Genomic DNA, 144,179 nt, shown 5'->3' with positions numbered 1-144,179 from the left:
TGCTGTCAAAACATTTTCTACTCTTGTAATATTGCTGGTGATGTGAAATAACAAAAGTAGAAATAAATATTTTTTTAAAGTTTAATATTTACAGTAATAGAGATGTATGCCACACAGAGAAAGGCCCTTTGACCAATGAATCAGCAACAACCATTAACCACCCATTCATACCAATTCTAAAATTATCCTACTTTTTATCCTCCCACATTTTTATCAGCTCCCACTGTTGAGTGTGAAGGAAACATGGCCTCCCTGCCTGTGTGGAATGTGTGTTTTGTGGGTGGCCATGTGTCCTCCATGTCTGAAACTTATTCAGAAGTCACATAGCACTCTAATCAAAGTGGACTCTGGCCATCAATGAGTGTACATCTTGCATTGGCTAATTTAAATCACCTCATGTCATTATTTGCTAGAAGCACAGATTAGCACCAACACACAAATTCTTTCTTTCTGTCTCATGGCCCAAGCCCCAGACATCGCTTCATGCCAGATCACTTCTATGAAAATGGCTGGAAGTTTCGCGGGCAAGGGGTGCACTGCACTGAAGCTGAACCACAGTATTGTGAGAGACCAATACTTGCAGAGAGCCGCATCCCATTGTAGTGTGGGTACTCAAGTGTGTCGGAATCCAGTGGAGGACTGAGGTGAATGTCCATATCGTTGCTTAGGTGAAATAGTAATCGAGTACCGTTTGATGTTCTCCCCTATTTGTGATTTTAAAGTAACACTTGTGTCCAGACTCATGAAACCTGATATTCTTCCTAACACGACAATGGCACTGCAAGCAGAGTTTAAAGAGTTTCAGTTGGACATATGTGGAGTTTTAACCATTTATAGTGGGAGATTGTATTAACAGTGTGTGTGTGTGTGTGTGTGTGTGTGTGTGTGTGTGTGTGTGTGTGTGTGTGTGTGTGTGTGTGTGTGTGTGTGTGTGTGTGTGTGGGCATCCTGTTGGGTTCATGTGTGTCTGTGTACCTGTTCACCAATGGATGCAGAAGGAGATGACCCACAGATGGAGAGGAGCCATGGGGATGGATTATAAAATCCCTGGTTCAACTGATGACTGTCAGGGATTCAGCTGTTTTGCAGCATGGCTGGGTTGCCATGCCATTCCAATTGATTGGGTTGGCAGGATGGACATTCACAGAGAGAAGATAGATAGGGCACCACGTGGTCTCCCTTCTGTTTTCTCGGGATCAGGGAGAGTGTTGGAGCCCTAGGGTTACTGGTATCCCTATTGAGGCACCAGTGGGGTATCACGTAGGAGTTAAGCAGTCAGGGGACCCAGAAAGATAAGCAGATAGAATCCCTAACAATCCAGCGTAGTCCCTGCGGGAGGCACTGGACGCTGCCAGGGTGTGCATCAGCAAGCTTGTAAACTAAGTACCTTGAAGCTTCCTGTCAGCTGGTCAAAGCATAGAAGCTTTAGGTGATCGATCCGGCTGGTAGGTCGACCCTGTTAAGATCAGTACTATCAATATGTGTGATGCATGGTTGGGAGATGGGGATGTGTAACTGGACAGTGATGTCTTTTCAGAGGCTGAGTTTGATTATGCACCGCCGTGCCCCCCTCCCATCACCCTCCCAACATCGTGGTCATTTTGGTTGACGATATCACAGGCAGGTACAACAAATTCTGGTATGCCATGGTCGATCTCGCCAATGCATTCTTTTCCATCCCCTTAAACCCCGACGCCCATAATCAGTTTGCCTTCACCTGGGATACACGCAATATACCCCAAGGGTATGTCTGCAGTGGTTCAGCATCATGCTGAATCTTCTTCAGCATGATGCTGAACCAAGCCATGAAAGACCCCAACAATGAAGACGCTGTTTACATCCGGTACCGCACGGATGGCAGTCTCTTCAATCTGAGGCGCCTGCAAGCTCACACCAAGACACAAGAGAAACTTGTCCGTGAACTACTCTTTGCAGATGATGCCGCTTTAGTTGCCCATTCAGAGCCAGCTCTTCAGCGCTTGACGTCCTGCTTTGCGGAAACTGCCAAAATGTTTGGCCTGGAAGTCAGCCTGAAGAAAACTGAGGTCCTCCATCAGCCAGCTCCCCACCATGACTACCAGCCCCCCCACATCTCCATCGGGCACACAAAACTCAAAACGGTCAACCAGTTTACCTATCTCGGCTGCACCATTTCATCAGATGCAAGGATCGACAATGAGATAGACAACAGACTCGCCAAGGCAAATAGCGCCTTTGGAAGACTACACAAAAGAGTCTGGAAAAACAACCAACTGAAAAACCTCACAAAGATAAGCGTATACAGAGCCGTTGTCATACCCACACTCCTGTTCGGCTCCGAATCATGGGTCCTCTACCGGCACCACCTACGGCTCCTAGAACGCTTCCACCAGCGTTGTCTCTGCTCCATCCTCAACATCCATTGGAGCGCTCACACCCCTAACGTCGAGGTACTCGAGATGGCAGAGGTCGACAGCATCGAGTCCACGCTGCTGAAGATCCAGCTGCGCTGGATGGGTCACGTCTCCAGAATGGAGGACCATCGCCTTCCCAAGATCGTATTATATGGCGAGCTCTCCACTGGCCACCGTGACAGAGGTGCACCAAAGAAAAGGTACAAGGACTGCCTAAAGAAATCTCTTGGTGCCTGCCACATTGACCACCGCCAGTGGGCTGATAACGCCTCAAACCGTGCATCTTGGCGCCCCACAGTTTGGCGGGCAGCAGCCTCCTTTGAAGAAGACCGCAGAGCCCACCTCACTGACAAAAGACAAAGGAGAAAAAACCCAACACCCAACCCCAACCAACCAATTTTCCCTTGCAACCGCTGCAATCGTGTCTGCCTGTCCCGCATCGGACTGGTCAGCCACAAACGAGCCTGCAGCTGACGTGGACTTTTTACCCCCTCCATAAATCTTCGTCCGCGAAGCCAAGCCAAAGAAGAAAGAAGAAAGAATGTCTGCAGTCCCATCCTCTATCATGGGTTAATATCCCACGATCTAAAAAATATTGCCCTGCCCCCCCCCATTACAATGTAAACTTCTACATCAATGATATCCTGATCCAGGGTCCCACAGAGGAGACAGTGGCGCATCTCCTGCCTTCGCAATCCTGGCTGGGCTATTAATCAGGAGAAGATACAGGGTCCCACCCAGACAGTCCTCTTCCTGAGAATCCAGTGATGCTCAGACAAGAGGGACATCCCAGGGATGGCCAGAAATAAAATTCTCAATAGAAGAGTGTCCACCAACAAGGCTGATCATTGGGCCTTTTGGGCAACTGGTGGCTGAACATTCCTTACCTCACACTGTAACATGGTCTCCAGGAAGACGGGCACCTTTCACTACCTCCCTGAACAGCAGCTAGTCTCTGAAATGGCAAAACAAGCTGTGGAACAGGCACTACCTCTAGCTGTCTCCAGGAAGACAGGTACCTTTCACTGCCTCCCTGAACAGCAGCTAGTCTCTGAAATGGCAAAACAAGCTGTGGAACAGGCACTACCTCTAGCTGTCTCCAGGAAGACAGGCACCTTTCACTGCCTCCCTGAACAGCAGCTAGTCTCTGAAATGTCTTTAAAGTTCACCAATCAAATACTTGAAAGAAACGTTGCATATATTTTGTTTCACTTGACAATGGCATCGTCACCCCAGCCTTCCATTAACAGAAACAAATACCTCAATTGGAGGAGTTTATCAGGATCTTTTATTTAAAATCCCAACTCCTCCTGGCTCTCATTACAGGGATCCAACACAGGCACTTGTGGCACCTGTTTAAAGAGAACATGAGCAGGAACAGAATCCTGGTGTTTGACAATAGCACAGACAAATGGGGAGCTCCAGGTACACTCTAGATATGCATTTGCCAGCCTACCCGTTGCCTCACCACAGCACAGTGATGGTCATCTGGGCCAAGGTGTGAGGCCAAGGTGCAGGATACGCAAGCCAAGAGAGGACTCTGGCATCTGGCAATTGCCTGCTCACAGACCTTGGTGGTAAGGGTGCTCACATTTGCCAACCAAGTCGGAGAAACCATGCACGCAAGTCGGTGACCAGACAAATTTCTTTCTGTACCCTCTCCTCTGACACTGGGGAGCAGCTCACACAACACCTTGGTCCATTGGTCGAGAGGGAGCTAGTGAGAAGTTGTCATTGAATTTGATGATGTGCCTTGTCCAGCATTCGGAAGGGACTTGTGTATATACAGGTATGTGCCGCTTAACATCCATTAGGGCAATACCTGACCGTATATATGTCATCGCCAATGGTCTTATAAGATTATAATAGAGTTCAGAAATTCCAATTGGAGAACAAGACATAGTGGATGTAACTGGACGTACGTAACAACTTCCCGCACGCTATGGGTGTATCTCATGTCTTTTTCTATACAAAGGCTTTTGTATGTAGGTACTGTACTATCTATCTATCTTGGCTTCCAAACAGTGATAGCAGCAGCAAGAGGCAAAGACCAAGTATCACTTTGGAACTGAAACAAAAGTGTTAAACAACACAAAGGTGGAAAACCAAGGAATGGTATTGTTCGCAATTTAGGCATGTCGTACTCCACAACATGACGATCCTCAAAGACAAGTGATCAGCCCCAATGAAAGCTACAAGGCCAACGAAAATGCAAAAGGGATCTCTATCAGATGTGGAGAAATTGCTAATGACGTAGATTGAGAACCAGACACAAAAGCGAATCCCATTCAGCACATGAACCATCACTGCTAAAGCACGAAAATTGTTCCAGATGCTCATTTTGTTCATTTTAGACTGGTCACAGTGTTTGAGCTACCAAAAGAAAATAGACACACACACCGAGAGCAGTTCAGTTTATACAAGTCTTTATTACTAAATCTAAATCTGAATTCACACTACAATATGCAAGCCCTTCCCAATTATACTTAACAAAGCCTGGACTGGTCCCAACTGCTGAAGCGAAGCAATGACTGCACACTTGTAGTAGGTTGTCGGGGCGCCAGTAGCAGCTTCTCTACCTCCCTCGACCGGGACGTTAGCTGGATTCTTGAAGTTCTTCTTCTTGCTGAGAGATGTAGCCACCTCTTCCAGAGTCTCTCTCTTCAGCAGTGGGACCATGGCTTATATTACCCAAAAGTTGTTTACTTCAGATCTTATCTCTTTGAACAAATTGTATTATCTTCAAAGTCTCCTGACAGTCTGCGACCAACAAAAGAAAACTGCATCTCTGGGCCTCATAAGTGTAAATTAGATAAAGTCTTCCTATTCAACTGCATCCTGGGCCCCATGGTGGAATTTAGATGTGTCTACTAAATATGCATCCTGGGCCTCATAGTAAACCAGATGTGTCTACTAATTCTAAAAAAACAGGCAAGTTCTCAGCCTTGCAGCATCAGAAGTAAAAGACACAGTTTAAATGTTCCATTACAGCATGTAATATTGTTACAATACCAACAAACCAATTACACCTGGACAGCATCATTAACGCAGTGAAAGCAATTTGCAACAAGATGAGAAGACTCTAAAACAGTGGTGTCAAACTCAAATTCACAGAGTTTTCACAAGCCAACAAGGCAAAAAAATAACTACTTGGTTCAATAACAAACAGGTTTGTCTTTTAAAATGATGAACATATAGTCTGCCTCCCACCTGTCTTGAAAGGTCCTGTTTTCTGTCTTTCGTTTGGCCATTTTTCGTAAGGGGTTTATTACATGTGAGTTGGGCGACAGGTCGCAGATGCTAATGAAAGTAAATGGAGGAGGTGGGGGCGATTAGTGGGCTGATGGGCCGGCACCAACACATTTGCAAAGCATTCTGGGATTTGTAGTATTAGCTGTAGCTGTGCATGCGCTATACTGGCATGGCAGCCAGGAGACCAGCTCTAATACATATTTGATATGATCTTGTGGGCCAAATATAATTATATCATGGGCCAAATTTGGCCCGCGGGCCTGAGTTTGACATGTGTGCTCTAAAACAAAGTTTACATCCAGGTAAGCATCTGCTTTCTTTTCAGCAAGAGTGTCGTTTTTTCCTCTTCATTTCATTGTCTGACTTCGCTGCAGTCAAGTCATTTTGCTGCCACGTCTTTCAGACATTGCTCTCGGTATCTGTAGCCTTGACTCCTCCATGGGGACAGAGAACCTCTCCCTGCTTTTCAGGAACCAGTTCAGCCTGAACTTTGTTTTCTGGCTCCCACAAAATCATTTTCATCACCTCAAAAGTTCCTCAGTTTAAAAATTGTCCCGAGTGAATCTGCTCATTGTTCACAGAGTTGCGGAGATATTGGCTTCAGCCTCCTGCTGGGTATCTCTCATGGAGCCGCAGTGAATAACTTGAGAGGAATGTAGAAATCATTCTGATTCCATTCCAGAGCAGCCCTGCGCCCGTTCACAGAATGAAGACTGTTGCAAAACCTAATTGCCATTGAGCTGTGGAAAAGCAGCTTGGCAGCACCAAAAGCTCGCCGTGGAAAAGACCAAAGACAGCGGTCACCAGGAGGGCAATTCTGGATGGCGAAGTCAACTGGGAGAAGCTGTGTGACAGAGTATATAGATGTGTTTTGGGAGATAAATTAGGAAAGGTTTGTTAGAGCAGGTCACACACAACTACTTTTAAACACATAATTTTTGCAGGAGCTTTTGCAAGAGACTTATGATGGACTGCTGTTTGCAAAAGGCAACAACATAGCAACACTCCATGACAGCTTTGTCTGGAAGAGCATGTGATCTTTGCAGGCAGTGAGGAGAACAAATTTTGCTCTCAGTAGTCACTTTCTGGTGGCCACAAAGCCCGATTGTAAAGCTGCACAGAATACTCATGTGCGGCAATCGGGTGGTCATCTGAAATCGGAAAAGCCGGCCAGGAGGATTATTCACCTAACACTTCTCCAAGAGGTAGAACTAGCCTGTTCAAAGTATCAATTGTTGCAGCTGAAAGCGGCTGGGCTGCCAGGGGGCGGGCTGATGACATCATGGTGATGTTTTAGATGTGATAGATCAGGGGGTAAAAAAGGGGGAGGAGTTGCTCTGCTTGTTAAGGAAGACATTACTGCCGTGAGGTGGCAAGATGGTCTGGAGGGTTCGTCCAGTGAGGCTGTTTGGGTGGAATGGAGGGGTGAAGGAGACATGAGGTTGCTAATAGGGGTGTATTACAGACCACCAAATGGGTCAAGAAAACTAGAGGAACAAATATGTAGAGAGATAACATATATGTGTGAGAATTATAAGGTAGTGATCATGGGAGATTTAACTTCCCTCACATTGATTGGGATACCCATACAGTTAGAGGGCTGGATGGGCTAGAGTTTGTTAAATGTGTTCAAGATTGTTTTCTGAATCAATTAGTAGAAGAACCGACTTGGGACAGTGTAATACTGGATCTCCTGTTAGGGAAGGAGCTAGGTCAGGTATCAGACATTAATGTTGGAGATCCAATTGGGTCTAGTGATCATAATTCTGTTCGTTTTAAGGTAGGAGCAAGGAGGGGCCTAAAGTTGAGGTTCTGGATTGGAGAATAGCAAATTTCGAAGGAATAAGAAGGGATTTGGGGAGTATTGAGTGGGACAGGATATTTTCAGATGAGAGTGTAAATGAGAAATGGAGGATATTCAAAAAAGAAATTTTGAGGGTACAGAGTAGTTATGTCCCAGTGAGGATCAAAGGAAAGGCTGGAAGTCATAGGGAGGCTTGGTTTTCAAGGAATATTGGAAATTTGGTTAGGAGAAAAAGGGAGGTGTACAAGAGGTATAAAGAACAGAGAGCTGACAATTTGAAGGAGGATTACAAGGAGTGTAGAAGGAATCTTAAGAAAGAAATTAGAAAGGTCAAAAAAGGCACGAAGAGGCTTTGGCAGGCAGAGTAAAAATAAATCCAAAGGGTTTCTATAAGTACATTAAAAGTAAAAGATTAGTGAGGGATAAAATTAGACCCCTTGTAGATAGTGTAGATAGTGAGTGAGAAGTCAGAGGAAATGGGGGAAATTTTGAATGATTTCTTTGTCTCGGTATTCACTAGGGAAAAAAATATTGAACCAGTTGAGGTAAAGAAAAATAGTGGGGAGGTAATGAAGCATATAAGGATAACTGAGGAGGTAGTGATGGCTGTGTTGAAAAAGATAAAGGTGGATAAATCTCCGGGACCGGACAAAATATTCCCAAGGACACTCAGGGAGGCTAGTGGACAGATAGTGGGGCCATTAACAGAGATATTTAGGATGTCACTGGCCACTGGGGTAGAAAGGGTCTAAATGTAAACCTGGGAATTATTGGCCCATGAGTCTAACGTCTGTGGTGGGCAAGTTGATGGAAAGTGTTCTGAGGGATGGTATTTACAAATATTTGGAGGTACAGGGATTGCTAGGGAGTAATCAGCATGGTTTTGTCAGGGGTAGATAATGCTTGACAAACCTGATTGAGTTTTTTGAGGGGGTTACAAAAAAGGTTGATGAAGGGAAAGCTGTGGATGTTGTCTATTTAGACTTTAGTAAAGCTTTTGACAAAGTTCCCCACTGGAGATTAGGAAAAAAGGTGGAGGCATTAGGTATAAATGAGGACGTAGTGAAATGGATTCAGCAATGGTTGGATGGGAGGTGTCAGAGAGTAGTGGTAGAAAATATTTTGTCCAATTGGAGGCCGGTGACTAGTGGAGTTCCTCAGGGATCAGTCCTGGGTCCACTATTATTTGTTATATATATTAACGATCTGGAAGTAGGGGTGAAGAATTGGATAAGCAAGTTTGCGGATGATACAAAGATTGGTGGTGTTGTGGACAGTGAGGAAGATTATCATAGATTAAAAGGTGATTTAGAAAGGCTGGAGGTATGGGCTGAGAAATGGCTGATGGAATTTAATACAGATAAGTGTGAGGTGTTACATTTTGGAAAGGCAAATAGGTCATATGCATTAAATGGTAGGCTATTGAGATGTGGAGAGCAACAAAGGGATTTAGGAGTTGTGGTAAATAGTACCCTCAAGGCTGATACTCAGGTAGATGGTGTGGTGAAGAAGGCATTTGGAATGTTGGCCTTCATAAATCGGAGTATTGAATTCAAGAGTAGGGAGGTTATGATAAAATTGTACAAGGCATTGGTGAGGCCAAATTTGGAGTACTGTGTACAGTTTTGGTCACCAAATTATAGGAAAGATATAAACAAAATAGAGAGAGTGCAGAGAAGGTTCATGAGAATGTTGACAGGATTTCAAGGTTTGAGTTACAGGGAAAGGTTGTGCAGACTGGGGCTTTTTTCTCTGGAGCGTAGAAGATTGAGAGGGGTCTTGATAGAGGTGTATGGGCGAGGTGGTGGAGTCCGGAAAGGGGAGAGGGTACAAAATAAAATTTGAAGAAGTCTACTTTAGTCTGGCTTCCTTGTGCATGGAGTCGATGGCTAATGACGATAACCATATAACAGCACAGAACAGGCCAGTTCAGCCCTACTAGTCCATGCCATAACAAATCCCCACCCTCCTAGTCCCACTGACCAGCATCCAGTCGATATCCCTCCAGTCCTCTCCTATCCATGTAACTATCCAGTCTTTCCTTAAATGTAACCAATGATCCCACCTCGACCACATCTGTCGGAAGCTCATTCCACATCCCCACCACCCTTTGCGTAAAGAAATTTCCCCTCATGTTCCCCTTATAATTTTCCCCTTTCAATCTTAAACCATGCCCTCTAGTTTGAATCTCCCCCACTCTTAATTGAAAAAGCCTATCCACGTTTACTCTGTCTGTCCCTTTTTTATTAGTCATCAGCCACTGGTGGGTGACCCACAGTCAATTTTTGTTTAGGGATTACTACCTTTTGGTAGTTTTTTTTGGGGTGGGGGGGATTTTCTTTTTATTTCTTTATTATTTTTTTATTTTCATTTTAGTTAGCTTTTAATTTGTGATTTTTTTTCTCCTATTGGAGGGCCTTTATACATTGATTTGAGTTTTCATATAAAGATATTATTGGAATTTAGTTGAGGTTTGCTACTTTTAATGTTTGAGGTTTAAACAGTCCGATCAAGCGTAAGCAAGTCTTGGCGTATTAAGAAAATGAAAATTAATGTTGCTTTTTTACAAGAAACACATCTGAATGTGTAGGAAAGTATGAAATTAAAGAGGGACTGGGTTGGGCATGTATATTCTTCTTCATTTAATTCTAGAGCTAAAGGTGTAGCAATTTAGATACATAAAAAAATATCTTTTGAATTAGAATCAATGGAGGAAAAGGCAGGATGTTTCTTAAATTGAATTGTAAGATTTTTAGTGAATTTTGGACTTTACTTAATATTTATGCCCCAAATGCAGATGATGAAATATTTATTTCAGATGCATTTTTATGTTTGGGTCAGGCTAATGATAATATTTTAGTTGGTGATGATTTTAATTGTGTTTTGGAACCTTTATTAGATAAATCTCTGAAGAAAGTTAAGAAATCTAAGATGGCAGTTCAGGTTCAAGCATTGATGAAAGATCTTAATTTAGTATATATTTGGACACATCTTAATCCGACAGAGAAAGATTTCTCCTTTTATTCATCTAGACATGAATCGTTTTCAGGGATTGACTTTTTTTTTAGTATCGGCACATTTACAAGGGAAAATACAAATGGAATATAAAAGTAGGGTGATTTCAGATAATTCTTTGTTATATTTTACATATGCAACTTCTGAGAAAAATCAACTGGCCTATCATTGGAGGTTTAATAAAATGTTGTTTAAAAATACGGAATTTATTGATTTTTTGAAAAAAAACAAATTAATTTTATTTTGAAAGAAAATTTTAATTCTGTTCAAAGTAAGTTTGTATTATGGGATGCTATGAAAGCTTATTTGAGAGGACAAATAATTAGTTATACTTCTAAAATTAAAAAAAAATCAATTAAATCAGTCTTGAATTAGAGAAACAGATTGATGAGTTAGAAAAGGAATTCCAGAAAGATGCTACAGAAGATCAGAAAATAGAATTATTTAGGTTCAAATTGGAATATAATACTTTGCAATCTTATCAATTTGAATGTGCGATTAATAGGATTAAACAATGGTATTATCAATGGGGAGAGAAAGCACATAAGGTATTGGCATGGTAATTAAAGAAAGAACAGATTTTGAGGACTATTATTGCTGTTAGACGGAATTCTATTATTTCTTATAAACCTCATGAGATTAATGATGAATTTTGTTCATTTTATAAAAAATTATATACATCTGAAGGAAAACAATAAACTGGATCGATTGATCATTTTTTTTAATCACAGTTGAATTTACCAATATTAGAGGATGCAGATATGCAGGAGTTAGAAGAACCATTTACTGATTTGGAAATTAAAATGGCTATGATGGATATGCTGAATGGTAAATCGCCTAATTATCGGTTGAATTTTATAAAATTTTTAATGATGATTTATCTATAGTGTTTGGGGGTGTATTATGTCAAGTTGGAGAACATTATGAATTCCCTGAGTCTTGTTCTAGCGCTTTAATTACAGTAATCCCAAAAAAAGATAGAGTTCCTTTGAAAGTATCTTCATATAGACTAATTTTGTTGTTAAATGTAGATTATAAAATAATAGCTAAAATATTAGCGAATAGATTGGCTAAATTTTTACCTAAGTCGATTCATATGGATCAAACAGGCTTTATAAAGAATAGATATGCTTCAGATAATATTCTGTGCGTGATTAGTTTGATTAATAGATTTCAACAATCTTCAGATCACCCGATGTTGATATCTTTAGATGCGGAAAAAGTATTTAATAGAGTTGAATGGAATTTTCTGTTTAAAGTTTTGGAGAAATTTAAATTTGGTCCTTTCTTTATTGGTTGGATTAAGGCTCTATATAGTAAACCAGTAGCTAGATTATTGATGAATGGTTTGATTTCAGAACCTTTTAAATTGACTCGATCAACTCGTCAAGGTTGTCCTTTATCACCAGCTTTTTTGCATTAGTGATTGAACCTTTAGCACAGCTGATAAGACAAAATACACAGATACAAGGTATGAAATTTTAGATGAGGAGTATAAAATAATTTATTTGCTAATGATGTATTTGTGTATTTAACAAACCCAGGCTCAGTCACTTTTGCACTTGAATGAGTGTTTAATACAATATGGACATCTTTCTGGATATAATTGGGAAAAAAGTGAAATATTACTAGTAAGTGAATGAGTTTATTCAGTTTATATGAATATTATTAATTTGAAATGGACAGATCTAATTAAATATTTGGGTATAATTTTGAATGTTAATTATCAATCTTTATATAATTTAAATTATGTTCTGTTAATAAAAAAATTAAAACTGATTTGATTAAATGGAAAGATTTGCCTATTAATTTATTGGGTAGGATAAATACAATTAAGATGAATATTTTTCCACTTATGCAATATTTGTTTCAATCTATTCCGTATTTACTTGATAATATATTTTTTTGGGATTTGAATAAAATGGTTAGGGAGTTTTTATGGAGAGGTAAATTTTCAAGAGTATCTTTGAATAAATTAACTTTGAAATATGAGTTAGCAGGATTACATTTACCACATTTTCAAAATTATTATGAAGCAGCCCAACTTAAATTTATTAGTTCATTAATGGATTTGGTACGACCTCCTAGTTGGGCCAAAATTAAGATGGAAAATATTTCTGAATTTGAAATACATCAATTTTTGTTTAGATGGAATATTAATTTTTATTACAGCAGTATAATGTGCCTATACTAAAACATCTAATGAAGTTATGGATAAAGAAAAATAAAATGAATTATCGGCTTTGACTCCGTTGTATAATAATCAACTTATTTCTTTTTCAATACATAATCGAAGTTTATTGCATTGTAGATTTAAAGGTGTGAAAAATTTGGGAGATTGTTTTAAAGAGGGTAAATTTTTATCTTTTAATCAGATGAGGGACAGTTTTGGAATTGATAAGAACTCTTTGTATCTCTATTATCAAATTCGATCTTTGGTAAAACGTATGTTTGGTAGAGATATGATTTTACCTGAAATGACTAAATTTGAGACTTTTCTTATAACGGTACCAGAGAAGGGTTATATTTCATCTATGTATCAAATATTACAGGAGGGTATGGATAAAACGTGTTGGGCTAGATCTAAAAGTAAATGGGAAGTGGATACTGGGTTTATTTTTTCTGAGGATGATTGGTTAGATATCTGTTATGATAGTGTAACTAGATTGATAAATGCACATTGTGCAATGATTAACTATAACTTTTTACATGAATTATACTTAACACCTGAAATTTTTAAAAAAATGTATGGTTTTCATGAATCAGATTTGTGTTTTAGATGTGGTAATTCAGTTGGAACTTTTTTCATGCTATTTGGTCATGTATAATCTTTTTGGAAGAAAATTCAATTGTTTTTAGAATACCTGTATAAGATTAAAATACTTTTAGATCCGATAATATTTTTATTATGGAGTTTGCAACCTCTGAAAGGCTTGGGATTAGATAAGTTTCTGCTTGCTTTTGTATATTTAGCTTTATCTGTAGCGAAAAAATGTACTGCTAGTACGTGGAAAGATACAAATATGATTGATATTTATAGATGGCATAATGAGATGAGATATTGTTTAATAATGGAAGCAATTACATATGTTTCACGTGATAATTATAGTTTTTTATTAATAAGTGGTTGTTATACTCAGAATATTTACATTTCAATTTACATTGATTAGATCTTAATATGTATATTTAATTTTTCTTTAATATGTTTTCCTTTTTCTTTCTTTATGGCTCTCCTTAGGACAGTTGGCTGAAGTAGGGGGGGTTCTTTTCTCTTCTTTTTTTTTCTTTTTTTCTATATATAAAAAAATACATTCATGTTTATGGTTAATCGTTGTATATGTTATGTATTATTTGTTTTTTGAATGAATAAATAAAGTTTAAAAAAAACAAACAGCATAAACATTCAGAAGAGTAAAATCATTGATTAGGAGGTGGAATATATCTTGAAAAATGATACTATTAGACCTTTAAAATCAGATTAGAGTTCTCCTTGTATTCCATTACTGAAACCAATGGAACTGTTAGGTTCTGTACAGATATAGGAAGGTTAATTCAGTAACTAAAACAGATGCTTATCCTATTCCGAGAATAAATGACTGTATTGATAAAATTGGCAAAGCTAAATTTCTTACTAAGTTGGATTTGTTGAAGAATTATTGGTGTGTGCCTTTAACTGAGAGTGGAAAGAATATTTCGGCTTTTGTAATTCCATCCAGTTTATATGAATATAATATGTTACCTATTGGCATGTAAAATGCCCCTGCAACATTCCAAAGGATGATTAATTCCATAATCCATGGGTTAACACATACAGATGCTTATATTGATGACTTGATCACAAAAAGTGACACATGGGAACAACATTTGAAGGAATTGAACAAATTGTTTGCAAGATTCTCCAAAGCAAACTTAACTGTTAACTCAGCAAAGAGTCAATTTGCAAATGCCCCACTAACATAGTTGGCCAATGCAAAGTTATACCTATTCAAGCTAAGGTGAATGCAATTTCTGAGTTTCCTATTCCCAATGGGAAGGTAACCCAATGTTGTGGGTTTTTAGGAATGGCAGGAAATTTTGCTGAGGTTGCTGTTTCTTTAACCAACCTTTTGAAGAAAGGGGAGAAATTTGTGTGGACTAAAGTTTGTCAGACAGCTTTCAAAAATTTAAAGGAGATGCTATGCCATTGCTCTGTGCTAATAACTCTTGATTTTGATAAACCACTTTCTTTAGCAGTAGATGCCAATGAGGGAGCAGCAGGTGCAGTTTTATAGCAAAAACATACTGAAATTCACCATCCAGTTACCTACTTTTCAAAAAAAAATTAATGTTCATCAAAGGAACTATTCCACTATTGAAAAAGAACTGTTGTTTATCATATTTGCTCTACAGAATTTTGATGTATATCTTGGCACTTCTCATGAACCAATTGTGATATTCACTGACCAGAATCATCTGGTGTTTTTAAATAAAATTAAGAATGAAAACAGAAGATTGTTAAACTGGAGTTTAATATTACAAGAATATAATCAGCAAATTAATCATATCAGAGGTACAAATAATGTGATAGCAGATTGTTTGTCAACAATCATGTATAAAAATACTCTCAAAATTGGGTTACATGTTATATATTGTGTATTGTTATCTCTTAGTGATTTTAAAGACAGTTTAATAATAACTGAATTTTAACTCAAAAGTAAAAATTCCTTTAAAAGGGAACGGTGTGACAGACTATCTGGATGTGTTTTGGGAGATAAATTGGGAAAGATTTGTTAGAGCAGGTCACACACAAACACTTCAAAACAGAGTTTTTACAGGAGCTTTTGCACGAGAGCTCAGATTCAGGATGGACTGTTGTTTGTAAAAGGCAACAAATGTAACAACAGGCAGTAGCAGCTTTGTCTGGAAAAGAGCATTTCCTGTCTGAAAGGTCATGTGATCTTTGCAGGCAGAGAGCAGAAAAAATCAGGCTTTGCCCTGAGTTGGAGGGAGCGAAAAAGAGAGAGGAGAGACACAGATATCAGTTCCAGAGGGACCAGCGAGCAAGCTTTGAAAGATGGCCTAGTCAAAGGAGAGGAGTGATTGTCCAGTGTTTGCCTTAGAATAGGAGAAATAGAAAGGAACTTTCTGGTGACCTGAAAGAAAGAAGGTATCATCTGGAGAATCCTGAAGGGGGCAGGCTTCATCAGCAAGACACTGGAATGGCTGATTAAAAAGGAATCAGTTATGGGTGTCCTGGAACAAGAAAAACTCACTCGCTGAAAACCAACAAGAACCTTTCTGCATGGTAACCATTTACCTGTTAAGCACCAAAGCTAGGTGAACATTATTAATGTTAACTTCTGTGCACAGATTAGCATGATCTGCAACCAGTGAGATTGGACTGTGAAGCAAAGAACTTTGCAGAACTTACACACACATTACACACATGTGCGTTTAGAATTAGAAGGGGGTTAAATGAGGCTAAGTGAGTCAATAGAGATAAATTAAAGTTTGATTCTATTTTCATGTTTAAAGATAATTAAAAGCAACTTTTGTTTAAGTAATCCTTTGTCGTGATGCATATCTGTTGCTGTTGGGTTTTGGGGTCCTCTAAACCTGTAACAGCTGCAACTCTTAATAACCAAAAAGAAGTTAGCGGAGAGGGAAATAATTAGACGTTCAGCAGTGCCTTTGGAAAGCTGGCTTTCGAAACGAAACTGTTGCCTTCCCTCCAGCAGGTCCCAGTGGTGGACAATGAGCCCACGGCTCCCAGTGCGCAATGTGCAGGAGAGAGGAGGTGCGATTCTCGGAGGAGAGGGGAATAGCCATGGGGTGGATGGCGTTGGTTTTGCATTGAACAGACCATGGCTGGAATCGTGAATGGGCAGAGACTGGGCATGGTATGGGTTGTGCCACGGACAGGTCGCGGAATATGGGACTCGCACTCTGATAGTTGCAGGAGTTCTGAATTCTGAATAAGAATGTCTCTGAGTGGCGGTGGTGGGGACAAGAGGAGGGTGGGGACTGTGGCTGGAGAGCAGGGCGGTTTTGGGGCTGTCGGATAGGATGTTGTAGGGGTGGAGGGCGGTGGTTAGCGGAAGGCTTGTCACGGCTAAATATGAGGCCGATGGTGTGAGAAGGGGGAGGTTTTGACTGAAATGCTCAGATTGGTGTTAAAAAAAAAGCTCGGCGAAGGTCAGCTTCCACATCTTTCTGTGATTCTGAATGATTGTGCAATAAAAGGTGTATTTACAACACATTTCTTCATCTAGTCCACTATTTGCTTGAATAAAATTGCCCCTTATTCTTCCAAACGGCAAAAAAAAAATCCAGACCCAAACTGTCTTGCCAGTCCTGACAAGTCCAATCCGTTCTCCCCGAGAATGAGCTGATGGGTCTGTCTCCAATAGAACCACAAGCACAAGGGTCTTGAATGTTATTTACTAACAGGATCTTAGACAAGGGTTTAAAAAAATGCTGCTTTGCTCAAAAATCGACATCCAACATGTTCTCGCGCCTTTTTCTCTGTTGAGAGTTTTTAAAATTGCGGATAGGTTTCGCCTCTTCCAATCCCAAGATGTTTCCTCCCATGTGTTTTCGTTTGGCCTTTTCATAGTCCATGATGCTAGCAGAGGTTGTGATAACGAGATCACCAAACTGACGGGAAGGCAGAAGACCATTTGGCCACCTTCCCAGCTTTTCAACTTGAATCTGCGGCTCATCTCGCCACATTTATCCAATCTCCCTGTGAGATGAACGACATTTTCCCAACCCTATGATCACTGACCATCTCCAACTCTCCAATGTAGCCAGGCTTGCTCAGTACAGCCAGGACCCCCACCATCACTTTGGAGTATGGCTGGGTGAGAACCTTGCGCTCGTCGCGCTGCTCTGCCTTGTTGATGCTTGTCAGGGCATCGACCAGAACATTCATGTCAGTCGGGCCACATGGCAGAAAGAGGCTTTCTCTTCAATTGTTCACCTCACCGTCAAACCATCTGGAAAGGCTAGTTTGCTTGGGCACATGGGTTCCGCTCGACCCCGCTCAAATATTTTATTCTTCTGCTTTTTGAACAAAATCGTGGTATGTGTTTTCCTAAGTTCTCCTTGTCTACTATCTGTGGACATTTCCCCATGGTGACACTCCCACCAATCCACACAGATACAATCATTAACACACCCAGAGCCCACACAGATACTCCCACCAATCCATGAAGATACATGGTGTTAGTATGCCCACAGTCCACACAGACACTCCCACCAACCCACGAATAAAAAACAGCGTTAATATGCCCACAGCCCACGGTGACACTCCCAACAATCCATGCAGATGCACGATGTTAACACACCCATAGCCCACAGTGGCATTGCCAGCAATCCACGCAGATACACAGCATTTCCCCATGGTGACACTCCCACTAATCAACACAGCTCGCAGTGACACTCCCACCATTCCACCCAGATACACAGCGCTAACATGCCCATGACCCACTGTGACACTCCCACCAATCCACACAGATACATGATGTTAGCACATCCACAGCCCACACAGACACTTCCACCAACTCACATAGTGAGCATTAACACGCCCACAGCCCATGGTGGAACTCCCACCAACCCATGCAGATACAGGGCATTAAAATGCCCACACCCCATGATGACACTCCCACCAACCCATGCAGATACATGGCAATAACATTCACACAGCCCATGGTGACACTCCCAACAATCCATGCAGATATATGGCGCTAACACTCCCACGTTGACATTTCAACAATCCACACAGATACACGGCATTAACACGCCCACAGCCCACAGTGACACGCTGTGATGAATCTCTGCTTAACTGTCTGTCTTCCCTTCGGTTAGCCTTGCTGTACTAACATTCGCTGTGCATTATCTCTACCGTTAAAGCCACTCCCCTCGGGTATAACTGTACGCACCCATTGTCTTTCATTATTGAACCATAATTTTGTGCTAATAAAAGCCATGAATATTGTTTGACTGCATCGTCTTTGTCTACTTAATAAACTGGCAATTCAATTTTATTAGCAGGAATGGATGCAGCACTCAAGCCAGAGCGGATGATAATCGACCAGTCTGCCCCGAGGGCCAGAGAAATTTTCAACCACTGGATTGCTTGTTTCAATTACTTTATGGCTCGAAACAACATGGTCGATGAGGTGATACAGTGGGGCCACCTGCATTCCCTGCTGGGTGAGGTCCCTTTTGCCGTAACGCAAGGAGCTACCACCCTGGCTATAACCCAGGAACCTCTGACTACATACTATGCGGCACCATGGAACGTGGTGACTAGATGACAGAAACCTGGGGAAAGTGAGGCTGTCTATGCACTGGCCCTCGACTCACTGGCAAACAAATGTGATGTCAGGGCAGTCAATGTGCAACAACGCCACAATGCCTTGAAGCTGGATGCTTTTGTCAATGGAATCGACTCCAGTTAATCCAATAGAGGCTGCTGGAGACAGTCCTTAACCTACCATCGGGCAGTCACTCTAGCCAAAACATTGAGAAGTGCTATTCTTTTGTGCAGACAGAAGTGCCCAGCTCGATTTGCTACCTACAGCTATTGTGGAAAACTCAGCCACTTTGCTAAAGCGTGTAGATCAAAAAGTACTCCCACTGATAAGAAGAAGAAGGGAAGCACCAAGAAAATTAATCCTGGGGTTGCGGGAATGGAAGACAACTGTGAAAAGGAGGAATCTTCAAATGAGCCGACTGAATCGGCTTCAAGTAACAGTGAAGTGAGATCAACACAAAGTTCCCCTGTGATAGCTCAATTGACTGTAAAGCTTGGGGGATGTTACGGACTGGAATGGTCGACTATGAAGGGTGAGGTGAATGGTGAGACTCTCAATTGCATAATAGACTAGGGGAGTACTGACAGCTACATCCATGAGAAAGTTGCCAAAGTCTTAAATTTGCAGAGATATCCAGCGAACCGAAAGATATCGATGGCTTGTAGTGAACTTACAAAAACTGTATGGGACAAGTGTAAAGTTACTTTAAATTTGCAGGGACATTGCCTGGCTGATGTGTGGCTCTTTATTATGCTAGAGGTCTGTGGCCCTGTGTTACTGGGGTTAGATATTCAATCTCAGATGAACAATGTACTGTTAAATTTTGGTGGGCCACTACCCAACACTTATTTATCCCCCATGCTAGTTACTGTGGTCTGTTGACATTAAAGATCAAAGCTCCCTCTCTTGTCAGTGATTTATCCCCTGAGTGTTGGCCGATTGTCACTAAGAGCAGTTCTTACAGCAAAGAGGATCGTGAGTTTATCAAAGCTGAGACCAAGAGATTGCTTAAAAAGGGAGTAATTGAACCCAGTAAGAGTCCATGACGAGCCCAGGTGGTTAGTTGTAAAAAATCACATTAAGAAACGACTGGCTATTGACTACAGCCAGATAACCAACCGTTACACTAACCTGGATGCCTACCCCTGCCACGCATCAACGCAATACAAAGTGTCCTCCACTATCGATTTCAAAGAAGCTTACCACCAAATCTCCATTAAAAAAAGGGAATGACACTATACGGTCTTTGAGGCTGATGGGGGGTTATACTTGTTTAAAAGGGTACCTTTTGGAGTCACTAATGGTGTGTCAGTGTTTCAGAGGGAAATGGATAAGATTGTTAGAATGTATGAGTTACAGGGTACGTTTCCCTATCTGGATAATGTCATTATCTGTGAGAAAACACAGACTAAACACAACAACAACTTAAAGAAACTTTTGGCTACAGGTAAAGAACTTAACCTTATATTTAATGAGGGCAAATGTGTTTTCAACATGACAGAGCTGCCCATTCTGGGCTGCATGGTTCACAAGGGCGACATTTGCCCTGATTCAGAAAGAATGTCTCTGCTTAAGAAGTTACCACCCCCAGACTCAGCAAAAGCCCTTAAAAGGTGTATGGGATTCTTTTCCTACTACTGCAAATAGGTTCGGGACTACGCCACGAAGGCACTCCCTCTGTTTGACACTATATCTTTTCCTCTCTCTCCAATGGCCTTGAAGGCCTTCGAGAGAATTAAAGTTGATATTGCCAAAGCTGAACTCTTGTCCATTGACGAGGATGTCCCGTTCCAAGTGGAAACTGATGCCTCAGATTGTGCCTTGGCAGGAAGCCTTAATCAAAAGGGCAGACCTCTGGCATTCTTCTCTCGCACGTTACACCGACCTGAACTTAAACATCCTGCCATTGAAAAAGAAGCCTAGGCTATTATTGAAGCTGTTCGCTACAGGAGACACTTTCTAGCTGGCAGAAAATTTACTCTTATCACTGATCAGAAATCTGAAGTACTAAACATGTTCAATACTAAACATAAAAGTAAAATCAAGAACGATAAAATGGCACGCTGGCGAATAGAACTCTCAGCTTATAATTATGAGATCCAGTACAGACCAGGCAGGTTAAATGATTCCTCTGACGCATTGTCACGAGCTGCTGCCGGTGCTCAGCTGGAGGAGCTAAAAGAGATCCATAGCAGACTGTGCCACCAAGGAGTCACGAGATTCTCCACTACATAAGGGCTAGCAACCTTCATTGCTCTCTGGAAGAAGACAGAAAACTGACTAAAAGCTGTCCTGTTTGCGCAGAATGCAAGCCACAATACTTCAAAGCTCCAGAGACCATTCTCATCAATGCAACCTGATCTTTTGAGAGGATTAGCTGAGATTTTAAAGGGCTGTTATCTTCCAACAACAAAAATATATATTTCCTTACAGTAATTGATGAATATTCAAGGTTTCCCTTTGCGATACCCTGCCCTAATGTCTCATCAGCGTCTGTCATTAAGACTCGACAGAATTTTCAGTGTTTTTGGTATTCCCAGTTACATTCATACAGACAGACGCTCAGCCTTCATGAGCGCTAAGTTGCGCCAAGCCCTGCTATGAAAGGGGATTGCCACCAGCCGCACCACTAGCTACAACCCATAGGGCAATGGGCAGGTCGAAAGTGCTAGCGCGACTGTCTGGAAGACTGTTAACCTTGTGTTAAAGACACATGGTTACCCTGTTACCTTGTGGCAGGAGGTGCTGCCTGAGGTGTTACATTCTATTTGGTCTTTATTATGTACTGCAACAAATCAAACACCTCATGAACGTATGTTTGATTTTCCTAGGAAATCAGGAGCTCTGATGGACTGGCCAGCCTGTTTATCTGAGCCTGGGACCGTGCTGCTGAAGACCCACACTCAGGCATGTAAAACAGACCCTCTAGTCCAACCATTTCAGTTACTGTATACTAACCCCAACTTCTTCTTTGGCTTGGCTTCGCGGACGAAGATTTATGGAGGGGGTAAAAAGTCCACGTCAGCTGCAGGCTCGTTTGTGGCTGACCAGTCCGATGCGGGACAGGCAGACACGATTGCAGCGGTTGCAAGGGAAAATTGGTTGGTTGGGGTTGGGTGTTGGGTTTTTCCTCCTTTGCCTTTTGTCAGTGAGGTGGGCTCTGCGGTCTTCTTCAAAGGAGGCTGCTGCCCGCCAAACTGTGAGGCGCCAAGATGCACGGTTTGAGGCGTTATCAGCCCACTGGCGGTGGTCAATGTGGCAGGCACCAAGAGATTTCTTTAGGCAGTCCTTGTACCTTTTCTTTGGTGCACCTCTGTCACGGTGGCCAGTGGAGAGCTCGCCATATAATACGATCTTGGGAAGGCGATGGTCCTCCATTCTGGAGACGTGACCCATCCAGCGCAGCTGGATCTTCAGCAGCGTGGACTCGATGCTGTCGACCTCTGCCATCTCGAGTACCTCAACTATGCCCATGTTAAATTCCCAGATGGGAGCACTGACGTTGTACCTCTAAGAGATCTGGCGCCACCTGGTTCACCCCTTCCTTGTACCCCTACTCAGAGTGAGCCTGAGAGATTGAACTCACCCTCCCCTAGCCTGTGACCCATAGTAAGCATTCAGATGGCCATGCTGAGGCTCCATTGCCTCATGCTGGAGATTCTGAAATGGGTCCAGAAGTCTGACTTTCCCATACTACAGACCCGGGAACCTATAACAGTTCCCAAGGTTGCAAAGCGTATGAGGCCTGCACATGTTCCTCCTGTTCCTCTCAGAAAATCAACTAGAATTCACAAACAACCTGAGAGGCTGCAGTATTTAACCATATAACCGTTTACATCACGGAAACACGCCATGTCGATCCTTTGAGTCCACATCGGTTCACCTGAACAACTCCACTAGCTCAACCCTCCCGTTCTCTGCCCATAACCCTCCAACCCCTTCACTTCCATGTATACATCCAACCTTCTCTTAAATGACAGAAGGGACCCAGCCACAAATATCTCATTCAGAAGATCATTCCATTCTGCCACCACTCACTGAGTAAAAAAGCATCCTCTAATATTTCTCCTAAAGTTATAAAACATCTCATTAAATTTTGATTGCTTTGCTAGTTACTGGGATATTTTGGCTGTCAGAGAATTCTCAATGCCCCAAATGGTATCCATGTATTGTTTGCTTAGGTTTTACCTAGCAGCTGTCCTTTTGATTTTAACCCTTCTTCGGCGGGGGGGAGACTGTGGTGAATCTCAGCTAAGCTGTCTGTCTTCCCTTTGGCGAGCCTTGCTGTAAAAACATTGGCTGTGCATTATCTCTACTGTTAAAGACACTCCCCTTGGATATAACTGTATATGCACCCATTGTCTTTCATTATTGTACCATAAGTTTGTGCTAATAAAAGCCATCAATATTGTTTGACTACTACGTCTTTGTCCTCTTGCATCTGGCAATGAATCAGCAAAAATCATTGCTTCACGATCATTTTCAAAAAACTGAGATTGAAGTCTCCATAAAACACCTTCAACACTGCCAGATAGCGAAAAGTAGACTTATAGCCTTTACGCCGCAAAACTTCTTTAACTGGATTAAATCGATGCCAACGCTGAATAACCTCTTGACTCAAGTTTGGATTTAAAAAAATAATCAGCTATTCTGAATCATTTTGCACTGCTAGACGAAGTATTGCTTCTCTGTCCAAGTAATTCAAACATCGTATTATCACAGGTCTCGGTGATTGACCAGGTAAAGGTGTTCTTCTTAAAGCTCTATGAGCTCTTACCAATACCAAGCCACCAGGAAAAAAATTCTTGCCCTAGTACTTGTGGGATCCAGTCTTTAAATAAACGAAGAGGATCTTGTCCTTCCATACCTTCTGGCAAACCAACAATCTTCACATTATTCCTTCTACTTTGATTCTCCAAATAATCTACTTTCCTCTCTAACTCCCTCTCACATTCTCACAATTCTTTAACAGATTTTTCCACCTCCAACACTTTTTCTGTATTAGAAGCCACTTGTTGTTGACATTCCAAAAAAGCAGACTGAAATTTTTAAAAATCTTCACAAGATGCTTCCACATGTTTTTTTAACTGTATTCAATTCTAAACTTATCCTTTGAGTCATCTCATTCATCATAGGCTGGATGACAGCGTTTAACTGTTTACATTGTAATTCAGAAAAGCTCAGCCCTGCTTTCTCTAACGTAATGGCAGAACCAGGTAACTGCAGCTCCTGCTGCAACTCAACAACAGGCAGTTTAATGGTTTTACTGCGGGTCTGCACTCCCAGCGACAGCACCCCGACTTCCTCAGGGGGTCGACCCTGGTCTCCCCCCGCAGCTTGCTGTTGTTACAAAAACTCATGGATAAGATCGAGATCTTCAGGTTGGAGTACTGCCTGAGGCATTTCTGCATGCTCCCTCCATTAAAGTCGGCAGGCTGCCAGAATCGGGATCCACTTCGTGGGAACACACACCTTTCTCCTGAGAATGGGTAAGTCCAGCACTGTCCTTCTCTTGGTGAGTAGTAAACATTTTTTTCAGCTCCCACAGGCAATCTTTGTGGTTTAGACATTGAAGAAATTAAACCTGAGGCTGTAGCAAGCTGTTTAGGCCCCAAACCTTCAACACTTCGAAAATGTAACTTCTTCTGCACTTGAGGTTTAATGTTTTTACCATTAATGGCCATAACAGTTCCTTAATACTTTAGACTAAAATTTAAAAAGTTTAAACTTGAAAACAAAGGGTTAAAAAAGGGTACTTAAAAATCCGGCCAGAGAGGTCGAGATCACACGTCTAGACTCTATGCCATCTTGTCTCCTAAAGAAAAATCTGGTTGTTCTGGAAATGGAAGAAATGGCAGAAATGGGAGAAATGAGAATGAAAAGAGTCCAACTTCTCTTAAAATGGGGTCTCCAAGTTTGGATTCTCTTGGATGAATAGAAGAACTTTCTTATTCTTACTTTATTTTTTATGTCATTATGATATTTTGCTGTTATTCTTTGTTCGGCTGGGGAGGGAGAGATTTGCTCCAAGTTCTATTAGTCATCAGCCACTGGTGAGTGATCCACACCCAAGTTTTGTTTAGGGATTACTACCTTTTGGTAGTTTTTTGGGGGTTTTATTTTTCTCTTTTTCTTCTTTTTCTTTTTTGAATAATTTTTTTAAAATTATTTTTTTAATTTCTTTTAATTTTATTTAGTCTTTAATTTGTGATTTGTTTTCTCCTTTTGGAGGGCCTATTTACATTGATTTGAGTATTTATATAATGATATTATTAGTTCTTAGTCATATTAGTAGATATGTCAAAGTTGAGGTTTGCTACTTTTAATGTTTGAGGTTTAACAAGTCCGATTAAGCATAAGCGCATTTTGGCGTATATTAAGAAAATGAAAATTGATGTTGCTTTTTTACAAGAAACACATTTGAATGTCAAAGAAAGTATGAAATTGAAGAGGGACTGGGTAGGGCATGTATATTCTTCTTCACTTACTTCCAGGACTAAAGGTGTAGCAATTTTGATACATAAGAATTTATCTTTTAAATTACAATCAAATGGAGGAAAAGGCAGGATGTATTCTTAAATTAAATTGTAAGATTTTTAGTGAATTTTGGACTTTACTTAATATTTATGCCCCAAATGCAGATGATGAAATATTTATCTCTGATGCATTTTTATATCTGGGCCAGGCTAATGATAATATTTTATTTGGTGGTGATTTTAATTGTTTTGGAACCTTTATTAGATAAATCTTCGAAGAAAGTTAAGAAGTCTAAAATGGCAGTTCAGGTTCAAGCGTTGATGAAAGATCTTAATTTAGTGGATATCTGGAGATGTCTTAACCCGATAGACAAGGATTTTTCCTTTTATTCAATTAGACATGAATAGTTTTCAAGGATTGACTTTTTTTTTAGTATCGGCACATTTACAGGGGAAAATACAACAAGCGTAATATAAAAAGGGTGATTTCAGATAATTCTTTGTTATATTTTATATATGCCACCTCTGAGAAAATTCAAATGGCCTATCATTGGAGGTTCAATACAATGTTATTAAAAAATACAGAATTTATTGATTTTTTGAAAAAACAAATTAATCTTTTTTTGATAGAAATCTCTAATTCTGTTCAAAGTAAGTCTGTATTATGGGACGCTATGAAAGCTTATCTGAGAGGACAAATAATTACTATACTTCTAAAATAAAAAAAGAATCGATTAAATCAGAGTCTTGAATTAGAGAAATGGATTGCTGAGTTAGAAAAGGAATTTCGGAAAGATGCTTCAGAAAATAGAATTGTCTAGGTTGAAACTGGAATATAATACTTTACAATCTTATCAATTTGAATGTATGATTAATAGGACTAAACAACGATATTATGAATGGGGAGAGAAAACACATAAGGTATTGGCATGACAATTAAAGAAAGAACAGGTTTCGAGGACTATTAACGCTGTTAGACAGAATTCGCTTATCACTTATAAACCTCGTGAGATTAATGATGAATTTTGTTCATTTTATAAAAAGTTATGATGGAATCTGATGGAAAACAAGAAAATGGATCGATTGATTTTTTTTATCACAGTTGAAGTTACCAACAGTAGAGGATGTAGATATACAGGAGTTGGAAGCACCATTTACTGTTTAGGAAATTAAAATGGCTATGATGGAAATGCCAAACGGTAAATCGCCTGGTGATGATGGGTTTTCGGTTGAATTTTATAAAATTTTTTATGATGATTTTTCGACAGTGTTTGGAGATGTATTACATCAGGTTGGAGAACATTATGAATTGCCTGAGTCTTGTTCTAATGCTTTAATTACAGTAATTCCAAAGAAATATAGAGACCCTTTGAAAGTATCCTCATATAGACCGATTTCGTTGTTAAATTTAGATTATAAAATTATAGCTAAAATGTTAGCAAATAGATTGGCTAAATTTTTACCTAAGTTGATTCATATGGATCAGATAGGTTTCACAAAGAATAGATATGCTTCAGATAATATTCTGCGTGTGATTAGTTTGATTAATACATTTCGACAATCTTCAGACCATCCGATGATGATATCTTTTGATGCCGAAAAAGCATTTGATAGAGTTGAGTGGAATTTTCTATTTAAAGTTGTGGAGAAATTCAAGTTTGGTCCTTTTTTTATCGGTTGGATTAAGGCTTTATATTGTAAACTGATAGCTAGAGTATTGACGAATGGTTTGATTTCAGAACCGTTTAAATTGACCCGATCCACTCGACAAGGTTTGTTTGTGCTAGTGATCAAAACTTTGGCACTGTTGATAAGACAAAATACACAGATACAAGGTATGAAAGTTTTAGATGAGGAATATAAAATTAATCTATTTGCCGATGATGTATTGGTGTATCTAACAAATCCAGCTCAATCACTCTTACATTTGAAGGAGTGTTTGATACAATATGGATGTCTTTCTGGATATAAAGTTAATTTGGAAAAAAAGTGAAATATTACCGGAAGGTGAAGGAGATTATTCACCTTATAAGAATATTCTTAATCTAAAATGGACAGATCGAATTAAGTATTTGGGTAGAATTTTGGATGTTAATTATCAATCTTTATATAAATTAAATTATGTTCCGTTAATAAAAAAAATTAAAACTGATTTGATTAAATGGAAATATATACCTATTAATTTATTGGGTAGAATAAATACAATTAAGATGAATATTTTTCCACGTATGCAATATTTGTTTCAATCTATTCTGTATTTACTTGATAATATTTTTTTTCGAGATTTGAATAAAATGGTTAGGGAGTTTTAATGGAGAGGTAAATTTTCAAGAGTAGCCTTGAATAAATTAACTTGGAAATATGAATTAGGGGGACTACGTTTACCACATTTTTGAAATTATTATGAAGCAGCCCAACTTAAATTTATTAGTTCATTGATGGATTTGGAACGGCCTCTTCATTGGGCCAAAATATCTCTGAATTTGAAATACATCAATTTTTGTTTCAATGGAATTTAAATTTGTTGCAGCAACATAATGTGCCTATATTAAAACATTTAATGAAGTTATGGATAAAGAAAAAGAAAATGATAGGTTCTATGGGTGAATTATCGGCTTTGAATCCATTGTATAATAATCAACTTATTCCTTTTTCAATAAATAATCGAAGTTTATTACATTGGAAATTTAAAGGTGTGGAAAATTTGGGAGATTGTTTTGAAAAAGGTAATTTTTTTATCTTTTGACCAGATGAGGGACAGTTATGGTATTGATAAGAACTCTTTGTTTCTTTATTATCAAATTTGATCCTTGGTAAAGCATGTGTTTGGTAGAGATATGATTTTACCTGAAATGACTAAATTTGAGACCTTTCTTATGAAGGCTCCAGAGAAGGGCTATATTTCATTTATGTATCAAATATTACAGGATGGTATGGATAAAAAGGGTTGGGATAAATCCAAAGGTAAATGTGAAGTGGATATTGGTTTTATTTTTTCCGAGGATGACTGGTTATATATTTGTTATGATAGTGTAACTAGACTGATAAATGCACACTATGCAATGATCAATTATAATTTTTTACATCAATTTTATTTAACACCAGAAAAATTAAAAAAAGTATGGTTTTCATGAATCAGATTTGTGTTTTAGATGTGGTAACTCTGTTGGAACTTTTTTCCATGTGGTTTGGTCATGTATATATATATATATATATATATATATATGTATATATATACACAATCTTTTTGAAAGAAAATTCAATTGTTTCTAGAACACCTGTATAAGATTAAAATACCTTTAGATCCGACAATATTTTTATTAGGTAGTTTGCAACCTTTAACTGGTTTGGGATTAGATAAATTTCAACTTGCTTTTGTATATTTAGCTTTATCTGCAGTGAAAAAATGTATTGCTAATATGTGGAAAGATACGAACATGATTGATATTAATAGATGGCATAATGAGATGAAATTATGTTTAATAATGGAAAAAAATACATGTTTCACGTGAAAACTATAGTTTTTTATTAATAAGTGGTTGCTATATTCAGAATATTTACATTTTGATTTACATTGATCAGACCTTAATATGTATATTTAATTTTTTCTTTAATATTTTTTCTCTTTTCTTTTTTTTCTTTATGGCTCTCCTTAGGACAGTTGGCTGAAGGGGGGAGGTTCTTCTTTTTATTTAAAAATAAATAAATAAATAATATTTTCTTTGACTACATCGTCTTTGTCTACTTCATCAACTGTCACTTCACACACCCACCAAGCCATGCAGATACACAGCATTAACACACCCACAGCCCAGGTGACACTCCCACCACCCCATGCAGATACACGGCATTAACTCACCCACAGCTACACAGATTCTACCACCAATCCATGCAGATACATGGTATTAATATACCTACAGCTCACGGTGACATACCCACAGCCCACACAGACCCTCCTCCCCTAATTCCTCTACTCCTTCCCTCCCCTACTCCTTCCCCCTCTTCTTCTCTCCTCCTCCCTCCTCTCCTCCCTTCTTCCCTCCTCCTCCCATAATCCATCCTCCTTCCCTCCCCTCCTCCTTCTACCCTTCTTCTCCTCCCCTCCTCTCCTCCCCTCCTCTCTTCCCCTTCCTTCTCCCCTCCCCATCTTCTCCATCTCACTCCCCTCCCTTCTCCCCTCCCCATCATTCTACACCCTCACCCCCTCCTCATAATCCCTTCCCCTTGTCCTCCCCTCCACTACTCCTCCTCCTCCCCTTCCCCTTTCCCCTCCCCTTCTGCCCCCTTCCCCCTCCCCTCCTTCCCTTCCCTCCACTCCTCCTCCCTCCTCCTTCTTCCCCTCCCTCACTTCCTGCTCTCCTCCCCGTCCACCTCCCTTCCCCTCCTCCTTCCTTCCCTCCCTTTCTCCTCCTTCCTTCCCCCTCTTCTCCTCCCTCTCTCCCCCTCCCCATCAGTCCCCCCTCTCCTCTCCCCTATCCCATCCATCTCCCCTCCCCCTCCCCATTGCTTTCCCTCTCTCTCACCCCCTCCTCCTTCCTTCCCTCCCTTTCACCTCCTTCCTTCCCCTTCTCCTCCCCATCAGTCCCCCCTCTCATCTCCCCTATCCCATCCCTCTCCCCTCCTCCTCCCCACCTCTTTCCCTCTCCCTCACTGTTATGAGCTCAAAGGACCCCAAAACCTAGCAGCAATAGACATTCATGAAGACAAGTGGTTTTTAAAACAATAGTTATTTTTAATCAACTTTGAACATGAATATAGAATCAAATTTTAACCTAACTCTATACTTAACTAACCCAAATTAACCCCTTTCTAATTCTAAGCATATGTATGCAATGTGTGTGCAAATTCAAGAAAAGTTATCCGATACACAGTTCAATCTCACTTCTCCTTCTTCCAAGTTCTCTGATTGCAGGCAATTCTTATACTGTGCTCAGAATTTAACATGTATAAAGTTCACCAGGCTTTGGTGCTTGAAAGGTAAATGTTTACCATTCAGGAAGATTCTTGTAGAAATATTTGTTGTTCCAGGATTTCCACAACTGAGGTACCACTATTCGTCACCTCAAGGTCTCACTGATGAAACTTGCCCCATCAGGGTTTTCCAAATGGTAATCTCTTCCTCGAGGCCACCACAAAGCTCCACTCTGTTCCCCTTATTCCATGAGAAACATCAGTCTGATAGCACTTCCAGCCATCCACTGCTTTGTAACTTTTCATCAGTTCTTCCTGGATTGCACTGTTCAGTGTCCCACACACACTGACCGAGAGAGCTTGTTGCCTCTCTCTTTATCTCTCTAAATGAAACTCAATTGGAAAACCCCCACCTTCTCCAGCAAACAACAGGAGTTCTTCCTTCTGGTTAAGTATAAACCAAACCAAGGAGTGACCTTTCTGTGAGCACTTTGCAGAAAGAGTTATAGACAGCCTGACTCCAGCAAGACAATGGTCAAGCATTTTATGAGCTACTGGTGAAATGTGAATTCTTCAGTCTTTCAAATAAGATCTGTTTTAAAAATGTGTGTATATATGTATATATGCAACCTACTCTAAATCATACAAATTCCCCAAAATATTATAATCATTACATTAACCCCTCCATCTCTTCACCCCCTCACCCTCTCCTCCTTTCCCCTCTCCCCCTCCCCATCCTCCCCTCCCCTACTCCCCTTCTCCTGCCCCTTCCCCCTTTGCCTCCTCCTTCCCTCCCCTTTCCTCCCCACCACTTCCCTCCCACTCCTTTTCCCACACACTCCCCTTCCAACACCCTCCCAGTCCCCTTCTCCCTCCTGCCTTTTGCACTCCCCTTCCACTTGCCACCCCTTCCCCTTCCCCTCCCACTCACTCCCCCTCCACTTCTTCCCCTCCTCCTCTCCCCTTTCATCCCTCTCCCTCACTCTCCCTTCCCCCTAGCTCCCTGCTCATCCATTTTCTTCTCCCTTCCCTCCTCCCTCCTCCCCCTCCTCTGCCTCCCCTCAGCTCTGTCCCTCAGTTAGATGCTCCCCCAGCTTGGTGTGAGACTCTCCCTCATCTCTGTCCATCAGAGTGAGACTCTCCCTCGGAGTGAGACTGTCCCTCAGAGTGAGACTCCCCCTCAGCTTCGTCCCTCGGAGTGCGATAGTGACTCTGCTCCTACCCAGGGTGTCAGACATCCCTAAGTACTTTCTCAGCCTTGTCCCAAGGAACATAAGAACATACAACCTACTATAGCTGCAGACATATGTAATGAAAGATTTAAACTGTTTTTTTACTTTTGCAGCCTTTGCTTCTGCAAGGCTGAGAACCTGCTTGTGTTTTAGAATCAGCAGATATAAGCTAAATTCCACCAAGGGGCCAGAGATGCAGTTATCTGATGAAAGGACATCTGTGTAACAAGAACATTTAATCTTCCTGCTTGTTTTGGTCACAGACTGTCAGAGGCCTAGCCTTGATGCAAAATAAACCTTTGTATTCAAAGTGATAAGCTGAAAATTATGTTATTCAATAGAAGCCTAGCTTATCTTTCTTGTTGTGCTGGGAATAGGTGCTTGGGTAAGTAGTTTTTGGGTAATATAAGCCATGGTCCTGCTGCTGAAGTTTGAGACTCTCTGAGAGGTGGCAACATCTCTTAGCAAGAAGAACTTCTAGAGTCCAGCCAACGTCCCGGTCGGGGGAGGTGGAGAAGCTGCTGCCGGCGCCCTGATAATCTACTACAAGTGTGCAGTTGTTGCCTCGCTTTGGCAGTTGGGAGCAGTCCAGGAGTTGATAAGTATAGTTGGGAAGGGCTTGCATATTGTAGTTTGAAATCAGCTTTTGAATTTGTAATAAACATTTGTATAACTGAACTGCTCTCGGTCTGTGTGTCTATTTTCTTTCGGTAGCTCAATCACTGTGACCAATCTAAATGAACAAAGTGAGAGGTATAAGTTTACCAAAGACAATATAGGCCATTCAGCCCATCGAGTCTGCCCCCATTCAATGATGAGCTGATCTCATTTTCTCATTGAACCTGCTCCCATAACGTTCGATGCCCTGGCTAATCAAGAACCTATCCATCTCTCCCTTTAATGCACCCATCGACTTGGCATCCACAATTGCCTATGGCAACTAATTCCACAGTTTCTCTGCCGTCGGGCTGCAGAAATTCCTTTGCCTCTCCATTTTTCGTGATGTCATTCACTCGTGAAGTTGTGCCCACTTGTCCTTGTCTCTCTCACGATGGGAAACAACCTTTCCGCATCTACTCTGTCCATGCTGTTCAACATTCAAAACATTCAGTCAGATTCTTCCTCATTCTCCGAAATTCCGAGTCCAGGCCAAGAGCCGCCAAGTTCCTCCAATGAAAACCCTTTCATTCCCAGAATCATCTTTGGCTCCTTGTTCCATCTCTAATGTCAGCACATCATTTCTTTAATTGGAGCCTAAAACTGCTCACAAGTTTGTTATGCTGTGACTGGCTGCTGCCTGCTGGACACGTCTCCCAAGTCCGATCCTATCCATAGTCCTTTGCATGCTCCCCATTCCACTCTGCCTCAATCAGTCAATGAGGTTGATGGCTGTTCCAGTCTAGAGTTAATAAAAGCCAATCAGTTTCACAACTTCAGACTTTGGTGATTATTGATGGGGTATCAGTACTGCCCATAGAAATCTCTTGGTGCCTGCCACATTGACCACTGCCAGTGGGCTGATATCGCCTCAAACTGTGCATCTAGGCACCTCACAGTTCGGCGGACAGCAACCTCCTTTGAAGAAGACCACAGAGCCCACCTCACTGACAAAAGACAAAGGAGGAAAAACCCAACACCCAACCCCAGCCAACCAATTTTCCCTTGCAACCGCTGCAACCGTGTCTGCCTGTCCCGCATCGGACTTGTCAGCCACAAACGAGCCTGCAGCTGACGTGGACATTACCCCTCCATAAATCTTCATCCGTGAAGTCAAGCCAAAGAAAAGAAAAGATCAGTGATATCCTCACCAGTGCCTTAAAAAGCCTCCATATCCCATCCTTGCTCTTATATTCCATTCCTCTTGAATGAATGCCTGCATTGCATTTGCAAGGTGTCTGACACAAGGACTCCCAGGTCCCTTTCAGATTTTCTTAACTTAGAAAATAGTCTGCACACTTTCTGCCACTCTATTTCATTTGCCACTTCTCTGCCCATTCTCCCCATCTGTCCAAGACCTTCTACAGCCTCCGTGTTTCCTCGACACTACCTGCTCCTCCATCTACCTTCGTATCATCTGCAAACTTGGCCACAAAGCCTTTCATTCCACAATCTCTATCATTAAAGTGCACCAGAAAAAGAATTGGACCTAACACTGGTCCTTGAGGAACACCACCAGCAACTGGCAGCCAATCAGAATATGATCCTGTGTTCCTCCTTCCTGCCAATCAGCCAATGCTCTACCCACACTAGTATGTTTCCTGCGATACCTTGTTCAGTAGCCTCATGTGGAACCTTGTCAAAGGCTTTCTGAAAATCCAAATCCAAGCATCCACAGCCTTTCCCTTATCCAGTTGGCTTGTCTCTTCCTCAATAAATTCCAATAGGTTTGTCAAGCAAGATTTTCCCTTCAGGAAACCCTGCTGGCTTTGGCCTATCCCACCACATGCCTGCAAGTACTGAGTAACCTCATCCTTTATGTCGATTCAAACATCTTCCCAACTGCCAGTCTAGAATTTCGTTCTTAAACATGAATGATTTTCTAGTCCTCCGGGTCCCTTCCAGGATCTATTGATTCCTGAAAGATCACCATCCATGCCCCCCACAATCTCTACCGCAACTTCTTTGAGAACCCAAGTGTGCAATCCATCTGGTCCCAGACTTACCCGCTCTTAGTGTTTCGAGCAGCTTCTCCCTTGAAATAGTGACTGCACTCACTTCCCTTCCCTGATACCCTTCGACCTCTGGCACTTTTAGTTGCTCTGCCATCGCTTGTCTCCCATCATGATTCCTCCAGGATCATTTTCTCATGATCTGATATCTATTCTCATCTCTCTTTGACTATTTATGTTCTTGAAGAAGCTTTATGTATCCTCTTTGATATTATTTCCCAGCCTTACTTTCATACTTCTGCGTTTCCCTCCTTGAGAGTATTTTTATTACCTTTTACAAGTTTTTCAAAACTTCCCAATCCTCGATCTTCCCCCTAATTTAGCTGCCTTGTACTTTTGCTCTTATGTTGGCTTTGACTTCCCTTGTGATCATTTTCCATTCATAGATTTCCTCTTTTCTGGCCTTTATTTATCCTGCACCTTCCCCATTTCTTGCAGAAACTCCAACCATTGTTGCTCTGGCATCTTCCCTACTAATAGCCCCTTCCAATCCACTTTAGCCAGTTCCTCTCTCATGCCACTGGAATTGCCTTTACTCCACTGAAATACCGACACCTCTGACTTTAGTTTCTCCTGTTAAATCTCAATTTTTACTCAGTAATTTTGCGATCACTACCTCTTTCATGGTTCCTTTCCACTAGGTTCTGTAATCATCTCTGGTGCATTACACACACCCAATCTAGTCCCCTCCTGGGTTCCTTAATGAGCTGCTCTCAAAATGCATCCCACAGACATTCTGTAAATTCTCTCTCTAGCCATCCACTCTCAGCCTGGTTTTCCCAGTCTACTTGCTTCTTGAAATCTCCCGTGACTGCCGTAACTTTGCCCTTCTGACACAGCTGGTTTTTAATCTGCTGATACTGTTTGAAGGTCTGTAGTGTTGTTTTACCCTTGTCAATCCACAATGATTCCATATCTTCTGATCCTATGTTGTGCTCACAATTTTGTGGTGAACCACTGTTGTGCTGTGACTGGCTGCTGCCGGCTGGACACGTCTCCCAAGACCAATCCTATCCATAGCGCTTTGCATGCTCCCCATTCCACTCTGCATTGATCAGTCAATGAGGATGATGGCTTTTCCAGACTCGAGTTAATAAAAGCCTGTCAGTTTCACACCACCCCCTCTGCTCACCTGCCTATCCTTTCGATACATTGTGTATCCTTGGACATTCACCTCCCATTGACATGACTCCTTTAGCCATGACTCCGTGATGGCCACAACATCCTACCTGCCAATCTATGTTATTCCTTCTGTAGGGGCATTTAAATACAAAGCTCTGCATCTGCTTTTGTTTTGATTCTGAGTCCCTGTTGCATTACAAGTCATCCCCTTGGCTGCAATTTTGCTCTGTCTGCCCGTCCTTCCACACAAACTCCCTCCCAGCCATTTCTACTTGTGCGCTAACATCTTTATTTGTTCCCACACCCCTGCAAATTTAGTTCAAACCTCCTCTTCCTCTCTCAACAGCTTTAGCAAACTTTCCTGCCACTATATTCATTCCCCACCAGTTCAAATGCAACCCATCCCACTTGGACAGGTCACCCCCTCCCCAGAAAAGGATCCAATGATCCAAGAACTTGAAACCTCTCCTCAGCCACTCATTTGTCTGCTCCTGTTCTGTCTTTCCCCAGCTCATGGCAGTGGGAATAATCCACCTTGGAGGTCCTCATTTGAACCTCTTTCTTCATTCCCTACATTTACATTGCATTACCCCACTCTGGCCCAGATCATCGGTACCAACATGTACCAAATTTGCTTACCCTCCCCTTTAAGAGTATTCTGCACCATCTCAGAGACATCGTCGACACGAGCACCCGGGAGACCTCTCTTTTGCAGATACTGAAATTGAAATAAAAGTTTTTGGAATGAGAGGCAATTTTTACTGACAGGCCTGGAGAATGGATCAAGATACAGCAGGTGGCAAAACCCAAGGATCTTCCACTTTGGTTTAAAACTTTAGAGAAGTGAATGTTGTTGCTGAGGGGATTGGGGTGTTGGAGTGTGTGTGGAATGTTCTATATAAGTGGTGCTGAGGAATGGCTCCTATCTTTGGGCCAACAGTGTGAATAAAAAGGGGAGCTAACATAAGCAGTGGGCACCTGTTGCCAAGTCCCAGGCAGCTACTCTGCATTTTACCAGGCCTTCACCTCATTGCCCTTTTCCACTCACAGGATCCAGTTGTAAATTAATTTAAAAACAGGTCAATTGCACTCCAACCTTCACACTCAGTGAGACTTTGACTGAATCCATGTTTAATCTCACATGCAGAGAATTCTTAATGTGCTGCCCAAAGAGAATTCCAAGTGCCAACAGAATCTGATTTAATCTGTTCTTTTTAAAAGGGGCCTGGGCACTCTTTCCAGCATCCTACGTTCTCCAATATGGAGCTAGAACCAGCCAAAAAACTGCAGAGCAACAAATGAAGATGGATTTTTATTGGTGAATAAAGAAACCAGATTTTCCTGTAATGGGAACGCATGCAGAGATAGACAGGACGAGATGACGCTTCATTCACTGGGGAGCTGAGGGAGGAGGTTGCAGCCTGGGCCTGTGGCCTGCCATTGGAAAGGGCACTGTGAGGCATCACTCTCCAAAGCCAAGTGGAGAACATGGAGTTACCTGTGCTCTAGAAGGGCAGCTAATTTTGTCATTCAGGACCGTGCAGTTGGTAGAAATACTGCAGATAGGTCACAGAAACTGAGAGGAAATTAAATAATAAGATGCCGGGTTTGATCTCACTGAACAGGCCAAAAGCAATAATTACTCAGTGGATGACGTCACCCAGACATGAAGCTTCATCTCACTCTGGCAGAATGCAACATCAGAATTGATTGAGAAATTATGATAAAATTATATTACAATGTACAACTGGAGAAACCCTTTCCTCTGAAAGCTTTGATTGATTTCCCCATCGCTGTGGTCTCCCGGGAAATCTTCACCCCTCGCTCTCCTTCCGTGTTGTGACAGCCAGTCCTTGAGGGAGGGGTGCTGCCGGTTTTCTCAATGGTGCTTCGCACTTTGTGGAGACACAACCACACTTGGTCCCCTAGGTGTAGGTGAACTCGGTGGATGCACCACCTGGGCAAAGGAGGGAGAAGTTTCTCTTGCTGGTTTCTAACTCCTGATAGCAGCTGCAGTTGTGTGAGATGACATTTGTTTCAGAAGAATACCTGCGACAGAACCGAGAGGAACAATTCTCAGGATACAGGGCTTGGAATGAACAATAATTAATCAATTAAATATTCGCAACAGCTTCACAATGGGCTTTAATGCACAGATAAGATCAGCATGTGGCTCGTTTGTTTTTGAGTGACATAGAACAAGAGAAATCTTCAGCTCAGTACAGGTCCTTCGGCCCAGTGTTGTGCTGACCTAATAACCTACTCTAACAACTGCCTTGAATTCCCCACTGTATAGCCCTCTATTTTCCTGTTTCATGTACCTATCTAATAGTTTTTTAAAAGCACCTTCCTCCACCTCCATTGCCAGCAGCTCATTCCATGCACCCACCACTCTCTGTGTGAAAAACTTGCCTCTTACTTCTCCCTCTACCTTAAAACGATGCCCCCTCATGTTAGCCGTTTCATTCTCTGACCACACGATCAATGGCTCTCATCAGTTTGTGAACTCACACCTGACCTTGCACCCAATGCTTTTTCTTGTGCTTCCAGCATTCATCTGGAGTTAGTGTTGACCACACTGCTGTGTCAGACCTTGCATTGACCTGGCACTGGAGCTTCTCGATAGAAGCTATGACCTTGGTGAACACTCAGAAGATGGGAAGAAGATTGCACTGAGCTCAACTGTGGGTCATCAGCCAAATGAGCATTCATCTGACTGACCTGTACACAACGGCAAGACCACTGCTGATGGTAGCTGTTTTGTGATGTTCACCAGCTCTGTGACTTACAGATCAGAGAGCATCTCACAGTGAAGTGAGCCCAATGATGGTGCAGGCCTGACCAGGGCATCCTAAGGCACAGATGACCCATAAGGGGTACCATGGGCACAAATCACCCCACAAGGGCACCCAGTTACAGATGACCCCACAAGGGCACGCACAGGTACAGAACGTCCCACCAGGGGCCTCACGGACACAGTTAACCCTGCAAGGAGAAGCTATGGATCTGATGGCCCCACAAGGGCCTCACAGACACAGTTCTGTAGGCACAGATGAGCCTATAGAAACAAAGATAACCCTACGAACACATATGATCCAATGGACAGATGAACCCATCACGCCTGCTCCATAATTGGAATCAGTTCCAATCTGGATAGCTGATGCTGTAACAGCCGGTTGCTAACCACTCTGCTGCCATGCCAACTCAAATGAGGTCTAGACGATGTGTTTTTCCTCTCAATCCTATTCCCCTGCCTTCTCGCTCTAACCTCTGATACCTCACTGATCAAGAGCACTGCTTTAAACCTACCCAGTGAATTCCAGATTCAACCCCCTCTGACTGAAGAAACCTCTCGTCTCTGTTCAAAAGGGTCATCCTTTTCTTTTGAGCCTGTGCGCTCTGGTCCCACTTCAGGAAATAATTTTCTCCATGTCCACTCTATTTCGACCTTTCAATATTTCCTTATCCTTCTAAACTCTCGCAATGAGGAAGAGTGAACCGTAGACCACCACAGCACAGAAACAAGCCCTTTGGCTGTGCTAAACAATTATTCTGCTTAGTCCCATTGACTTGCTCCTGGACCATCATCCTCCATTCCCTCCCATCCATGTACCAACCAAAATGTTCCTTATATATTAAAATCAAGCCCACATTCACCTTCAGCAGGCAGCTTGTTCCACACTCACCACTCTCTGCATGAAAAGGTTTCCCAAATGTTTCCTTTAAGCATTCCAACGTTCACCCTTAACCCATAATCTCCAGTTCTTGTAATTACACACAATGCTGGAGAAAGTCAGCAGGGCAAACAGTGTCCTTTATGGGGCAAAGGTTATATTATCAACGCTTTGAGCTTGAGCCCTTCATCAAGGTATGGAAAAATGTCAGCAGGCGACCGAGCTAAAGAGTAAGTGGGGGGGGGGGGAAGGCGTGGTCACAAAGACAGGTGGTGATAGATGGAGAAGGGAGGCAGCAGGCAGCAGTGATCAAGGGGACGAGAGATGGCTGGGTAAAGGGAAGGAGGAGAACTGGAAAGGGCAAGGGGTCAGAGGAAAGAGGAGAGCAGGTTAGCAAAAACCAGAAAAGTGGTTGTTAATGTCATCTGGCTGGAGAGTGCCCAGGCGGAAAGTCAGGTGTTGTTCCTCCAATTTGTGGGTGGTCCTGGTGGGACAGTACATAAGGCATGTGAGTGCAGGAATGTGGCACGGAGTTGAAAGGGTTGGCTACTGAGTCTCTGTTACTGTTGTTGACAGAGTGAAGGTGCTGAGTGAAGTGATCTCCCAATCTGCGCCCAGTCTCTCTGATGTAGAGAAGGCCACAAAGGGAGCACCGGATGCACCGAAGTAGTCCTCCAAATACACAAGGGAAGTGCTGCTTCACTTGAAAGGCCTGTTTGGGGCCCCAGACTGTGGTGAAGGAGAAGGTGTGGGTGCAAGTGTGAAACCTCCTGCAGCCACAGGGGAAGGTGTTGGGGGTGTGATTATTGGGGATGGATGAGTGCACGAGGGAGTCGTGGAGGGAGCAGTCCCTACAGAATACAGAGAAGGGAGGAGAGGGGAAGGTGTCTCACAATGGGATTGTGTTGCAAGTGCCTGAAATTCCAATGTGTTGGATGCGAAGGCTGGTGTGGTAGAAGATGAGGTTAAGGGGAATTCTATGTTTGTTTCTCCTGTGGGCAGAGGGGACCAGGGCAGATGAGTGGGAAATGGAGGAGATGCAATTGAGGGTTGAGTTGATGCTAGTGGAGGGGAAGCCACGTTTATGGCAGGAGGCAGACAGTTCGGAAGATCTGGACTGGAAGACCTCATCTTGGGAACAGATGTGGCAGAGACGGAGAAATTGAGAGAGGGGGATAGAATCCTTACAGGGGACAGGGTGTGAGGAAGTGCAGTCCAAGTAGTTGTGAGAATTCGTGGGCTTGTAATATATGTTGGTGGAAAACCTGTCTCCTGAGACAGAGAGAGAGAGAGAGAGAGAGAGAGAGAGAGAGAGAGAGAGAGAGAGAGAGAGAGAGAGAGAGAGAGAGAGAGAGAGAGATCCAGGAAGGAGAAGAGTGGAAGAGTGTTGTCGGAGATGGACCAGGTGAGTTTGGGATTGGGGTGGAAGTTGGTCGGTAAGTAGATGAAGTTGCAAGTTCTCATGGGTGCATGAGGCAGCCCCGATGTGGTCTAGTTTTTCCGTCACCCAACCTCAGTTGAAAAAACCTGCTTGCATTCACGATCAATAACCCCTCATAATTTTGCATGCCTCAATAAAATCTCCTCTCATTCTCTGATGCTCCAGGGAATAGAGCCCAAACCTGCTTAACCTTTTCCTGTAATTCAAGTTCTGGAAGAGCTGGATCATTGGAAATAGTTATAGAAATGATAGATGCGTCTTTTGAAGTTACAGGGAGGAGGGGACTGTGGGAAAAAACATTGAGTGGTGAGACAGGTTGATGGGATGAATGGTCTCTCCTGCTGCAGTTTGATACATACACTGAGTAGGTCATGCAGCGCACTTCACAGGACGTCACCGGCACCTCTGCTGCTGATCGACATCTTCGGCGATCAATGGAGCTGATTTTCTTTGAAATGCTGCAGGACTTTGGAGTACCTGTGGATGTAATCATAATCAAACTCATTCAGGATCTGTCATCCTGATGTAGATTCTCCAATTCATTTGTTCTTGGACAAAACACGTGGGTTCAGGAAAACATTTCATGATCCAAGTATTCCCCTATTTTCTGCAGTTAGAACGTGCAATTTTGCAAACAGAACATGCCCTTCAGCCCACAATGTTTGCCAACAACAATCCCACCCTTCCCTGCCTCACACCCATAACCCTCTTTTTCGAACATCCATGTGCCTTTCTCAGACTTTTGAATGTCCTTGTTGCAACAGCCTCCACCATTTTATTCACCTTATTGCTTGCCAGCTTAAAGGAAGTGCTATAAGGGGAAAATGTAAAGGTTGCCCTAGGTCACTGACAAATGTCTGAGTCAAACCATAGACCATTGTCAAACAAACTTGACACTTATTGCAGAATTAGGGAAGTGATGAGAGTCTGGACAGATATCAAAGTGGAAGAGGTGCTGCCAATTAAGAACTAGCCTGTGACTGGACAATGTGATACATTCCAATTCTAAATAGATTGTGTCAGTGGAGACCAGCATTCTCTCTCCTTGATGCCAAATAAAATAAAGGACCTGGAATGAGAGATTAGAGTCTCTTGATAAGTTTGTTTCTAGCAAACGGCATAGTTTTTCTCTGGCACCAATCCGGGCAACATCCTGGTAAATCTTCTCTGCACCCTCCCTCTCCAAAGCATCTGCATCCTTCCTGTAATGAGGCCACCAGAATGGGCCACAAAACCCAAAACATCAGTAATCCATATTTATCTCAGATGGATGCTGTGAGACTGGTTCAGTTCCCTCAGCATTTCTGTGTTTTATTACAATCACCGTGTTTCCAGCTTTAATGTTTCACCACAAAACCCTTACGTACTGATAGAACATAAATGTAGAGTTTGTTTTTACTTGTGGAGAGAATCTGGGAACAAGATCTTTCTCGATTCCTTTCTATAACTATCAATGTTGAGCTTCTCAGTTTTCCTGGAGCAGGGCATGTCCAGAGAAAGGAAACTGTGCCTTTGGACCAGCTTGTTATAATCACTGCAATTTACCCTCTGATTAGGATACAGTTAAAGAAACAAGGCAAAGTTTATTTGTGGAAAGGAAGCAGCTGGTGTAAAGGGAATGGAGGAGGAGAAATTCACAACTCTATAAAACACTGGTGAGACCATACTTGGGGTATTGCATTCATTTCTGGTTGCCTCAATTGACGCGGAGGAGAAGTAGGCTTAGAGGGAGAGTAGGAGGAATCAATGACGATTTCATCCTTGTAGGTGAAGAGAAAGAAGAAATGTGTGTTGCCACTGAGTCGGGTAGTGAGTGTGTTCCCACTGGGTCGGGTAGTGAGTGTGTTTCCACTGAGTCGGGTTGTGAAACTCTCTTTGTTGGACGTCCTCATTATAGGGTAATGATAGGTGCTGTGATTGAATCTGTCAAACTTACATGTCAAACAACAACTTTTCTGCTCCTTGTGTATTGATCCCTGTTACAAAGAATAAACATTGGTCACATTTGAAGGCACAGTGATGCAGCATGGAACAAATTGGTCATTTCCTCAGTGTTGTGTCTGAACTTACAGGTTCACAGTTATCGTGGTCCAGTCGAGGACACCACTCGTTGGAGATGTTTGTAATAAATCGGCCCTTTATTTTCTCGCATTCATACTTTGTGCTGTTGTTTTTTCCTTCTGATATTGCCTCATGTTTACCGGATGTCGAACAACAGGAGAGCAACATGTTCAATTGAAATTAACTACATCAGCATATTGGAGCTTTGGACTTGGACATTGCCTCACACTTGCCCTCCAGAACAAGGTGATGTTCATCTCGATTGATAGGATTTCTCTTTCTATGCATGTGGGAAACCAACACTGCGTTTTTCACTGCATTCCTGTGTACCTCAGCAGTCCCAATGTGATCCATGACTTCTGGCTGCTTACCCTGTGACATCCCAGACCTGGGCACGTGGAGATAATGTGCAATCCTGTTAACACTTGATCTTGGTCACACAATCCACTGAGGAATGTGTCCATCTCCGCTCACTATCATTCTGCTTTTCTACGCCACCTCACCCTGCCCCTTCTTAGACTCAGAGCTAGTCTCTGTATCAGAGACATGACTGCTTTGACCCTCTCAGCTGGTCATCCTTGAAGAAATTGTCCTGGCGGCCAGCTTTGCTAGTTTGGGTTGTTCAATTCACATCAAGTTTTAAGTGACCCCTGGATCCTGGATTATACTGTCCAATAGCAGATCTACTGTTAGGTGGTGAGCAGACTACTCATGTCCATCTTGATCTTCTGAGTCTCCCTTCCCCCCTCCCCCCCACTCATTGACATGGTCTATCAGGACCATTGTCTGAAGAGGGATCGTAAAATAATTGAGGAGCCCTTCAACCTGCACACAGTATCTTTCAGCTGCTCTTATTGGTGAAGAGAGACAGGAGGATCAGAGCCAGGCTGAGGAACAGCTTTAAGCCAAAGAAGCTACTCACACTAACCATCTGAGATTCTCATTTGTACAATATTCATTTGTTTATTTTTATAGATATAAAACTTGTCCTGTGTTTGTACTATTTGTCTGCATATGTGTTATGTCTGGCTGTGTGTCTGCATATTTTTGCACGAGGACCAGAGAACGCTGTTTCATCGGGATGTACTTGTACAATAAGATGACAATAAACTTGACTTGAATCCAACTCACCAGCTTACCTTACCACCACACATTAGCGGATGGAATTTAGTATGAGAACTGGTTCTCGCTATGAATGATGTATACCTGGAGGACTATTTGTGGATCATTGGGCACTTCAATTACACAGGCAATCTGGGTACAATTTCCACAGCATTGTCCAGCCTCGTCCTTGTATTCAAATCCCTGTGGGGAGATGTCAATCATCAGCACCCATTTTGTTGACGATGAAGAGAATAATTCACGATTAGTGGGCTGGGTATTTACCAATGGACAGTGAGAATCACATTTAATTTTAGTGCACTCGATGATGTTTGGTTGTTGGATCCACCTTGTTGGTGCACTTGCAACTCCGGCATGCATCCTGAGGAACAGTCATTCCTGGCTGAAACAAAAGGAAAAATCTGAGTTGAGATGTGCTTTAAATTTGGTCCGCAGTTTCAGTGCAGCAGGAGGATGAGTGGGATTTCGGAAAGTGAACTCAATGACCCAAAGGAGCTTAACATTTATTTGGGACCTTGAGCTTTGCATGAAAATCACAGAGTTATTATCTTTGAGCAAGTGTGTAATGGAAGATTCTAACTGTTTTTTTTTAACTTTTCAGCTCTTGCTTCTGCAAGGCTGAGAACCTGCTTGTTTTTAGACTCAGCAGACATAAGATAAATTCCACCGAGGGGCCAGAGATGCTGTTATCTGAAGAAAGGACATCTGTGTACCAAGAACATTTAATCTTCCTGCTTGTTTTGGTCACAGACTGTCAGAGGCCTAGCCTTGATGCAAAATAAACCATTGTATTCAAAGTGATAAGCTGAAAATTATGTTATTCAATAGAAGCCTAGCATGCTAGCTTGCTCGCTTATCTTTCTTGCTGTGTTGGGAATAGGTGCTTGGGTAAGCAGTTTTTGGGTAATATAAGCCATGGTCCCGCTGCTGAAGTTTCAGACTCTCCGAGAGGTGGCAACATCTCTCAGCAAGAAGAAGAACTTCTAGAGTCCAGCCAGAGTCAGGGGAGGTGGAGAAGCTGCTACCAGTGCCCTGACAACCTACTAGAAGTGCGCAGTAATTGCCTCGCTTCGGCAGTTGGGACCAGTCCAAGCGTTGATAAGTATAGTTGGGAAGGGCTAGTGTGAAATCAGCTTTTGAATTTGTAATAAACATTTGTATAATCTGAACTGCTCTTGGTGTGTGTGTCTATTTTATTTCGGTAGCTGAAACACTGTGACCAATCTAAAATGAATAAAGTGAGAGGTACAAGTTTACCCAAGACAAAGAGTTTGCTGTTCAGTTGGCTCTGCCCATCTGAGAAATCATGGCTCATCTGATGGTCATTCCAACACATTGTGGGCATGGAGAGCTCTGGGCTATGTGGGAATGGAGGGCTCTGGGCCAAGTGTGGGCACGGAGAGCTATGGGCCAAGTGTGGGCATGAAGGGCTCTGGGGAAGTGTGGGCACGGAGGGGTCTGGGAAAGTGTGGGCACGGAGGGCTCTGGGCCATGTGGGCATGGAGGGCTCTGGGCCAAGTGTGGGCATGGAGGGGTCTGGGCCATGTCGGCATGGAGGGCTCTGGGTCAAGTCTGGGCAATGGCATGAACATAGAGGGTTGCCCACTGGTCAGCAAGCATGAGTTGGACTTAATGCAACAAATAGATGACAATTCAGTGTATGCATGCATACTTTATCTTGTATTCAGTGTCATTGTACACACAGACAGGTTTTGGTTCTGAAAATATAAAAATATGCCACTAAATAAAGTTAATTAAACCATGGAACACTGCAGCACAGAATCAGACGCTTTGGCCCTTATCGTCTATGCTGAAATATTTTTCTGCTGCCCCACTGGCCTGCACTTGGACCATTGCCCTCCATACACTTCCTGTCCATCCACATCCTGACCTATCCACATTTTCCTTATATGCCAAAATTGATCATGCATTTACTGATTCAGCTCGTTCCACACTCCCACCACTCTTCCCTCTAATATTCGCTTTAACACTTCTCTTTCAAGGTTATTTAAACCAGAAAGTCTGCAGCTGCTGTGATTGCAGTGGAGTACACAAACGTGCAAGGGAAATTCAGCAGGTCACGCAGCACACATAGGGAGTAAACATTTCAGGTCTGGACATTCCCACCCACCTTTTTATTCAGGTCCCAGCTTGTTCTTCCTTATACCTGAAGAAAGATCCAAGCTGGACATGTTGGTTACCTTTTACTTCTGTGCTTCCTTCGTGTATTGCGTAAAGTGTTGTTCCTCGAACTTATTGGACCTCGGTTCATTGCCCTCTCTGATGAATGGTCAATGGCTAACTTGTTGGTGGCCTCGGGTCATGGCCCTCTCTGATGAATGGTCGATGGCCAACTTGTTGGTGGCCTTGGGTAATGGCCCTCTCTGATGAATGGTCAATGGCCAATGCCAACTTATTGGTACCTCGGGTCATTGCCCTCTCTGATGAATGGTCAATGTCCTGAAGTGTGAACTCTGCCTTTTTTCTCTCTGGGGACATGCCAGCAGCTTCTGATTTTTGAAGGGACATCACTTTTACTCACAGCACTTGGTTTCTGTGCAACAAGGGTCAGTTAGGTCCCTGGTAACAACTGGTACAAATCCTTGTTTTTTGCACAAGACTGGTGGTGAAGGTGGACATTTGTGGGGTTCACAGAAAATGTTCATCATTGAATTACTGAAGGAACGGTCCTGGCAATTGCTTTGCCAGGTATCACCAATCGGTCAGGAAAACACGACGACATTTAGGAAAGATTATAAGGGCAAAGTTGAAAGAAATCTGAAATTGAAAAACTGATCTCAGCTGCTCATCACAAGAACCTACCTGCCTTGGTTTTCCATCAGGACCGATGCAGTCTGCAGCAGATATCAAACAAAATCATTGTTAATGTTTCTCACCACTCAATGTGGACCAAAATACCAATAGAAAGAACTTTTGCTTGAATTACTTCCCTCGATTATTTTTTTGTGATACATTCCAATAATCCCAATGAGCAGAATGTAGGGTTTGACAGCACAGACTCTGCTCCTCAGGCCCAGCTTGTCCGTGCCAATCGACCTACCATCTGCTTTACTTCCACTTGTCCACATTAAGCTTAGCCCCCTCCAATCCTCTCCCATCTATGGAGTTATCCCAGTGTTTCTTAAAAGAAGCCAACATCCCTGGCACCAGCACTTTGACAGCTCATTCTATGTTCCCACCACCCTCAGAGTGAAGAACTGTCCCCTCAGATCCCTTACAAATCCCACCCTCATAGTTACTGCCCCTTGTTTTAGATTGTCCTACCCAAGGAAACAGACTGTCACAATACATCTTATCTATGGCCCATATGATTTTATAAACCTTGATAAGATCCCCTCTCACCCTTCTCAGCTGAAACGACAACAGGCCTAGTTTTTTCTAGATTCTCGTGACAACTCAAATTAGCCAATCCTGGTATGAACTTCATTAACCTCTTCTGTATCCTTTCTAAATTTATAAAATCCTTCCCATAGCGAGACATCAAAACTGCACATAATAATCTAAGTTTGGCCTCACCACTCTCATGTCGGTCCCAAAAAACATGATGTCCCAAAAACATTGGGAGGCATGGTCAGTACAGCAATCAGTGCAACACTAAGACGTCACCAGCGACCCGTGTTCAAACTGTTGCTGTCTGTTAGGAGTTTATATGTTCTGCAATGTCTGTGTGGGTTTCATCCAGATACCCACTTTCCTCCCATCTTCTAAAACATTCAGGGATTGTAGGTTAATTTGTGTATTTGGACAGCATGGGCTCAAGGGCCACAGGGCCTGTTACTGTGCTGTATGTCTAAACACCATCTTCACTGCCCCTGAAGAAAGCAAGCCCCAAATGCTCTCTTCACTGTCTAGCTGTGCTGCCATCTTTAAAGCGCTCTGTACCTCCACCCCTTGGTTCCTTTGATCCACAACACTCTTTTGGGCACTGCCATTAACAGCGTAATGCAATGTGATAGCAGCAACTTGTCATTGACTTTCCTATTTGGTGGATGCAAGAATATATTAACCGCAGTTATCGATGCAGATGTCCGATGGCGCAAAGAGGAACTTGCCATCACGACAGAAACATCCTTCTTCAGAACTGCTAGGTGCACTTTTGTGAGTCCACCTGGTAAGAACCGCAAATGTTAGCATCACACGTCAAATGAGGCAGACAAAGAGAGAAAATGTCTGAATTGTCAATGCGTATGTTTTGCTGAATGAATGCAACATACCTTGAAGCACAAGTGGGCTGTTCCTTTGATGCACATGATTTGTATTCCATGGTTGCAGGGCACTGATAGTCTGGGTTAAAGCAAAAAAGAACAAGCATCTGATCTGCCTTTCTACGACTGTCAAACACTTTTGGTTAATGGTTGCAATACTGAATAATCTTCACCATTTGAAAGTGTCCAAATTCTTAATGTAGAGTTCAAAAGGAAAGTCTGCAGACACTGGGGTCAAGTGAAATACACAAACATGCTGGAGAAACTCAGCAGGTGATGCACCTTTCCACATGGAGTTAAGGGTAATCAACATTTTAGACTTGACCCCTTCATAAGACCATAAGACATGGAGCAGAAATTGGCTATTCAGCCCATCAAGTCTGTCCCGCAATATAATCATTAGCTGATCAATTTCCACACTCAGTCCCACTGCTCGGCCTTCTCCCCATAACCTTTGATGCCCTGGTTAATTAATGTTTGCCTTAAATACGGCTAATGACTTAGTATTTACCACCACCTGTGGCAATAAATTCCACAGATTTTCCACCTCTGGCTGAAGAAATTCCTACACATCTCTACAGAGAACATTCCTTGCTCTCTCAGCAAGGTTACAGCTGATTATGAAACGCAACAACAACTCCATATTTGACAAAGACAGTCATAGACTGTTAACCATTGGGTAAGGATCATGTCCTTGATTAATGAATCCCAAAAGATTTCTAAGAAATATGTACATATGGAGCAGTCTGTTTGAATGTTCTAGAAACCTAATGGTCTGAAGGAATAAATATATGACCTGTAAACCACAAGACAGACTCTCTTGTGGTAAGATTAACTGCAGGTGGCAGTATCTCTTGCTCTAATGGAGTTCTCGTGCTTTGCAAAACAAAAATAAAGCACTTGGCTGCTGTATTTGAGTTTGCTAAGTGCTTGAGGCCAGCTTTAACACTTCTCCACCTACCTTTGTACCATCTGCAGACTTGGCCACAAAGTCTTTCTTTCCATAATCCAAATCATCAATATACAACATAAAAAGAAGCAGCCCCTGTGACAGCCAACCAGAATATGATCCTTCTACCCCAACTCCCTCCTTCTTGCCAATATATAGTATATTTCCTGTTATACCACGGGCTCTTATCTTGTTAAAACAGCCTCATGGACAGGACCTTGTGAAAATCCAAATACACAACATCTACAGCATCTCATTTTGTCAAGGTACAGGCAAAGAAACAGGCAGGCATTTGAATAAAAAAAGTGGAAAGTGGGATAGGAGGGGACAGGAGAGGCATGGAGGGATGAAGGGGATGGGGAAAACCACAGGCTAACAGGTAAGCGAATATTGGTGGATATAGGTGGGAGGGTAGAAGATAAAAAAAGCTGAGAAGTGATGGGGAGGGTAGTTCTATGACAGGAGAGGGAAGGGAACTGGGTGGGAAATTGAAGATAAGGAGGCAGGGGAATAGGGAAAGTAAGAGTCGGCGGGGGAGGGGCCTTAACCAAAATTGGAGGTCGATGTTAATGTCATCAGGTTGCAGACTGCCGATACAGAATATAAGGTGTTAATCCTCCATTTTGCAGGAAACTATGGACTAGCAGTGCATAAGGCCAAGAATACACATGTTGGTGTGGGAATGACATGTGGAATTGAAATTGTTGGCCACTGGGAGGGTCCTGTTATGGCCACAAATAGAGCATAGGTGCCCATGAAATAATCTCCCAGGCTGAGTCCAGGATGTACAGGAGGGCACAATGGGAGCACCAGAGGCAGTAGATGACCCCTGCAGATCGACATATGAAATGTTGTTCATTTGAAGGATTGTTTGGGGCCCCAAATGGTGGTGAGGGAGGAGGTGTGTGAACAAGTGTAGCATTTCCTGGGGTTACAGGGGTAGGTACTGAGGGGACAATTAATGCGAATGGATGAGGGGATGAGGGAGTTCCAGAGGGAGCAGTCTCTGCAGAGAGAGGGGGAGGAGGAAGATGTGTCTCATGGTTGGATCACGATATAGGTGGAGTAAATGTGGAGGATAATATTGGATGGGGAGGCTGGTGGGGGCAGTGGTCAGTGAAGACAAGGGGAATCCTGTCCTTGCTGTGTCTCGGGGCAGAGGGGGTCAGGGCAGATGTATGGGAAGTAGAGGAGATGCCAGTAAAGCTGAGTTGATGGTGATAGAGGGGAAGCCATGTTTTTGAAGAAGGAGGACATCTCAGATGTTGTGGATTAGAAGACCTCATTCTGGGAGCAGATGTGACAGAGAAAGAAGAATTGAGAGAAATGAATGGAATTCTTACATGAGATAGGGTGTGATGAGGTGTAGTCATGGTAACTGTGGGACTTAGTAGAAAACGTCTGTCAAATATTTGTCTCCCGAGAGTGTGGCCAAAGATGGACCGTGAAGTTGAGGTCGGAGTGAAAATTCGCAGCGAACTGAATAAAGTTGACAATCTCATCATGGGTGCATGGATTCAATAAAAATAGAGGGGTTTGGGTGTGAGGGAGGAAAGCTTTAGTTGTGTAGGTTTATATCAATCAGTGCACCATTATGGGCTAAAAGGCCTACACTGTGTTGGAACGTTCAATGCAGGAGGGGAAGGGGTTCTGAGGTTGGGGGGTGGGGGTTGGTGAAATTACAGGGAGGATCAGTTTAGGGCTGATTAAGTTGGGGTTTGTTGAAGAGAAAAAAACAAAGAGGATAACATGAAGATCTCTCCTAGAAGCTCAGTGGTAGTATGTTGGTGGGTCTGTGAGATCAGAGAGTTGACTAGAGGTCTGCAGTTCAGGTGACTTGTTTGTGAGATCCATGGGCTGGAGGGTTATATGGGGATGAGTGTAGTGTTGGAGAAGGAAGTGGGGGGATGAAAGTGAAGTAAGTGTCAGTTTAACATGGGCACGGTCAGATTTTCATGGGTGGCCCAACAACGATGATGTCAGGACAACATGGCCCAGGATGTCCTGCCATGCTTCAAAGGCACAGGAAGTGGGTGTTAATCAGTCAAGGCTAATGCCTTTGTAGGCTGCGACTACCTGATCAGAATTCCTGGGAGATGTAAAATTGTCACCCTGTCTCACTGCAGGGAGAAGAACATTTAATCACTTGTAATTGCTTCAACAATTAGAGTACTGAGAAATTGGGAAGTCTTGTTCTGGTTTTATAAGGTTTTGGTGACACCTCATTTAATCTTGTTTAGGTTTGTTCACTGTACTATAGGACAGATGCGATCAAGCTGGAGAGGTGCAGAGGAAATTGATGAGGATGTCGCTAGGGCTTTGGGGCCTGAGCTGTAGGGACAGATTGAGCAGGCTGGGCTTCATTCCTTGGACTGCATGAAGAGGAGGCGTGTAGAAAACCATGAGAGGAATAGATCAGGTGAACACAGGCAGTCTTTTGGCCAGAGTATGGGAATCGGTAACTAGAGGATACCGGTTTAAGGTGAGGGCGGAGAAATTTAACAGGACCCTGCAGTTAACTTTTTCTTTTTACACAGAGTGTGGTGGGTGTATGTATCGGGCTGCCAGAGGAGTTAGTTGAGGCAGGTACTATTGCAACTTTTAAGAAACATTTGGATGGCTACATGGATAGGATAGGTTTAAAGGCATATAAGCTAAAGACTGGCAGGTGAGACAAGTATAGATGAGACATTTTGGTTGAACTGGGCAAGTTGGGCCAAAGAACCTGTTTCCATGTGGTGTGACTGTGACTCCCATTTTCAAACTGTACAATTTTTCTTTAAACACAATATTTTCATACTGAAGGCACTGACTCAAAGGATGATGGAAAGTGATGCAGCAGTAAATTTGGAAAAAGAATTTGAACAATTATTTGAAGAGAGCTGATTGCTCAAGTCTACAAGATCAGAGAGAGACAAAGAGAGGGAGAGAGAGAGAGAGAGAGAGAGAGAGAGAGAAGCCAGGTTAGAAAGAGTTGAAAAAAACTCCTTCGGTGCCAAATAGTTCGATGAAGACTTGACCAGTTACTTACAAGTTCCATTGATGTGATCCCGCCAGTTCACACATATATCACATTTAGACTTGCACATTTTGGAGTATATTGCTCTACTGGAACATATTATTGTCTCATTCTTGGCATGGCATCCATCATCTACGCATGCTTCATAGTATGGGCCTGGAGGAACTTTGTTATTACATTTTCTGAAGGCTCTATGAAAATAAAAATGATGTTAGAGATTCACAATCTTGGGTTTCTTCATCAAAAGTATGGATTTCTTGTTAACAGACTACATTTGGAAGGGACATCTTTGGGTCAGAGGTTGGAGGTGATTGGGTCCATTATCCAATTGGGGAGGAATTAGCCATTCAGTCCATCGAGTTAACCAGGCCATTCTGGACTAGTTTACTTTGCTTTTCAACCCTATTTTCCAGCCTTCTCCCCATCACCCTTGAATTACTTCCTGATCTACCTCTGCCTTAAATATACATCTTTCAGTGTATCCTCTGTATTTCTGTTCATGAAGTCTTTTGTCGACACCTACCTCCTGAAGGATGTTTCAGATCTGGCGGACGGGTGTTTGGAGATTTTACTTCATTATGATGAGTGTTCGTCTGTCATCAGCACTGGGAATCTTCCTGGATTTACCAGTTCCTTTGCAATTACTGAGCTCACGAGTACACTCTATCTTCTTGATGAAGTTCTAAACAGTTGATTTTGGTAATCATCAGGTTTGGGCGATGTCTCTTACTGTTTTTTTCTGGCTTTTCAGCCGCATAATGGCTTCTTCAACTCTGATCCTCATGTTGAAAAATGGCAGCTCAGACTCCAAAATTTGGTCAAAAGCTTAGAAGCAAGTCGAGGTCTCTCATACCCGCACAAATGAAGCAATTAAACACAAACGAGTAATCACAAACATTTGTAAAGATAAATGTCCCAAACATTATGAAACCCTAAAATAGAAGAATTATATTTTAAAAGTGTTTTAATTGGCTCTACAGGTTGCGATACAGGGTGAACTCACACTACACCCGCACATCCCGATGCAGGGTGAACACACACTACACCCGCACATCCTGATACAGGGCAAACACACACTGCACCTGCACATTTCAATACAGGGTAAACTCACACTGCACGCGCACATCCTGATACAGGGTGAACTCACACTGCACCCGCACATCCTGATACAGGTTGAACTCACACTACACCCGCACACCTTGATACAGGGTGAACTCACACATCCCGAGACAGGGTGAACTCACATTACACCCTCACATCCTGAGACAGGGTGAACGCACACTTCCCAAGATAGGGTGAACTCATACATCCCAAGTCAGGGTGAACTCATTCTGCACCCACACATCCTGAAACAGGGTGAACTCACACTACACCCACACATCCCAAAACAGGATGGAGGAGTAGAGGCAAATGGGTTGGTGGGTATATGGCTCATCTTGGTTATTCTGGGAATTTAGGTCAACCTGGCCCATTAATGTAAAAAAAAACCAAGACATACAGGAAGGTAACAGGCCATTTTGGACCACGGGTCTGTCATGCCCAATTACACCTAATTAACTTACACCCCCTGGTACATATCAAACGGTGGTAAGAATCCAGAGCCTCTGGGCAAAGCTCAAGCAGATACAGGGAGAACATACAAACTCTTTACAGGCAACGTGGGATTTGAACCCCAGTCTCAATCATTGGTGTTTTAGGGTTCCTGTGCTACCCTTAAATGTTAGAACATAGAACATTCTAGAACAGTTGAGGCCCTTCAGCCCATGATGTGGGGGCCGATGGGCCTGTACATTGCTGTAATGTTCTATGTTCCATGAGCCCCTCATAATCTTATGCACCTTTATTAAGTCCCATTTTCTGTCACTCCAAATGTTTTCCAATCCAGACAACCAACTGGTAAAGTCCTGCATGCTCCCTAAAGCACTTGCATCCTTCCTGCAATTAATGCAGTTCCTGCAGTGACTGGAACTGACCCCAAATCTCTTTGTGCATTGTTTCGAAGATGGTGGCCAGTAACTGTGCTCTGAAACCCACCTTGGTGACAATTTTATTGGGAATATGACTTACGGGCCATAAATGATTTTGCAAACATCTGAAGCAACACAAGGGCTGGTTGGTACTGTTAGTGGACCAAATGTGGTCCTTGCAGCTGGTGCAGACGAAGGGTACGCTGGGTTTGGGGTTGTGACCCCCGTTTCACAATGTGTCCCAGTTTTCCACTGAGGTACTGATTTTGTACAGGCAGACGCCACAGATCCCCCGGGTAGTGTGCAGTCACCTGTCTTGTGCCTCGATTCTCATTTCCGCAAGAAGCTGTACAAACAACAAGACAACAGGATAGAAAACAGGATACTTTAAGAAATAAGAAAAATATGAGAATCGATCACTATTCATTATTTCAAAGATTCTATTGAAAGCAATGAGATAATGATGGAAATCTATTAAAAAATGGGTAGACCACCATTAAAATATTGTTTTCTGGTCATGTCTTTCATTGCAGTAAAGGTGCACGTCCTTTGGAAGGGATCCAGATGAGTTTCACCACAATGTACCTGGGTCAGGGCACCTATCATATGAAGCAAGGATAACAAATTTAGGGATTTTCCCTTGAAAGAGTCAAAGGATGAGAGATTAAATCAGAGAGGAACACAGGTTTATGAGTAATCATCCAACATTTGCTACCTTGTGTAATAATAGAATAAAGCAGATTCAAGAGGACATCTGTTTCTGGTGAGTGGAAGAAGGTTCAGAGGAGATGATAGAGATATGATTTTGACACAGACACTGGTGGATTCCTGGAAAGCATTGCCTGGCACAGTGTTGGGTTTGTGTGAATGGAGACAATCAGAATACACAGAGGGCCACATGGATGAAGTAAATATATGTTGATGGCGAAAATTAGATTGTTTTTGATTAGTTTTACATAAATGTGCACAAACTATTGGCCTGAATGGCCAGATACCTTCTATGTTAAGTAATGTCCTGAATTGTGTAGAGCCAACAGAATCTGCAAATTAACTTGTAATTTTACGTCCTTCCAATAAATCAATTGATGATCAATCTCTGAGGAAATCAAGTCAGACTTGAATAGGGTCAAGAGATTCGTTGGCCAGAATAGTTCCATCGCACCAAATGACTAGAATCCCATAGCCTATGAGTGTTCCACGTCTCAAATCATGAACAACCCACTGCCTGCTGGGATTCCTCATCTCAAGTTGCCAGAAGCCCATTGCCTGCAGAGGTTTCTCGAATTGAATCGCCAGCAGTGCTCTACATGTGGTAGTTCCTTGCCAAGAGTTGACAAAAGCTCTCCGCTTGTGTGGGCTCCTTGCCTTAATTGGCCAACAGTCAGCCACCTGAAGAGGGTCCTCATCTCAATTTGCCAGCATATTGTTGCCTGCAGTAGTTCCTTGCCTTGAGGTGACAGCAGGCCGCCGCCTGCAGTTGTTCCTAGCTTTGAGAGGCCGGCAGCCCACCACCTGCATGAGTTCCTCACCTTAAGTGTCTAGAATCACGTAGCCTGTGAGTGTTCCACAGCTCAAATCGTTATCAACCCAGTGCCTGTGGGGATTCCTCATCTCAAACCATCAGCAGCTCCTGCCTGTGGTAGTTCCTTGCCTTGAGGTGACAGCAGCCCACCACCTGCAGTTGTTCCTAGCCTTGAGAGACCAGCAGCCCGTCACCTGCATGAGTTTTTCACCTCAAGTCTCCAGCATCCCGTAGCCTGTGAGGTTTTCTCATCTCAAAGCGCAAGAAGCCCGCCGTCTGATGGGATTCCTGAACCGATATTCGCCAGCATCTCTCCGCCTGTTGGAGTTCCTGACCGTGAAGCGACAGCAACCCAATGCTAGTGGGGATTCCTAGTTTCAAGTGGCCAGAATCCCGCTACCTGCAGACATTCTTTCCCACAAGTCGCCAGCAGCTGCACTCTGTGGGGGTTCTTCACCTCGACTCGACTGCATTACTCAACCTGTGGTGGTTCCTTGCCTTGTGTCACTAAAAACCTGCCACCTGTAAGAGTTCTTCCCTTGAGTCACAAGTAGTCCATATCCTGTGGTTGTTTCTTGACTTGAGTCAACAGCAGCCTGCCGCCAGTGGGAGTTTTTTGCCTCGAGTGGCCAGCAGCTCAACGCCTGCATGAGTTCCTCACCTCAACTGTCCAAAATGCTGTGGCCTGTGAGTGTTCCATGTTTCAAATTGTTATCAACCCACTGCCTGCGGGGATTTCTCAAGTCAAATCGCCAGCAGATATCCACCTGCAGGTTTTCCTTGACTCGAAATTTCAACAACTCATCACCAGTGGGGGTTGCCTGACCCGAGTGGCCAATCCGGCATCTACTGTGATTGTTCAACTGAATTCACCATCAGCACGCAGCCTGCGGAATTTCCTTGCCTCGAGGTGACAGCAACCCAGCACCTGCAGTGGTTCCTCGCCTTGAGAGACCAGCAGCCCACCACCTGCGTGAGTTCATCACCTCAAGTGTCCAGAAATCCGTAGCCTTTGAGTGTTCCACGGCTCAAATCGTTATCAACCTACTGCCTGAAGAGATTCCTAAAGTCAAATCGGCAGCAGATCTCCACCTCCAGGCTTTATTTGAGTCAAGATTTCAGCAACTCGTCACCAGTGGGGGTTGCTTGACCCGAGTGGCCATTAATCCGGCATCTACTGTGATTCTTCGACTCAATTCACCATCAGCACACAGCCTGCGAAATTTCCATGCCTTGATGTGACAACAACCCGCCGCCTGCAGTGGTTCCTCACCTTGAGAGGGAGCAGCCCACCACCTGCATGAGTTCGTCACCGCAAGTGTCCAGAATCCCATAGCCTGTGAGTGTACCACATTTCAAATCGTTATCAACCCACTGCCTGCGGGGATTTCTCGACTCAAATCGCCAGCAGATCTCCACATCATTGTGTTTCTTGTCTCGAGGTGACAACAGCTCCTCACCAGTGGGGGTTGCTTGCCCTGAGTAGCCAGCAATCCGGCATCTACTGCGATTCTTTGACACAATTCTCCAGCAGCACGCAGCCTGCGGGAATTCCTTGCCTCGAGGTGACAGCATCCCACCGCCTGCAGTGGTTCCTAGCCTTGAAAGAACAGCAGCCCACCATGTGCGTGAGTTCATGTCTTGGGTAAACTTGTACCTTTCACTTTGTTCGTTTTAGATTGGTCACAGTGTTTGAGCTACCGAAAGAAAATAGAGACACACACCGAGAGCAGTTCAGTCTACACAAATGTTTATTACAAATATAAAGCAGGTTTCAAACTACAATATGCAAGCCTGCCTAATCATACTTAACAATGCCTGGACTGGTCCCAACTGCCGAAGCGAGGCAATGACGGCACACTTGTAGTAGGCTGCCGGGGCACCGGTAGCAGCTCCTTCACCTCCCCCGACCGGGACGTTGCTCGGACTCTAGCTGTTCTTCCTTCTTGACAAGGGATGTTCCCATCCCTCGGAGAGTCTAAACTTCAGCAGCAGGACCACAGACTTTTATACCCCAAAAACAATTAATCATGCACCCACTCCCTCTAACATTTGTCAGTCAAAATCAAAGCTGAGCATACTATTCTACAATTTAGAAGATTAATTATTATGGAGCAGGATGCTATGATATCCTGGTTTATCTCATAGATACAAAGACTTATTGAAACTTCTAAGGCTTTAGCAATACTGTGCCATCCTGCATTTAGGGAAGAACAATTAATCATGCACCCACTCCCTCTAACATTTGTCAGTCAAAATCAAAGCTGAGCATACTATTCTACAATTTAGAAGATTGATTATTATGGAACCAGGATGCTATGATTTCCTGGTTTATCTCGTAGATACAAGGACTCATTAAAACTTCTTGAGCAAGACAGCTTGTGACCAATACGTCAATTTCAGAGTGTCTTATTTGACAACTGCTTTCCCTGGGCCTCACGGTGGAATTCCATTTCAAAGTGTATCTTCAGATAAATCCCCATGGCTGAGTTTAATTACATCTGCTAATTCTGAAAGTAAGGTGACCTGAGTGTGGCCCCAGTGTTGTCAGTTTCACATAAGCAAGGAAGCATCTGAGCACATGGTTTTAACCCTCCATTACAGTTCATCACCTCAAGTGTCCAGAAACCCGTAGCCTGAGAGTGTTCCACATCTCAAATCGTTATCAACCCAATGCCTGAGGGGATTTCTCGACTCAAATCGCTAGCAGATCTCCACCTGTTTGTTTTTCTTGTCTCGAGGTGACAACAGCTCCTCACCAGTGGGGGTTGCTTGCCCTGAGTGGCCAGCAAACCGGCGTATACTGCGATTCTTCGACTCAATTCACCATCAGTACGCAGCCTGCGGAATTTCCTTGCCTCAAGGTGACAGCAATCCGCCGCCTGCAGTGGTTCCTAGTTTTGACAGGCCAGCAGACCTGATCTGCGTGAGTTCCTCACCTCAAGTGTCCAGAATCCCATAGCCTGTGTGTGTTCGACAGCTCAAATCGTTATCAACCGATTGCCTGCGGGGATTTCTCGACTCAAATCACAAGCACATCTCCACCTGTTTCTGTTCCTAGGCTAGAGATGAAAACAGCTCCTCACAAGTGGGGGATGCTTGCCCTGAGTGGCCAGCAAATCGACGTGTACTGTGATTCTTCGACACAATTCTCCAGCAGCACGCATCCTGCGGGATATCCTTGCTTTGAGGTGACAGCCACCCACTGCCTGCAGTTGTTCCTAGCTTTGAGAGACCAGCAGCCCACCACCTGCATGAGTTCATCACCTCAAGGGTCCAGATTCCCATAGCCTGTGAGTGTCCCACATCTCAAATCGTTATCAACCCACTGCCTGCGTGGATTTCTCGACTCAAATCGCCAGCAGATCTCCACCTGAATGTGTTTCTTGTCTCGAGGTGACAACAGCTCGTCACCAGTGGGGGTTGCTTGCCCTGAGTGGCCAGCAATCCGGTGTATACTGCGATTCTTCGACTCAATTCGACATCTGCACACATCCTCCGGAATTTCCTTGCCTCGAGGTGACTACAACCCGCCATATGCAGTGGTTCATCGCCTTGAGAGGCCAGCAGCACACAACCTGAATGAGTTTGTCAGCTCAAGTGTCCAGAATCCCATAGCCTGTGAGTGTTCCACAGCTCAAATCATTATCAACCCACTGCCTGCGGGGATTTCTCGACTCAAATCGGCAGCAGATCTCCTCCTATTTGTGTTCCTTCACTCGAGCTGACAACAGTTCCTCACCAGTGGGAGTTGCTTGCCCTGAGTAGCCAGAAACCCGGTGTATACTGCGATTCCTCAACTCAATTTGCCACCAGCTCTGCACCTTGGTGTGTTCGTTCACTCGAGTTGACAGCAGCTCATCATCAGTGGGCGTTATATGCCCTGTGTGGCCAGCAATCCGGCGTCTCCTGAGATTCTTCGACACAATTCTCCAGCAGCACGCAGCCTGCGGGATTTCCTTGCCTAGAGGTGACATCAACCCACCGAATGCAGTGCTTCCTAACTTTGAGAGGCCAGCAGCCCACCACCTGCATGAGTTCGTCCCCTCAAGTGTCCAGAAGCACGTAGCCTTTCAGTGTTCCACGTCTCAAATCATTATCAACCCAGTGCCTGCCGGGATTCCTCATGTCAAATCGCCAGCAGATCTCCACCTGCAGGTTTTAATTGACTCGAGGTTTCAGAATTCGTCACCACTGGGGGTTGCCTGACCTTAGTGGCCAGCAATCCGATGTCTACTGCGATTCTTCGACTCAATTCGCCATCAGCACGCAGCCTGCGGAATTTCCTTGCCTCGAGGTAAGAGCAACCCGTCGCCTGCAGCAGTTAACCTGTGAGTGTTCCACAGCTCAAATCATTATAACCCCACTGCCTGTACGGATTTCACGACTCAAATCGCCAGCAGATCTCCACCTGTTTTTGTTCCTTGACTCAATTTGACAATAGCTCCTCACCAGTGGCGGTTGCTTCCCCTGAGTGGCCATCAATCCGACGTCTTCTGCGATTCTTCGACTCAATTTGCCGTCAGCACCTTGCCTGGAGGATTTCCTTGCCTGGTGGTGACAGCAACACACCACCTACAGTGGTTCCTCACCTTGAAAGGCCAGCAGCCCACTACCTGCATGAGTTGTTTACCTCAAGTTTCCAGAAGCCCGTAGACTTTGAGTGTTCCATGTCTCAAATCGTTATCAAGCGACAGCATGCGGGGATATTTTGACTCAAATTGCCAGCAGATCTCTACATGTTTGTGTTCCTTGACTCAATTTGATAACAGATCCTCACCAGTGGGGGTTGATTCCCCTGAGTGGCCAGCAATCTGGCGTCTACTGCGATCCTTCGACACAATTCTCTAGCAGCACGCAGCCTGCGGGTTTTTCTTGCCTCGAGGTGACAGCAACCCACCACCTGCGGTGGTTCCTAGCCTTGAGAGACCAGCAGCCCACCACGTGCGTGAGTTCGTCACCTCAAGTGTCCAGAAACCCGTGCCTTTGAGTGTTTCTCATCTCAAATCGTTATCAAACCAGTGCCTGCCGGGATTGCTTAAGTCAAATCGCCAGCAGATCTCCACCTACAGGTTTTACTTGACTCGAGATTTCAGCAACTCGTCACCAGCGGGGGTTGATTGACCTGAATGTCCATCAATCCGGCGTCTACTGTGATTCTTCGACTCAATTTGCTATCAGCACGCAGCCTGCGGAAATCCCTTGCCTCGAGGTGACAGCAACCCGCCGCCTGCAGTGGTTCCTAGCCTTGAGAGGCCGGTAGACCACCACCTGCATGAGTTCCTCACCTCAACTGTCCATAATCCCATTGCCTGTGAGTGTTTCTCATCTCAAATCATTATCAACCATCTGCCTGCTGGAATTCCTTGCCTCGAGGTGAGAGCAACCCATTGCTTGCAGTGGTTCCTCGCCTTCAGAGGCCAGCAGACCGACTCCTGCGTGAGTTCCTCACCTCACGTATCCAGAATCACATAGCCTGTGTGTGTTCCGCAGCTCAAATCGTTATCAACCTGCGGGGATTTCGCGACTCAAATCGCCAGCAGATCTCCACCTGTTTGTGTTCCTTGACTTGAGTTGACAATAACTCCTCACTGGTGGGTGTTGCTTGCCCTGAGTGGCCAGCAATCCGGTGTATACTGCGATTCCTCGATTCAATACGCCACCAGCTCTGCACCTGGGTGTGTTCCTTGACTCGATTTGACAGCAGCTCGTCACCAGTGTGCGTTATATGCCCTGAGTGGCCAGCAATCCAGCGTATCCTGCGTTTCATCGACTCAATTTGCCATCAGCACGCAGCCTGCGGGATTTCCTTGCCTCGATTTGACAGCAACCTACCGTCTGCAGTGGTTCATAGCGTTGAGAGACCAGCAGCACGCAACTTGCGTGAGTTCGTCACCTCAAGTGTCTAGAAATCCGTAGCCTTTGAGTGTTCCGCATCTCAAAGCGTTATCAACCCACGGCCTGCGGCGATTCCTCAAGTCAAATCGGCAGCAGCTCGCCACCTGCGGGTGTTCCTCACCTCAAGTGTCCAGAATCCCGTAGCCTGTGTGTGTTCCACGTCTCAAATCGTTATCGATCTACTACCTGCCAGGATTTCTTGACTCAAATCGCCAGCAGATCTCCACCTGTTTGTGTTCCTTGACTTTAGCTGACAACAACTTGCCCTGAGTGGCCAGCAGTCAGGCATCTACTGAGATTCTTCGACACAATTCTTCAGCAGCACGCAGCCTGCGGGATTTCTTTATCTCGAGGTGACAGCAACCCACCGCCTGCAGTGGTTTCTCACCTTGAGGAGCCAGCAATCCACCACCTGCGTGAGTTCGTCACCTCAAGTGTCCAGAAACCCGTAGCCTTTGAGTGTTCCTCATCTCAAATCGTTATCAACCCACTGCCTGCTGGGATTCCACAAGTGAAATGATGAAAAATTAAACTGTTGTGAAAAATGACAAGATGCAAAATTAATGCAATCCAACATTGATAAAATGCAATATTGAAGCAATGTAAATTTAATGTGATGCAAGATTTTTTTTTAATTAAAATGACACAAATTTGATGTGATGCAAATTTTAATGCAATGCCAATTTGATGAGATTTAATATTTCATTTCAATTTGATTTGACAAAAATTGATGTGATTCAAAACTGATGCATGCAAAATTAATCTGACACACATTTGATGTGATGCAAAATTTGATGCAATGCAAGATTTCATTTTTAAAAATTAATGTGACCCAAATTTGATGCAACATACAGTTGAAGCAAATTTAATGCAACATACAGTTGAAGCAATGGAAAATTTAATGTGACACATAATTTGATGTGACAATTGATGTAAAATTTGATGGCATGCAAATTTGATGTGATACAATATTTCTACTTTTAAAAATTAATGCAACACAAATTTGATGAAATGCAAATGGTATCATAAAAAATTGGATGCAATGAAAATTTGCTACAGCATAAATTTGATACAATGCACATTTCATGATATGTATAATTTAGTGTGATGCAAAATTTGATGGCATGCAAATTTCATGCGATGTAAAATTTCATTTTTATAAATTAATGAAACATACATTTGATGCGATGCGATGCAAATTTGATAAAAAAGCAAATTTGATATGATGCAATATGTCATTTCAAAGTGATGCGACAAAAAATAAGGTTACACAAACTTGATGCAATGCAGATTTAATGTGATGCAAAATTTGATGAGACATCAAAGTAAAGCAAAAGGAAATTAATGCTGCGCAAATTTGTTGCAATGAAAAATTAATGTTACTCTAAATTTGATGTGATTCAAGTTTTATGCAATGGAAAACTTAATGTGATGCAAAAAAATGCTGAGAAGTTAAAATGATGTGAAAAATGTCATGACGCAAAATTAATGCAATACAAAGATGATGAAATGCAATATTGAAGCAATGTAAATTTAAGGTGAGGCAAGATTTAATTTTAAATATTAAAATGACACAAATTTGATGAAATGCAAATGGTATTACATAAAAAAATTGGATGCAAAGCAAATTTGCTGCAGTATTAATTTGATGCAAGGCAAATTTCATGAAATGTAAAATTTAGTGTGATGCAAAATTTGATGGCAGGGACATTTGATGTGATGCAAATTTGATGAAATGCAAAATTTTATGTTATGAAAAATTTAATGAATTGCAGGTTTCATGTGATGCAAAATTTCATTTTTAAAAATTAATGTGATGCATATGTGATGCATTGCAATATTTCATTTTTAAAAATGAACATGTCTCAAATTTAACGTGATGCAAAATTTGATGTGACATCAAAATGAAGCAACAGGAAATTAACGCTGCGCAAATTTGTTGCGATGAAAAATTGATGTTACTCAAAATTTGACGTGAGTCAAGTTTTATGCAATGGAAAACCTAATGTGATGCAAAAAATGATGAGAAGTTAAAATGATGTGAAAAATATCATGACGCAAAATTAATACAATACAAAATTGATGAAATGTAATATTGAAGCAATGTAAATTTAACGTGAGGCAAGATTTAATTTTAAATATTAAAATGACACAAATTTGATGAAATGCAGATGGTATTACATAAAAAAATTGGATGCAACGTAAATTTGCTGCAGTATAAATTTGATGCAATGCAAATTTCATGAAATGTAAAATTTAGTGTGATGCAAAATTTGATTGCATGCAAATTTGATGTGATGCAAATTTGATGAAATGCAAAATTTAATGTTATGAAAAATTTAATGAATTGCAAGTTTCATGTGATGCAAAATTTCATCTTAAATAATTAATGAGACACATAATTGATGCGATGCAAATTTGGTAAAAAGCAAATTTGATACGATGCAATATTTCATTTCAAATTGATGTGACAAAAAATAATGTTACGCAAAGTTGATGCAATGCAAATTCAATGTGATGCAAAATTTGATGCAATGTAAAATAGTTTGATGCAATATTTCATTTTTTAAATTAATGCAATGCAAATTTTATGTGATCCCAAAATGGATGCAATGCAAATGTGCTGCAGTTCAAATTGGATGTGATTTATATTTCATGAAATTCAAAAAGATAAGGTCATGCAAATTTTCATTTTTAAAAATTAATGTGATGCATATTTGATGCATTGCAATATTTCATATTTAAAAATGAACATGACTCAAATTTAATGTGATACAAAATTTGATGTGACATCAAAGTGAAGCAACAGGAAATTAATGCTGCGCAAATTTGTTGCGACGAAAAATTGATGTTACTCAAAATTTGATGTGAATCAAGTTTTATGCAATGGAAAACTTAATGTGATGCAAAAAATGATGAGAAGTTAAACTGATGTGAAAAATGTCATGACACAAAATTAATGCAATACAAAATTGATGAAATGCAATATTGAAGCAATGTAAATTTAAGGTGAGGCAAGATTTCATTTTAAATATTAAAATGACACAAATTTGATGTAATGCAAAATTTAATACAATGCCAATTTGATGAGATATAATATTTAATTAAAAATTGATGTGCTAAATATTGATGTGATACAAAATTTATGCATGAAAATTTAACCCGACCCTCATTTGATGTGATGGAAAATTGAGATGACGTGCAATTGCTGCAATGCTAATTTGATGCAATGCACAATTTGATGCAATGCAGGATTTCATTTTAAAAATGAATGTGACTCAAATTTGATGCAATACAAAATTGATGCATGCAAATTTAATGCAACATACAGTTGATGCGATTATAAATGTAATGTGACATATAATTTGTTGTGACAATTGTTGTAAAATTGGGGTGAAAAACAATTGAAGAAATACAAAATTGATGCAATGCAAATTTGATTCAATTAAAATTTCATGGCATGCAAATTTGATGTGATGCAATATTTCTACTTTTAAAAATTATTGCAAAACAAATTTGATGAGATGTAAATTTGATAAAAAGCAAATTTGACACGATGCAATATTTCATTTCAAAGTGATGTGACAACAAATAATGTTGCACAAAATATATGCAATGCAAATTTAATGTGATGCAAAATTTGACGCAATGCAAAATTGTTTGATGCAAAGTTTCATTTTTTAATTAATGAACACAAATTTGATGTGATGTCAATGATTTACCTGACAAAATTCAATGCAATATAAATTTGTTGCAGTACAAATTTGATGTGATTCAAATTACATGAAATGCAAAAAATAATATCATGCAAAATCACATTTTTAAAAATGAATGTGACTCAAAAGAAATGAGATGCAAAATTTGATGTGACATCAAAGTAAAGCAACAAAAAGTTGACGCCGTGCAAATTTGTTGCGACGCAAAATTGATGTTACTCAAAATTTGATGTAAATCAAGTTTTAAGCAATGGAAAACTTAATGTGATGCAAAAAAATGATGAGAAATTAAACTGTTGTGAAAACTGACATGACGCAAAATTAATGCAATACAAAATTGATGAAATGCAATATTGAAGCAATGTAAATTTAATGTGATGCAAGATTTTGTTTTAAAAAATTAAAATGAAACAAATTTGATGTAATGCAAAATTTAATACAATGCCAATTTTATGAGATTTAATATTTAATTAAAAATTGACGTGCTAAATATTGATGTGATACAAAATTTATGCATGAAAATTCAACGTGACTCACATTTGATGTGATGGAAAGTTGAGATGAAATGCAATTGCTGCAATGCCCTTACTCTGATATTACACTTACACAGGGATTGCACTTACACTGAGATTAAACTTACAGTGAGATTGCACTTACACTGATATTACACATACACTGAGATTGCACTTCCACTGAGATTACACTTCCACTGAGATTACACTTACACTGAGATTGCACTTCCACTGGGATTGAACTTCCACTAAGATTGCACTTCCACTGAGACTACACTTCCACTGGGATTACAATTCCACTGAGATTACACTTACACTGAGATTACATTTCCACTGAGATTGCACTTACACTGAGATTACACTTACAATGGGATTGCACTTCCACTGGGGTTGCACTTCCACTGAGACTGCATTTACACTGAGATTACACTTACAATGTGATTGCACTTCCACTGGGATTGCACTTCCACTGAGCTTTCATTTACACTGAGATTACACTTACACTGGGATTGCACTTCCACTGAGATTACACTTACAATGGGATTGCACTTCCACTGGGGTTGCACTTCCACTGAGACTGCATTTACACTGAGATTACACTTTCACTGGGATTGCACTTCCAGTGAGATTACACTTCCACTGAGACTGCATTTACACTGAGATTACACTTACACTTGGATTGCACTTACACTTTGATTAAATTTACACTGAAATTGCACTTACACTGAGATTACACTTACACTGGGATTGCACTTCCACTGAGATTACACTTCCACTGGGACGGCACTTACACTGAGATTACACTTACACTGTGATTGACTTACACTGAGATTACACTTACACTGGGATTGCACTTACACTGAGATTAAATTTACAGTGAGATTGCACTTACACTGATATTACACTTACAGTGAGATTGCACTTACACTGATATTACACTTACACTGAGATTGCACTTCCACTGAGATTACACTTCCACTGAGATTACACTTCCACTGAGATTGCACATCCACTGAGATTACACTTCCACTGAGATTAAAATTCCACAGAGATTACACTTCCAATGAGATTACCCTTCCACAGAGATTACGCTTCCACTGAGATTACACTTCCACTGAGATTGAACTTACTCTGAGATTACACTTCCACTGGGATTGCACATCCACTGAGATTAGACATCCACTGGGATTGCACTTACACTGAGATTACACTTCCACTGGGATTGCACTTACACTGAGATTACACTTACACTGGGTTTGCACTACATTGAGATTACACTTACACTGGGATTGCATTTACAGTGAGATTACACTTACAGTGAGATTGCACTTACACTAGTATTGCACTTACACTGAGATTACACTTACACTGGGATTGCACTTCCACTAAGCTTTCATTTACACTGAGATTACACTTACACTGGGTTTGCACTTACACTGAGATTACACTTACATGGGGATTGCACTTACACTGAGATTACACTTACACTGGGATTGCTTTTACAATGAGATTACACTTACAGTGAGATTGCACTTACACTAGTATTGCACTTATAGTGAGGTTACACTTACACTGGGATTGCACTTACACTGAGATTACACTTACAGTGAGATTGCACTTACACTAGTATTGCACTTCCACTGAGCTTTCATTTTCACTGAGATTACACTTACACTGGGATTGCACTTCCACTGATATTACACTTCCACTGTGATTACACTTCCACTGAGATTACACTTCCACTGAGATTGCACTTCCACTGACATTGCACTTCCACTGAGATTACAGTTCCACTGAGATTGCCCTTAATCTGAGATTACACTTACACTGGGATTGCATTTACTCTGAGATTAAACTTAGAGTGAGATTGCACTTACACTGATATTACACTTACAGTGAGATTGCACTTCCACTGAGATTACACTTCCACTGAGATTGCACTTCCACTGGGATTGCACATCCACTGAGATTGCACATCCACTGAGATTACTCTTCCACTGAGATTACAATTCCACAGAGATTACACTTCCACAGAGATTACACTTCCACTGAGATTACACTTCCACTGAGATTGCACTTACTCTGAGATTACATTTCCACTGGGATTGCACTTCAACTGAGATTACACTTCCACTGGGATTGCACTTACACTGAGATTACACTTCCACTGGGATTGCACTTACACAGAGATTACACTTACACTGGGTTTGCACTTCAACTTAGATTACACTTCCACTGGGATTTCACTTACACTGAGATTACACTTCCACTGGGATTGCACTTACACTGAGATTACACTTACACTGAGTTTAAACTTCCACTGAGATTGCACTTACACTGAGATTACACTTACAATGGGATTGCACTTCCACTGGAGTTGCACTTCCACTGAGACTGCATTTACACTGAGATTACACTTTCACTGGGATTGCACTTCCAGTGAGATTACACTTCTACTGAGACTGCATTTACACTGAGATTACACTTACACTTGGATTGCACTTACACTGATATTAAATTTACAGTGAAATTGCACGGACACTAAGATTACACTTACACTGGGATTGCACTTCCACTGAGATTACACTTCCACTGGGATTGCACGTACACTGAGATTACACTTACACTGAGATTGAACTTACTCTGAGATTACACTTACACTGGGATTGCATTTACACAGAGATTAAATTTACAGTGAGATTACACTTACACTGATATTACACTTACACTGAGATTGCACTTCCACTGACATTACACTTCCACTGAGATTACACTTCCACTGAGATTGAACTTCCACTGGGATTGCAGTTCCACTGAGATTACACTTCCACTGGGACTGCACTTACACTGAGATTACACTTCCACTGGGATTGCATTTACACTGAGATTACACTTACACTGTGATTGCACTTACACTGAGATTACACTTACACTGGGATTGCACTTACACTGAGATTAAATTTACAGTGAGATTGCACTTACACTGATATTACACTTACAGTGAGATTGCACTTACACTGATATTACATTTACACTGAGATTGCACTTCCACTGAGATTACACTTCCACTGAGATTACACTTCCACTGAGATTGCACATCCACTGAGATTACACTTCCACTGAGATTAAAATTAGACAGAGTTTACACTTCCAATGATATTACCCTTCCACAGAGATTACACTTCCACTGAGATTACACTTCCACTGAGATTGAATTTACTCTGAGATTACACTTCCACTGGGATTGCACATCCACTGAGATTACACATCCACTGAGATTGCAGTTACACTGAGATTACACTTCCACTGGGATTGCACTTACACTGAGATTACACTTACACTGGGTTTGCACTTACATTGAGATTACATTTACACAGGGATTGCACTTACACTGAGATTACACTTACACTGGGATTGCATTTACAGTGAGATTACACTTACAGTGATCTTGCACTTACACTAGTATTGCACTTACACTGAGATTACACTAACACTGGTATTGCATTTACACTGAGATTACACTTACAATGGGATTGCACTTCCACTGGGATTGCACTTCCACTAAGCTTTCATTTACACTGAGATTACACTTACACTGGGATTGCACTTCCACTGAGATTGCTCTTCCACTGAGATTACACTTCCACTGAGATTACACTTACACTGGGTTTGCACTTACACTGAGATTACACTTACATGGGGATTGCACTTACACTGAGATTACACTTACACTGGGATTGCATTTACAATGAGATTACACTTACAGTGAGATTGCACTTACACTAGTATTGCACTTACTCTGAGATTACACTTCCACTGGGATTGCACTTCAACTGAGATTACACTTCCACTGAGATTGCACTTACACTGAGATTACACTTCCACTGGGATTGCACTTACACAGAGATTACACTTACACTGGGTTTGCACTTCAACTTAGATTACACTTCCACTGGGATTTCACTTACACTGAGATTACACTTACACTGGGATTGCACTTACACTGAGATTACACTTCCACTGGGATTGCACTTACACTGAGATTATACTTGCACTGGGATTATACTTACACTGAGATTACACTTACACTGGGATTGCATTTACAGTGAGATTACACTTACAGTGAGATTGCACTTACACTAGTATTGCACTTACACTGAGATTACACTTACACTGGGATTGCACTTACACTGAGATTACACTTACAATGGGATTGCACTTCCACTGGGATTGCACATCCACTGAACTTTCATTTACACTGAGATTACACTTACACTGGGATTGCTCTTCCACTGAGATTACACTTACACTGTGATTACACTTCCACTGCGATTGCACTTACACTGAGATTAGACTTCCACTGAGATTGCACTTGCACTGGGATTACACTTACACTGGGATTGCACTTACACTGAGATTACACTTACACTGGGATTGCACTTACACTGAGATTACACTTCCACTGAGATTACACTTCCACTGAGATTGCACTTACACTGAGAATACACTTCCACTGAGATTGCACTTCCACTGAGATTGCACTTCCACTGGGACTACACTTCCACTGGGATTACAATTCCACAGAGATTAAACTTCCACTGAGATTGCACTTCCACTGAGATTGCACTTCCACTGAGATTGCACTTCCACTGAGATTACACTTCTACAGAGATTGCACTTACACTGAGATTACACTTCCACTGGGGTTGCACTTACACTGAGATTTCACATCCAATGGGGTTGCACTTACACTGAGATTACACTTCCACTGGGATTGCACTTACACTGAAATTACACTTCCACTGGGGTTGCACTTACACTTAGATTACACTTACACTGGGATTGCACTTAGACTGAGATTACACTTACACTGGGATTGCACTTACACTGAGATTAAACTTACAGTGAGATACCACTTACACTGATATTACACTTACACTGAGATTGCACTTCCACTGAGATTACACTTACACTGAGTTTAAACTTCCACTGAGATTGCACTTACACTGAGATTACACTTACAATGGGATTGCACTTCCACTGGAGTTTCACTTCCACTGAGACTGCATTTACACTGAGATTACACTTTCACTGGGATTGCACTTCCAGTGAGATTACACTTCTACTGAGACTGCATTTACACTGAGATTACACTTACACTTGGATTGCACTTACACTGATATTAAATTTACAGTGAAATTGCACGGACACTGAGATTACACTTACACTGGGATTGCACTTCCACTGAGATTTAACTTCCACTGGGATTGCATGTACACTGAGATTACACTTACACTGAGATTGAACTTACTCTGAGATTACACTTACATTGGGTTTGCATTTACACTAGTATTGCACTTACACTGAGATTACACTTACACTGGGATTGCACTTCCACTGAGATTGCACTTCCACTGAGATTACACTTCAACTGAGATTACACTTACACTGGGTTTGCACTTACACTGAGTTTACACTTACACGGGGATTGCACTTACACTGAGATTACACTTACACTGGGATTGCATTTACAGTGAGATTACACTTACAGTGAGATTGCACTTACACTAGTATTGCACTTACACTGAGATTACACTTACACTGGGATTGCACTTACACTGAGATTACACTTACAGTGAAATTGCACTTACACTAGTATTGCACTTACACTGAGATTACACTTACAATGGGATTGCACTTACACTGAGATTACATTTACACTGGGATTGCACTTCCACTGAGATTGTACTTCCACTGAGTTTACACTTCCACTGAGATTACACTTACACTGAGATTACACTTCCACTCGGATTGCACTTAAACAGAGATTACACTTCCACTGGGGTTGCACTTACACTGAGATTACACTTACACTGAGATTACACTTCCACTGAGATTGCACTTCCACTGGGATTGCACTTCCACTGAGATTGCAATTCCACTGAGATTACACTTCCACTGAGATTACAATGCCACAGAGATTACACTTCCACTGAGATTGCACTTCAACTGAGATTACACTTCCACAGAGATTACACATCCACTGATATTACACTTCCACTGAGATTGCACTTACTCTGAGATTACACTTCCACTGGGATTGCCTTACACTGTGATTACACTTCCACTGGGGTTGCCCTTACACTGAGATTACATTTACACTGGGATAGCAATTACTCTGAGGTTACACTTACACTGGGATTGCACTTACACTGAGATTAAACTTACAGTGAGATACCACTTACACTGATATTACACTTACACTGAGATTACACTTCCACTGAGATTGCACTTACACTGAGATTACACTTACAATGGGATTGCACTTCCACTGGGGTTGCACTTCAACTGAGATTGCACTTACACTGAGAATACACTTCCACTGAGATTTCACTTTCACTGGGATTGCACTTCCAGTGAGATTACACTTTCTCTGATCCTGCATTTACACTGAGATTACACTTACACTTGGATTGCACTTACACTGAGATTAAATTTACAGTGAGATTGCACTTACACTGATATTACACTTCCACTGAGATTGCACTTCCACTGAGATTGCACTTCCACTGGGATTGCACTTCCACTGAGATTGCACATCCACTGAGATTACACTTCCACTGAGATTAAAATTCCACAGAGATTACACTTCCAACGAGATTAACCTTCCACAGAGATTACACTTCCACTGAGATTACACTTCCACTCAGATTGCAATTACTCTGAGATTACACTTCAACTGGGATTGCACTTCCACTCAGATTACACATCCACGGGGATTGCACTTACACTGAGATTACACTTCCACTGGGATTGCACTTACACTGAGATTACACTTACACTGGGTTTGCACTTACATTGAGATTACACTTACACAGGGATTGCACTTACACTGAGATTACACTTACACTGGGATTGCATTTACAGTGAGATTACACTTACAGTGAGATGGCACTTACACTAGTATTGCACACACTGAGATTACACTTACACTGGGATTGCACTTACACTGAGATAACACTTACAATGGGATTGCACTCCAGTGGGATTGCACTTCCACTAAGCATTCATTTACACTGAGATTACACTTACACTGGGATTGCACTTCCACTGAGATTGCACTTCCACTGAGATTATACTTCAACTGAGATTACACTTACACTGGGTTTGCACTTACACTGAGATTACACTTACACGGGGATTGCACTTACACTGAGATTACACTTACACTGGGATTGCATTTACAGTGAGATTACACTTACAGTGAGATTGCACTTACACTGGGATTGCACTTACACTGAGATTACACTTACAGTGAGATTGCACTTACACTAGTATTGCACTTACACTGAGATTACACTTACAATGGGATTGCACTTACACTGAGATTACACTTACACTGGGATTGCACTTCCATTGAGATTGTACTTCCACTGAGTTTACACTTCCACTGAGATTACACTTACACTGAGATTACACTTCCACTGGGATTGCACTTACAGTGAGATTACACTTACAGTGAGATTGCACTTACACTAGTATTGCACTTACACTGAGATTACACTTACAATGGGATTGCACTTACACTGAGATTACACTTAAACTGGGATTGCACTTCCACTGAGATTGTACTTACACTGGGATTGCATTTACAGTGAGATAACACTTACAGTGAGATTGCATTTACACTGGGATTGCACATCCACTGAGATTACACTTACACTGAGATTGCACTTGCAATGAGATTACACTTCCACAGATATTACACTACCACTGAGATTACACTTCCACTGAGATTGCACTTACTCTGCGGTTACACTTCCACTGAGATTACACTTCCACTGGGATTGCACTTACACTGAGATTACACTTTCACTGGGATTGCACTTACACTGAGATTACACTTACACTGGGATTGAACTTCCACTGAGATTACACTTCCACTGGGTTTGCACTTACACTGAGATTACACTTCCACTGGGATTGCACTTACACTGAGATTACACTTACACTGGGTTTGCACTTACACTGATATTACGCTTACACAGGGATTATAGTTACACTGAGATTACACTTACACTGGGATTGCACTTCCACTGAGATTGCACTTCCACTGAGATTACACTTCAACTGAGATTACACTTACACTGGGTTTGCACTTACACTGAGATTACACTTACACGGGGATTGCACTTACACTGAGATTACACTTACACTGGGATTGCATTTACAGTGAGATTACACTTACAGTGAGATTGCAATTACACTAGTATTGCACTTACACTGAGATTAGACTTACACTGGGATTGCACTTACAGTGAGATTACACTTACAGTGAGATTGCACTTACAGTGAGATTACACTTACAATGGGATTGCACTTACACTGAGATTACACTTAAACTGGGATTGCACTTCCACTGAGATTGTACTTCCACTGAGTTTACACTTCCACTGAGATTACACTTACACTGAGATTACACTTCCACCGGGATTGCATTTACACTGAGATTACACTTCCACTGGGATTGCACTTACACTGAGATTTCACTTACACTGGGTTTGCACTTACACTGAGATGACACTTACACTGGGTTTGCACTTACACTGAGATTACACTTACACTGGGATTGCATTTACAGTGAGATAACACTTACAGTGAGATTGCATTTATACTGGGATTGCACATCCACTGAGATTACACTTACACTGAGATTGCACTTGCAATGAGATTACACTTCCACAGATATTACACTACCACTGAGATTACACTTCCACTGAGATTGCACTTACTCTGCGGTTACACTTCTACTGAGATTACACTTCCACTGGGATTGCACTTACACTGAGATTACACTTTCACTGGGATTGCACTTACACTGAGATTACACTTACACTGGGTTTGCATTTACACTGAGATTACTCTTACACAGGGATTAGACTTACACTGAGATTACACTTACACTGGGATTGCACTTACACTGAGATTACACTTACACTGGGATTGCACTTACACTGAGATTACACTTACAATGGAATTGCACTTCCACTGGGATTGCACTTCCACTGAGCTTTCATTTACACTGAGATTACACTTACACTGGGATTGCTCTTCCACTGAGATTACACTTACACTGTGATTACACTTCCACTGAGATTGCACTTACGCTGAGATTAGTCGTCCACTGAGATTGCACTTGCACTGGGATTACACTTACACTGGGATTGCATTTACACTGAGATTACACTTACACTAGGATTGCACTTACACTGAGATTACACTTCCACTGAGATTACACTTCCACTGAGATTGCACTTACACTGACATTACACTTCCACTGAGATTGCACTTAAACAGAGAATACACTTCCACTGAGATTGCACTTCCACTGAGATTGCACTTCCACTGAGATTACACTTCCACTGGGATTACAATTCCACAGAGATTACACTTCCACTGAGATTGCATTTCCACTGAGATTACACTTCCACTGAGATTACACTTCCACAGAGATTAAACCCACTGAGGTTACACTTCCACAGAGATTACACTTCCACTGAGATTGCACTTCCACTGAGATTGCACTTCCACTGAGATCACACTTCTACAGAGATAACACTTCCACTGAGATTACAATTACACAGGGATTGCACTTCCAATTAGATTACACTTCCACTGGGATTGCACTTACACTGAGATTAAACTTCCACTGGGGTTGCACTTACACTGAGATTACACTTACACTGGGATTGCACTTACACTGAGATTACACTTACACTGGGATTGCACTTACACTGAGATTACACTTCCACTGAGCTTTCATTTACACTGAGATTACACTTACACTGGGATTGCTCTTCCACTGAGATTACACTTAAACTGTGATTACACTTCCACTGAGATTGCACTTACGCTGAGATTAGTCGTCCACTGAGATTGCACTTCCACTGGGATTGCACTTCCACTGAGCTTTCATTTACACTGAGATTACACTTACACTGGGATTGCTCTTCCACTGAGATTACACTTACACTGTGATTACACTTCCACTGAGATTGCACTTACACTGAGATTAGTCTTCCACTGAGATTGCACTTGCACTGGGATTACACTTACACTGGGATTGCATTTACACTGAGATTACACTTACACTGGGATTTCACTTACACTGAGATTACACTTCCACTGAGATTACACTTCCACTGAGATTGCACTTACACTGACATTACACTTCCACTGAGATTGCACTTACACTGAGAATACACTTCCACTGTGATTGCACTTCCACTGAGATTGCACTTCCACTGAGATTACACTTCCACTGGGATTACAATTCCACAGAGATTACACTTCCACTGAGATTGCATTTCCACTGAGATTGCACTTCCACTGAGATTACACTTCCACAGAGATTACACTTCCACTGAGATTACAATTCCACTGGGATTGCACTTCCACAGAGATTACACTTCCACTTGATTGCACTTACACTGAGATTAAACTTCCACTGGGGTTGCACTTACACTGAGATTACACTTACACTGGGATTGCACTTACACTGAGATTACACTTACACTGGGATTTCACTTACACTGAGATTAAAGTTACAGTGAGATACCACTTACACTGATATTACACTTACACTGAGATTGCACTTCCCCTGAGATTACACTTACACTGAGATTACACTTCCACTGAGTTTGCACTTACACTGAGATATCACTTACAATGGGATTGCACTTACTCTGAGGTTACACTTCCACTGGAATTGCACTTCCACTGGGATTACAATTCCACTGGGATTGCACTTAAACAGAGATAACACTTCCACTGGGGTTGCACTTACACTGAGATTACACTTAAACAGAGATTACACTTCCACTGGGGTTGCACTTCCACTGAGGTTGAAATCCGGCGTCTACTGCGATTGTTCAACACAATACTCCCCAAAACGCAACCTACGGGAATTCCCTGCCTCGAGGTGACAGCAACCCACTACTTGCAGTGGTTTCTCGCCTTGAGAGCCAAGCAGCCCACCACCTGCATGAATTCGTCACCACAAGTGTCCAGAATACCAAGGCCTGTGAGTGTTCCACATCTCAAATCGTTATAAACCCTGCGCCTGCGAGGATTTCTCAACTCAAATCGAGAGCAGATCTCCACCTGTTGGTGTAACTAGACTGGAGTTGACAACAGCAGCTCACCAGTGGAGGTTGCTTGCCCTGAGTGGCCAGCAATCCGGCGTCTACTGCGATTCTTCGACACAATTTTCCAGCAGCACGCAGCCTGCCAGAATTCCCTGCCTCGAGGTGACAGCAACTCACCACCTGCAGTGGTTCCTCGCTTTGAGAGGCCAGTAACCCACCACCTGCATGAGTTCGTCACCTCAAGTGTGCAGAATCCCATAGCCTGTAAGTGTTCCAGTCCCAAATTGTTAACAACCCTGTGCCTGTGGGGATATCTCGACTCAAATTGCCAACAGATCTCCACCTGTTTGTGTTCCTAGACTCGAGATGACAGCAGCTCCTCACCTGTTGGGTTGCTTTCGCTGATTGGCCAGCAATCAGGCGTGTACTGCGATTCTTAGACACAATGCTCTAGCAGCACGCAACGTGCGGGATTTCCTAGCTTCGAGGTGACAGCAACCCACTACCTGCAGTCGTTCCTCACCTTGAGAGGCCAGCAGCCCACCAGCTGCATGAGTTCGTCACTTCAAGTGTGCAGAATCCCATATCTGTGAGTGTTCCAAATCTCAAATCGTTGTCAACGCTCTGCCTTCGGGGATATATCAACTCAAATCGCCAGCAGATCTCCACCTGTTTGTGTTCCTTGACTCGAATTGACAACAGCAGCTCACCAGTGGAGGTTGCTTGCCCTCAGTGGCCAGCAATCCAGCGTCTACTACGATTCTTCAACACAATACTCCAGCAGCAAGCAGCTTGCAGGATTTCCTCGCGTCGAGGTGACAGCAACACAAAGCCTGAAGTGGTTCATCGCCTTGAGAGGCAAGCAGCCCACCACCTGAATGAGTTCGTCACCTCAATTGTCCAGAATCCCATAGCCTGTGAGTATTCCACATATCAAATCGTTGGAAACCCACCTCCTGCAGGGAATTCTCGACTGAAATCGCCAGCAGATCTTCACCTGTTTGTGTTCCTTGACTCGAGTTGACAACAGCTCCTCACCAGTCAGGTTTCCTTGCCCTGAGTGGCCAGCAATCCGGCGTCCACTGCGATTCTTACACACAATTCTCCAGCAGCACGCAGACTGCGGGATTTCCAAGCCTCGAGGTGACAGCAACCCACTGCCTGCAGTGGTTTTTCACCTTGAGAGGCCAGCAGCCCACCACCTGCATGAATTCGTCACCACAAGTGTCCAGAATACCAAGGCCTGTGAGTGTTCCACATCTCAAATCGTTATAAACCCTGCGCCTGCGAGGATTTCTCAACTCAAATCGAGAGCAGATCTCCACCTGTTGGTGTAACTAGACTGGAGTTGACAACAGCAGCTCACCAGTGGAGGTTGCTTGCCCTGAGTGGCCAGCAATCCGGCGTGTAATGCGATTCTTCGACACAATTCTCCAGCAGCACGCAGCCTGCCAGAATTCCCTGCCTCGAGGTGACAGCAAACCACTACCTGCAGTTGTACCTCGCCTTAAGAGGCCAGCAGCCCACCACCTGCATGAGTTCGTCACCTCAAGTGTGCAGAATCCCATAGCCTGTAAGTGTTCCAGTCCCAAATTGTTAACAACCCTGTGCCTGTGGGGATATCTCGACTCAAATTGCCAGCAGATCTCCACCTGTTTGTGTTCCTAGACTCGAGATGACAGCAGCTCCTCACCTGTTGGGTTGCTTTCGCTGATTGGCCAGCAATCAGGCGTGTACTGCGATTCTTAGACACAATGCTCTAGCAGCACGCAGCGTGCGGGATTTCCTAGCTTCGAGGTGACAGCAACCCACTACCTGCAGTCGTTCCTCACCTTGAGAGGCCAGCAGCCCAACAGCTGCATGAGTTCGTCACTTCAAGTGTGCAGAATCCCATATCTGTGAGTGTTCCAAATCTCAAATCGTTGTCAACGCTCTGCCTTCGGGGATATCTCAACTCAAATCGCCAGCAGATCTCCACCTGTTTGTGTTCCTAGACACGAATTGACAGCAGCTCCTCACTAGTGGTGGTTACTTGCCCTCAGTGGCCAGCAATCCGGCTTCTACTGTGATTCTTCAACACAATACTCCCCAGCACGCAACCTACGGGAATTCCCTGCCTCGAGGTGACAGCAACCCACTACTTGCAGTGGTTTCTCGCCTTGAGAGGCCAGCAGCCCACCACCTGCATGAATTCGTCACCACAAGTGTCCAGAATACCAAGGCCTGTGAGTGTTCCACATCTCAAATCGTTATAAACCCTGCGCATGCGAGGATTTCTCAACTCAAATCGAGAGCAGATCTCCACCTGTTGGTGTAACTAGACTGGAGTTGACAACAGCAGCTCACCAGTGGAGGTTGCTTGCCCTGAGTGGCCAGCAATCCGGCGTCTACTGCGATTCTTCGACACAATTCTCCAGCAGCACGCAGCCTGCCAGAATTCCCTGCCTCGAGGTGACAGCAACCCACTACCTGCAGTTGTACCTCGCCTTAAGAGGCCAGCAGCCCACCACCTGCATGAGTTCGTCACCTCAAGTGTGCAGAATCCCATAGCCTGTAAGTGTTCCAGTCCCAAATTGTTAACAACCCTGTGCCTGTGGGGATATCTCGACTCAAATTGCCAGCAGATCTCCACCTGTTTGTGTTCCTAGACTCGAGATGACAGCAGCTCCTCACCTGTTGGGTTGCTTTCGCTGATTGGCCAGCAATCAGGCGTATACTGCGATTCTTAGACACAATGCTCTAGCAGCACGCAGCGTGCGGGATTTCCTAGCTTCGAGGTGACAGCAACCCACTACCTGCAGTCGTTCCTCACCTTGAGAGGCCAGCAGCCCACCAGCTGCATGAGTTCGTCACTTCAAGTGTGCAGAATCCCATATCTGTGAGTGTTCCAAATCTCAAATCGTTGTCAACGCTCTGCCTTCGGGGATATCTCAACTCAAATCGCCAGCAGATCTCCACCTGTTTGTGTTCCTTGACTCGAATTGACAACAGCAGCTCACCAGTGGAGGTTGCTTGCCCTCAGTGGCCAGCAATCCAGCGTCTACTACGATTCTTCAACACAATACTCCAGCAGCAAGCAGCTTGCAGGATTTCCTCGCGTCGAGGTGACAGCAACCCAAAGCCTGAAGTGGTTCATCGCCTTGAGAGGCAAGCAGCCCACCACCAGAATGAGTTCGTCACCTCAATTGTCCAGAATCCCATAGCCTGTGAGTATTCCACATATCAAATCGTTGGAAACCCACCTCCTGCGGGGAATTCTCGACTGAAATCGCCAGCAGATCTTCACCTGTTTGTGTTCCTTGACTCGAGTTGACAACAGCTCCTCACCAGTCAGGTTTCCTTGCCCTGAGTGGCCAGCAATCTGGCGTCCACTGCGATTCTTACACACAATTCTCCAGCAGCACGCAGACTGCGGGATTTCCAAGCCTCGAGGTGACAGCAACCCACTGCCTGCAGTGGTTTTTCACCTTGAGAGGCCAGCAGCCCACCACCTGCATGAATTCGTCACCACAAGTGTCCAGAATACCAAGGCCTGTGAGTGTTCCACATCTCAAATCGTTATAAACCCTGCACCTGCGAGGATTTCTCAACTCAAATCGAGAGCAGATCTCCACCTGTTGGTGTAACTAGACTGGAGTTGACAACAGCAGCTCACCAGTGGAGGTTGCTTGCCCTGAGTGGCCAGCAATCCGGCGTGTAATGCGATTCTTAGACAAAATTCTCCAGCAGCACGCAGCCTGCTGGATTTCCGAGCCTCGAGGTGACAGCAACCCACCACCTGCAGTGGTTCCTCGCTTTGAGAGGCCAGTAACCCACCACCTGCATGAGTTCGTCACCTCAAGTGTGCAGAATCCCATAGCCTGTAAGTGTTCCAGTCCCAAATTGTTAACAACCCTGTGCCTGTGGGGATATCTCGACTCAAATTGCCAACAGATCTCCACCTGTTTGTGTTCCTAGACTCGAGATGACAGCAGCTCCTCACCTGTTGGGTTGCTTTCGCTGATTGGCCAGCAATCAGGCGTGTACTGCGATTCTTAGACACAATGCTCTAGCAGCACGCAACGTGCGGGATTTCCTAGCTTCGAGGTGACAGCAACCCACTACCTGCAGTCGTTCCTCACCTTGAGAGGCCAGCAGCCCACCAGCTGCATGAGTTCGTCACTTCAAGTGTGCAGAATCCCATATCTGTGAGTGTTCCAAATCTCAAATCGTTGTCAACGCTCTGCCTTCGGGGATATATCAACTCAAATCGCCAGCAGATCTCCACCTGTTTGTGTTCCTTGACTCGAATTGACAACAGCAGCTCACCAGTGGAGGTTGCTTGCCCTCAGTGGCCAGCAATCCAGCGTCTACTACGATTCTTCAACACAATACTCCAGCAGCAAGCAGCTTGCAGGATTTCCTCGCGTCGAGGTGACAGCAACACAAAGCCTGAAGTGGTTCATCGCCTTGAGAGGCAAGCAGCCCACCACCTGAATGAGTTCGTCACCTCAATTGTCCAGAATCCCATAGCCTGTGAGTATTCCACATATCAAATCGTTGGAAACCCACCTCCTGCAGGGAATTCTCGACTGAAATCGCCAGCAGATCTTCACCTGTTTGTGTTCCTTGACTCGAGTTGACAACAGCTCCTCACCAGTCAGGTTTCCTTGCCCTGAGTGGCCAGCAATCCGGCGTCCACTGCGATTCTTACACACAATTCTCCAGCAGCACGCAGACTGCGGGATTTCCAAGCCTCGAGGTGACAGCAACCCACTGCCTGCAGTGGTTTTTCACCTTGAGAGGCCAGCAGCCCACCACCTGCATGAATTCGTCACCACAAGTGTCCAGAATACCAAGGCCTGTGAGTGTTCCACATCTCAAATCGTTATAAACCCTGCGCCTGCGAGGATTTCTCAACTCAAATCGAGAGCAGATCTCCACCTGTTGGTGTAACTAGACTGGAGTTGACAACAGCAGCTCACCAGTGGAGGTTGCTTGCCCTGAGTGGCCAGCAATCCGGCGTGTAATGCGATTCTTCGACACAATTCTCCAGCAGCACGCAGCCTGCCAGAATTCCCTGCCTCGAGGTGACAGCAAACCACTACCTGCAGTTGTACCTCGCCTTAAGAGGCCAGCAGCCCACCACCTGCATGAGTTCGTCACCTCAAGTGTGCAGAATCCCATAGCCTGTAAGTGTTCCAGTCCCAAATTGTTAACAACCCTGTGCCTGTGGGGATATCTCGACTCAAATTGCCAGCAGATCTCCACCTGTTTGTGTTCCTAGACTCGAGATGACAGCAGCTCCTCACCTGTTGGGTTGCTTTCGCTGATTGGCCAGCAATCAGGCGTGTACTGCGATTCTTAGACACAATGCTCTAGCAGCACGCAGCGTGCGGGATTTCCTAGCTTCGAGGTGACAGCAACCCACTACCTGCAGTCGTTCCTCACCTTGAGAGGCCAGCAGCCCAACAGCTGCATGAGTTCGTCACTTCAAGTGTGCAGAATCCCATATCTGTGAGTGTTCCAAATCTCAAATCGTTGTCAACGCTCTGCCTTCGGGGATATCTCAACTCAAATCGCCAGCAGATCTCCACCTGTTTGTGTTCCTAGACACGAATTGACAGCAGCTCCTCACTAGTGGTGGTTACTTGCCCTCAGTGGCCAGCAATCCGGCTTCTACTGTGATTCTTCAACACAATACTCCCCAGCACGCAACCTACGGGAATTCCCTGCCTCGAGGTGACAGCAACCCACTACTTGCAGTGGTTTCTCGCCTTGAGAGGCCAGCAGCCCACCACCTGCATGAATTCGTCACCACAAGTGTCCAGAATACCAAGGCCTGTGAGTGTTCCACATCTCAAATCGTTATAAACCCTGCGCCTGCGAGGATTTCTCAACTCAAATCGAGAGCAGATCTCCACCTGTTGGTGTAACTAGACTGGAGTTGACAACAGCAGCTCACCAGTGGAGGTTGCTTGCCCTGAGTGGCCAGCAATCCGGCGTCTACTGCGATTCTTCGACACAATTCTCCAGCAGCACGCAGCCTGCCAGAATTCCCTGCCTCGAGGTGACAGCAACCCACTACCTGCAGTTGTACCTCGCCTTAAGAGGCCAGCAGCCCACCACCTGCATGAGTTCGTCACCTCAAGTGTGCAGAATCCCATAGCCTGTAAGTGTTCCAGTCCCAAATTGTTAACAACCCTGTGCCTGTGGGGATATCTCGACTCAAATTGCCAGCAGATCTCCACCTGTTTGTGTTCCTAGACTCGAGATGACAGCAGCTCCTCACCTGTTGGGTTGCTTTCGCTGATTGGCCAGCAATCAGGCGTATACTGCGATTCTTAGACACAATGCTCTAGCAGCACGCAGCGTGCGGGATTTCCTAGCTTCGAGGTGACAGCAACCCACTACCTGCAGTCGTTCCTCACCTTGAGAGGCCAGCAGCCCACCAGCTGCATGAGTTCGTCACTTCAAGTGTGCAGAATCCCATATCTGTGAGTGTTCCAAATCTCAAATCGTTGTCAACGCTCTGCCTTCGGGGATATCTCAACTCAAATCGCCAGCAGATCTCCACCTGTTTGTGTTCCTTGACTCGAATTGACAACAGCAGCTCACCAGTGGAGGTTGCTTGCCCTCAGTGGCCAGCAATCCAGCGTCTACTACGATTCTTCAACACAATACTCCAGCAGCAAGCAGCTTGCAGGATTTCCTCGCGTCGAGGTGACAGCAACCCAAAGCCTGAAGTGGTTCATCGCCTTGAGAGGCAAGCAGCCCACCACCAGAATGAGTTCGTCACCTCAATTGTCCAGAATCCCATAGCCTGTGAGTATTCCACATATCAAATCGTTGGAAACCCACCTCCTGCGGGGAATTCTCGACTGAAATCGCCAGCAGATCTTCACCTGTTTGTGTTCCTTGACTCGAGTTGACAACAGCTCCTCACCAGTCAGGTTTCCTTGCCCTGAGTGGCCAGCAATCTGGCGTCCACTGCGATTCTTACACACAATTCTCCAGCAGCACGCAGACTGCGGGATTTCCAAGCCTCGAGGTGACAGCAACCCACTGCCTGCAGTGGTTTTTCACCTTGAGAGGCCAGCAGCCCACCACCTTCATGAATTCGTCACCACAAGTGTCCAGAATACCAAGGCCTGTGAGTGTTCCACATCTCAAATCGTTATAAACCCTGCGCCTGCGAGGATTTCTCAACTCAAATCGAGAGCAGATCTCCACCTGTTGGTGTAACTAGACTGGAGTTGACAACAGCAGCTCACCAGTGGAGGTTGCTTGCCCTGAGTGGCCAGCAATCCGGCGTGTAATGCGATTCTTAGACAAAATTCTCCAGCAGCACGCAGCCTGCTGGATTTCCGAGCCTCGAGGTGACAGCAACCCACCACCTGCAGTGGTTCCTCGCTTTGAGAGGCCAGTAACCCACCACCTGCATGAGTTCGTCACCTCAAGTGTGCAGAATCCCATAGCCTGTAAGTGTTCCAGTCCCAAATTGTTAACAACCCTGTGCCTGTGGGGATATCTCGACTCAAATTGCCAGCAGATCTCCACCTGTTTGTGTTCCTAGACTCGAGATGACAGCAGCTCCTCACCTGTTGGGTTGCTTTCGCTGATTGGCCAGCAATCAGGCGTGTACTGCGATTCTTAGACACAATGCTCTAGCAGCACGCAGCGTGCTGGATTTCCTAGCTTCGAGGTGACAGCAACCCACTACCTGCAGTGGTTCCTCACCTTGAGAGGCCAGCAGCCCACCAGCTGCATGAGTTCGTCACTTCAAGTGTGCAGAATCCCATATCTGTGAGTGTTCCAAATCTCAAATCGTTGTCAACGCTCTGCCTTCGGGGATATCTCAACTCAAATCGCCAGCAGATCTCCACCTGTTTGTGTTCCTTGACTCGAATTGACAACAGCAGCTCACCAGTGGAGGTTGCTTGCCCTCAGTGGCCAGCAATCCAGCGTCTACTACGATTCTTCAACACAATACTCCAGCAGCAAGCAGCTTGCAGGATTTCCTCGCGTCGAGGTGACAGCAACCCAAAGCCTGAAGTGGTTCATCGCCTTGAGAGGCAAGCAGCCCACCACCTGAATGAGTTCATCACCTCAATTGTCCAGAATCCCATAGCCTGTGAGTATTCCACATATCAAATCGTTGGAAACCCACCTCCTGCGGGGAATTCTCGACTGAAATCGCCAGCAGATCTTCACCTGTTTGTGTTCCTTGACTCGAGTTGACAACAGCTCCTCACCAGTCAGGTTTCCTTGCCCTGAGTGGCCAGCAATCCGGCGTCCACTGCGATTCTTAAACACAATTCTCCAGCAGCACGCAGACTGCGGGATTTCCAAGCCTCGAGGTGACAGCAACCCACTGCCTGCAGTGGTTTTTCACCTTGAGAGGCCAGCAGCCCACCACCTGCATGAATTCGTCACCACAAGTGTCCAGAATACCAAGGCCTGTGAGTGTTCCACATCTCAAATCGTTATAAACCCTGCGCCTGCGAGGATTTCTCAACTCAAATCGAGAGCAGATCTCCACCTGTTGGTGTAACTAGACTGGAGTTGACAACAGCAGCTCACCAGTGGAGGTTGCTTGCCCTGAGTGGCCAGCAATCCGGCGTCTACTGCGATTCTTCGACACAATTCTCCAGCAGCACGCAGCCTGCCAGAATTCCCTGCCTCGAGGTGACAGCAACCCACTACCTGCAGTTATACCTCGCCTTAAGAGGCCAGCAGCCCACCACCTGCATGAGTTTGTCACCTCAAGTGTGCAGAATCCCATAGCCTGTAAGTGTTCCAGTCCCAAATTGTTAACAACCCTGTGCCTGTGGGGATATCTCGACTAAAATTGCCAGCAGATCTCCACCTGTTTGTGTTCCTAGACTCGAGATGACAGCAGCTCCTCACCTGTTGGGTTGCTTTCGCTGATTGGCCAGCAATCAGGCGTGTACTGCGATTCTTAGACACAATGCTCTAGCAGCACGCAGCGTGCGGGATTTCCTAGCTTCGAGGTGACAGCAACCCACTACCTGCAGTGGTTCCTCACCTTGAGAGGCCAGCAGCGCACCAGCTGCATGAGTTCGTCACTTCAAGTGTGCAGAATCCCATATCTGTGAGTGTTCCAAATCTCAAATCGTTGTCAACGCTCTGCCTTCGGGGATATCTCAACTCAAATCGCCAGCAGATCTCCACCTGTTTGTGTTCCTTGACTCGAATTGACAACAGCAGCTCACCAGTGGAGGTTGCTTGCCCTCAGTGGCCAGAAATCCAGCGTCTACTACGATTCTTCAACACAATACTCCAGCAGCAAGCAGCTTGCAGGATTTCCTCGCGTCGAGGTGACAGCAACCCAAAGCCTGAAGTGGTTCATCGCCTTGAGAGGCAAGCAGCCCACCACCTGAATGAGTTCGTCACCTCAATTGTCCAGAATCCCATAGCCTGTGAGTATTCCACATATCAAATCGTTGGAAACCCACCTCCTGCGGGGAATTCTCGACTGAAATCGCCAGCAGATCTTCACCTGTTTGTGTTCCTTGACTCGAGTTGACAACAGCTCCTCACCAGTCAGGTTTCCTTGCCCTGAGTGGCCAGCAATCCGGCGTCCACTGCGATTCTTACACACAATTCTCCAGCAGCACGCAGACTGCGGGATTTCCAAGCCTCGAGGTGACAGCAACCCACTGCCTGCAGTGGTTTTTCACCTTGAGAGGCCAGCAGCCCACCACCTGCATGAATTCGTCACCACAAGTGTCCAGAATACCAAGGCCTGTTGGTGTTCCACATCTCAAATCGTTATAAACCCTGCGCCTGCGAGGATTTCTCAACTCAAATCGAGAGCAGATCTCCACCTGTTGGTGTAACTAGACTGGAGTTGACAACAGCTCCTCACCAGTGTGGGTTCCTTGCCCTAGGTTGCCAGCAATCCGGCGTGTAATGCGATTCTTAGACAAAATTCTCAAGCAGCACGCTGCCTGCTGGATTTCCGAGCCTCGAGGTGAGAGCAACCCACCACCTGCAGTGGTTCCTCGCTTTGAGAGGCCAGTAACCCACCACCTGCATGAGTTCGTCACCTCAAGTGTGCAGAATCCCATAGCCTGTGAGTGTTCCACATCTCAAATCGTTATGAACCCACTGCCTGCGGGGATTTCTCGAATCAAATCACCAGCAGATCTCAACCTGTTCGTGTTCCTAGACTCGAGCTGACAACACCTCCTCACCAGTGAGGGTTGCTTCCCTGAGTGGCCAGCAATCCAGCGTCTACTGCGATTCTGAGACACAATTCTCGAGCAGCACGCAGCCTGCGGGATTTCCTAGCCTCGAGGTGACAGCAACCCACTACCTGCAGTCGTTCCTCACCTTGAGAGGCCAGCAGCCCACCAGATGCATGAGTTCGTCACTTCAAGTGTGCAGAATCCCATATCTGTGAGTGTTCCAAATCTCAAATCGTTGTCAACCCTCTGCCTTCGGGGATATCTCAACTCAAATCGCCAGCAGATCTTCACCTGTTTGTGTTCCTTGACTCGAATTGACAACAGCAGCTCACCAGTGGAGGTTGCTTGTCCTCAGTGGCCAGCAATCCAGCGTCTACTACGATTCTTCAACACAATACTCCAGCAGCAAGCAGCTTGCAGGATTTCCTCGCGTCGAGGTGACAGCAACCCAAAGCCTGAAGTGGTTCATCACCTTGAGAGGCAAGCAGCCCACCACCTGAATGAGTTCGTCACCTCAATTGTCCAGAATCCCATAGCCTGTGAGTATTCCACATCTCAAATCGTTGGAAACCCACCTCCTGCGGGGAATTCTCGACTGAAATCGCCAGCAGATCTTCACCTGTTTGTGTTCCTTGACTCGAGTTGACAACAGCTCCTCACCAGTCAGGTTTCCTTGCCCTGAGTGGCCAGCAATCCGGCGTCCACTGCGATTCTTACACACAATTCTCCAGCAGCACGCAGACTGCGGGATTTCCAAGCCTCGAGGTGACAGCAACCCAATGCCTGCAGTGGTTTTTCACCTTGAGAGGCCAGCAGCCCACCACCTGCATGAATTCGTCACCTCAAGTGTCCAGAATCCCATAGCCTGTGAGTGTTCCACATCTCAAATCGTTATGAACCCACTGCCTGCGGGGATTTCTCGAATCAAATCACCAGCAGATCTCTACCTGTTTGTGTTCCTAGATGCGAATTGACAGCAGCTCCACACTAGTGGTGGTTACTTGCCCTGAGTGGCCAGCAATCCGGCGTCCACTGCGATTCTTACACACAATTCTCCAGCAGCACGCAGCCTGCCAGAATTCCCTGCCTCGAGGTGACAGCAACCCACTACCTGCAGTGGTACCTCGCCTTAAGTAGCCAGCAGCCCACCACCTGCATGAGTTCGTCACCTCAAGTGTGCAGAATCCCATAGCGTGTAAGTGTTCCAGTCCCAAATTGTTAACAACCCTGAGCCTGTGGGGATATCTCGACTCAAATTGCCAGCTGATCTCCACCTGTTTGCGTTCCTAGACACGAATTGACAGCAGCTCTTCACTAGTGGTGGTTACTTGCCCTCAGTGGCCAGCAATCCGGCTTCTACTGTGATTCTTCAACACAATACTCCCCAGCACGCAACCTACGGGAATTCCCTGCCTCGAGGTGACAGCAACCCACTACTTGCAGTGGTTTCTCGCCTTGAGAGGCCAGCAGCCCACCACCTGCATGAATTCGTCACCACAAGTGTCCAGAATACCAAGGCCTGTGAGTGTTCCACATCTCAAATCGTTATAAACCCTGCGCCTGCGAGGATTTCTCAACTCAAATCGAGAGCAGATCTCCACCTGTTGGTGTAACTAGACTGGAGTTGACAACAGCAGCTCACCAGTGGAGGTTGCTTGCCCTGAGTGGCCAGCAATCCGGCGTCTACTGCGATTCTTCGACACAATTCTCCAGCAGCACGCAGCCTGCCAGAATTCCCTGCCTCGAGGTGACAGCAACCCACTACCTGCAGTTGTACCTCGCCTTAAGAGGCCAGCAGCCCACGACCTGCATGAGTTCGTCACCTCAAGTGTGCAGAATCCCATAGCCTGTAAGTGTTCCAGTCCCAAATTGTTAACAACCCTGTGCCTGTGGGGATATCTCGACTCAAATTGCCAGCAGATCTCCACCTGTTTGTGTTCCTAGACTCGAGATGACAGCAGCTCCTCACCTGTTGGGTTGCTTTCGCTGATTGGCCAGCAATCAGGCGTGTACTGCGATTCTTAGACACAATGCTCTAGCAGCACGCAGCGTGCGGGATTTCCTAGCTTCGAGGTGACAGCAACCCACTACCTGCAGTCGTTCCTCACCTTGAGAGGCCAGCAGCCCACCAGCTGCATGAGTTCGTCACTTCAAGTGTGCAGAATCCCATATCTGTGAGTGTTCCAAATCTCAAATCGTTGTCAACGCTCTGCCTTCGGGGATATCTCAACTCAAATCGCCAGCAGATCTCCACCTGTTTGTGTTCCTTGACTCGAATTGACAACAGCAGCTCACCAGTGGAGGTTGCTTGCCCTCAGTGGCCAGCAATCCAGCGTCTACTACGATTCTTCAACACAATACTCCAGCAGCAAGCAGCTTGCAGGATTTCCTCGCGTCGAGGTGACAGCAACCCAAAGCCTGAAGTGGTTCATCGCCTTGAGAGGCAAGCAGCCCACCACCTGAATGAGTTCGTCACCTCAATTGTCCAGAATCCCATAGCCTGTGAGTATTCCACATATCAAATCGTTGGAAACCCACCTCCTGCGGGGAATTCTCGACTGAAATCGCCAGCAGATCTTCACCTGTTTGTGTTCCTTGACTCGAGTTGACAACAGCTCCTCACCAGTCAGGTTTCCTTGCCCTGAGTGGCCAGCAATCCGGCGTCCACTGCGATTCTTACACACAATTCTCCAGCAGCACGCAGACTGCGGGATTTCCAAGCCTCGAGGTGACAGCAACCCACTGCCTGCAGTGGTTTTTCACCTTGAGAGGCCAGCAGCCCACCACCTGCATGAATTCGTCACCACAAGTGTCCAGAATACCAAGGCCTGTGAGTGTTCCACATCTCAAATCGTTATAAACCCTGCGCCTGCGAGGATTTCTCAACTCAAATCGAGAGCAGATCTCCACCTGTTGGTGTAACTAGACTGGAGTTGACAACAGCTCCTCACCAGTGTGGGTTCCTTGCCCGAGGTTGCCAGCAATCCGGCGTGTAATGCGATTCTTAGACAAAATTCTCAAGCAGCACGCAGCCTGCTGGATTTCCGAGCCTCGAGGTGAGAGCAACCCACCACCTGCAGTGGTTCCTCGCTTTGAGAGGCCAGTAACCCACCACCTGCATGAGTTCGTCACCTCAAGTGTGCAGAATTCCATAGCCTGTGAGTGTTCCACATCTCAAATCGTTATGAACCCACTGCCTGCGGGGATTTCTCGAATCAAATCACCAGCAGATCTCCACCTGTTCGTGTTCCTAGACTCGAGCTGACAACACCTCCTCACCAGTGAGGGTTGCTTCCCTGAGTGGCCAGCAATCCAGCGTCTACTGCGATTCTGAGACACAATTCTCGAGCAGCACGCAGCCTGCGGGATTTCCTAGCCTCGAGGTGACAGCAACCCACTACCTGCAGTCGTTCCTCACCTTGAGAGGCCAGCAGCCCACCAGCTGCATGAGTTCGTCACTTCAAGTGTGCAGAATCCCATATCTGTGAGTGTTCCAAATCTCAAATCGTTGTCAACCCTCTGCCTTCGGGGATTTCTCAACTCAAATCGCCAGCAGATCTTCACCTGTTTGTGTTCCTTGACTCGAATTGACAACAGCAGCTCACCAGTGGAGGTTGCTTGCCCTCAGTGGCCAGCAATCCAGCATCTACTACGATTCTTCAACACAATACTCCAGCAGCAAGCAGCTTGCAGGATTTCCTCGCGTCGAGGTGACAGCAACCCAAAGCCTGAAGTGGTTCATCGCCTTGAGAGGCAAGCAGCCCACCACCTGAATGAGTTCGTCACCTCAATTGTCCAGAATCCCATAGCCTGTGAGTATTCCACATCTCAAATCGTTGGAAACCCACCTCCTGCGGGGAATTCTCGACTGAAATCGCCAGCAGATCTTCACCTGTTTGTGTTCCTTGACTCGAGTTGACAACAGCTCCTCACCAGTCAGGTTTCCTTGCCCTGAGTGGCCAGCAATCCGGCGTCCACTGCGATTCTTACACACAATTCTCCAGCAGCACGCAGACTGCGTGATTTCCAAGCCTCGAGGTGACAGCAACCCACTGCCTGCAGTGGTTTTTCACCTTGAGAGGCCAGCAGCCCACCACCTTCATGAATTCGTCACCACAAGTGTCCAGAATACCAAGGCCTGTGAGTGTTCCACATCTCAAATCGTTATAAACCCTGCGCCTGCGAGGATTTCTCAACTCAAATCGAGAGCAGATCTCCACCTGTTGGTGTAACTAGACTGGAGTTGACAACAGCAGCTCACCAGTGGAGGTTGCTTGCCCTGAGTGGCCAGCAATCCGGCGTCTACTGCGATTCTTCGACACAATTCTCCAGCAGCACGCAGCCTGCCAGAATTCCCTGCCTCGAGGTGACAGCAACCCACTACCTGCAGTTGTACCTCGCCTTAAGAGGCCAGCAGCCCACCACCTGCATGAGTTCGTCACCTCAAGTGTGCAGAATCCCATAGCCTGTAAGTGTTCCAGTCCCAAATTGTTAACAACCCTGTGCCTGTGGGGATATCTCGACTCAAATTGCCAGCAGATCTCCACCTGTTTGTGTCCCTAGACTCGAGATGACAGCAGCTCCTCACCTGTTGGGTTGCTTTCGCTGATTGGCCAGCAATCAGGCGTGTACTGCGATTCTTAGACACAATGCTCTAGCAGCACGCAGCGTGCGGGATTTCCTAGCTTCGAGGTGACAGCAACCCACTACCTGCAGTGGTTCCTCACCTTGAGAGGCCAGCAGCCCAACAGCTGCATGAGTTCGTCACTTCAAGTGTGCAGAATCCCATATCTGTGAGTGTTCCAAATCTCAAATCGTTGTCAACGCTCTGCCTTCGGGGATATCTCAACTCAAATCGCCAGCAGATCTCCACCTGTTTGTGTTCCTTGACTCGAATTGACAACAGCAGCTCACCAGTGGAGGTTGCTTGCCCTCAGTGGCCAGCAATCCAGCGTCTACTACGATTCTTCAACACAATACTCCAGCAGCAAGCAGCTTGCAGGATTTTCTCGCGTCGAGGTGACAGCAACCCAAAGCCTGAAGTGGTTCATCGCCTTGAGAGGCAAGCAGCCCACCACCTGAATGAGTTCGTCACCTCAATTGTCCAGAATCCCATAGCCTGTGAGTATTCCACATATCAAATCGTTGGAAACCCACCTCCTGCGGGGAATTCTCGACTGAAATCGCCAGCAGATCTTCACCTGTTTGTGTTCCTTGACTCGAGTTGACAACAGCTCCTCACCAGTCAGGTTTCCTTGCCCTGAGTGGCCAGCAATCCGGCGTCCACTGCGATTCTTACACACAATTCTCCAGCAGCACGCAGACTGCGGGATTTCCAAGCCTCGAGGTGACAGCAACCCACTGCCTGCAGTGGTTTTTCACCTTGAGAGGCCAGCAGCCCACCACCTGCATGAATTCGTCACCACAAGCGTCCAGAATACCAAGGCCTGTGAGTGTTCCACATCTCAAATCGTTATAAACCCTGCGCCTGCGAGGATTTCTCAACTCAAATCGAGAGCAGATCTCCACCTGTTGGTGTAACTAGACTGGAGTTGACAGCAGCTCCTCACCAGTGTGGGTTCCTTGCCCTGGGTGGCCAGCAATCCGGCGTGTAATGCGATTCTTAGACAAAATTCTCAAGCAGCACGCAGCCTGCTGGATTTCCGTGCCACGAGGTGAGAGCAACCCACCGCCTGAAGTGATTTCTCGATTTGAGAGGCCAGCAACCCACTACCTGCATGAATTCGTCACCTCAAGTGTCCAGAATCCCATAGCCTGTGAGTGTTCCACATCTCAAATCGTTATGAACCCACTGCCTGCGGGGATTTCTCGAATCAAATCACCAGCAGATCTCTACCTGTTTGTGTTCCTAGATGCGAATTGACAGCAGCTCCACACTAGTGGTGGTTACTTGCCCTTAGTGGCCAGCAATCCGGCGTCTACTGCGATTCTTCGACACAATTCTCCAGCAGCACGCAGCCTGCCAGAATTCCCTGCCTCGAGGTGACAGCAACCCACTACCTGCAGTTGTACCTCGCCTTAAGAAGCCAGCAGCCCACCACCTGCATGAGTTCGTCACCTCAAGTGTGCAGAATCCCATAGCGTGTAAGTGTTCCAGTCCCAAATTGTTAACAACCCTGAGCCTGTGGGGATATCTCGACTCAAATTGCCAGCTGATCTCCACCTGTTTGCGTTCCTAGACACGAATTGACAGCAGCTCTTCACTAGTGGTGGTTACTTGCCCTCAGTGGCCAGCAATCCGGCTTTTACTGTGATTCTTCAACACAATACTCCCCAGCACGCAACCTACGGGAATTCCCTGCCTCGAGGTGACAGCAACCCACTACTTTCAGTGGTTTCTCGCCTTGAGAGGCGTGCAGCCCACCACCTGCATGAATTCGTCACCACAAGTGTCCAGAATACCAAGGCCTGTGAGTGTTCCACATCTCAAATCGTTATAAACCCTGCGCCTGCGAGGATTTCTCAACTCAAATCGAGAGCAGATCTCCACCTGTTGGTGTAACTAGACTGGAGTTGACAACAGCAGCTCACCAGTGGAGGTTGCTTGCCCTGAGTGGCCAGCAATCCGGCGTCTACTGCGATTCTTCGACACAATTCTCCAGCAGCACGCAGCCTGCCAGAATTCCCTGCCTCGAGGTGACAGCAACCCACTACCTGCAGTTGTACCTCGCCTTAAGAGGCCAGCAGCCCACCACCTGCATGAGTTCGTCACCTCAAGTGTGCAGAATCCCATAGCCTGTAAGTGTTCCAGTCCCAAATTGTTAACAACCCTGTGCCTGTGGGGATATCTCGACTCAAATTGCCAGCAGATCTCCACCTGTTTGTGTTCCTAGACTCGAGATGACAGCAGCTCCTCACCTGTTGGGTTGCTTTCGCTGATTGGCCAGCAATCAGGCGTGTACTGCGATTCTTAGACACAATGCTCTAGCAGCACGCAGCGTGCGGGATTTCCTAGCTTCGAGGTGACAGCAACCCACTACCTGCAGTCGTTCCTCACCTTGAGAGGCCAGCAGCCCACCAGCTGCATGAGTTCGTCACTTCAAGTGTGCAGAATCCCATATCTGTGAGTGTTCCAAATCTCAAATCGTTGTCAACGCTCTGCCTTCGGGGATATCTCAACTCAAATCGCCAGCAGATCTCCACCTGTTTGTGTTCCTTGACTCGAATTGACAACAGCAGCTCACCAGTGGAGGTTGCTTGCCCTCAGTGGCCAGCAATCCAGCGTCTACTACGATTCTTCAACACAATACTCCAGCAGCAAGCAGCTTGCAGGATTTCCTCGCGTCGAGGTGACAGCAACCCAAAGCCTGAAGTGGTTCATCGCCTTGAGAGGCAAGCAGCCCACCACCTGAATGAGTTCGTCACCTCAATTGTCCAGAATCCCATAGCCTGTGAGTATTCCACATATCAAATCGTTGGAAACCCACCTCCTGCGGGTAATTCTCGACTGAAATCGCCAGCAGATCTTCACCTGTTTGTGTTCCTTGACTCGAGTTGACAACATCTCCTCACCAGTCAGGTTTTCTTGCCCTGAGTGGCAAGCAATCCGGCGTCCACTGCGATTCTTACACACAATTCTCCAGCAGCACGCAGACTGCGGGATTTCCAAGCCTCGAGGTGACAGCAACCCACTGCCTGCAGTGGTTTTTCACCTTGAGAGGCCAGCAGCCCACCACCTGCATGAATTCGTCACCACAAGTGTCCAGAATACCAAGGCCTGTGAGTGTTCCACATCTCAAATCGTTATGAACCCTGTGCCTGCGGGGACTTCTCGACTCAAATCGAGAGCAGATCTCCACCTGTTTGTGTTCCTAGAATCGAGTTGACAGCAGCTCCTCACCAGTGTGGGTTCCTTGCCCTGGGTGGCCAGCAATCCGGCGTGTAATGCGATTCTTAGACAAAATTCTCAAGCAGCACGCAGCCTGCTGGATTTCCGTGCCACGAGGTGAGAGCAACCCACCGCCTGCAGTGATTTCTCGCTTTGAGAGGCCAGCAACCCACCACCTGCATGAATTCGTCACCTCAAGTGTCCAGAATCCCATAGCCTGTGAGTGTTCCACATCTCAAATCATTATGAACCCACTGCCTGCGGGGATTTTTCGAATCAAATCACCAGCAGATCTCTACCTGTTTGTGTTCCTAGATGCGAATTGACAGCAGCTCCACACTAGTGTAGGTTGCTTGCCCTGAGTGGCCAGCAATCCGGCGTCTACTTTGATTCTTCGACACAATTCTCCAGCAGCACGCAGCCTGCCAGAATTCCCTGCCTCGAGGTGACAGCAACCCACTACCTGCAGTTGTACCTCGCCTTAAGAGGCCAGCAGCCCACCACCTGCATGAGTTCGTCACCTCAAGTGTGCAGAATCCCATAGCCTGTAAGTGTTCCAATCCCAAATTGTTAACAACCCTGTGCCTGTGGGGATATCTCGACTCAAATTGCCAGCAGATCTCCACCTGTTTGTGTTCCTAGACTCGAGATGACAGCAGCTCCTCACCTGTTGGGTTACTTTCGCTGATTGGCCAGCAATCAGGCGTGTACTGCGATTCTTAGACACAATGCTCTAGCAGCACGCAGCGTGCGGGATTTCCTAGCTTCGAGGTGACAGCAACCCACTACCTGCAGTGGTTCCTCACCTTGAGAGGCCAGCAGCCCACCACCTGCATGAATTCGTCACCACAAGTGTCCAGAATACCAAGGCCTGTGAGTGTTCCACATCTCAAATCGTTATAAACCCTGCGCCTGCGAGGATTTCTCAACTCAAATCGAGAGCAGATCTCCACCTGTTGGTGTAACTAGACTGGAGTTGACAACAGCAGCTCACCAGTGGAGGTTGCTTGCCCTGAGTGGCCAGCAATCCGGCGTCTACTGCGATTCTTCGACACAATTCTCCAGCAGCACGCAGCCTGCCAGAATTCCCTGCCTCGAGGTGACAGCAACCCACTACCTGCAGTTGTACCTCGCCTTAAGAGGCCAGCAGCCCACCACCTGCATGAGTTCGTCACCTCAAGTGTGCAGAATCCCATAGCCTGTAAGTGTTCCAGTCCCAAATTGTTAACAACCCTGTGCCTGTGGGGATATCTCGACTCAAATTGCCAGCAGATCTCCACCTGTTTGTGTTCCTAGACTCGAGATGACAGCAGCTCCTCACCTGTTGGGTTGCTTTCGCTGATTGGCCAGCAATCAGGCGTGTACTGCGATTCTTAGACACAATGCTCTAGCAGCACGCAGCGTGCGGGATTTCCTAGCTTCGAGGTGACAGCAACCCACTACCTGCAGTGGTTCCTCACCTTGAGAGGCCAGCAGCCCACCAGCTGCATGAGTTCGTCACTTCAAGTGTGCAGAATCCCATATCTGTGAGTGTTCCAAATCTCAAATCGTTGTCAACGCTCTGCCTTCGGGGATATCTCAACTCAAATCGCCAGCAGATCTCCACCTGTTTGTGTTGCTAGACTCGAATTGACAACAGCAGCTCACCAGTGGAGGTTGCTTGCCCTCAGTGGCCAGCAATCCAGCGTCTACTACGATTCTTCAACACAATACTCCAGCAGCAAGCAGCTTGCAGGATTTCCTCGCGTCGAGGTGACAGCAACCCAAAGCCTGAAGTGGTTCATCGCCTTGACAGGCAAGCAGCCCACCACCTGAATGAGTTCGTCACCTCAATTGTCCAGAATCCCATAGCCTGTGAGTATTCCACATATCAAATCGTTGGAAACCCACCTCCTGCGGGGAATTCTCGACTGAAATCGCCAGCAGATCTTCACCTGTTTGTGTTCCTTGACTCGAGTTGACAACAGCTCCTCACCAGTCAGGTTTCCTTGCCCTGAGTGGCCAGCAATCCGGCGTCCACTGCGATTCTTACACACAATTCTCCAGCAGCACGCAGACTGCGGGATTTCCAAGCCTCGAGGTGACAGCAACCCACTGCCTGCAGTGGTTTTTCACCTTGAGAGGCCAGCAGCCCACCACCTGCATGAATTCGTCACCACAAGTGTCCAGAATACCAAGGCCTGTGAGTGTTCCACATCTCAAATCGTTATAAACCCTGCGCCTGCGAGGATTTCTCAACTCAAATCGAGAGCAGATCTCCACATGTTGGTGTAACTAGACTGGAGTTGACAACAGCAGCTCACCAGTGGAGGTTGCTTGCCCTGAGTGGCCAGCAATCCGGCGTCTACTGCGATTCTTCGACACAATTCTCCAGCTGCACGCAGCCTGCCAGAATTCCCTGCCTCGAGGTGACAGCAACCCACTACCTGCAGTTGTACCTCGCCTTAAGAGGCCAGCAGCCCACCACCTGCATGAGTTCGTCACCTCAAGTGTGCAGAATCCCATAGCCTGTAAGTGTTCCAGTCCCAAATTGTTAACAACCCTGTGCCTGTGGGGATATCTCGACTCAAATTGCCAGCAGATCTCCACCTGTTTGTGTTCCTAGACTCGAGATGACAGCAGCTCCTCACCTGTTGGGTTGCTTTCGCTGATTGGCCAGCAATCAGGCGTGTACTGCGATTCTTTGACACAATGCTCTAGCAGCACGCAGCGTGCGGGATTTCCTAGCTTCGAGGTGACAGCAACCCACTACCTGCAGTGGTTCCTCACCTTGAGAGGCCAGCAGCCCACCAGCTGCATGAGTTCGTCACTTCAAGTGTGCAGAATCCCATATCTGTGAGTGTTCCAAATCTCAAATCGTTGTCAACGCTCTGCCTTCGGGGATATCTCAACTCAAATCGCCAGCAGATCTCCACCTGTTTGTGTTCCTTGACTCGAATTGACAACAGCAGCTCACCAGTGGAGGTTGCTTGCCCTCAGTGGCCAGCAATCCAGCGTCTACTACGATTCTTCAACACAATACTCCAGCAGCAAGCAGCTTGCAGGATTTCCTCGCGTCGAGGTGACAGCAACCCAAAGCCTGAAGTGGTTCATCGCCTTGAGAGGCAAGCAGCCCACCACCTGAATGAGTTCGTCACCTCAATTGTCCAGAATCCCATAGCCTGTGAGTATTCCACATATCAAATCGTTGGAAACCCACCTCCTGCGGGGAATTCTCGACTGAAATCGCCAGCAGATCTTCACCTGTTTGTGTTCCTTGACTCGAGTTGACAACAGCTCCTCACCAGTCAGGTTTCCTTGCCCTGAGTGGCCAGCAATCCGGCGTCCACTGCGATTCTTACACACAATTCTCCAGCAGCACTCAGACTGCGGGATTTCCAAGCCTCGAGGTGACAGCAACCCACTGCCTGCAGTGGTTTTTCACCTTGAGAGGCCAGCAGCCCACCACCTGCATGAATTCGTCACCACAAGTGTCCAGAATCACAAAGCCTGTGAGTGTTCCACATCTCAAATTGTTATGAACCCTGTGCCTGCGGAAACTTCTCCACTCAAATCGAGAGCAGATCTCCACCTGTTTGTGTTCCAAGACTCGAGTTGACAGCAGCTCCTCACCAGTGTGGGTTCCTTGCCCTAGGTTGCCAGCAATCCGGCGTGTAATGCGATTCTTAGACAAAATTCTCAAGCAGCACGCAGCCTGCTGGATTTCCGAGCCTCGAGGTGAGAGCAACCCACCACCTGCAGTGGTTCCTCGCTTTGAGAGGCCAGTAACCCACCACCTGCATGAGTTCGTCACCTCAAGTGTGCAGAATCCCATAGCCTGTGAGTGTTCCACATCTCAAATCGTTATGAACCCACTGCCTGCGGGGATTTCTCGAATCAAATCACCAGCAGATCTCCACCTGTTCGTGTTCCTAGACTCGAGCTGACAACACCTCCTCACCAGTGAGGGTTGCTTCCCTGAGTGGCCAGCAATCCAGCGTCTACTGCGATTCTGAGACACAATTCTCGAGCAGCACGCAGCCTGCGGGATTTCCTAGCCTCGAGGTGACAGCAACCCACTACCTGCAGTCGTTCCTCACCTTGAGAGGCCAGCAGCCCACCAGCTGCATGAGTTCGTCACTTCAAGTGTGCAGAATCCCATATCTGTGAGTGTTCCAAATCTCAAATCGTTGTCAACCCTCTGCCTTCGGGGATTTCTCAACTCAAATCGCCAGCAGAACTTCACCTGTTTGTGTTCCTTGACTCGAATTGACAACAGCAGCTCACCAGTGGAGGTTGCTTGCCCTCAGTGGCCAGCAATCCAGCGTCTACTACGATTCTTCAACACAATACTCCAGCAGCAAGCAGCTTGCAGGATTTCCTCGCGTCGAGGTGACAGCAACCCAAAGCCTGAAGTTGTTCATCGCCTTGAGAGGCAAGCAGCCCACCACCTGAATGAGTTCGTCACCTCAATTGTCCAGAATCCCATAGCCTGTGAGTATTCCACATATCAAATCGTTGGAAACCCACCTCCTGCGGGGAATTCTCGACTGAAATCGCCAGCAGATCTTCACCTGTTTGTGTTCCTTGACTCGAGTTGACAACAGCTCCTCACCAGTCAGGTTTCCTTGCCCTGAGTGGCCAGCAATCCGGCGTCCACTGCGATTCTTACACACAATTCTCCAGCAGCACGCAGACTGCGGGATTTCCAAGCCTCGAGGTGACAGCAACCCACTGCCTGAGGTGGTTTTTCACCTTGAGAGGCCAGCAGCCCACCACCTGCATGAATTCGTCACCACAAGTGTCCAGAATCACAAAGCCTGTGAGTGTTCCACATCTCAAATTGTTATGAACCCTGTGCCTGCGGAAACGTCTCCACTTAAATCGAGAGCAGATCTCCACCTGTTTGTGTTCCAAGACTCGAGTTGACAGCAGCTCCTCACCAGTGTGGGTTCCTTGCCCTAGGTTGCCAGCAATCCGGCGTGTAATGCGATTCTTAGACAAAATTCTCAAGCAGCACGCAGCCTGCTGGATTTCCGAGCCTCGAGGTGAGAGCAACCCACCACCTGCAGTGGTTCCTCGCTTTGAGAGGCCAGTAACCCACCACCTGCATGAGTTCGTCACCTCAAGTGTGCAGAATCCCATAGCCTGTAAGTGTTCCAGTCCCAAATTGTTAACAACCCTGTGCCTGTGGGGATATCTCGACTCAAATTGCCAGCAGATCTCCACCTGTTTGTGTTCCTAGACTCGAGATGACAGCAGCTCCTCACCTGTTGGGTTGCTTTCGCTGATTGGCCAGCAATCAGGCGTGTACTGCGATTCTTAGACACAATGCTCTAGCAGCACGCAGCGTGCGGGATTTCCTAGCTTCGAGGTGACAGCAACCCACTACCTGCAGTGGTTCCTCACCTTGAGAGGCCAGCAGCCCAACAGCTGCATGAGTTCGTCACTTCAAGTGTGCAGAATCCCATATCTGTGAGTGTTCCAAATCTCAAATCGTTGTCAACGCTCTGCCTTCGGGGATATCTCAACTCAAATCGCCAGCAGATCTTCACCTGTTTTTGTTCCTTGACTCGAATTGACAACAGCAGCTCACCAGTGGAGGTTGCTTGCCCTCAGTGGCCAGCAATCCAGCATCTACTACGATTCTTCAACACAATACTCCAGCAGCAAGCAGCTTGCAGGATTTCCTCGCGTCGAGGTGACAGCAACCCAAAGCCTGAAGTGGTTCATCACCTTGAGAGGCAAGCAGCCCACCACCTGAATGAGTTCGTCACCTCAATTGTCCAGAATCCCATAGCCTGTGAGTATTCCACATCTCAAATCGTTGGAAACCCACCTCCTGCGGGGAATTCTCGACTGAAATCGCCAGCAGATCTTCACCTGTTTGTGTTCCTTGACTCGAGTTGACAACAGCTCCTCACCAGTCAGGTTTCCTTGCCCTGAGTGGCCAGCAATCCGGCGTCCACTGCGATTCTTACACACAATTCTCCAGCAGCACGCAGACTGCGGGATTTCCAAGCCTCGAGGTGACAGCAACCCACTGCCTGCAGTGGTTTTTCACCTTGAGAGGCCAGCAGCCCACCACCTGCATGAATTCGTCACCTCAAGTGTCCAGAATCCCATAGCCTGTGAGTGTTCCACATCTCAAATCGTTATGAACCCACTGCCTGCGGGGATTTCTCGAATCAAATCACCAGCAGATCTCTACCTGTTTGTGTTCCTAGATGCGAATTGACAGCAGCTCCACACTAATGGTGGTTACTTGCCCTGAGTGGCCAGCAATCCGGCGTCCACTGCGATTCTTACACACAATTCTCCAGCAGCACGCAGCCTGCCAGAATTCCCTGCCTCGAGGTGACAGCAACCCACTACCTGCAGTGGTACCTCGCCTTAAGTAGCCAGCAGCCCACCACCTGCATGAGTTCGTCACCTCAAGTGTGCAGAATCCCATAGCGTGTAAGTGTTCCAGTCCCAAATTGTTAACAACCCTGAGCCTGTGGGGATATCTCGACTCAAATTGCCAGCTGATCTCCACCTGTTTGCGTTCCTAGACACGAATTGACAGCAGCTCTTCACTAGTGGTGGTTACTTGCCCTCAGTGGCCAGCAATCCGGCTTCTACTGTGATTCTTCAACACAATACTCCCCAGCACGCAACCTACGGGAATTCCCTGCCTCGAGGTGACAGCAACCCACTGCCTGAGGTGGTTTTTCACCTTGAGAGGCCAGCAGCCCACCACCTGCATGAATTCGTCACCACAAGTGTCCAGAATCACAAAGCCTGTGAGTGTTCCACATCTCAAATTGTTATAAACCCTGCGCCTGCGAGGATTTCTCAACTCAAATCGAGAGCAGATCTCCACCTGTTGGTGTAACTAGACTGGAGTTGACAACAGCAGCTCACCAGTGGAGGTTGCTTGCCCTGAGTGGCCAGCAATCCGGCGTCTACTGCGATTCTTCGACACAATTCTCCAGCAGCACGCAGCCTGCCAGAATTCCCTGCCTCGAGGTGACAGCAACCCACTACCTGCAGTTGTACCTCGCCTTAAGAGGCCAGCTGCCCACCACCTGCATGAGTTCGTCACCTCAAGTGTGCAGAATCCCATAGCCTGTAAGTGTTCCAGTCCCAAATTGTTAACAACCCTGTGCCTGTGGGGATATCTCGACTCAAATTGCCAGCAGATCTCCACCTGTTTGTGTTCCTAGACTCGAGATGACAGCAGCTCCTCATCTGTTGGGTTGCTTTCGCTGATTGGCCAGCAATCAGGCGTGTACTGCGATTCTTAGACACAATGCTCTAGCAGCACGCAGCGTGCGGGATTTCCTAGCTTCGAGGTGACAGCAACCCACTACCTGCAGTCGTTCCTCACCTTGAGAGGCCAGCAGCCCACCAGCTGCATGAGTTCGTCACTTCAAGTGTGCAGAATCCCATATCTGTGAGTGTTCCAAATCTCAAATCGTTGTCAACGCTCTGCCTTCGGGGATATCTCAACTCAAATCGCCAGCAGATCTCCACCTGTTTGTGTTCCTTGACTCGAATTGACAACAGCAGCTCACCAGTGGAGGTTGCTTGCCCTCAGTGGCCAGCAATCCAGCGTCTACTACGATTCTTCAACACAATACTCCAGCAGCAAGCAGCTTGCAGGATTTCCTCGCGTCGAGGTGACAGCAACCCAAAGCCTGAAGTGGTTCATCGCCTTGAGAGGCAAGCAGCCCACCACCTGAATGAGTTCGTCACCTCAATTGTCCAGAATCCCATAGCCTGTGAGTATTCCACATATCAAATCGTTGGAAACCCACCTCCTGCGGGGAATTCTCGACTGAAATCGCCAGCAGATCTTCACCTGTTTGTGTTCCTTGACTCGAGTTGACAACAGCTCCTCACCAGTCAGGTTTCCTTGCCCTGAGTGGCCAGCAATCCGGCGTCCACTGCGATTCTTACACACAATTCTCCAGCAGCACGCAGACTGCGGGATTTCCAAGCCTCGAGGTGACAGCAACCCACTGCCTGCAGTGGTTTTTCACCTTGAGAGGCCAGCAGCCCACCACCTGCATGAATTCGTCACCACAAGTGTCCAGAATACCAAGGCCTGTGAGTGTTCCACATCTCAAATCGTTATAAACCCTGCGCCTGCGAGGATTTCTCAACTCAAATCGAGAGCAAATCTCCACCTGTTGGTGTAACTAGACTGGAGTTGACAACAGCTCCTCACCAGTGTGGGTTCCTTGCCCTAGGTTGCCAGCAATCCGGCGTGTAATGCGATTCTTAGACAAAATTCTCAAGCAGCACGCAGCCTGCTGGATTTCCGAGCCTCGAGGTGAGAGCAACCCACCACCTGCAGTGGTTCCTCGCTTTGAGAGGCCAGTAACCCACCACCTGCATGAGTTCGTCACCTCAAGTGTGCAGAATTCCATAGCCTGTGAGTGTTCCACATCTCAAATCGTTATGAACCCACTGCCTGCGGGGATTTCTCGAATCAAATCACCAGCAGATCTCCACCTGTTCGTGTTCCTAGACTCGAGCTGACAACACCTCCTCACCAGTGAGGGTTGCTTCCCTGAGTGGCCAGCAATCCAGCGTATACTGCGATTCTGAGACACAATTCTCGAGCAGCACGCAGCCTGCGGGATTTCCTAGCCTCGAGGTGACAGCAACCCACTACCTGCAGTCGTTCCTCACCTTGAGAGGCCAGCAGCCCACCAGCTGCATGAGTTCGTCACTTCAAGTGTGCAGAATCCCATATCTGTGAGTGTTCCAAATCTCAAATCGTTGTCAACCCTCTGCCTTCGGGGATTTCTCAACTCAAATCGCCAGCAGATCTTCACCTGTTTGTGTTCCTTGACTCGAATTGACAACAGCAGCTCACCAGTGGAGGTTGCTTGCCCTCAGTGGCCAGCAATCCAGCATCTACTACGATTCTTCAACACAATACTCCAGCAGCAAGCAGCTTGCAGGATTTCCTCGCGTCGAGGTGACAGCAACCCAAAGCCTGAAGTGGTTCATCGCCTTGAGAGGCAAGCAGCCCACCACCTGAATGAGTTCGTCACCTCAATTGTCCAGAATCCCATAGCCTGTGAGTATTCCACATCTCAAATCGTTGGAAACCCACCTCCTGCGGGGAATTCTCGACTGAAATCGCCAGCAGATCTTCACCTGTTTGTGTTCCTTGACTCGAGTTGAAAACAGCTCCTCACCAGTCAGGTTTCCTTGCCCTGAGTGGCCAGCAATCCGGCGTCCACTGCGATTCTTACACACAATTCTCCAGCAGCACGCAGACTGCGTGATTTCCAAGCCTCGAGGTGACAGCAACCCACTGCCTGCAGTGGTTTTTCACCTTGAGAGGCCAGCAGCCCACCACCTTCATGAATTCGTCACCACAAGTGTCCAGAATACCAAGGCCTGTGAGTGTTCCACATCTAAAATCGTTATAAACCCTGCGCCTGCGAGGATTTCTCAACTCAAATCGAGAGCAGATCTCCACCTGTTGGTGTAACTAGACTGGAGTTGACAACAGCAGCTCACCAGTGGAGGTTGCTTGCCCTGAGTGGCCAGCAATCCGGCGTCTACTGCGATTCTTCGACACAATTCTCCAGCAGCACGCAGCCTGCCAGAATTCCCTGCCTCGAGGTGACAGCAACCCACTACCTGCAGTTGTACCTCGCCTTAAGAGGCCAGCAGCCCACCACCTGCATGAGTTCGTCACCTCAAGTGTGCAGAATCCCATAGCCTGTAAGTGTTCCAGTCCCAAATTGTTAACAACCCTGTGCCTGTGGGGATATCTCGACTCAAATTGCCAGCAGATCTCCACCTGTTTGTGTCCCTAGACTCGAGATGACAGCAGCTCCTCACCTGTTGGGTTGCTTTCGCTGATTGGCCAGCAATCAGGCGTGTACTGCGATTCTTAGACACAATGCTCTAGCAGCACGCAGCGTGCGGGATTTCCTAGCTTCGAGGTGACAGCAACCCACTACCTGCAGTGGTTCCTCACCTTGAGAGGCCAGCAGCCCAACAGCTGCATGAGTTCGTCACTTCAAGTGTGCAGAATCCCATATCTGTGAGTGTTCCAAATCTCAAATCGTTGTCAACGCTCTGCCTTCGGGGATATCTCAACTCAAATCGCCAGCAGATCTCCACCTGTTTGTGTTCCTTGACTCGAATTGACAACAGCAGCTCACCAGTGGAGGTTGCTTGCCCTCAGTGGCCAGCAATCCAGCGTCTACTACGATTCTTCAACACAATACTCCAGCAGCAAGCAGCTTGCAGGATTTTCTCGCGTCGAGGTGACAGCAACCCAAAGCCTGAAGTGGTTCATCGCCTTGAGAGGCAAGCAGCCCACCACCTGAATGAGTTCGTCACCTCAATTGTCCAGAATCCCATAGCCTGTGAGTATTCCACATATCAAATCGTTGGAAACCCACCTCCTGCGGGGAATTCTCGACTGAAATCGCCAGCAGATCTTCACCTGTTTGTGTTCCTTGACTCGAGTTGACAACAGCTCCTCACCAGTCAGGTTTCCTTGCCCTGAGTGGCCAGCAATCCGGCGTCCACTGCGATTCTTACACACAATTCTCCAGCAGCACGCAGACTGCGGGATTTCCAAGCCTCGAGGTGACAGCAACCCACTGCCTGCAGTGGTTTTTCACCTTGAGAGGCCAGCAGCCCACCACCTGCATGAATTCGTCACCACAAGCGTCCAGAATACCAAGGCCTGTGAGTGTTCCACATCTCAAATCGTTATAAACCCTGCGCCTGCGAGGATTTCTCAACTCAAATCGAGAGCAGATCTCCACCTGTTGGTGTAACTAGACTGGAGTTGACAGCAGCTCCTCACCAGTGTGGGTTCCTTGCCCTGGGTGGCCAGCAATCCGGCGTGTAATGCGATTCTTAGACAAAATTCTCAAGCAGCACGCAGCCTGCTGGATTTCCGTGCCACGAGGTGAGAGCAACCCACCGCCTGAAGTGATTTCTCGATTTGAGAGGCCAGCAACCCACTTCCTGCATGAATTCGTCACCTCAAGTGTCCAGAATCCCATAGCCTGTGAGTGTTCCACATCTCAAATCGTTATGAACCCACTGCCTGCGGGGATTTCTCGAATCAAATCACCAGCAGATCTCTACCTGTTTGTGTTCCTAGATGCGAATTGACAGCAGCTCCACACTAGTGGTGGTTACTTGCCCTTAGTGGCCAGCAATCCGGCGTCTACTGCGATTCTTCGACACAATTCTCCAGCAGCACGCAGCCTGCCAGAATTCCCTGCCTCGAGGTGACAGCAACCCACTACCTGCAGTTGTACCTCGCCTTAAGAAGCCAGCAGCCCACCACCTGCATGAGTTCGTCACCTCAAGTGTGCAGAATCCCATAGCGTGTAAGTGTTCCAGTCCCAAATTGTTAACAACCCTGAGCCTGTGGGGATATCTCGACTCAAATTGCCAGCTGATCTCCACCTGTTTGCGTTCCTAGACACGAATTGACAGCAGCTCTTCACTAGTGGTGGTTACTTGCCCTCAGTGGCCAGCAATCCGGCTTCTACTGTGATTCTTCAACACAATACTCCCCAGCACGCAACCTACGGGAATTCCCTGCCTCGAGGTGACAGCAACCCACTACTTTCAGTGGTTTCTCGCCTTGAGAGGCGAGCAGCCCACCACCTGCATGAATTCGTCACCACAAGTGTCCAGAATACCAAGGCCTGTGAGTGTTCCACATCTCAAATCGTTATAAACCCTGCGCCTGCGAGGATTTCTCAACTCAAATCGAGAGCAGATCTCCACCTGTTGGTGTAACTAGACTGGAGTTGACAACAGCAGCTCACCAGTGGAGGTTGCTTGCCCTGAGTGGCCAGCAATCCGGCGTCTACTGCGATTCTTCGACACAATTCTCCAGCAGCACGCAGCCTGCCAGAATTCCCTGCCTCGAGGTGACAGCAACCCACTACCTGCAGTTGTACCTCGCCTTAAGAGGCCAGCAGCCCACCACCTGCATGAGTTCGTCACCTCAAGTGTGCAGAATCCCATAGCCTGTAAGTGTTCCAGTCCCAAATTGTTAACAACCCTGTGCCTGTGGGGATATCTCGACTCAAATTGCCAGCAGATCTCCACCTGTTTGTGTTCCTAGACTCGAGATGACAGCAGCTCCTCACCTGTTGGGTTGCTTTCGCTGATTGGCCAGCAATCAGGCGTGTACTGCGATTCTTAGACACAATGCTCTAGCAGCACGCAGCGTGCGGGATTTCCTAGCTTCGAGGTGACAGCAACCCACTACCTGCAGTCGTTCCTCACCTTGAGAGGCCAGCAGCCCACCAGCTGCATGAGTTCGTCACTTCAAGTGTGCAGAATCCCATATCTGTGAGTGTTCCAAATCTCAAATCGTTGTCAACGCTCTGCCTTCGGGGATATCTCAACTCAAATCGCCAGCAGATCTCCACCTGTTTGTGTTCCTTGACTCGAATTGACAACAGCAGCTCACCAGTGGAGGTTGCTTGCCCTCAGTGGCCAGCAATCCAGCGTCTACTACGATTCTTCAACACAATACTCCAGCAGCAAGCAGCTTGCAGGATTTCCTCGCGTCGAGGTGACAGCAACCCAAAGCCTGAAGTGGTTCATCGCCTTGAGAGGCAAGCAGCCCACCACCTGAATGAGTTCGTCACCTCAATTGTCCAGAATCCCATAGCCTGTGAGTATTCCACATATCAAATCGTTGGAAACCCACCTCCTGCGGGTAATTCTCGACTGAAATCGCCAGCAGATCTTCACCTGTTTGTGTTCCTTGACTCGAGTTGACAACAGCTCCTCACCAGTCAGGTTTTCTTGCCCTGAGTGGCCAGCAATCCGGCGTCCACTGCGATTCTTACACACAATTCTCCAGCAGCACGCAGACTGCGGGATTTCCAAGCCTCGAGGTGACAGCAACCCACTGCCTGCAGTGGTTTTTCACCTTGAGAGGCCAGCAGCCCACCACCTGCATGAATTCGTCACCACAAGTGTCCAGAATACCAAGGCCTGTGAGTGTTCCACATATCAAATCGTTATGAACCCTGTGCCTGCGGGGACTTCTCGACTCAAATCGAGAGCAGATCTCCACCTGTTTGTGTTCCTAGAATCGAGTTGACAGCAGCTCCTCACCAGTGTGGGTTCCTTGCCCTGGGTGGCCAGCAATCCGGCGTGTAATGCGATTCTTAGACAAAATTCTCAAGCAGCACGCAGCCTGCTGGATTTCCGTGCCACGAGGTGAGAGCAACCCACCGCCTGCAGTGATTTCTCGCTTTGAGAGGCCAGCAACCCACCACCTGCATGAATTCGTCACCTCAAGTGTCCAGAATCCCATAGCCTGTGAGTGTTCCACATCTCAAATCATTATGAACCCACTGCCTGCGGGGATTTTTCGAATCAAATCACCAGCAGATCTCTACCTGTTTGTGTTCCTAGATGCGAATTGACAGCAGCTCCACACTAGTGGTGGTTACTTGCCCTTAGTGGCCAGCAATCCGGCGTCTACTGCGATTCTTCGACACAATTCTCCAGCAGCACGCAGCCTGCCAGAATTCCCTGCCTCGAGGTGACAGCAACCCACTACCTGCAGTTGTACCTCGCCTTAAGAAGCCAGCAGCCCACCACCTGCATGAGTTCGTCACCTCAAGTGTGCAGAATCCCATAGCGTGTAAGTGTTCCAGTCCCAAATTGTTAACAACCCTGAGCCTGTGGGGATATCTCGACTCAAATTGCCAGCTGATCTCCACCTGTTTGTGTTCCTAGACACGAATTGACAGCAGCTCTTCACTAGTGGTGGTTACTTGCCCTCAGTGGCCAGCAATCCGGCTTCTACTGTGATTCTTCAACACAATACTCCCCAGCACGCAACCTACGGGAATTCCCTGCCTCGAGGTGACAGCAACCCACTACTTGCAGTGGTTTCTCGCCTTGAGAGGCCAGCAGCCCACCACCTGCATGAATTCGTCACCACAAGTGTCCAGAATACCAAGGCCTGTGAGTGTTCCACATCTCAAATCGTTATAAACCCTGCGCCTGCGAGGATTTCTCAACTCAAATCGAGAGCAGATCTCCACCTGTTGGTGTAACTAGACTGGAGTTGACAACAGCAGCTCACCAGTGGAGGTTGCTTGCCCTGAGTGGCCAGCAATCCGGCGTCTACTGCGATCCTTCGACACAATTCTCCAGCAGCACGCAGCCTGCCAGAATTCCCTGCCTCGAGGTGACAGCAACCCACTACCTGCAGTTGTACCTCGCCTTAAGAGGCCAGCAGCCCACCACCTGCATGAGTTCGTCACCTCAAGTGTGCAGAATCCCATAGCGTGTAAGTGTTCCAGTCCCAAATTGTTAACAACCCTGAGCCTGTGGGGATATCTCAACTCAAATTGCCAGCTGATCTCCACCTGTTTGTGTTCCTAGACACGAATTGACAGCAGCTCTTCACTAGTGGTGGTTACTTGCCCTCAGTGGCCAGCAATCCGGCTTCTACTGTGATTCTTCAACACAATACTCCCCAGCACGCAACCTACGGGAATTCCCTGCCTCGAGGTGACAGCAACCCACTACTTGCAGTGGTTTCTCGCCTTGAGAGGCCAGCAGCCCACCACCTGCATGAATTCGTCACCACAAGTGTCCAGAATACCAAGGCCTGTGAGTGTTCCACATCTCAAATCGTTATAAACCCTGCGCCTGCGAGGATTTCTCAACTCAAATCGAGAGCAGATCTCCACCTGTTGGTGTAACTAGACTGGAGTTGACAACAGCAGCTCACCAGTGGAGGTTGCTTGCCCTGAGTGGCCAGCAATCCGGCGTCTACTTTGATTCTTCGACACAATTCTCCAGCAGCACGCAGCCTGCCAGAATTCCCTGCCTCGAGGTGACAGCAACCCACTACCTGCAGTTGTACCTCGCCTTAAGAGGCCAGCAGCCCACCACCTGCATGAGTTCGTCACCTCAAGTGTGCAGAATCCCATAGCCTGTAAGTGTTCCAGTCCCAAATTGTTAACAACCCTGTGCCTGTGGGGATATCTCGACTCAAATTGCCAGCAGATCTCCACCTGTTTGTGTTCCTAGACTCGAGATGACAGCAGCTCCTCACCTGTTGGGTTACTTTCGCTGATTGGCCAGCAATCAGGCGTGTACTGCGATTCTTAGACACAATGCTCTAGCAGCACGCAGCGTGCGGGATTTCCTAGCTTCGAGGTGACAGCAACCCACTACCTGCAGTGGTTCCTCACCTTGAGAGGCCAGCAGCCCACCACCTGCATGAATTCGTCACCACAAGTGTCCAGAATACCAAGGCCTGTGAGTGTTCCACATCTCAAATCGTTATAAACCCTGCGCCTGCGAGGATTTCTCAACTCAAATCGAGAGCAGATCTCCACCTGTTGGTGTAACTAGACTGGAGTTGACAACAGCAGCTCACCAGTGGAGGTTGCTTGCCCTGAGTGGCCAGCAATCCGGCGTCTACTGCGATTCTTCGACACAATTCTCCAGCAGCACGCAGCCTGCCAGAATTCCCTGCCTCGAGGTGACAGCAACCCACTACCTGCAGTTGTACCTCGCCTTAAGAGGCCAGCAGCCCACCACCTGCATGAGTTCGTCACCTCAAGTGTGCAGAATCCCATAGCCTGTAAGTGTTCCAGTCCCAAATTGTTAACAACCCTGTGCCTGTGGGGATATCTCGACTCAAATTGCCAGCAGATCTCCACCTGTTTGTGTTCCTAGACTCGAGATGACAGCAGCTCCTCACCTGTTGGGTTGCTTTCGCTGATTGGCCAGCAATCAGGCGTGTACTGCGATTCTTAGACACAATGCTCTAGCAGCACGCAGCGTGCGGGATTTCCTAGCTTCGAGGTGACAGCAACCCACTACCTGCAGTGGTTCCTCACCTTGAGAGGCCAGCAGCCCACCAGCTGCATGAGTTCGTCACTTCAAGTGTGCAGAATCCCATATCTGTGAGTGTTCCAAATCTCAAATCGTTGTCAACGCTCTGCCTTCGGGGATATCTCAACTCAAATCGCCAGAAGATCTCCACCTGTTTGTGTTGCTAGACTCGAATTGACAACAGCAGCTCACCAGTGGAGGTTGCTTGCCCTCAGTGGCCAGCAATCCAGCGTCTACTACGATTCTTCAACACAATACTCCAGCAGCAAGCAGCTTGCAGGATTTCCTCGCGTCGAGGTGACAGCAACCCAAAGCCTGAAGTGGTTCATCGCCTTGACAGGCAAGCAGCCCACCACATGAATGAGTTCGTCACCTCAATTGTCCAGAATCCCATAGCCTGTGAGTATTCCACATATCAAATCGTTGGAAACCCACCTCCTGCGGGGAATTTTCGACTGAAATCGCCAGCAGATCTTCACCTGTTTGTGTTCCTTGACTCGAGTTGACAACAGCTCCTCACCAGTCAGGTTTCCTTGCCCTGAGTGGCCAGCAATCCGGCGTCCACTGCGATTCTTACACACAATTCTCCAGCAGCACGCAGACTGCGGGATTTCCAAGCCTCGAGGTGACAGCAACCCACTGCCTGCAGTGGTTTTTCACCTTGAGAGGCCAGCAGCCCACCACCTGCATGAATTCGTCACCACAAGTGTCCAGAATACCAAGGCCTGTGAGTGTTCCACATCTCAAATCGTTATAAACCCTGCGCCTGCGAGGATTTCTCAACTCAAATCGAGAGCAGATCTCCACCTGTTGGTGTAACTAGACTGGAGTTGACAACAGCAGCTCACCAGTGGAGGTTGCTTGCCCTGAGTGGCCAGCAATCCGGCGTCTACTGCGATTCTTCGACACAATTCTCCAGCTGCACGCAGCCTGCCAGAATTCCCTGCCTCGAGGTGACAGCAACCCACTACCTGCAGTTGTACCTCGCCTTAAGAGGCCAGCAGCCCACCACCTGCATGAGTTCGTCACCTCAAGTGTGCAGAATCCCATAGCCTGTAAGTGTTCCAGTCCCAAATTGTTAACAACCCTGTGCCTGTGGGGATATCTCGACTCAAATTGCCAGCAGATCTCCACCTGTTTGTGTTCCTAGACTCGAGATGACAGCAGCTCCTCACCTGTTGGGTTGCTTTCGCTGATTGGCCAGCAATCAGGCGTGTACTGCGATTCTTAGACACAATGCTCTAGCAGCACGCAGCGTGCGGGATTTCCTAGCTTCGAGGTGACAGCAACCCACTACCTGCAGTGGTTCCTCACCTTGAGAGGCCAGCAGCCCACCAGCTGCATGAGTTCGTCACTTCAAGTGTGCAGAATCCCATATCTGTGAGTGTTCCAAATCTCAAATCGTTGTCAACGCTCTGCCTTCGGGGATATCTCAACTCAAATCGCCAGCAGATCTCCACCTGTTTGTGTTCCTTGACTCGAATTGACAACAGCAGCTCACCAGTGGAGGTTGCTTGCCCTCAGTGGCCAGCAATCCAGCGTCTACTACGATTCTTCAACACAATACTCCAGCAGCAAGCAGCTTGCAGGATTTCCTCGCGTCGAGGTGACAGCAACCCAAAGCCTGAAGTGGTTCATCGCCTTGAGAGGCAAGCAGCCCACCACCTGAATGAGTTCGTCACCTCAATTGTCCAGAATCCCATAGCCTGTGAGTATTCCACATATCAAATCGTTGGAAACCCACCTCCTGCGGGGAATTCTCGACTGAAATCGCCAGCAGATCTTCACCTGTTTGTGTTCCTTGACTCGAGTTGACAACAGCTCCTCACCAGTCAGGTTTCCTTGCCCTGAGTGGCCAGCAATCCGGCGTCCACTGCGATTCTTACACACAATTCTCCAGCAGCACGCAGACTGCGGGATTTCCAAGCCTCGAGGTGACAGCAACCCACTGCCTGCAGTGGTTTTTCACCTTGAGAGGCCAGCAGCCCACCACCTGCATGAATTCGTCACCACAAGTGTCCAGAATACCAAGGCCTGTGAGTGTTCCACATCTCAAATCGTTATAAACCCTGCGCCTGCGAGGATTTCTCAACTCAAATCGAGAGCAGATCTCCACCTGTTGGTGTAACTAGACTGGAGTTGACAACAGCAGCTCACCAGTGGAGGTTGCTTGCCCTGAGTGGCCAGCAATCCAGCGTCTACTGCGATTCTGAGACACAATTCTCGAGCAGCACGCAGCCTGCGGGATTTCCTAGCCTCGAGGTGACAGCAACCCACTACCTCCAGTGGTTCCTCACCTTGAGAGGCCAGCAGCCCACCAGCTGCATGAGTTCGTCACTTCAAGTGTGCAGAATCCCATATCTGTGAGTGTTCCAAATCTCAAATCGTTGTCAACCCTCTGCCTTCGGGGATTTCTCAACTCAAATCGCCAGCAGATCTTCACCTGTTTGTGTTCCTTGACTCGAATTGACAACAGCAGCTCACCAGTGGAGGTTGCTTGCCCTCAGTGGCCAGCAATCCAGCGTCTACTACGATTCTTCAACACAATACTCCAGCAGCAAGCAGCTTGCAGGATTTCCTCGCGTCGAGGTGACAGCAACCCAAAGCCTGAAGTTGTTCATCGCCTTGAGAGGCAAGCAGCCCACCACCTGAATGAGTTCGTCACCTCAATTGTCCAGAATCCCATAGCCTGTGAGTATTCCACATATCAAATCGTTGGAAACCCACCTCCTGCGGGGAATTCTCGACTGAAATCGCCAGCAGATCTTCACCTGTTTGTGTTCCTTGACTCGAGTTGACAACAGCTCCTCACCAGTCAGGTTTCCTTGCCCTGAGTGGCCAGCAATCCGGCGTCCACTGCGATTCTTACACACAATTCTCCAGCAGCACGCAGACTGCGGGATTTCCAAGCCTCGAGGTGACAGCAACCCACTGCCTGAGGTGGTTTTTCACCTTGAGAGGCCAGCAGCCCACCACCTGCATGAATTCGTCACCACAAGTGTCCAGAATCACAAAGCCTGTGAGTGTTCCACATCTCAAATTGTTATGAACCCTGTGCCTGCGGAAACGTCTCCACTTAAATCGAGAGCAGATCTCCACCTGTTTGTGTTCCAAGACTCGAGTTGACAGCAGCTCCTCACCAGTGTGGGTTCCTTGCCCTAGGTTGCCAGCAATCCGGCGTGTAATGCGATTCTTAGACAAAATTCTCAAGCAGCACGCAGCCTGCTGGATTTCCGAGCCTCGAGGTGAGAGCAACCCACCACCTGCAGTGGTTCCTCGCTTTGAGAGGCCAGTAACCCACCACCTGCATGAGTTCGTCACCTCAAGTGTGCAGAATCCCATAGCCTGTAAGTGTTCCAGTCCCAAATTGTTAACAACCCTGTGCCTGTGGGGATATCTCGACTCAAATTGCCAGCAGATCTCCACCTGTTTGTGTTCCTAGACTCGAGATGACAGCAGCTCCTCACCTGTTGGGTTGCTTTCGCTGATTGGCCAGCAATCAGGCGTGTACTGCGATTCTTAGACACAATGCTCTAGCAGCACGCAGCGTGCGGGATTTCCTAGCTTCGAGGTGACAGCAACCCACTACCTGCAGTGGTTCCTCACCTTGAGAGGCCAGCAGCCCAACAGCTGCATGAGTTCGTCACTTCAAGTGTGCAGAATCCCATATCTGTGAGTGTTCCAAATCTCAAATCGTTGTCAACGCTCTGCCTTCGGGGATATCTCAACTCAAATCGCCAGCAGATCTCCACCTGTTTGTGTTCCTTGACTCGAATTGACAACAGCAGCTCACCAGTGGAGGTTGCTTGCCCTCAGTGGCCAGCAATCCAGCGTCTACTACGATTCTTCAACACAATACTCCAGCAGCAAGCAGCTTGCAGGATTTCCTCGCGTCGAGGTGACAGCAACCCAAAGCCTGAAGTGGTTCATCGCCTTGAGAGGCAAGCAGCCCACCACCTGAATGAGTTCGTCACCTCAATTGTCCAGAATCCCATAGCCTGTGAGTATTCCACATATCAAATCGTTGGAAACCCACCTCCTGCGGGGAATTTTCGACTGAAATCGCCAGCAGATCTTCACCTGTTTGTGTTCCTTGACTCGAGTTGACAACAGCTCCTCACCAGTCAGGTTTCCTTGCCCTGAGTGGCCAGCAATCCGGCGTCCACTGCGATTCTTACACACAATTCTCCAGCAGCACGCAGACTGCGGGATTTCCAAGCCTCGAGAGGACAGCAACCCACTGCCTGCAGTGGTTTTTCACCTTGAGAGGCCAGCAGCCCACCACCTGCATGAATTCGTCACCACAAGTGTCCAGAATACCAAGGCCTGTGAGTGTTCCACATCTCAAATCGTTATGAACCCTGTGCCTGCGGGGACTTCTTGACTCAAATCGAGAGCAGATCTCCACCTGTTTGTGTTCCTAGAATCGAGTTGACAGCAGCTCCTCACCAGTGTGGGTTCCTTGCCCTGGGTGGCCAGCAATCCGGCGTGTAATGCGATTCTTAGACAAAATTCTCAAGCAGCACGCAGCCTGCTGGATTTCCGTGCCACGAGGTGAGAGCAACCCACCGCCTGCAGTGATTTCTCGCTTTGAGAGGCCAGCAACCCACCACCTGCATGAATTCGTCACCTCAAGTGTCCAGAATCCCATAGCCTGTGAGTGTTCCACATCTCAAATCGTTATGAACCCACTGCCTGCGGGGATTTCTCGAATCAAATCACCAGCAAATCTCTACCTGTTTGTGTTCCGAGATGCGAATTGACAGCAGCTCCACACTAGTGGTGGTTACTTGCCCTTAGTGGCCAGCAATCCGGCGTCTACTGCGATTCTTCGACACAATTCTCCAGCAGCACGCAGCCTGCCAGAATTCCCTGCCTCGAGGTGACAGCAACCCACTACCTGCAGTTGTACCTCGCCTTAAGAAGCCAGCAGCCCACCACCTGCATGAGTTCGTCACCTCAAGTGTGCAGAATCCCATAGCGTGTAAGTGTTCCAGTCCCAAATTGTTAACAACCCTGAGCCTGTGGGGATATCTCGACTCAAATTGCCAGCTGATCTCCACCTGTTTGTGTTCCTAGACACGAATTGACAGCAGCTCTTCACTAGTGGTGGTTACTTGCCCTCAGTGGCCAGCAATCCGGCTTCTACTGTGATTCTTCAACACAATACTCCCCAGCACGCAACCTACGGGAATTCCCTGCCTCGAGGTGACAGCAACCCACTACTTGCAGTGGTTTCTCGCCTTGAGAGGCCAGCAGCCCACCACCTGCATGAATTCGTCACACAAGTGTCCAGAATACCAAGGCCTGTGAGTGTTCCACATCTCAAATCGTTATAAACCCTGCGCCTGCGAGGATTTCTCAACTCAAATCGAGAGCAGATCTCCACCTGTTGGTGTAACTAGTCTGGAGTTGACAACAGCAGCTCACCAGTGGAGGTTGCTTGCCCTGAGTGGCCAGCAATCCGGCGTCTACTGCGATTCTTCGACACAATTCTCCAGCAGCACGCAGCCTGCCAGAATTCCCTGCCTCGAGGTGACAGCAACCCACTACCTGCAGTTGTACCTCGCCTTAAGAGGCCAGCAGCCCAGCACCTGCATGAGTTCGTCACCTCAAGTGTGCAGAATCCCATAGCCTGTAAGTGTTCCAGTCCCAAATTGTTAACAACCCTGTGCCTGTGGGGATATCTCGACTCAAATTGCCAGCAGATCTCCACCTGTTTGTGTTCCTAGACTCGAGATGACAGCAGCTCCTCACCTGTTGGGTTGCTTTCGCTGATTGGCCAGCAATCAGGCGTGTACTGCGAATCTTAGACACAATGCTCTAGCAGCACGCAGCGTGCGGGATTTCCTAGCTTCGAGGTGACAGCAACCCACTACCTGCAGTGGTTCCTCACCTTGAGAGGCCAGCAGCCCACCAGCTGCATGAGTTCGTCACTTCAAGTGTGCAGAATCCCATATCTGTGAGTGTTCCAAATCTCAAATCGTTGTCAACGCTCTGCCTTCGGGGATATCTCAACTCAAGTCGCCAGCAGATCTCCACCTGTTTGTGTTGCTAGACACGAATTGACAGCAGCTCCTCACTAGTGGTGGTTACTTGCCCTCAGTGGCCAGCAATCCGGCTTCTACTGTGATTCTTCAACACAATACTCCCCAGCACGCAACCTACGGGAATTCCCTGCCTCGAGGTGACAGCAACCCACTACTTGCAGTGGTTTCTTGCCTTGAGAGGCCAGCAGCCCACCACCTGCATGAATTCGTCACCACAAGTGTCCAGAATACCAAGGCCTGTGAGTGTTCCACATCTCAAATCGTTATAAACCCTGCGCCTGCGAGGATTTCTCAACTCAAATCGAGAGCAGATCTCCACCTGTTGCTGTAACTAGACTGGAGTTGACAACAGCAGCTCACCAGTGGAGGTTGCTTGCCCTGAGTGGCCAGCAATCCGGCGTCTACTGCGATTCTTCGACACAATTCTCCAGCTGCACGCAGCCTGCCAGAATTCCCTGCCTCGAGGTGACAGCAACCCACTACCTGCAGTTGTACCTCGCCTTAAGAGGCCAGCAGCCCACCACCTGCATGAGTTCGTCACCTCAAAAGTGCAGAATCCCATAGCCTGTAAGTGTTCCAGTCCCAAATTGTTAACAACCCTGTGCCTGTGGGGATATCTCGACTCAAATTGCCAGCAGATCTCCACCTGTTTGTGTTCCTAGACTCGAGATGACAGCAGCTCCTCACCTGTTGGGTTGCTTTCGCTGATTGGCCAGCAATCAGGCGTGTACTGCGATTCTTAGACACAATGCTCTAGCAGCACGCAGCGTGCGGGATTTCCTAGCTTCGAGGTGACAGCAACCCACTACCTCCAGTGGTTCCTCACCTTGAGAGGCCAGCAGCCCACCAGCTGCATGAGTTCGTCACTTCAAGTGTGCAGAATCCCATATCTGTGAGTGTTCCAAATCTCAAATCGTTGTCAACGCTCTGCCTTCGGGGATATCTCAACTCAAATCGCCAGCAGATCTCCACCTGTTTGTGTTCCTTGACTCGAATTGACAACAGCAGCTCATCAGTGGAGGTTGCTTGCCCTCAGTGGCCAGCAATCCAGCGTCTACTACGATTCTTCAACACAATACTCCAGCAGCAAGCAGCTTGCAGGATTTCCTCGCGTCGAGGTGACAGCAACCCAAAGCCTGAAGTGGTTCATCGCCTTGAGAGGCAAGCAGCCCACCACCTGAATGAGTTCGTCACTTCAATTGTCCAGAATCCCATAGCCTGTGAGTGTTCCACATCTCAAATTGTTATGAACCCTGTGCCTGCGGAAACTTCTCCACTCAAATCGAGAGCAGATCTCCACCTGTTTGTGTTCCAAGACTCGAGTTGGCAGCAGCTCCTCACCAGTGTGGGTTCCTTGCCCTGGGTTGCCAGCAATCCGGCGTGTAATGCGATTCTTAGACAAAATTCTCAAGCAGCACGCAGCCTGCTGGATTTCCGAGCCTCGAAATGAGAGCAACCCACCACCTGCAGTGGTTCCTCGCTTTGAGAGGCCAGTAACCCACCACCTGCATGAATTCGTCACCTCAAGTGTGCGGAATCCCATAGCCTGTGAGTGTTCCACATCTCAAATCGTTATGAACCCACTGCCTGCGGGGATTTCTCGAATCAAATCACCAGCAGATCTCCACCTGTTCGTGTTCCTAGACTCGAGCTGACAACACCTCCTCACCAGTGAGGGTTGCTTCCCTGAGTGGCCAGCAATCCACCGTCTACTGCGATTCTGAGACACAATTCTCGAGCAGCACGCAGCCTGCGGGATTTCCTAGCCTCGAGGTGACAGCAACCCACTACCTGCAGTCGTTCCTCACCTTGAGAGGCCAGCAGCCCACCAGCTGCATGAGTTCGTCACTTCAAGTGTGCAGAATCCCATATCTGTGAGTGTTCCAAATCTCAAATCGTTGTCAACGCTCTGCCTTCGGGGATATCTCAACTCAAATCGCCAGCAGATCTCCACCTGTTTGTGTTCCTAGACACGAATTGACAGCAGCTCCTCACTAGTGGTGGTTACTTGCCCTCAGTGGCCAGCAATCCGGCTTCTACTGTGATTCTTCAACACAATACTCCCCAGCACGCAACCTACGGGAATTCCCTGCCTCGAGGTGACAGCAACCCACTACTTGCAGTGGTTTCTCGCCTTGAGAGGCCAGCAGCCCACCACCTGCATGAATTCGTCAGCACAAGTGTCCAGAATACCAAGGCCTGTGAGTGTTCCACATCTCAAATCGTTATAAACCCTGCGCCTGCGAGGATTTCTCAACTCAAATCGAGAGCAGATCTCCACCTGTTGGTGTAACTAGACTGGAGTTGACAACAGCAGCTCACCAGTGGAGGTTGCTTGCCCTGAGTGGCCAGCAATCCGGCGTCTACTGCGATTCTTCGACACAATTCTCCAGCAGCACGCAGCCTGCCAGAATTCCCTGCCTCGAGGTGACAGCAACCCACTACCTGCAGTTGTACCTCGCCTTAAGAGGCCAGCAGCCCACCACCTGCATGAGTTCGTCACCTCAAGTGTGCAGAATCCCATAGCCTGTAAGTGTTCCAGTCCCAAATTGTTAACAACCCTGTGCCTGTGGAGATATCGCGACTCAAATTGCCAGCAGATCTCCACCTGTTTGTGTTCCTAGACTCGAGATGACAGCAGCTCCTCACCTGTTGGGTTGCTTTCGCTGATTGGCCAGCAATCAGGCGTGTACTGCGATTCTTAGACACAATGCTCTAGCAGAACGCAGCGTGCGGGATTTCCTAGCTTCGAGGTGACAGCAACCCACTACCTGCAGTCGTTCCTCACCTTGAGAGGCCAGCAGCCCACCAGCTGCATGAGTTCGTCACTTCAAGTGTGCAGAATCCCATATCTGTGAGTGTTCCAAATCTCAAATCGTTGTCAACGCTCTGCCTTCGGGGATATCTCAACTCAAATCGCCAGCAGATCTCCACCTGTTTGTGTTGCTAGACACGAATTGACAGCAGCTTCTCACTAGTGGTGGTTACTTGCCCTCAGTGGCCAGCAATCCGGCTTCTACTGTGATTCTTCAACACAATACTCCCCAGCACGCAACCTACGGGAATTCCCTGCCTCGAGGTGACAGCAACCCACTACTTGCAGTGGTTTCTCGCCTTGAGAGGCCAGCAGCCCACCACCTGCATGAATTCGTCACCACAAGTGTCCAGAATACCAAGGCCTGTGAGTGTTCCACATCTCAAATCGTTATAAACCCTGCGCCTGCGAGGATTTCTCAACTCAAATCGAGAGCAGATCTCCACCTGTTGGTGTAACTAGACTGGAGTTGACAACAGCAGCTCACCAGTGGAGGTTGCTTGCCCTGAGTGGCCAGCAATCCGGCGTCTACTGCGATTCTTCGACACAATTCTCCAGCTGCACGCAGCCTGCCAGAATTCCCTGCCTCGAGGTGACAGCAACCCACTACCTGCAGTTGTACCTCGCCTTAAGAGGCCAGCAGCCCACCACCTGCATGAGTTCGTCACCTCAAAAGTGCAGAATCCCATAGCCTGTAAGTGTTCCAGTCCCAAATTGTTAACAACCCTGTGCCTGTGGGGATATCTCGACTCAAATTGCCAGCAGATCTCCACCTGTTTGTGTTCCTAGACTCGAGATGACAGCAGCTCCTCACCTGTTGGGTTGCTTTCGCTGATTGGCCAGCAATCAGGCGTGTACTGCGATTCTTAGACACAATGCTCTAGCAGCACGCAGCGTGCGGGATTTCCTAGCTTCGAGGTGACAGCAACCCACTACCTCCAGTGGTTCCTCACCTTGAGAGGCCAGCAGCCCACCAGCTGCATGAGTTCGTCACTTCAAGTGTGCAGAATCCCATATCTGTGAGTGTTCCAAATCTCAAATCGTTGTCAACGCTCTGCCTTCGGGGATATCTCAACTCAAATCGCCAGCAGATCTCCACCTGTTTGTGTTCCTTGACTCGAATTGACAACAGCAGCTCACCAGTGGAGGTTGCTTGCCCTCAGTGGCCAGCAATCCAGCGTCTACTACGATTCTTCAACACAATACTCCAGCAGCAAGCAGCTTGCAGGATTTCCTCGCGTCGAGGTGACAGCAACCCAAAGCCTGAAGTGGTTCATCGCCTTGAGAGGCAAGCAGCCCACCACCTGAATGAATTCGTCACCTCAATTGTCCAGAATCCCATAGCCTGTGAGTATTCCACATATCAAATCGTTGGAAACCCACCTCCTGCGGGGAATTCTCGACTGAAATCGCCAGCAGATCTTCACCTGTTTGTGTTCCTTGACTCGAGTTGACAACAGCTCCTCACCAGTCAGGTTTCCTTGCCCTGAGTGGCCAGCAATCCGGCGTCCACTGCGATTCTTACACACAATTCTCCAGCAGCACGCAGACTGCGGGATTTCCAAGCCTCGAGGTGACAGCAACCCACTGCCTGCAGTGGTTTTTCACCTTGAGAGGCCAGCAGCCCACCACCTGCATGATTTCATCACCACAAGTGTCCAGAATCACAAAGCCTGTGAGTGTTCCACATCTCAAATTGTTATGAACCCTGTGCCTGCGGAAACTTCTCCACTCAAATCGAGAGCAGATCTCCACCTGTTTGTGTTCCAAGACTCGAGTTGACAGCAGCTCCTCACCAGTGTGGGTTCCTTGCCCTGGGTTGCCAGCAATCCGGCGTGTAATGCGATTCTTAGACAAAATTCTCAAGCAGCACGCAGCCTGCTGGATTTCCGAGCCTCGAGGTGAGAGCAACCCACCACCTGCAGTGGTTCCTCGCTTTGAGAGGCCAGTAACCCACCACCTGCATGAGTTCGTCACCTCAAGTGTGCAGAATCCCATAGCCTGTGAGTGTTCCACATCTCAAATCGTTATGAACCCACTGCCTGCGGGGATTTCTCGAATCAAATCACCAGCAGATCTCCACCTGTTCGTGTTCCTAGACTCGAGCTGACAACACCTCCTCACCAGTGAGGGTTGCTTCCCTGAGTGGCCAGCAATCCAGCGTCTACTGCGATTCTGAGACACAATTCTCGAGCAGCACGCAGCCTGCGGGATTTCCTAGCCTCGAGGTGACAGCAACCCACTACCTGCATTCGTTCCTCACCTTGAGAGGCCAGCAGCCCACCAGCTGCATGAGTTCGTCACTTCAAGTGTGCAGAATCCCATATCTGTGAGTGTTCCAAATCTCAAATCGTTGTCAACGCTCTGCCTTCGGGGATATCTCAACTCAAATCGCCAGCAGATCTCCACCTGTTTGTGTTCCTAGACACGAATTGACAGCAGCTCCTCACTAGTGGTGGTTACTTGCCCTCAGTGGCCAGCAATCCGGCTTCTACTGTGATTCTTCAACACAATACTCCCCAGCACGCAACCTACGGGAATTCCCTGCCTCGAGGTGACAGCAACCCACTACTTGCAGTGGTTTCTCGCCTTGAGAGGCCAGCAGCCCACCACCTGCATGAATTCGTCAGCACAAGTGTCCAGAATACCAAGGCCTGTGAGTGTTCCACATCTCAAATCGTTATAAACCCTGCGCCTGCGAGGATTTCTCAACTCAAATCGAGAGTAGATCTCCACCTGTTGGTGTAACTAGACTGGAGTTGACAACAGCAGCTCACCAGTGGAGGTTGCTTGCCCTGAGTGGCCAGCAATCCGGCGTCTACTGCGATTCTTCGACACAATTCTCCAGCAGCACGCAGCCTGCCAGAATTCCCTGCCTCGAGGTGACAGCAACCCACTACCTGCAGTTCTACCTCGCCTTAAGAGGCCAGCAGCCCACCACCTGCATGAGTTCGTCACCTCAAGTGTGCAGAATCCCATAGCCTGTAAGTGTTCCAGTCCCAAATGGTTAACAACCCTGTGCCTGTGGGGATATCTCGACTCAAATTGCCAGCAGATCTCCACCTGTTTGTGTTCCTAGACTCGAGATGACAGCAGCTCCTCACCTGTTGGGTTGCTTTCGCTGATTGGCCAGCAATCAGGCGTGTACTGCGATTCTTAGACACAATGCTCTAGCAGCACGCAGCGTGCGGGATTTCCTAGCTTCGAGGTGACAGCAACCCACTACCTGCAGTCGTTCCTCACCTTGAGAGGCCAGCAGCCCACCAGCTGCATGAGTTCGTCACTTCAAGTGTGCAGAATCCCATATCTGTGAGTGTTCCAAATCTCAAATCGTTGTCAACGCTCTGCCTTCGGGGATATCTCAAATCAAATCGCCAGCAGATCTCCACCTGTTTGTGTTCCTTGACTCGAATTGACAACAGCAGCTCACCAGTGGAGGTTGCTTGCCCTCAGTGGCCAGCAATCCAGCGTCTACTACGATTCTTCAACACAACACTCCAGCAGCAAGCAGCTTGCAGGATTTCCTCGCGTCGAGGTGACAGCAACCCAAAGCCTGAAGTGGTTCATCGCCTTGAGAGGCAAGCAGCCCACCACCTGAATGAGTTCGTCACCTCAATTGTCCAGAATCCCATAGCCTGTGAGTATTCCACATATCAAATTGTTGGAAACCCACCTCCTGCGGGGAATTCTCGACTGAAATCGCCAGCAGATCTTCACCTGTTTGTGTTCCTTGACTCGAGTTGACAACAGCTCCTCACCAGTCAGGTTTCCTTGCCCTGAGTGGCCAGCAATCCGGCGTCCACTGCGATTCTTACACACAATTCTCCAGCAGCACGCAGACTGCGGGATTTCCAAGCCTCGAGGTGACAGCAACCCACTGCCTGCAGTGGTTTTTCACCTTGAGAGGCCAGCAGCCCACTACCTGCATGAATTCGTCACCACAACTGTCCAGAATACCAAGGCCTGTGAGTGTTCCACATCTCAAATTGTTATGAACCCTGTGCCTGCGGAAACTTCTCCACTCAAATCGAGAGCAGATCTCCACCTGTTTGTGTTCCAAGACTCGAGTTGACAGCAGCTCCTCACCAGTGTGGGTTCCTTGCCCTGGGTTGCCAGCAATCCGGCGTGTAATGCGATTCTTAGACAAAATTCTCAAACAGCACGCAGCCTGCTGGATTTCCGAGCCTCGAGGTGAGAGCAACCCACCACCTGCAGTGGTTCCTCGCTTTGAGAGGCCAGTAACCCACCACCTGCATGAGTTCGTCACCTCAAGTGTGCAGAATCCCATAGCCTGTGAGTGTTCCACATCTCAAATCGTTATGAACCCACTGCCTGCGGGGATTTCTCGAATCAAATCACCAGCAGATCTCCACCTGTTCGTGTTCCTAGACTCGAGCTGACAACACCTCCTCACCAGTGAGGGTTGCTTCCCTGAGTGGCCAGCAATCCAGCGTCTACTGCGATTCTGAGACACAATTCTCGAGCAGCACGCAGCCTGCGGGATTTCCTAGCTTCGAGGTGACAGCAACCCACTACCTGCAGTCGTTCCTCACCTTGAGAGGCCAGCAGCCCACCAGCTGCATGAGTTTGTCACTTCAAGTGTGCAGAATCCCATATCTGTGAGTGTTCCAAATCTCAAATCGTTGTCAACCCTCTGCCTTCGGGGATTTCTCAACTCAAATCGCCAGCAGATCTTCACCTGTTTGTGTTCCTTGACTCGAATTGACAACAGCAGCTCACCAGTGGAGGTTGCTTGCCCTCAGTGGCCAGCAATCCAGCGTCTACTACGATTCTTCAACACAATACTTCAGCAGCAAGCAGCTTGCAGGATTTCCTCGCGTCGAGGTGACAGCAACCCAAAGCCTGAAGTGGTTCATCGCCTTGAGAGGCAAGCAGCCCACCATCTGAATGAGTTCGTCACCTCAATTGTCCAGAATTCCATAGCCTGTTAGTATTCCACATCTCAAATCGTTGGAAACCCAACTCCTGCGGGGAATTCTCGACTGAAATCGCCAGCAGATCTTCACCTGTTTGTGTTCCTTGACTCGAGTTGACAACAGCTCCTCACCAGTCAGGTTTCCTTGCCCTGAGTGGCCAGCAATCCGGCATCCACTGCGATTCTTACACACAATTCTCCAGCAGCACGCAGACTGCGGGATTTCCAAGCCTCGAGGTGACAGCAACCCACTGCCTGCAGTGGTTTTTCACCTTGAGAGGCCAGCAGCCCACCACCTGCATGAATTCGTCACCACAAGTGTCCAGAATACCAAGGCCTGTGAGTGTTCCACATCTCAAATCGTTATAAACCCTGCGCCTGCGAGGATTTCTCAACTCAAATCGAGAGCAGATCTCCACCTGTTGGTGTACCTAGACTGGAGTTGACAACAGCAGCTCACCAGTGGAGGTTGCTTGCCCTGAGTGGCCAGCAATCCGGCGTCTACTGCGATTCTTCGACACAATTCTCCAGCAGCACGCAGCCTGCCAGAATTCCCTGCCTCGAGGTGACAGCAACCCACTACCTGCAGTTGTACCTTGCCTTAAGAGGCCAGCAGCCCACCACCTGCATGAGATCGTCACCTCAAGTGTACAGAATCCCATAGCCTGTGAGTGTTCCACATCTCAAATCGTTATGAACCCACTGCCTGCGGGGATTTCTCGAAACAAATCACCAGCAGATCTCCACCTGTTCGTGTTCCTAGACTCGAGCTGACAACACCTCCTCACCAGTGAGGGTTGCTTCCCTGAGTGGCCAGCAATCCAGCGTCTACTGCGATTCTGAGACACAATTCTCGAGCAGCACGCAGCCTGCGGGATTTCCTAGCCTCGAGGTGACAGCAACCCACTACCTGCAGTCGTTCCTCACCTTGAGAGGCCAGCAGCCCACCAGATGCATGAGTTCGTCACTTCAAGTGTGCAGAATCCCATATCTGTGAGTGTTCCACATCTCAAATCGTTGTCAACGCTCTGCCTTCGGGGATATCTCAACTCAAATCGCCAGCAGATCTCCACCTGTTTGTGTTCCTTGACTCGAATTGACAACAGCAGCTCACCAGTGGAGGTTGCTTGCCCTCAGTGGCCAGCAATCCAGCGTCTACTACGATTCTTCAACACAATACTCCAGCAGCAAGCAGCTTGCAGGATTTCCTCGCGTCGAGGTGACAGCAACCCAAAGCCTGAAGTGGTTCATCGCCTTGAGAGGCAAGCAGCCCACCACCTGAATGAGTTCGTCACCTCAATTGTCCAGAATCCCATAGCCTGTGAGTATTCCACATATCAAATCGTTGGAAACCCACCTCCTGCGGGGAATTCTCGACTGAAATCGCCAGCAGATCTTCACCTGTTTGTGTTCCTTGACTCGAGTTGACAACAGCTCCTCACCAGTCAGGTTTCCTTGCCCTGAGTGGCCAGCAATCCGGCGTCCACTGCGATTCTTACACACAATTCTCCAGCAGCACGCAGACTGCGGGATTTCCAAGCCTCGAGGTGACAGCAACCCACTGCCTGCAGTGGTTTTTCACCTTGAGAGGCCAGCAGCCCACCACCTGCATGAATTCGTCACCACAAGTGTCCAGAATACCAAGGCCTGTGAGTGTTCCACATCTCAAATCATTATAAACCCTGCGCCTGCGGGGACTTCTCGACTCAAATCGAGAGCAGATCTCCACCTGTTGGTGTAACTAGACTGGAGTTGACAACAGCAGCTCACCAGTGAGGGTTGCTTCCCCTGAGTGGCCAGCAATCCGGCTTCTACTGTGATTCTTCAACACAATACTCCCCAGCACGCAACCTACGGGAATTCCCTGCCTCGAGGTGACAGCAACCCACTACTTGCAGTGGTTTCTCGCCTTGAGAGGCCAGCAGCCCACCACCTGCATGAATTCGTCACACAAGTGTCCAGAATACCAAGGCCTGTGAGTGTTCCACATCTCAAATCGTTATAAACCCTGCGCCTGCGAGGATTTCTCAACTCAAATCGAGAGCAGATCTCCACCTGTTGGTGTAACTAGTCTGGAGTTGACAACAGCAGCTCACCAGTGGAGGTTGCTTGCCCTGAGTGGCCAGCAATCCGGCGTCTACTGCGATTCTTCGACACAATTCTCCAGCAGCACGCAGCCTGCCAGAATTCCCTGCCTCGAGGTGACAGCAACCCACTACCTGCAGTTGTACCTCGCCTTAAGAGGCCAGCAGCCCACCACCTGCATGAGTTCGTCACCTCAAGTGTGCAGAATCCCATAGCCTGTAAGTGTTCCAGTCCCAAATTGTTAACAACCCTGTGCCTGTGGGGATATCTCGACTCAAATTGCCAGCAGATCTCCACCTGTTTGTGTTCCTAGACTCGAGATGACAGCAGCTCCTCACCTGTTGGGTTGCTTTCGCTGATTGGCCAGCAATCAGGCGTGTACTGCGAATCTTAGACACAATGCTCTAGCAGCACGCAGCGTGCGGGATTTCCTAGCTTCGAGGTGACAGCAACCCACTACCTGCAGTGGTTCCTCACCTTGAGAGGCCAGCAGCCCACCAGCTGCATGAGTTCGTCACTTCAAGTGTGCAGAATCCCATATCTGTGAGTGTTCCAAATCTCAAATCGTTGTCAACGCTCTGCCTTCGGGGATATCTCAACTCAAGTCGCCAGCAGATCTCCACCTGTTTGTGTTGCTAGACACGAATTGACAGCAGCTCCTCACTAGTGGTGGTTACTTGCCCTCAGTGGCCAGCAATCCGGCTTCTACTGTGATTCTTCAACACAATACTCCCCAGCACGCAACCTACGGGAATTCCCTGCCTCGAGGTGACAGCAACCCACTACTTGCAGTGGTTTCTTGCCTTGAGAGGCCAGCAGCCCACCACCTGCATGAATTCGTCACCACAAGTGTCCAGAATACCAAGGCCTGTGAGTGTTCCACATCTCAAATCGTTATAAACCCTGCGCCTGCGAGGATTTCTCAACTCAAATCGAGAGCAGATCTCCACCTGTTGGTGTAACTAGACTGGAGTTGACAACAGCAGCTCACCAGTGGAGGTTGCTTGCCCTGAGTGGCCAGCAATCCGGCGTCTACTGCGATTCTTCGACACAATTCTCCAGCTGCACGCAGCCTGCCAGAATTCCCTGCCTCGAGGTGACAGCAACCCACTACCTGCAGTTGTACCTCGCCTTAAGAGGCCAGCAGCCCACCACCTGCATGAGTTCGTCACCTCAAAAGTGCAGAATCCCATAGCCTGTAAGTGTTCCAGTCCCAAATTGTTAACAACCCTGTGCCTGTGGGGATATCTCGACTCAAATTGCCAGCAGATCTCCACCTGTTTGTGTTCCTAGACTCGAGATGACAGCAGCTCCTCACCTGTTGGGTTGCTTTCGCTGATTGGCCAGCAATCAGGCGTGTACTGCGATTCTTAGACACAATGCTCTAGCAGCACGCAGCGTGCGGGATTTCCTAGCTTCGAGGTGACAGCAACCCACTACCTCCAGTGGTTCCTCACCTTGAGAGGCCAGCAGCCCACCAGCTGCATGAGTTCGTCACTTCAAGTGTGCAGAATCCCATATCTGTGAGTGTTCCAAATCTCAAATCGTTGTCAACGCTCTGCCTTCGGGGATATCTCAACTCAAATCGCCAGCAGATCTCCACCTGTTTGTGTTCCTTGACTCGAATTGACAACAGCAGCTCACCAGTGGAGGTTGCTTGCCCTCAGTGGCCAGCAATCCAGCGTCTACTACGATTCTTCAACACAATACTCCAGCAGCAAGCAGCTTGCAGGATTTCCTCGCGTCGAGGTGACAGCAACCCAAAGCCTGAAGTGGTTCATCGCCTTGAGAGGCAAGCAGCCCACCACCTGAATGAATTCGTCACCTCAATTGTCCAGAATCCCATAGCCTGTGAGTATTCCACATATCAAATCGTTGGAAACCCACCTCCTGCGGGGAATTCTCGACTGAAATCGCCAGCAGATCTTCACCTGTTTGTGTTCCTTGACTCGAGTTGACAACAGCTCCTCACCAGTCAGGTTTCCTTGCCCTGAGTGGCCAGCAATCCGGCGTCCACTGCGATTCTTACACACAATTCTCCAGCAGCACGCAGACTGCGGGATTTCCAAGCCTCGAGGTGACAGCAACCCACTGCCTGCAGTGGTTTTTCACCTTGAGAGGCCAGCAGCCCACCACCTGCATGATTTCATCACCACAAGTGTCCAGAATCACAAAGCCTGTGAGTGTTCCACATCTCAAATTGTTATGAACCCTGTGCCTGCGGAAACTTCTCCACTCAAATCGAGAGCAGATCTCCACCTGTTTGTGTTCCAAGACTCGAGTTGACAGCAGCTCCTCACCAGTGTGGGTTCCTTGCCCTGGGTTGCCAGCAATCCGGCGTGTAATGCGATTCTTAGACAAAATTCTCAAGCAGCACGCAGCCTGCTGGATTTCCGAGCCTCGAGGTGAGAGCAACCCACCACCTGCAGTGGTTCCTCGCTTTGAGAGGCCAGTAACCCACCACCTGCATGAGTTCGTCACCTCAAGTGTGCAGAATCCCATAGCCTGTGAGTGTTCCACATCTCAAATCGTTATGAACCCACTGCCTGCGGGGATTTCTCGAATCAAATCACCAGCAGATCTCCACCTGTTCGTGTTCCTAGACTCGAGCTGACAACACCTCCTCACCAGTGAGGGTTGCTTCCCTGAGTGGCCAGCAATCCAGCGTCTACTGCGATTCTGAGACACAATTCTCGAGCAGCACGCAGCCTGCGGGATTTCCTAGCCTCGAGGTGACAGCAACCCACTACCTGCATTCGTTCCTCACCTTGAGAGGCCAGCAGCCCACCAGCTGCATGAGTTCGTCACTTCAAGTGTGCAGAATCCCATATCTGTGAGTGTTCCAAATCTCAAATCGTTGTCAACGCTCTGCCTTCGGGGATATCTCAACTCAAATCGCCAGCAGATCTCCACCTGTTTGTGTTCCTAGACACGAATTGACAGCAGCTCCTCACTAGTGGTGGTTACTTGCCCTCAGTGGCCAGCAATCCGGCTTCTACTGTGATTCTTCAACACAATACTCCCCAGCACGCAACCTACGGGAATTCCCTGCCTCGAGGTGACAGCAACCCACTACTTGCAGTGGTTTCTCGCCTTGAGAGGCCAGCAGCCCACCACCTGCATGAATTCGTCAGCACAAGTGTCCAGAATACCAAGGCCTGTGAGTGTTCCACATCTCAAATCGTTATAAACCCTGCGCCTGCGAGGATTTCTCAACTCAAATCGAGAGTAGATCTCCACCTGTTGGTGTAACTAGACTGGAGTTGACAACAGCAGCTCACCAGTGGAGGTTGCTTGCCCTGAGTGGCCAGCAATCCGGCGTCTACTGCGATTCTTCGACACAATTCTCCAGCAGCACGCAGCCTGCCAGAATTCCCTGCCTCGAGGTGACAGCAACCCACTACCTGCAGTTCTACCTCGCCTTAAGAGGCCAGCAGCCCACCACCTGCATGAGTTCGTCACCTCAAGTGTGCAGAATCCCATAGCCTGTAAGTGTTCCAGTCCCAAATGGTTAACAACCCTGTGCCTGTGGGGATATCTCGACTCAAATTGCCAGCAGATCTCCACCTGTTTGTGTTCCTAGACTCGAGATGACAGCAGCTCCTCACCTGTTGGGTTGCTTTCGCTGATTGGCCAGCAATCAGGCGTGTACTGCGATTCTTAGACACAATGCTCTAGCAGCACGCAGCGTGCGGGATTTCCTAGCTTCGAGGTGACAGCAACCCACTACCTGCAGTCGTTCCTCACCTTGAGAGGCCAGCAGCCCACCAGCTGCATGAGTTCGTCACTTCAAGTGTGCAGAATCCCATATCTGTGAGTGTTCCAAATCTCAAATCGTTGTCAACGCTCTGCCTTCGGGGATATCTCAAATCAAATCGCCAGCAGATCTCCACCTGTTTGTGTTCCTTGACTCGAATTGACAACAGCAGCTCACCAGTGGAGGTTGCTTGCCCTCAGTGGCCAGCAATCCAGCGTCTACTACGATTCTTCAACACAACACTCCAGCAGCAAGCAGCTTGCAGGATTTCCTCGCGTCGAGGTGACAGCAACCCAAAGCCTGAAGTGGTTCATCGCCTTGAGAGGCAAGCAGCCCACCACCTGAATGAGTTCGTCACCTCAATTGTCCAGAATCCCATAGCCTGTGAGTATTCCACATATCAAATTGTTGGAAACCCACCTCCTGCGGGGAATTCTCGACTGAAATCGCCAGCAGATCTTCACCTGTTTGTGTTCCTTGACTCGAGTTGACAACAGCTCCTCACCAGTCAGGTTTCCTTGCCCTGAGTGGCCAGCAATCCGGCGTCCACTGCGATTCTTACACACAATTCTCCAGCAGCACGCAGACTGCGGGATTTCCAAGCCTCGAGGTGACAGCAACCCACTGCCTGCAGTGGTTTTTCACCTTGAGAGGCCAGCAGCCCACTACCTGCATGAATTCGTCACCACAACTGTCCAGAATACCAAGGCCTGTGAGTGTTCCACATCTCAAATTGTTATGAACCCTGTGCCTGCGGAAACTTCTCCACTCAAATCGAGAGCAGATCTCCACCTGTTTGTGTTCCAAGACTCGAGTTGACAGCAGCTCCTCACCAGTGTGGGTTCCTTGCCCTGGGTTGCCAGCAATCCGGCGTGTAATGCGATTCTTAGACAAAATTCTCAAACAGCACGCAGCCTGCTGGATTTCCGAGCCTCGAGGTGAGAGCAACCCACCACCTGCAGTGGTTCCTCGCTTTGAGAGGCCAGTAACCCACCACCTGCATGAGTTCGTCACCTCAAGTGTGCAGAATCCCATAGCCTGTGAGTGTTCCACATCTCAAATCGTTATGAACCCACTGCCTGCGGGGATTTCTCGAATCAAATCACCAGCAGATCTCCACCTGTTCGTGTTCCTAGACTCGAGCTGACAACACCTCCTCACCAGTGAGGGTTGCTTCCCTGAGTGGCCAGCAATCCAGCGTCTACTGCGATTCTGAGACACAATTCTCGAGCAGCACGCAGCCTGCGGGATTTCCTAGCTTCGAGGTGACAGCAACCCACTACCTGCAGTCGTTCCTCACCTTGAGAGGCCAGCAGCCCACCAGCTGCATGAGTTTGTCACTTCAAGTGTGCAGAATCCCATATCTGTGAGTGTTCCAAATCTCAAATCGTTGTCAACCCTCTGCCTTCGGGGATTTCTCAACTCAAATCGCCAGCAGATCTTCACCTGTTTGTGTTCCTTGACTCGAATTGACAACAGCAGCTCACCAGTGGAGGTTGCTTGCCCTCAGTGGCCAGCAATCCAGCGTCTACTACGATTCTTCAACACAATACTTCAGCAGCAAGCAGCTTGCAGGATTTCCTCGCGTCGAGGTGACAGCAACCCAAAGCCTGAAGTGGTTCATCGCCTTGAGAGGCAAGCAGCCCACCATCTGAATGAGTTCGTCACCTCAATTGTCCAGAATTCCATAGCCTGTTAGTATTCCACATCTCAAATCGTTGGAAACCCACCTCCTGCGGGGAATTCTCGACTGAAATCGCCAGCAGATCTTCACCTGTTTGTGTTCCTTGACTCGAGTTGACAACAGCTCCTCACCAGTCAGGTTTCCTTGCCCTGAGTGGCCAGCAATCCGGCATCCACTGCGATTCTTACACACAATTCTCCAGCAGCACGCAGACTGCGGGATTTCCAAGCCTCGAGGTGACAGCAACCCACTGCCTGCAGTGGTTTTTCACCTTGAGAGGCCAGCAGCCCACCACCTGCATGAATTCGTCACCACAAGTGTCCAGAATACCAAGGCCTGTGAGTGTTCCACATCTCAAATCGTTATAAACCCTGCGCCTGCGAGGATTTCTCAACTCAAATCGAGAGCAGATCTCCACCTGTTGGTGTACCTAGACTGGAGTTGACAACAGCAGCTCACCAGTGGAGGTTGCTTGCCCTGAGTGGCCAGCAATCCGGCGTCTACTGCGATTCTTCGACACAATTCTCCAGCAGCACGCAGCCTGCCAGAATTCCCTGCCTCGAGGTGACAGCAACCCACTACCTGCAGTTGTACCTTGCCTTAAGAGGCCAGCAGCCCACCACCTGCATGAGATCGTCACCTCAAGTGTACAGAATCCCATAGCCTGTGAGTGTTCCACATCTCAAATCGTTATGAACCCACTGCCTGCGGGGATTTCTCGAAACAAATCACCAGCAGATCTCCACCTGTTCGTGTTCCTAGACTCGAGCTGACAACACCTCCTCACCAGTGAGGGTTGCTTCCCTGAGTGGCCAGCAATCCAGCGTCTACTGCGATTCTGAGACACAATTCTCGAGCAGCACGCAGCCTGCGGGATTTCCTAGCCTCGAGGTGACAGCAACCCACTACCTGCAGTCGTTCCTCACCTTGAGAGGCCAGCAGCCCACCAGATGCATGAGTTCGTCACTTCAAGTGTGCAGAATCCCATATCTGTGAGTGTTCCACATCTCAAATCGTTGTCAACGCTCTGCCTTCGGGGATATCTCAACTCAAATCGCCAGCAGATCTCCACCTGTTTGTGTTCCTTGACTCGAATTGACAACAGCAGCTCACCAGTGGAGGTTGCTTGCCCTCAGTGGCCAGCAATCCAGCGTCTACTACGATTCTTCAACACAATACTCCAGCAGCAAGCAGCTTGCAGGATTTCCTCGCGTCGAGGTGACAGCAACCCAAAGCCTGAAGTGGTTCATCGCCTTGAGAGGCAAGCAGCCCACCACCTGAATGAGTTCGTCACCTCAATTGTCCAGAATCCCATAGCCTGTGAGTATTCCACATATCAAATCGTTGGAAACCCACCTCCTGCGGGGAATTCTCGACTGAAATCGCCAGCAGATCTTCACCTGTTTGTGTTCCTTGACTCGAGTTGACAACAGCTCCTCACCAGTCAGGTTTCCTTGCCCTGAGTGGCCAGCAATCCGGCGTCCACTGCGATTCTTACACACAATTCTCCAGCAGCACGCAGACTGCGGGATTTCCAAGCCTCGAGGTGACAGCAACCCACTGCCTGCAGTGGTTTTTCACCTTGAGAGGCCAGCAGCCCACCACCTGCATGAATTCGTCACCACAAGTGTCCAGAATACCAAGGCCTGTGAGTGTTCCACATCTCAAATCATTATAAACCCTGCGCCTGCGGGGACTTCTCGACTCAAATCGAGAGCAGATCTCCACCTGTTGGTGTAACTAGACTGGAGTTGACAACAGCAGCTCACCAGTGAGGGTTGCTTCCCCTGAGTGGCCAGCAATCCGGCTTCTACTGTGATTCTTCAACACAATACTCCCCAGCACGCAACCTACGGGAATTCCCTGCCTCGAGGTGACAGCAACCCACTACTTGCAGTGGTTTCTCGCCTTGAGAGGCCAGCAGCCCACCACCTGCATGAATTCGTCACCACAAGTGTCCAGAATACCAAGGCCTGTGAGTGTTCCACATCTCAAATCGTTATAAACCCTGCGCTTGCGAGGATTTCTCAACTCAAATCGAGAGCAGATCTCCACCTGTTGGTGTAACTAGACTGGAGTTGACAACAGCAGCTCACCAGTGGAGGTTGCTTGCCCTGAGTGGCCAGCAATCCGGTGTCTACTGCGATTCTTCGACACAATTCTCCAGCAGCACGCAGCCTGCCAGAATTCCCTGCCTCGAGGTGACAGCAACCCACTACCTGCAGTTGTACCTCGCCTTAAGAGGCCAGCAGCCCACCACCTGCATGAGTTCGTCACCTCAAGTGTGCAGAATCCCATAGCCTGTCAGTGTTCCAGTCCCAAATTGTTAACAACCCTGTGCCTGTTGGGATATCTCGACTCAAATTGCCAGCAGATCTCCACCTGTTTGTGTTCCTAGACTCGAGATGACAGCAGCTCCTCACCTGTTGGGTTGCTTTCGCTGATTGGCCAGCAATCAGGCGTGTACTGCGATTCTTAGACACAATGCTCTAGCAGCACGCAGCGTGCGGGATTTCCTAGCTTCGAGGTGACAGCAACCCACTGCCTGCAGTGGTTTTTCACCTTGAGAGGCCAGCAGCCCACCACCTGCATGAATTCGTCACCACAAGTGTCCAGAATACCAAGGCCTGTGAGTGTTCCACATCTCAAATCGTTATAAACCCTGCGCCTGCGAGGATTTCTCAACTCAAATCGAGAGCAGATCTCCACCTGTTGGTGTAACTAGACTGGAGTTGACAACAGCAGCTCACCAGTGGAGGTTGCTTGCCCTGAGTGGCCAGCAATCCGGCGTCCACTGCGATTCTTCGACACAATTCTCCAGCAGCACGCAGCCTGCCAGAATTCCCTGCCTCGAGGTGACAGCAACCCACTACCTGCAGTTGTACCTCGACTTAAGAGGCCAGCAGCCCACCACCTGCATGAGTTCGTCACCTCAAGTGTGCAGAATCCCATAGCCTGTGAGTGTTCCACATCTCAAATCGTTATGAACCCACTGCCTGCGGGGATATCTCGAATCAAATCACCAGCAGATCTCCACCTGTTCGTGTTCCTAGACTCAAGCTGACAACACCTCCTCACCAGTGAGGGTTGCTTCCCTGAGTGGCCAGCAATCCAGCGTCTACTGCGATTCTTAGACACAATTCTCGAGCAGCACGCAGCCTGCGGGATTTCAGAGCCTCGAGGTGACAGCAACCCACTACCTGCAGTCGTTCCTCACCTTGAGAGGCCAGCAGCCCACCAGCTGCATGAGTTCGTCACCTCAATTGTCCAGAATCCCATAGCCTGTGAGTATTCCACATATCAAATCGTTGGAAACCCATCTCCTGCGGGGAATTCTCGACTGAAATCGCCAGCAGATCTTCACCTGTTTGTGTTCCTTGACTCGAGTTGACAACAGCTCCTCACCAGTCAGGTTTCCTTGCCCTGAGTGGCCAGCAATCCGGCGTCCACTGCGATTCTTACACACAATTCTCAAGCAGCACGCAGCCTGCTGGATTTCCGTGCCACAAGGTGAGAGCAACCCACCGCCTGCAGTGATTTCTCGCTTTGAGAGGCCAGCAACCCACCACCTGCATGAATTCGTCACCTCAAGTGTCCAGAATCCCATAGCCTGTGAGTGTTCCACATCTCAAATCGTTATGAACCCACTGCCTGCGGGGATTTCTCGAATCAAATCACCAGCAGATCTCGACCTGTTTGTGTTCCGAGATGCGAATTGACAGCAGCTCCTCACTAGTGGTGGTTACTTGCCCTTAGTGGCCAGCAATCCGGCGTCTACTGCGATTCTTCGACACAATTCTCCAGCAGCACGCAGCCTGCCAGAATTCCCTGCCTCGAGGTTACAGCAACCCACTACCTGCAGTTGTACCTCGCCTTAAGAAGCCAGCAGCCCACCACCTGCATGAGTTCGTCACCTCAAGTGTGCAGAATCCCATAGCCTGTAAGTGTTCCAGTCCCAAATTGTTAACAACCCTGAGCCTGTGGGGATATCTCCACTCAAATTGCCAGCAGATCTCCACCTGTTTGTGTTGCTAGACACGAATTGACAGCAGCTCTTCACTAGTGGTGGTTACTTGCCCTCAGTGGCCAGCAATCCGGCTTCTACTGTGATTCTTCAACACAATACTCCCCAGCAAGCAACCTACGGGAATTCCCTGCGTCGAGGTGACAGCAACCCACTACTTGCAGTGGTTTCTCGCCTTGAGAGGCCAGCAGCCCACCACCTGCATGAATTCGTCACCACAAGTGTCCAGAATACCAAGGCCTGTGAGTGTTCCACATCTCAAATCGTTATAAACCCTGCGCCTGCGAGGATTTCTCAACTCAAATCGAGAGCAGATCTCCACCTGTTGGTGTAACTAGACTGGAGTTGACAACAGCAGCTCACCAGTGGAGGTTGCTTGCCCTGAGTGGCCAGCAATCCGGTGTCTACTGCGATTCTTCGACACAATTCTCCAGCTGCACGCAGCCTGCCAGAATTCCCTGCCTCGAGGTGACAGCAACCCACTACCTGCAGTTGTACCTCGCCTTAAGAGGCCAGCAGCCCACCACCTGCATGAGTTCGTCACCTCAAGTGTGCAGAATCCCATAGCCTGTCAGTGTTCCAGTCCCAAATTGTTAACAACCCTGTGCCTGTGGGGATATCTCGACTCAAATTGCCAGCAGATCTCCACCTGTTTGTGTTCCTAGACTCGAGATGACAGCAGCTCCTCACCTGTTGGGTTGCTTTCGCTGATTGGCCAGCAATCAGGCGTGTACTGCGATTCTTAGACACAATGCTCTAGCAGCACGCAGCGTGCGGGATTTCCTAGCTTCGAGGTGACAGCAACCCACTACCTGCAGTGGTTCCTCACCTTGAGAGGCCAGCAGCCCACCAGCTGCATGAGTTCGTCACTTCAAGTGTGCAGAATCCCATATCTGTGAGTGTTCCAAATCTCAAATCGTTGTCAACGCTCTGCCTTCGGGGATATATCAACTCAAATCGCCAGCAGATCTCCACCTGTTTGTGTTCCTTGACTCGAATTGACAACAGCAGCTCACCAGTGGAGGTTGCTTGCCCTCAGTGGCCAGCAATCCAGCGTCTACTACGATTCTTCAACACAATACTCCAGCAGCAAGCAGCTTGCAGGATTTCCTCGCGTCGAGGTGACAGCAACCCAAAGCCTGAAGTGGTTCATCGCCTTGAGAGGCAAGCAGCCCACCACCTGAATGAGTTCGTCACCTCAATTGTCCAGAATCCCATAGCCTGTGAGTATTCCACATCTCAAATCGTTGGAAACCCACCTCCTGCGGGGAATTCTCGACTGAAATCGCCAGCAGATCTTCACCTGTTTGTGTTCCTTGACTCGAGTTGACAACTGCTCCTCACCAGTCAGGTTTCCTTGCCCTGAGTGGCCAGCAATCCGGCGTCCACTACGATTCTTACACACAATTCTCCAGCAGCACGCAGACTGCGGGATTTCCAAGCCTCGAGGTGACAGCAACCCACTGCCTGCAGTGGTTTTTCACCTTGAGAGGCCAGCAGCCCACCACCTGCATGAATTCGTCACCACAAGTGTCCAGAATACCAAGGCCTGTGAGTGTTCCACATCTCAAATCGTTATAAACCCTGCGCCTGCGAGGATTTCTCAACTCAAATCGAGAGCAGATCTCCACCTGTTGGTGTACCTAGACTGGAGTTGACAACAGCAGCTCACCAGTGGAGGTTGCTTGCCCTGAGTGGCCAGCAATCCGGCGTCTACTGCGATTCTTCGACACAATTCTCCAGCAGCACGCAGCCTGCCAGAATTCCCTGCCTCGAGGTGACAGCAACCCACTACCTGCAGTTGTACCTTGCCTTAAGAGGCCAGCAGCCCACCACCTGCATGAGATCGTCACCTCAAGTGTACAGAATCCCATAGCCTGTGAGTGTTCCACATCTCAAATCGTTATGAACCCACTGCCTGCGGGGATTTCTCGAAACAAATCACCAGCAGATCTCCACCTGTTCGTGTTCCTAGACTCGAGCTGACAACACCTCCTCACCAGTGAGGGTTGCTTCCCTGAGTGGCCAGCAATCCAGCGTCTACTGCGATTCTGAGACACAATTCTCGAGCAGCACGCAGCCTGCGGGATTTCCTAGCCTCGAGGTGACAGCAACCCACTACCTGCAGTCGTTCCTCACCTTGAGAGGCCAGCAGCCCACCAGATGCATGAGTTCGTCACTTCAAGTGTGCAGAATCCCATATCTGTGAGTGTTCCACATCTCAAATCGTTGTCAACGCTCTGCCTTCGGGGATATCTCAACTCAAATCGCCAGCAGATCTCCACCTGTTTGTGTTCCTTGACTCGAATTGACAACAGCAGCTCACCAGTGGAGGTTGCTTGCCCTCAGTGGCCAGCAATCCAGCGTCTACTACGATTCTTCAACACAATACTCCAGCAGCAAGCAGCTTGCAGGATTTCCTCGCGTCGAGGTGACAGCAACCCAAAGCCTGAAGTGGTTCATCGCCTTGAGAGGCAAGCAGCCCACCACCTGAATGAGTTCGTCACCTCAATTGTCCAGAATCCCATAGCCTGTGAGTATTCCACATATCAAATCGTTGGAAACCCACCTCCTGCGGGGAATTCTCGACTGAAATCGCCAGCAGATCTTCACCTGTTTGTGTTCCTTGACTCGAGTTGACAACAGCTCCTCACCAGTCAGGTTTCCTTGCCCTGAGTGGCCAGCAATCCGGCGTCCACTGCGATTCTTACACACAATTCTCCAGCAGCACGCAGACTGCGGGATTTCCAAGCCTCGAGGTGACAGCAACCCACTGCCTGCAGTGGTTTTTCACCTTGAGAGGCCAGCAGCCCACCACCTGCATGAATTCGTCACCACAAGTGTCCAGAATACCAAGGCCTGTGAGTGTTCCACATCTCAAATCATTATAAACCCTGCGCCTGCGGGGACTTCTCGACTCAAATCGAGAGCAGATCTCCACCTGTTGGTGTAACTAGACTGGAGTTGACAACAGCAGCTCACCAGTGAGGGTTGCTTCCCCTGAGTGGCCAGCAATCCAGCGTCTACTGCGATTCTTCGACACAACTCTCCAGCAGCACGCAGCCTGCCAGAATTCCCTGCCTCGAGGTGACAGCAACCCACTACCTGCAGTTGTACCTCGCCTTAAGAAGCCAGCAGCCCACCACCTGCATGAGTTCGTCACCTCAAGTGTGCAGAATCCCATAGCCTGTGAGTGTTCCACATCTCAAATCGTTATGAACCCACTGCCTGCGGGGATTTCTCGAATCAAATCACCAGCAGATCTCCACCTGTTCGTGTTCCTAGACTCGAGCTGACAACACCTCCTCACCAGTGTGGGTTCCTTGCCCTGGGTGGCCAGCAATCCGGCGTGTAATGCGATTCTTAGACAAAATTCTCAAGCAGCACGCAGCCTGCTGGATTTCCGTGCCACGAGGTGAGAGCAACCCACCGCCTGCAGTGATTCCTCGCTTTGAGAGGCCAGCAACCCACCACCTGCATGAATTCGTCACCTCAAGTGTGCAGAATCCCATAGCCTGTGAGTGTTCCACATCTCAAATCGTTATGAACCCACTGCCTGCGGGGATTTCTCGAATCAAATCACCAGCAGATCTCTACCTGTTTGTGTTCCGAGATGCGAATTGACAGCAGCTCCTCACTAGTGGTGGTTACTTGCCCTTAGTGGCCAGCAATCCGGCGTCTACTGCGATTCTTCGACACAATTCTCCAGCAGCACGCAGCCTGCCAGAATTCCCTGCCTCGAGGTGACAGCAACCCACTACCTGCAGTTGTACCTCGCCTTAAGAAGCCAGCAGCCCACCACCTGCATGAGTTCGTCACCTCAAGTGTGCAGAATCCCATAGCCTGTAAGTGTTCCAGTCCCAAATTGTTAACAACCCTGAGCCTGTGGGGATATCTCGACTCAAATTGCCAGCAGATCTCCACCTGTTTGTGTTGCTAGACACGAATTGACAGCAGCTCTTCACTAGTGGTGGTTACTTGCCCTCAGTGGCCAGCAATCCGGCTTCTACTGTGATTCTTCAACACAATACTCCCCAGCACGCAACCTACGGGAATTCCCTGCCTCGAGGTGACAGCAACCCACTACTTGCAGTGGTTTCTCGCCTTGAGAGGCCAGCAGCCCACCACCTGCATGAATTCGTCACCACAAGTGTCCAGAATACCAAGGCCTGTGAGTGTTCCACATCTCAAATCGTTATAAACCCTGCGCTTGCGAGGATTTCTCAACTCAAATCGAGAGCAGATCTCCACCTGTTGGTGTAACTAGACTGGAGTTGACAACAGCAGCTCACCAGTGGAGGTTGCTTGCCCTGAGTGGCCAGCAATCCGGTGTCTACTGCGATTCTTCGACACAATTCTCCAGCAGCACGCAGCCTGCCAGAATTCCCTGCCTCGAGGTGACAGCAACCCACTACCTGCAGTTGTACCTCGCCTTAAGAGGCCAGCAGCCCACCACCTGCATGAGTTCGTCACCTCAAGTGTGCAGAATCCCATAGCCTGTCAGTGTTCCAGTCCCAAATTGTTAACAACCCTGTGCCTGTTGGGATATCTCGACTCAAATTGCCAGCAGATCTCCACCTGTTTGTGTTCCTAGACTCGAGATGACAGCAGCTCCTCACCTGTTGGGTTGCTTTCGCTGATTGGCCAGCAATCAGGCGTGTACTGCGATTCTTAGACACAATGCTCTAGCAGCACGCAGCGTGCGGGATTTCCTAGCTTCGAGGTGACAGCAACCCACTGCCTGCAGTGGTTTTTCACCTTGAGAGGCCAGCAGCCCACCACCTGCATGAATTCGTCACCACAAGTGTCCAGAATACCAAGGCCTGTGAGTGTTCCACATCTCAAATCGTTATAAACCCTGCGCCTGCGAGGATTTCTCAACTCAAATCGAGAGCAGATCTCCACCTGTTGGTGTAACTAGACTGGAGTTGACAACAGCAGCTCACCAGTGGAGGTTGCTTGCCCTGAGTGGCCAGCAATCCGGCGTCCACTGCGATTCTTCGACACAATTCTCCAGCAGCACGCAGCCTGCCAGAATTCCCTGCCTCGAGGTGACAGCAACCCACTACCTGCAGTTGTACCTCGACTTAAGAGGCCAGCAGCCCACCACCTGCATGAGTTCGTCACCTCAAGTGTGCAGAATCCCATAGCCTGTGAGTGTTCCACATCTCAAATCGTTATGAACCCACTGCCTGCGGGGATATCTCGAATCAAATCACCAGCAGATCTCCACCTGTTCGTGTTCCTAGACTCAAGCTGACAACACCTCCTCACCAGTGAGGGTTGCTTCCCTGAGTGGCCAGCAATCCAGCGTCTACTGCGATTCTTAGACACAATTCTCGAGCAGCACGCAGCCTGCGGGATTTCAGAGCCTCGAGGTGACAGCAACCCACTACCTGCAGTCGTTCCTCACCTTGAGAGGCCAGCAGCCCACCAGCTGCATGAGTTCGTCACCTCAATTGTCCAGAATCCCATAGCCTGTGAGTATTCCACATATCAAATCGTTGGAAACCCATCTCCTGCGGGGAATTCTCGACTGAAATCGCCAGCAGATCTTCACCTGTTTGTGTTCCTTGACTCGAGTTGACAACAGCTCCTCACCAGTCAGGTTTCCTTGCCCTGAGTGGCCAGCAATCCGGCGTCCACTGCGATTCTTACACACAATTCTCAAGCAGCACGCAGCCTGCTGGATTTCCGTGCCACGAGGTGAGAGCAACCCACCGCCTGCAGTGATTTCTCGCTTTGAGAGGCCAGCAACCCACCACCTGCATGAATTCGTCACCTCAAGTGTCCAGAATCCCATAGCCTGTGAGTGTTCCACATCTCAAATCGTTATGAACCCACTGCCTGCGGGGATTTCTCGAATCAAATCACCAGCAGATCTCTACCTGTTTGTGTTCCGAGATGCGAATTGACAGCAGCTCCTCACTAGTGGTGGTTACTTGCCCTTAGTGGCCAGCAATCCGGCGTCTACTGCGATTCTTCGACACAATTCTCCAGCAGCACGCAGCCTGCCAGAATTCCCTGCCTCGAGGTTACAGCAACCCACTACCTGCAGTTGTACCTCGCCTTAAGAAGCCAGCAGCCCACCACCTGCATGAGTTCGTCACCTCAAGTGTGCAGAATCCCATAGCCTGTAAGTGTTCCAGTCCCAAATTGTTAACAACCCTGAGCCTGTGGGGATATCTCGACTCAAATTGCCAGCAGATCTCCACCTGTTTGTGTTGCTAGACACGAATTGACAGCAGCTCTTCACTAGTGGTGGTTACTTGCCCTCAGTGGCCAGCAATCCGGCTTCTACTGTGATTCTTCAACACAATACTCCCCAGCACGCAACCTACGGGAATTCCCTGCCTCGAGGTGACAGCAACCCACTACTTGCAGTGGTTTCTCGCCTTGAGAGGCCAGCAGCCCACCACCTGCATGAATTCGTCACCACAAGTGTCCAGAATACCAAGGCCTGTGAGTGTTCCACATCTCAAATCGTTATAAACCCTGCGCTTGCGAGGATTTCTCAACTCAAATCGAGAGCAGATCTCCACCTGTTGGTGTAACTAGACTGGAGTTGACAACAGCAGCTCACCAGTGGAGGTTGCTTGCCCTGAGTGGCCAGCAATCCGGTGTCTACTGCGATTCTTCGACACAATTCTCCAGCAGCACGCAGCCTGCCAGAATTCCCTGCCTCGAGGTGACAGCAACCCACTACCTGCAGTTGTACCTCGCCTTAAGAGGCCAGCAGCCCACCACCTGCATGAGTTCGTCACCTCAAGTGTGCAGAATCCCATAGCCTGTCAGTGTTCCAGTCCCAAATTGTTAACAACCCTGTGCCTGTTGGGATATCTCGACTCAAATTGCCAGCAGATCTCCACCTGTTTGTGTTGCTAGACACGAATTGACAGCAGCTCTTCACTAGTGGTGGTTACTTGCCCTCAGTGGCCAGCAATCCGGCTTCTACTGTGATTCTTCAACACAATACTCCCCAGCAAGCAACCTACGGGAATTCCCTGCGTCGAGGTGACAGCAACCCACTACTTGCAGTGGTTTCTCGCCTTGAGAGGCCAGCAGCCCACCACCTGCATGAATTCGTCACCACAAGTGTCCAGAATACCAAGGCCTGTGAGTGTTCCACATCTCAAATCGTTATAAACCCTGCGCCTGCGAGGATTTCTCAACTCAAATCGAGAGCAGATCTCCACCTGTTGGTGTAACTAGACTGGAGTTGACAACAGCAGCTCACCAGTGGAGGTTGCTTGCCCTGAGTGGCCAGCAATCCGGCGTCTACTGCGATTCTTCGACACAATTCTCCAGCAGCACGCAGCCTGCCAGAATTCCCTGCCTCGAGGTGACAGCAACCCACTACCTGCAGTTGTACCTCGCCTTAAGAGGCCAGCAGCCCACCACCTGCATGAGTTCGTCACCTCAAGTGTGCAGAATCCCATAGCCTGTAAGTGTTCCAGTCCCAAATTGTTAACAACCCTGTGCCTGTGGGGATATCTCGACTCAAATTGCCAGCAGATCTCCACCTGTTTGTGTTCCTAGACTCGAGATGACAGCAGCTCCTCACCTGTTGGGTTGCTTTCGCTGATTGGCCAGCAATCAGGCGTGTACTGCGATTCTTAGACACAATGCTCTAGCAGCACGCAGCGTGCGGGATTTCCTAGCTTCGAGGTGACAGCAACCCACTACCTGCAGTCGTTCCTCACCTTGAGAGGCCAGCAGCCCAACAGCTGCATGAGTTCGTCACTTCAAGTGTGCAGAATCCCATATCTGTGAGTGTTCCAAATCTCAAATCGTTGTCAACGCTCTGCCTTCGGGGATATCTCAACTCAAATCGCCAGCAGATCTCCACCTGTTTGTGTTCCTTGACTCGAATTGACAACAGCAGCTCACCAGTGGAGGTTGCTTGCCCTCAGTGGCCAGCAATCCAGCGTCTACTACGATTCTTCAACACAATACTCCAGCAGCAAGCAGCTTGCAGGATTTCCTCGCGTCGAGGTGACAGCAACCCAAAGCCTGAAGTGGTTCATCGCCTTGAGAAGCAAGCAGCCCACCACCTGAATGAGTTCGTCACCTCAATTGTCCAGAATCCCATAGCCTGTGAGTATTCCACATATCAAATCGTTGGAAACCCACCTCCTGCGGGGAATTCTCGACTGAAATCGCCAGCAGATCTTCACCTGTTTGTGTTCCTTGACTCGAGTTGACAACAGCTCCTCACCAGTCAGGTTTCCTTGCCCTGAGTGGCCAGCAATCCGGCGTCCACTGCGATTCTTACACACAATTCTCCAGCAGCACGCAGACTGCGGGATTTCCAAGCCTCGAGGTGACAGCAACCCACTGCCTGCAGTGGTTTTTCACCTTGGGAGGCCAGCAGCCCACCACCTGCATGAATTCGTCACCACAAGTGTCCAGAATCACAAAGCCTGTGAGTGTTCCACATCTCAAATCGTTATGAACCCTGTGCCTGCGGGGACTTCTCGACTCAAATCGAGAGCAGATCTCC

General features: G+C 47.1%; 1 pseudogene; it reads right to left on the bottom strand.

The window, feature by feature from the left end:
* Nucleotides 1-16,929: 16,929 nt before the first annotated feature.
* LOC138754938 (small ribosomal subunit protein uS8-like) lies at nt 16,930-17,377 on the bottom strand (annotated as a pseudogene).
* Between the last annotated feature and the right edge of the window lie 126,802 nt (nt 17,378-144,179).

Source organism: Narcine bancroftii, chromosome 1, assembly GCF_036971445.1.
Source record: "Narcine bancroftii isolate sNarBan1 chromosome 1, sNarBan1.hap1, whole genome shotgun sequence".
Taxonomy (NCBI): domain Eukaryota; kingdom Metazoa; phylum Chordata; class Chondrichthyes; order Torpediniformes; family Narcinidae; genus Narcine; species Narcine bancroftii.
The sequence above is the reverse complement of the archived record's forward strand: the minus strand, read 5'-3'. Positions and strand labels throughout refer to the sequence as shown.